At 44.3% G+C, this 137,186-nt stretch overlaps 1 protein-coding gene across 2 annotated transcripts; it reads left to right on the top strand.

The window, feature by feature from the left end:
* The first annotated feature begins 15,905 nt into the window (after positions 1-15,905).
* Positions 15,906-94,905, top strand: CCDC50 (coiled-coil domain containing 50). Of its 2 annotated transcripts, XM_007502453.3 has the most exons (12): positions 15,906-16,647; positions 51,626-51,688; positions 53,064-53,193; positions 53,654-53,744; positions 64,796-64,913; positions 67,853-68,377; positions 71,392-71,507; positions 71,941-71,985; positions 72,094-72,198; positions 77,427-77,506; positions 83,499-83,605; positions 88,219-94,905. In XM_007502453.3, the coding sequence occupies exons 1-12, from the start codon at positions 16,599-16,601 to the stop codon at positions 88,236-88,238; spliced, it is 1,449 nt and encodes a 482-aa protein (XP_007502515.2). In that variant the 5' UTR covers positions 15,906-16,598; the 3' UTR covers positions 88,239-94,905. The 2 variants fall into 2 exon arrangements, with proteins under 2 accessions (XP_007502515.2, XP_007502516.2); XM_007502454.3 differs by lacking the exon at positions 67,853-68,377 and having other exon boundaries at positions 15,935-16,647.
* Positions 94,906-137,186: the final 42,281 nt, after the last annotated feature.

The following is a 137,186-nucleotide window of genomic DNA, read 5'->3' as shown; positions in this document are numbered from 1 at the left end:
AGGAGAGAAAGAAAGAAAAAAAAAGAAAGGAAGAAAGAAGAAAGAAAGAAAGAAAGGAAGAAAGAAGAAAGAAAGAAGAAAGAAGAAAGAAAGGAAAGAAGGAGGAAAGAAAGAAAGAAAAGGAAGAAAGGAAAGAGGAAAAGAAGAAAGAGAAGAGAAAGGAGGGCAAGGAGGAAGGACAGAGGAAAGGAAGGAAAGGAAGGAAAGAAGGAAGGAAAGGGAAGAAAGGAAGAAAGGAAGAAGAGGAAAGGAAAGGAAAGAAGAAAGAAAGAAAGAAAGAAAGAAAGAAAGAAGAAGAAGAAAGAGAAGAAAGAAAGAAAGAAGAAAGAGAAGAAAGAAAGAAAGAGAAAGAGGAAGAAAGGAGGGAAAGAAAGGAAGAAGAAGGAAGGAAGAAGAAGGAAAGAAGAGAGAAGGAAGAAAGGAAAGAAGAAAGAAGGAAAAAGGAAGGAAAAGGAAGAAGGAAGAAGAAAAGGAAGGAAGAAGGAAGGAGGAAAGGAAGGAAGAGGAAGGAGGAAGAGAGAAAGGAAGAACGGAAGAAAGGAAGAAAGAAAGAAGAAAGAAGAAAGAAAAGAGAAAGAAAGAAGAAAGAAAGAAAGAAAAGAAAAAGAAGAAAGAAAGGAGAAAGAAAGAAAGAAGAAAGAGAGAAGAAGAAAAGGAGAAAGAGAGAGAGAAAGGGAGGAGGAAGAAGGAAAGAAGAAAGGAAGGAAAGGAAGGAAGAAGGAAGGAAGGAGAAGAAAGGAAGAAGAAGAAGAGGGAAGAAGGAAGGAGAAAGGAAGGAAGAGGAAGGAAGGAAAGGAAAGGAAGAGAAGGAAGAAAGAGAAGAAGGAAGGAAGAAGAAAGAAAGAAAGAAAGAAAGAAGAAGAAAGAAAGAAGAAGAAAGAAAGAAAGAAAGAAAAGAAAGAAAGAAAGAAAGAAAGAAGAAGAAAGAAAGAAAGAAAGAAAGACAAGAAAGAAAGAAGAAGAAAGAAGAAGGAAGGAAGGAAGGAAGGAAGGAAGGAAGGAAGGAAGGAAGGAAGGAAGGAAGAAGGAAGGAAGAAGGAAGGAAGGAAGGAAGGAAGAAGCGAAGGAAGGAAGAAGGAAGGAAGGAAGGAAGGAGGAAATATATCTACATTTGATCTTCAGTCAGAGTCCATCAATCCTTTCACTGTAGCAGATGACATTTTTCATCTAGAGTCTTTGGGATTGTCTTGGATTATTGTATTGCTGAGAATAGCTAAATCATTTACAGTTGTTTGTCACATAATATTGGTCCAAATCCAGGAAGAGGTGTGTTTTGGCAGTCTGATGTGTCATAGGTGATCTTGAGGGCATCAGAAAAGGGAATAAGGAACAAGTTCATTTTTGCAGGATCCCTCTGGGCTGCCAGATCCTATTAGCCTTCTGGAATGATTTCCTCAAAGAAGGGAACATAGGAAGGATGTAGTACAATGGATGATCTCTATAAGTGAATTCACTGATAGCTAACAGTTCAATTAAGGTAAATATAGAACAATATAAGTGATTCATAATATACTATATAGCACAAAGCTGGTATACAAAACAGTACAAAACCATTATGAATAATTAATATTACACAATTTGGTTAAACTGATTAATAATATAGATCTTGAAATTTATGCTTGATCAGTGCTAACTAGTGGGAACCATAAGATTCAGAACATGAGAGTCCCACTTCTGTCATTGCCCATCAGTTTGAGCCAGGACTTCCGATCTCTAGACTTGGCTCTCAATCAATTGAGCAACCTAGCTTTCCCCATTAAAATAATTTTCAAGAACAATGGAGAAAAAATGATGATTGGAAAGGAGGCAGACTACCTCTGGCCTTGAGTGGCATTCTCATGATAAGTCTCTAAAAGGGAAGCTATGTTTTCTGATCAGGGCACACTAGAGATGAGAAATGAAAATGTGTTGGAAGCCAGAAGGTGGAGGATTGTCCATAGGAGAATGACCAGTAGGCTCAAAGATGCTGAAGAAGCAACAGAAAAGAAAATTAATAACTCTACTTACATAAAATGTAAGTTTTTACACAAATAAATACAGCTAAGATTAAAGAGGAAAAAGAACTAGGAAAAATCTTGGCAGCAAATTCCTCTGATAAAAATCTCATTTCTAAGAAATATAAGGAACTTATTAAAATTCATAAGAATTAAAGGCATTCCCAAGTTGATAGTCTAAGGATATATTACTAGAAAGTTCTCAAAAGAAGAAATACAACTATTACTACTTCTATTATTTCTACTACTACTACTTCTACTACTACTACTAACTACTACTACTACTACTACTACTACTACTACTACTACTACTACTACTACTACTGGTTGATAAGTTGGTTGTTGTCATTCATACACAAAGAAGACCAAATGATACCACAGGTGATGTCTTTAATTCGCTCATAAACTGGATTAAAGTAAGGCAGTCATACAAAGCAGTCAGCCTTATTCTCTCTTCCCGTCATACATACAAAAGTCAGGATGACTGCCAGTATCCCAGGATGCAATGGATTACTTTGCTGTCTTCAATGCCTGACCACACTCTAAGTGTTTCACTAGTATGAAGGCTTGCACAGACCTTTTTTTGAACTGCTCAACCTCTTTTGGGGTCCATCTACTACCCAGATCTCACTGGTGGCTCCAAGAAACTATAGCATGTGTGTAGCCATCCCAGGAGATAGTCTATAACAGGTTGAAGGTAATTGGCAGACCTTAAAGCCATCATCGAGTTAGAGCAGTATCTATAACAGGCATGTGAATTCTTCCCCTGGTGGAACAATTGGTTCCAATGTCATGAAAAATATAATTAGCATTCATAAAATATTTAAAATTTGTATATCACTTAACAAATATATTATCTCATTTGATTCTCATAATAATTCTGGAAGGTAAGTGCTACTGTTATCGTCCATTTTCTAATGAGGAAATTGAGGCAGACAGGTTAAGTGACTTATCCAGGGTCACAGAGTTTCTAAGGCTATTAAGGTTACATTTTAACTCAGGTCCTTGTGACTTCCGGGCTGCTGCCTACCTACTATACAAGGGAGGCTATTTATAACCAGAAGAAACAAAATGCTTATTTACTCATTAGAGACAGAGAAAAGCAATTCTGAAACCCTGATAGTGGTAAAGATAAAAAAAAAAAGCAGGGGGAGGATGATAATATTGAAGAGTATATGAGAAATAGGTGCATTGACACACTGTGGTGGGAGGCAGGAATGGCTACCACCGTTCTGGAAAGCAGTGAATGTCCTTTGATCCAGCAAGGACTCTGCCTCAAGGGATCAGAGAAAGAGGAAAAGGTCCTTTCTGGACAAATCTATTTAGAGCACATGTCTTTTGGTGGCAGGGTCAGAACATTGCGTACTCTAACCGAATATTCTAAAAAGGAACAATTTGGGGACTTCTAAAGAATGAAACAGGCAGAAGCAGAACAATGTATAAAATGAGAAAAATGAAAAACAAACAGCTTTGAAGCTGGGAATAAATAGGACCGAAACATGACTCTGTTGAACTAATGATGAAAATATGCTATCTGTTCGGAGACAGATGGCTTTGTCATGAGGAATGAGATATATTTCATTGTATACAGCCATTGGGGGGATTTGTTTTGCTTTACTCTGCATATTTCTTGCAAGAAATTTTCTTTTTTTTTCCAGTAGGGTAGAAAGAGTGCTTTAACAAAATAAATTTCAGTAAATGTAAAAAATAGTGAGGTGAGATAACCATTCCTGATACAAAATGCTTTATGAACTTTCAGGCAAAGTTACTGTATTATTAGTTTAATTTAACTGTTTTACTTTGTTAAACAAAAGCTCATACAGTGGGAGGAATGTGCAAATATTTTTAATGAAACAAAACATCAATAAAGTTGACACTCTATTTTTATTTTTTATTAATGAATTAATTTAGAATATTTTTCCATGGTTACATGATTCATGTTCCTTCCCTTCCCTTCTTCCACCCCCCTCCCATGGCCAATGAGCAATTCCATTGGGTTTTACATGTGTCATTGATCAAGACCTATTTCTACATTATTGATGTTTGCAATAGAATAATCAGAGTCTACAGCTCCATCAAACCACATGTTCAATCATATGTTTTCCTTCTGTGTTTCTGCTCCCACAGTTCTTTCTCTGGATGTGGATACATTCTTTCTCCCAAGTCCCTCAGGATTGTCCTGGGTCACTGCATTGCTGCTAGTAGAGAAGTCAGTTATATTAGACTGTCCCACAGTGTATCAGTCTCTCCATCACTTCCTGGAGGTCATCCCAGATCACATGGAATTCCTCCAGTTCATCATTCCTTTTAGCACAATAGTATTCCATCACCAACACATACCACAACATGTTCAGCCATTCCCCAATTGATGGGCATCCGCTCATTTTTCAATTTTTGGCCACCACAAAGAGTGCAGCTATGAATATTCTTGTACAAATCTTTTCCCTCATTATCTCTTTGGGATACAAACCCAGCAGTGCTATGACTGGATCAAAGGGTAGACAGTCTTTTATCGCCCTTTGGGCATAGTTTTCAGAATGGTTGGATCATTTCACAACTCCATGAGCAATGCATTGACACCATGTTTTGTTTTGTTGTTTTTTTAAAGGAAGTGGTATACTGGATAAAGCATTTAGGTGGTCTAGGAATAGATGCAACCACTAGGAGGCACAGAGGATAGAGTGCTGGGCCTAGAGTCAGGAAGCCTCATCTTTATGAGTTCAAATCCAGTCTCAGATATTTACTAGCTGTGTGACTCTGGGCAAGTCACTTAATCAACTTTGTCTCATTTCCTCATCTCCCAAATGAGCTGGAGGAGGAAATGGCAAACCACTCTAGTGTTGTTGCCAAGAAAACCCCAGATAGGGTCATGAAGATTCAGCCACAACTGAAGAACTCAACAAGAGCAAAAAGAATTTTGACGGTTCATGAAAGAAGGTGAGAGGTTTGTGTCTCAGCAATTGAACAGAGTTTCTTTGAAATGTTTCTGTTTTGTTTGTTTCTTTGGTTGTTTTGGTTAGGTTTCACTGTTCCAAAAGGTCAAGGGTTTGGGAGCTGTAAGAGTAGGCAGGAGGTAACTGAAGCCTTTGCTCAATGTATATTAAGCATAAAAGATACACAGTGAAGGAAAAGAGGTAGTCAGCTCTGGGAGAGCTTAGAGAACTTCTTTACCATGACCCCAGGGAGCCCTCTCTCTTGGGGTAGATTTCACAACTGCAGGAATGAGGGGGAGGAGGAGGGGCATAATTAACAGCTCTAGGCTCTTATTTTTGAAGAGGGCTAGGAAGTTGGTTAGAATCACAATCTGGTTGATAAATTCAGACAGTCCTAACCACTGAGATAAGCATTAATGAACAGTCTGCTCCAAACAAGGGGATATGTAATATATTATGTAGGCAACAAGAAAAGAGACATAAGTGCAAAATATGTGCAAAATAATTTGAAGGGGAGAGCAACAAATAGTTTCAGATGGAGGTTATAGTTGAGAGTACTCTCTCTCTCTCTCTCTCTCTCTCTCTCTCTTCTACCTTCTATTTATCTATCTCTGATTCTCTTTATCTCCCTGTCTCTGACTCTTTTTCTTTCCCTATCTCTGCTCCTTTGTCTCTGTTGTCCTTCTCTGACTCTCTGTCTCTCTGTGGCTCTGCCTCTGTTTCTGTCCATATCTGTTCTTCTGTCAGTCTCTATGTCTGTTTCTGTCTGTCTGTCTCCACTAACGGAGGCTTTCTTTGTCCAAACCATCCAGAGACTGTAATCCTTGTTCACAGGCTCCCCTCTAGCCTGATGTCCTCATCTCTGCTGCCCCTCCCTCCTCTTCACACACATCTGGAAACTTCTCTGCTTGAAATGATGCAGGCTGGAAGCTGCCAGTTTCCTCACTGATTCCTCAGCCTGCCTGCAACCTCGGGGGTGACAAGGCCATCATTCTGTCCCAAGAGAGCCCTCCCTCCTGCAGGTCCAACATGGAAGCGACTGTGACCCTGAAAAAGCTGGCACGTTTGTGCTGCTCGAATAGCTGCCTGCATTATCCTGAGGCATTGACTCTGGAATCACATCCCCTATTGGCTGACAGAATGGGGAACTTCCCTTTTTTTTCCATATTTACAGTAAAACTTTTATTTAAAAACAGAACCACATTAACAGTACTAAGCATAGAAAATACAGATGGAAATATTTACAATGTGGCTATGGAGAGTGAGGGAGACACTGTTAAAACTCTACTATTGCCAATTCTCAGACCCTGATTCTATCTGGAATCTAGGATGGAAGTAGGTAGGACCAGAAAAGCAAGGAAGAAAAGCACTTCCAGGGATCTTGAAGCATCAGCCAGATCAAGTAGGATGAAATGTAATCAAGCTACAAGTGGAATCCTACACTTAAATTAAAATAATCAGCTGCTAGTAACAGGATGGAACAAAAGGATTCCAGGGTGCTTTGTAAGGGAAAAAATGGGATGTTGTGTCCTTGGGAGGAATCTAAAGTCAATAGGAGTCAACACTGTGACAGCCCAAATCGCTAACGTGATCAGGGACTGAGACAGTAAAAGGTAAACTTGGTTCATGCCTTCATGGAGGCTGGGAAGGAGCAAGCAACAAGCAGGCTTTTGTCCATTCCCCGCCTGTTCCATTTAGCAAAAACTTTTCTCTGAAAAGTATCCCAACCCCCCACCATCACTGGTATGTGATGCCACATTTCTTGGAGAATCCATGATCTCACAGACAATCAGGCCATGGGGGGCTGCTGCTCCCCCCAGGGACACTGCTGGGGGGGGGGTGCCCTTACCTGTACTGAAGTGTTCCCAGATACCCTTGCAATAGGTACACACAGGTCCATACGAAGGACAAAATTCTGCTCTATCAGCTAACATGGCAAGAGTTTTCTCTTAATGTAGACAAGGAGAAAAAGGTATCTCTGACCCAGGGCTCTCTCCATCTTATCAGTCCTTGTACCTTCCAAAATTGAACCGTCCTGGGTTCAGGGGTCTGAGTTCAAACACAAGCTCGTGTGTTTAGAGGGTCTGTATTTATCCCTCACTGTAGCCTTGGCTCTCAGATCTCCCCAGAGGCACCAGGGCATCGGGAAGATGCCAATAAGGCCCACAATGCTTTTGGACCGGGGAATTCCCAAAGGGATGTGTGTCTCGGGGAGTTCAGGGCCTTGGACGACAAAGGGATCGTGCGAGCATTTAACAGAAGTAAAGTGTTCGAGTTATCCGGCCCTAACCTTCCGATTCTGCTTCAGTGGTCCATGCAGGCGAACTGCAGACTCTGAGCCATTCCAGATTTTGGAAGCTTCTCTGTCCTATTAGTAACTTCACACTCAGAAAGTCGGGAGCAGAAGTTGGCTCTTTCCTTTTTGCCTGAGCCTAAAAACGGTTGTCAGGATGACAGCCAGAAGAGTGGGAGAGCAAGAAAAAAATCCTCCAGCCTATCCCTGCCTGGCTACAGGAAGTGGCAAAGGCATCGCTGCGCAGGATCAGACTGGGGGATCGTGTGCTTCTGGGTCATGTTATATTATTTTCATCAGGTCCCATCATATGTGAATTTGTGTTGTGCCGTGTCGTATACCACATTGTATTATTGCATTATATGATAGTATAGTATATTACGTTGTTATATCCTCTTTTCCTCTCTTCTCTTCTATTCTAGGCAGCTAGATTGTACAGTGAATAGAATACTGAACTGAAAGTCAGAAAGTCTCCTTTATCTGAATTCAATTCCATACTCAGATAGCTAGGTGACCCTGGACAAGTCACTTTACCCTATTCACCTCAATTTCCTTAACTGTAAAAATAAGCTAGAGAAGGAAATGGCAAACTACTCCAATATCTTTGCTAAGAAAACTAAAATGGGGTCCCAATAAGTCTGAGATGACTGAATCAATGTAATAAAAATTAAAAAAATTCTACGATGATGTATTATATCACAGCATATCATGTTATATCATATTAGGAGGCAGCTAGTCTGCTTTTCTCCTAAGGAAGTTTTACATCTGGGCTATGCAATAAATGAATGTTAAACTTGGAGTCAGGAAGTCTTGGGTTTAAATCTGCCCTCAGATACCAGCTGTAGGACCCTGGGCAAGTCATTTAATTTTTGCCTGCCTCAGTTTCCTTAGCTATAAAATGGGGATAATAATAGCACTTACTTCCTAGGGTTGCCAGGAGGATCAAATGAGACAATTTTGTAAAGACATTTACAAACATTAAAGTGCTACATAAATATTAGTTATTATTATATCTTATTGCATTATGCCATATATTACATTGCATTCTGCTTAATATTATATTAGCTTCTTTCTTTCTATTTTGGCATAGCAGAGAGAAGCAATGGCCATATAACGGGGAATGTGGATGTGCATCATTTAGCTTAGTGCTGAGTAGCCCCTTAAAAATTTTAGTTGATTGACTAATGGAGGAACACTAAGGCTAAACAGTTTTGCCAGACTAAACCAACCGATGTCATGATTTTTAAAATAATCATAAAACTGGTGGTTTTTAATTTTAATTTGATACATGCTGTTTTTCCATCACTTAAATCACACTTCTAAAATGGGAAGGGGTCTCAGAGGCCATGTAGCATAACCCCTTCATTTTTAACATCAGGAAATTGAGACAAATATAGGTGAAAGCACTTGGCTGAAGTTGTTTAGATTGTAGATGTGGGAGGTAGGATTTGAACCCAGGTCATAGGATACAAATGCTTCTGTTCATATCACTGTACCATACAGCCTTCCCTTCATTTCTTTTCCACTGATTTTTTTTTAACATGACAAACATCCAGATTAGCACCACTCTGTGACAAGTCTCTTCTAACAAAATGAAAGCAAGTAAGTAAAGCTCACATCATCATGGCCTCATCTGAAAGTGTACATCCCATTCCCCACCAGGAGCTCCTCCCAACTTCTTCATTGTTATTTTTTAAAATCATCTAACAAAATAATATTTTCCCTCTGTCCTACCCAATACTCCATTGGGAGAAGCTAAGAGAGAAGAGCGTCTTTGTAACAGAGGGAAAGCAAAGTCTCTCATTGGCTGGAACCAAAAGTATTGCTGCTGCTTCTGTCTCCAGCTGTCCACCATCTCTCTGGCAGAGGGGGATCTCTACCACCAGACCTTCCGGGGAGCCCCTCATGAGCACTGATCCTGATCTTCATAAGTTGCCCCACCCACCCCAGCATCTTCCCCAGGCCTCTGGAGGCCTCTCTTGAATCAGATTCACCTTGAGTTGCCAACTCCTGCCCTTGGCCTCCCTCAGGTAGTGCCTTTCCAGTGCTCTTGCTGGTCTCTTGGGCCTCACAGGAATCAACACCTTCACTTCTCACAAATTCAGAGCTTCAGGAAGGGCCTTGAACTGTTTAGTCACCTGCTTCTCTCAATGGGGCTCTCTTCATCCATTGATATTCTGCCTGGACTCATTTCTCATTGGCTAACAGTTGACTGCAGCTTCCTAGTCTTCCCCATCGCAGGGGCACTGAAGCCCAGATTGTCACTGTGTGATCATTGCAGTGAGGCCAGAGTGAGACTCTGTTTATAAAGTGCTTTGTAAACTTTCAGGGATTGGTGATGATAGCAATGATAATAACAGCATCTGCATGACTACTAGGAATCCCAGTAAGAGCACCTATGTGCCAGGCACGGGGCTAAGGGCTTTACAATGACTATTTTGTTTGATCCTAACAATAATACTGAGTGGGAGGAACTATTATTATTTGCATTTTACAGACATAAACTTTGCCCAGGGTCACAGAGCTAGCATGTGTCTGAGGTCAGATTTGAACTCCAGGTCTAACCCTATATTCATTGTAATATATATATATATATATATATATATATATATATAGAGAGAGAGAGAGAGAGAGAGAGAGAGAGAGTCATTTGAGTTCATTAAATTGGTAGTGAGTAGGGAGATACAAGTTCAGGATTGTATTTCATGAACATAAATATGGCAGGAGAGCGGAAAATGGGTTGGAATGGGGAGAAATTTGAGATAGGAAGATTGAGTAGGGGACTATTGAAATAATCTAGGTGAGAGGTGACCAGGGCTGAAGAAAGTGGGTCCAGACAGAAAGCATGAGGGAAGGGAAGAGATTCTGTGGACATAGAAATAGCCAGATTGTAAGAGTAACTGGATATGTAAGATGTTGGAGAATGAGGAGTGAAGGACAACACCAACCTAAAGTCTGAGGACAACACCAACCTAATGACTGAGGGAATGGTCCTACCTTTGACACAGAGACAGTTTACTAGAGGGTAAAGTTTTAAGGGAAAGATAACAAGGCCTCCTTTGGACATATGGAGTTGGAGATGACTCTAGGACAACTGGAATAGAATATCTAGTGTGGTCAGTTGGCCATGAACTGAAGGGCTGTGCATACATGCGGGCTCTGCAGGATTAGAGCTAAAAGAGGAATACTTAGGCTGTGTGGAGAGATCAGTGGGCCACCTGGACAAAGCTGATGAGTAAGCCAATGGGAGCTGGTGAAGTCACCAAATGCTTAAGTGGTCAGAATCTCAGTTGGCCTCCACCAAATGGAGTGATGAAAATGATGTGCCGCAGCATAGAATTCACCAATTTATTACTAGAAAACCAGAGGGAGGCAGGGCCTAGATTCTCCCCTCCCCCTCTCCATATGTGCCTGAGGCCATTACCCACCCCTTTGCCCAACAGCCCAATGGGAGCACTTCCTCCCTCCCCTGGAGTAAGGGAGTATGGGGAGGTGGGGCACAGCACTCTCAGTGTTTTGCCATCACTGACACAGCCCCAAATTATATACTCTAGAGACATCTCAACCTTAACTCATAAAAAACAAAGTCATTAATCTCTCCATTGAGATGGATTGAGATTGAGAATTCATCCTTCTTCTTAACTTCTCTCTTTCTGTTGAGGGCACCATCATCCTTCTAGTATCCCAAGCTCAAAATCAAAGAGATATTCTCAAGTTACTTTTCAACCACATATCAAATCTATTGCCAAGTCTTGGTGATTCTTTCCCCCAAACAACAAACTTCACAGAGGTTCTTTCTTCTCTATTCCCATCACCATCATTTTGGTTCAATCTCTCCTCTCCTCTCTTCTCTCCTATCATGACAGTCTCCTAATTGATCTCTCTGCCTCCTCTAATGAATATACAAAATAGTACCAATGGTTTCCCTATAAAGCACAGGTCTGACTATATCTCCTTCTTACTCAATGAGTTCCACTGGCTCTTTATTCCTTTTAGAATAAAATAAAACCTCCCTTTGTCATTTCAAGCCCTTCACAATTTGGCTCCGTTCTTCTTCTCTAGGCTTGTGTATTTTTCCACTCTTCTTGGAGATGGGAGGCTGAAGGAGAGATTACCCAGCCCAATTTGTCCTGGGCCCTGCCTGTTCCCTTCTGATGAACTGCTGCTGGTGCTATAATAGTTCTCATCTTACTCTGGGCAAAGATAGAAATTGCAGTTTCCTTGGAAGATGGGGCCCATCAAATTCCAGATTATACATGCAGCCATGCTATCTATTGGCCAGGTCTACTTTTATGTTGCATAGCTTAATCACATGTAGTCTATATATACCTTTGTATATTGTCACTTCTTGAGAACAGAGATTGTGCCATCTTTGTTTTTTATCTTCGATACTTAGTACACTGACTAGTAAATAGCAGGTGCTTAATAAATGCCCAAAGATTCATCGACTGATTAAACTTAAAGGCTTTGGACATCAGGCCAGGGAAAAGGTTGTGGAAATGGAAGAATCTCAAATTTTGTCTGGATGGAATTTATTATAACCACCAAAACAATAACAACAATTCGTTATAATGGACTACTTCCAAGTGAGATTGGCTGCTGCAGGAGTTCGTATGCTTCATCTCATTGGGAGCCTTCAAGAATAAGTTGTCAGGAGTCATTGTAATTTTGTTGGGTGTAGTTTGGACTGGATGACTGCTGGTGCTGAGATCTTGTCCATTTTTGAGAATCAGTGAAGCATGCTAGTTCCATCATCCAACAAAGCACCCTTTTCTTAACCTCAAGCTATTCCCATGATTCCCCAATCTAATACGCTCATTCAAGACAAGTGTCCTTATTTGCACCCACCAGCTTTGGACCAATTCTTATTCAGGTTTCTTCTACTACAAATTCAGTACCTTGTTGTACTTCCCCTTTGAACCTGCTCTCTCTTTGGCCCAATCCATTTCAACAAGGACTGCTTGAGCACCTACTGATCATACTACAGAGAGGATACAGGGTGAGGTGCTGAGGAGACAAAGACAAAAAGAAAACAGTCCTTGTCTTCAATTTGTTTATATTCTTTTGGTTCAAGGTTCCAATTAGCTATGTGATCACCTTAGGCAGATAAGTTAATGAACACTCAGGTGTTAATAAGGTTCTTTTACCCTGCCAGGTAAGATGCAGCCCTTTTACTGTGGCCTCTTGGAAAGGAAGGGCAGTAACAAGAACAGCAAATAGCCCCAGCATATTATATATTTTGGAGGAAAAAGCCAAACTTGATGGTGGGGAATTCCTACTAAGGACCTGAGTATCTATCTCAGCAGCACCATCAGACTCTGCTCTATGTGACTTATCACCTAAAAACAAACCAACAACAACCTCTCCCACCCCACCCCCCCAAGTTTCCATCCTGCTAAAGTTCTCATGGTTTCATAATGAGTGTTTGCCATTCTCTGCTTGGACCAAGATGTCTGGCTTCAAGAATGTTCATGCCCAAACGTACTGCTCTCTTGGGGCAGTCCAGGCCCAAATTCCTCAGGATACAGGTCATCTGAATCAGAGATTGCACATGTACCAATGCTGTCTGGCACTCCCTGACCTGCTTTTCTATTCTTTCTCCCTCCCTTACTCCCTCCCTCCCATCCAACTCCATTTAAATGTCTCCATATTGTCTCTTCTCTGGCTTCCCACCAGATCCAGCCTCATTTCTTAACTTTGACCCAATTTAGTCTATTTTCTTCTATTACTATTTTAATAGCCAGAGCTTGACATAGTTGGGAGGGAGGAAATCTGGATGAGAGAGAAAGAGAGAGAGAGAGAGAGAGAGAGGAGAGGAGAGGAGAGGAGAGGAGACAGAGAGACAGAGAGACAGAGAGACAGAGACAGAGACAGACAGAGAGACGCAGAGAGCTCAAAGGGAAAGTGTGAGGGACATTGCTACTCTTTGATGGAGATTGATTACACCATGCTTCATGTTTCCATGAGGAGCAGTCGGGCATTGGTATGAGAGAAGAGAGATCTTGGGGTTCTTCTGGCTTCCAGCTTCAAGAAAGATGGAAAAGAAGATTCTAATCTTTCTTCAGGTCACTTAAAGGAGAAAAAGCCAGCATAAGAGAGCGTGGCCATCTCTCTCATGACTCCTCACTGCTCTCATTTAACAAGCACTGGTTGAGGTCCCACTCCAGGATATTGAAGGGTCAAATGGGGAAAACACTTTGTCAGATTACCCAGAATGCAAGAGCACTGAACTGAAACTGGGCCCTGCCCCAGGTGTGTTACACTCTCCCAAGCATCCAGGACTCCTTTCTAAGATTCGAGTTATGGGTGAGTAACAGATCCACATTGGAGGAGGATTTTGTAACCAAGAGGCCCTCCACAAGAATGAAATCACACAAGATCCTGGATTCATTTACACACACACACACACACACACACACACACACACACACACACAAACTGCGACCCAGATATAAATGGATTTACTCAAGGTCTCAAGAGAATTAAGAGATGAGATTTGAAGCAAGATTTTATGGGTCTCCAGGGGGAGTCCTAAGTCAATGCAGCTGTCAGCTCTGAATACTTTTCAGCATATATGTAATATAATACATGTTTTTAATAGATAATCCCATATTTATGAATACTATGCTGTATCATCACTCTCTTATAGGCAAAGATAGAGCCATATACAAGGCACTGGTCAGACACAAAGGCAATAATCAATGACCAGGCCCCAACCTCAGGGAATTTAAATACTCCAAAAGGAGGAGGACACCCCAGCCAAGCAGCAAAGAGGGTGTGCATGCCAGGAATAAGGGAAAGCCTTGCAAAAGTATGGAGGTGGGAGATGATATGAGACATTCACAGACAAGAGAATCGTAAGGTGTAACTGAATAAAGAGGAGAATCATGGGAAATAAGAGTGAAAATAATATAGTCTAGCCTATTCATAATATAGGACAAAGAAGCAGCATGGTACCATGGAAAGAGATGTCTATTGGAGTCTGAAGATCTGGGTCCAAATTCTTTCTCTGACCTTGTTTACCTGGATGATTCAGTTTCATTTCCTCTTTGGTCACATGAGACAGTTGGACCACATGGTCTTTTTTGGTCCCTTTCAGTCAAGATTTAGGATCTCAGTGCTTAGTGTAATGTTAGAACTCAGTCCAACCTACTTGTTTTGCAGATCAGAGAAACTGAGTCCCATGGAGGGGGCTTCCCTTGGTGGTAATGAGGCAATTAGCTGAGAGCAGAGCCAGCATTGGAACCTAAGTCCCCACAGTGACATTCATATTCTGTTCATCTATTCCCTCATGTTGCCCCAGTTTTTATGGAAGGAATATTGCCAGCTGCACCCCATCATCACTTTCTTTTCCTCTGCTTTGCCCACGTGAAGGATAATAAAGCCAAGACCAGACAGCAGAGGTAGCCCTGAGTCAGGGGCACTCAGGACTAAACAAACCTGGGTGGGGTTTCTGGGGTTTCCTGACACTTCCTGTCACCCCAGCATCTCAGATCTCATTTAACCACCAGTCATGGGCTTTCTAAAGTGGGAAACATGACCTGGCAGGCATCAGTGGAGCTCCTTAGAGGCTAAGGGAAACCCTCGAGAAGCTGGGAGAAGAGGATCCTCGAGAAACCACCCAGATGCTCCTGTGGTACAGTTTGGGGCAGAGCCAGAGGATCGGTGCCCACTGACTTTATTTCTCTAACATTACCCAGAGCCTGGTATGTGGCAAGGTCTTCAGGGTTCTAGCTATGTGCCTATGTAGCTTTCTTTGTAGCTCTCTGTGCAGCTTTCTATGTATCTGTCTATATATGTTTCTATGTATTTTCTTTGTACCTTTCTATGGATCTGACAATGACGTACGCACCCACCTATCTCTCAACCTCTGTCTCTATTCGTTTACCTATCTATGTATCTACAAAGCTATGTCTCTATTTCTTTATATCTATTTATCTACCTATCCAATCTAGTCATGCCTCAGTTTCCCCATCTGTAAAATGAGGGACTGAACCAGCTGGCCTCTGTGGCCCCATCCAGCTCTGCTTCTCTGCCTTGATCCAGAGTCAGTGCTCCCTTCCTAAGTCCCTCACATAGGCTAAGTCCCTAATCCTCTCTGACCTCTCCCTTTCCCCACAAAATGGCAGGGCTCAAGTATCTGCCAGCGGGAGAGACAGAGCTCTTCCCCAAGCCTCTGTCCTTTGGTCTCCCCACTGCCAGCTGAGTAGGAACAGAGCTGGGGTAAATGACTTCAGGTGCTGTGCAGCCCCCCCCCCCCCATGTTCCTGCACCCCATACACCTGCATAGCCACACACCTGTAGAGCCGGAACCCTGGGGCCTGTCAGGGTCCGTCCCAGGCATTTTAGCTTCCTGCATTTTAAAAGTTGACTGAGGAAGCTCCAAAGATTTCCGCAGACGGATCCCACCGCCCAAGTGCCCGAGGCCTAGAAGGAGGTTCAAGACTAGGCACCACCCAGGCCACGCTCCACCCTGCTCCCATTCTACAGAGGAGGAAACTGAGCTCCACAGAGGTTTTGTGTCTTGTCCAGTCATCCATACACTCCTGCAGCTCGGACGCTAGGTCCTCCCCAGCCTGGGGTTAATAGAGATGATCCCCTGCTGTCTCCTAGGCAATAGGAAGCCCCTTGGCTGGCCTTCCTGCAGGAGGCCAGTGGCACCACTTCTGCTCTCAGGACCAGGGTGTGGGGCTGTCCCACTCAGGAAGAGAAAGACGAGGAGGAGAGAGCTCTGGGAGGGGAGAAGGAACTGCTTAGCCAGAGGGGTGTCGTCGCCCCACCCCCCCTTTCCCCAGCCCGGCCCGGCATGCCCTGGCCACACTCCCAGGGATACTCTCCCGCCGGCTCCAGCCTTGGGGTGCAGTAACAGCCAGGGGCCTGCAGGGGAGGCTCGGCCTGAGACTGCAGCCTTTCCTGCCGTCCTCCGAGCCAGACCCGCGACTGCGGCGAGAACCTGCAGCTGTCCCTGCCTCCGCCTCCTCTGGCCCTTTCTGTCCCCTCTCTCTCGCCGTACCGGCCGCTTTGTGTCAATTTCCTGGCTGCTGCTACTTGGTGTCAATGGGGAGCTGAGCCCGAGAAGAGGATGAGCAGGTGGTCCAGGTGGCTGCGGCTTTGCTAGTGCTAGGAGGCGGGCGAGTGGAGCGAGGAGGCCGACCTGGAGTAGGAGTAGGAGGTGGAGGAAGAAGGTGGGGGCTCCTGCCTGCCCTCCCTTCTGCTTTTGTTCCCGATCCCCTGCCGGGGCTGCTCTCCAGCTCCAGCTGACTGTTCCTCCTCCTCCCGCCGCGAACCGGGCTGGGCAGCCCTCTGGGCTCCCCGCCGTGAGCACAGCCCCGGCCAAGGCAGAAGCAGGAGCCGGGGAGAGGAGGCTGCGCTCCCAACATGGCTGAAATCAGCATCGACCAGTCCAAGCTTCCTGGAGTGAAAGAAGGTAAAGCCCCCAGGGATGGAGGGCCCCCCTCTCCCTTCTCTGCGCCCCAGGGTGCTGGCCCAGGGAGGCTCCCTGGGGCGCCGTCTTCTACCTCCTGCCTCTCTCCAGCCAGGGACGGGGGTGCAGGAAGTCTCGGAGTCCCCAGGGCTCCCCACCATCACTCACTTGAAGTCTGGCTCCTGCTTTCCTGCCCAGGGCCGTGCGGGCCGGGAGCTCTTGGCACTGAGTGTCTCCCTCGCCCTTTGGGGTCCCCCCTCCGCCCGGTGGTTGACCGCAGAGGCAGAGCCTCCGGGAGATCCTCGCTGGGGCTCGAGGCTTTTCCCAAAGTTGACACTTGGGACGTCCTGGCCGGAAGAGCCGAGCTTGTCCCTCTCCCCACCCCTGGGGGCCCCTCCTGCGTGCAGCCCAGCTGGATTCGGTGAGGACCCCCAGGCCAGGAAAGGGCGGAGCGGAGCCGGGCCCCGGGCCCCCCTGGCCGGCTTGCTTGCTTTTGGCCTGCGGGAAATCCACCTTGGCCTCCAGCCTGCTAGTTCACGCACTGCCCTGGGCCGGGCTGCACCTGGGGGTTGGGGTTGGGAGTGGGGGTGAGGGGCCCGGGAAGTGCTGCCTCCTCCCCTCCCCCAAGGGTGCAGATGCGAAGCCGGGGAGAGCCAGCCCGACGGACTCGCGCCAGATGTTTGGGTGGACCGGAGGGTCTTGGGAAGGGGGCGGGGCCGGGGGGGAACTGAGGCCCCTTTGTTCGCTCTGTCATTTCTGCACAAAGCCTCGGCTCCGCTGGTCGGCCCTGGGGTCATGCCTTCTCCCGCGGGCCACGGAAGCCGAGCAGCTGCGCTTTCCCGAGGCCCGAGCTTTGGGAGACCCCTGTGAGGAGGGGCCAGCCCTTAGGAAGCCCTTCCCTGGGGCCTGGTACGGGAGCTTCTGCCCCCACGGGCGGGAACCTTTGGCTCCCTGGGCCGGCGGCGGCTTGGGAGCTCTGCTCTCTGCCTTGCTAATGCCCGGGTTCCCGACTGAACCCACCTGGGGCTCCCAAGCGGTCGGCCGGACTTTGGAAACTCCCCCTTTGCACGGCCCAGCTGGGCCCAGCCTCCTGGCCTCCTCCCTCCTCCCTGACCCCTCGGGGCGACCTGCCTGGCCCTGGGGCTCAGGGTCCAGCCTTTCGCCATTGGTTGGGCTCACTTGCTCCCCAGCTCCCCTCTTTCCATGAAGTGGGGGCTCTCACCTCCAGGCACTGTGTGTGCCAGGGTTCACCCCAGGCGGGGCCCAGCTCGTCAACTCTGGCCCAGCTTTCTGGGCAGTTATTCGGGCTTCTTCTCCCTCTCCCAGAATCTCAGGCTCCCCTGAAAGGTACTCTTACAAGAAGCCTTCCCTGATTGGGGGGGGGGGGTGCTTTGTGGTTGTTCAGGAGTGTCAGCTGTGTCTGACTCTTCTTGGACCTATTGGAGGTTTCCTTGGCCAAAATCCTGGAGTGGTTTGCCATTCCCTTCCCCAGCTCATTTTGCAGAGGAGGAAACTGAGGTAAACAGAGTCCAGGGCTCATACATCTGATACTAGATTGGAACTCGCAAAGATGAGTCTTCCTAACTCCAGGCTTGGCACTCTGTCCACTGCACCACCTAAATTGCTTGGTGCTTTCTGCTAAAAGACTGGACCTTTGATTGCCCTGGTACTGGGAACTCCAAGGGAACCATATGTCACCACCTTTTTAGAAGGTGATCTTCGCCTTTAGGAAGTTACCTAGTACATTGAGAACTACAGTGACTTACACAGGGTCACACATCTATTATGTGTCAGAGACAGGATTTATTGCATATGAATTTTGTACTTATCTGTCTCAGGTTCCCCAGGAGAAAGAAAGTTATTTGATGGCAGGAATGAGAGGTCATGGAGCTCTATTTGGAGTCAGAACAGTGGGAAGGGAATCATCCATGGGGAGCTAAAGGGAACTTTAGAGGTCAGAGTTCAAGTCCCTCATCTTAAAGGTGGGGAGACTGAGACTCCCTGAGTTTATGTGACTTGCACAGGGTCACCTAAGTACTATGTGCCTGAGGCTGGATTGAGGTCAGTTCTTTCTGACTGCCCATGCACTGATCCAGCCACTTTGCCACCTGGCCTCTCAGAGGTCCACCCCAGAATTCACAGAAACAGAAATCAGGCTCCATAAGGGGACATGGTTGGTCCAAACTGATACTTAGAGAAAAACACATAGAGAAAAACAAAAAGATCAAAAGAGCGAGAGAGAGAGAGAGAGAGAGAGAGAGAGAGAGAGAGAGAGAGAGAGAGAGAGAGAGAGAGAGAGAGAGAGAGAGAGAGAGAGAGGAGGAAGGACTTGGTACATAGTAGGTGTTTAATAAGTGCTTTTTTATTAAATGGGATTTGGAATATGATGCTGGTCTTTTGATTTCCTTTGAAAACTGGCAGGGCAGATCCATATAGGTATTTAAGGTATTTACTAAAACTGCTGCTGGTGCATAACTGATTTTTTTTTTTTTTTTAAAACCCCTACCTTCCGTCTTGGAGTCAATACTGTGTATTGGCTCCAAGGCAGAAGAGTGGTAAGGGCTAGGCAATGGGGGTCAAGTGACTTGCCCAGGGTCACACAGCTGGGAAGTGTCTGAGGCCAGATTTGAACCTAGGACCTCCCGTCTCTAGGCCTGGCTCTCAATCCACTGAGCTACCCAGCTGCCCCCTGCATAACTGATTTTTAAAACCCAGGATTTCTCATACATATTCCCTGTAGTTGATCTCTAGAACCAAAGTCCATAGCCTTTGGAGGGGCAGGCTAATAGGGAGGTTGTGATTTGTGCAGGATTCACACTGGGTCCTTCTGAAGACCTACATGAATAACCTTTAATTTAACTGGCTTGCCCTTCCCTAACCATTTCTTTTGGCCCTAATTCAAAGAACAGGAGATGCCTAGGGCCTGGGGAAGCCTGCACTGGGAAGGCCACCCTGGGGCTGTCCTAACAGCCTGGAGAAGGTCTAGCCTAGCTGGGAAGAATGTTTAGCAATTCCTCTCCTGGGCAGGCAGCTGGAAAGGCTAAAGAGAGGCAGTGCACTGTGCCCATCCCCATTCTCCTGTGAGCCCTTTTTAGCACATAGTGGCTCCTCTTGTGTAGGTTACTCTGGCAATTCTGGCCAGGATGGGGGTGGGGACAGTCTCATAGAAAGGACTCTGCCCATCTGGCCCCTCGATTTAGAGGGGCCACAGTTCTGTGCCCTCAGTGGCAAAGGTCGAAGTCCGAGGCTGAGGACAGAGAAAAGAGATCCTCCATTTTCTCTCCTCAATCTAGGCCTAGTTCTTGCCTCAGTGGACCTTTTAGGCAGAATGAAAAGTCTTCAGCTTTTTGACAGTTATTATTAATAGGGGTGTTCATGGCAGAGTTTATCTGACCTGTGTTCTGTGCTTATTTACAAGGAATGAATGAGCAACTTTCGATTTTCCCTGCCTGGGGCCCTGGGCTTGGCTCTCAAACTCCAAGCACCCCTAAGGAAGTCCTGGATCTTCTCCTTGAAGGGATAATGGAACCTTCCCTCTCCTGGGGCAGCCTGGGATCTAGTTCTGCTGAGGCTTTCCGTGTAGATAGTTTCCCTCCCCCTGGAAGTTCCTGGAGCACAGAGATCCAGTCATTTTTCTTTTTCTTTTCACATTTCATACTTGTTGGCTCATTAGGCGATCACCATTGCTGTGAAGGCAGGGGGGCATCCCAGGAGGAGGCAGAGTAGGAGGCTTGAGGACTTGCTTGCTGGATTTCCGGATTTGGGATTAGTTTGGGGATTTCCTACCCCAAAATACCTTGGGAAAGTTCCTTGACTTCTAGGACTTTGATTTTCCTCTTGTGAAATGAGGGGGCTGCCATTCTGAGAACAATTTGGAGCTTGCCCAGAGGGCTATCACACATGGCATACCCTTTGACCCAGCAAGGCCACTACTAGGTCTGTATCCTAAAGACAGCAGACTAAAATATTTCTAGCTGGGTTTTTTTGTGGTGGCAAAGAATTGGAAACTGAGGGGATGTCCACCAGTTGGGGCATGGCTGAATCAATTGTGTTACCTATTGGGGATGGAGTCCTATTGTTCTATAAGGGGTTCTAAAGAAACCTGGGAAGAATTCTAGGAACACGTACAAAGTGAAGTGAGCAGAACCAGGAGAACATTGTATACAGCAACAACAAGATTACAGGATGATGACCAACTGTGAAAAGCTCAGCTCCTCTCATAAAGGCAAGGACCCAAGACAATAACAAAGGACCCAGGGTGAAAAATCCCATCCATTTCAGAGGGAGAACTGGGGAATTCTTGAGTGGAAACTGAAGCACTGTTTACTTTTCTTTTTATTGCTTTATCTTGTTTGTTTGTGATTTCTTTCGCAACATGGCTAATGTGGAAATGTTTGGCACGGCCTCACATGTATAATGAAATTAAAGCCCTTTAAGAAGAAGTTTTCTTAAGAAGACAGCTGAGGGTACCGATATGAGGGCTGGCTTTTAGCCCAGTGGTTCCTTCGGCATTTCAGAACATTTCCTGCTCTGTCTAACGTTAAGGCGTTCGAGCCCCACGTTGGGCGCCAGATATCCGGGTCCAGCCGGATACAACTGTGGGGTCCGTGAAGCAGCCACCTAAAAGACCATGGGGGAGAGAGGGGAGACCAAGCACGCAAGAAAGACAGAGTCAGTCTAATAGTGTCAAGGCTCGTTTATTGCAGGCGCATGGCAAGAATATATACACTTAAGGTAGCGGGAGGGGTGGTGATTAAGGACGGGTTGTAACAGGAGGGAATGTGAAGAAATTTTTATGGTTTGTGGCCGTTGGTCTAACGACGCCAGTTTCCAGGTGGTAACTTGTTCAGATTCTCAGAAACCCTTATCTTGTTCCTGGTCATAAGTTTTTCCCCACACATGGTCTCTGACAACTTTCTCAAGAAAGGATGTAGGATGGGAAAGTGGGAGACAATTTGGAAGCCAAAATTTAAAAAAAAAAAAAGATTGTTGTCAGATGAGGGTTTGACTCAAGAGAACCATGAGACAGAGAAGGGTGATAGAGGAAGGCTTATTTGGAGCAGTAAAGGGGCCCAACACCAGGAAGATTGGAGAAATGGGGGGGGGGGCAGGCTGATGCCAATAGATGACTGCAGAGTCCTGTCAAAGTTGAGGGAAATAGAGGATCTTTTAGGTTTGGGGAAGGAAGGAGGTGTATGGAACAAGGCAATTTGGATTCATTTCACTGGTTGTTTCTGTGGGCAGGGAAGATGGTTCTTAGGATTGCAAATTTCCTAGCAAAGTACAGGCAGTGTATGGTCAGACCACTCATTCATCTTGGACCTGTGCAATAGGTGCTGCCACAGTTCTTTGTTCTATAGTTCCAGCATTATGGGGGTGGGGTGGGTGCTTTTAGTTTCTATAGCTATTGGGGGGGCATTTTCTGTCCCAGGGGATTTGTCAATTGTTAAAACCTTTTTAGAGTTAATTGGAAATAAATTAATTAAATAAATAAATAAACTATTTTAATGAAGGAGTTGGACTAGATCACCTCTGAAGGTCTTTCTAGTTCTCAGTCTGTGAGCTTATGCATCAACATATGGTTATCACCTCCTTTTCATAAGATCCTGTGCTGGGGTCTGGGGATGAGGGGTGCGGGAACCTTCCCATTCTCAAAGAGCTTACATTCTACATGGAAATCAATAATTGCAGAATATCTATACAGGGATAGTAGATTGTGTGATGCCATGGGGAAGGGGACCACAGGAGGAGGCAGAGGACCTGGATTCAAATCCCAGATCTTCCTGTGTGACCTTGGGTAAGTCCCCTCACCAATCTGAGCCTTTTTTCCTAATCTGTAAAAAGAAGTAGGATAAGAGATGGCCTTTAAAGTTTGAAATAAACATTCATGTGAATCTATGAATGTCTAGAGAGTGGTCATTAGAGCAGTGCTAATGGCTGCACATAACTGGAAGGCACCATGAAGGATGTGGTGACATCTGAGCTGTACTCAGAGGAATCAAGGATCTAGTTGGAGGAGGTGAGGAGCGAGTACATCCCAGGCTTGTACAGAGGCACTAGGAAGGAGGATTGTAAGGGCCCCTTTGGGTCAGCATTAACCTCATGCCCAGTTAACATATTAGCAAAAGACATTCGTGATTTCTAAGCCTAGATTGCAGGTGACAATATGAAATCAAATTAGAGCAGTGATTATTGTTCCTTTAACTATTATTACAGATCCACTATGGGACTGGAGACAGAGGCAGCTGGATGGGGTAGAGACCAGTGTTAGTCTTGGAGCCCAGAAGTCCCATCCTCCTTCAGATATTTATTCATTAAGTTATATCAAGTAAATTACTGAAAATCTCTGTCTCAGTTTCTCCATCTGTAAAATGGGGGTAAGAATAGCACCTGTTTCACAAGGTTATAGAAATCACCTGAAAGTGAGCTATAAGGGTGAACTGTTGTTCTCTCTCTCTCTCTCTTTTTTTTTAATTAAACCCTTACCTTCCATCTTGGAGTCAATACTGTATATTGGCTTCAAGGCAGAAGAGTGGTAAGGGCTAGGCAATGGGGATCAAGTGACTTGCCCAGGGTCACACAGCTGGGAAGTGTCTGAGGCCATATTTGAACCCAGGACCTCCCATCTCTAGGCCTGGCTCTCAATCCACTGAGCTACCCAGTTGCCCCCTGTTCTTATTTGTTGAGTTTCTCCTGAATTAAGGCTCACATTGTGGATCACATCCCAAGTGAGGCTACATACCACAGAGGAGGGATACTCTGGGTCCATGGGATAACTTGTGGAGGTACTCCCTCCAGTGCTACAGATTGCAGCCAATTTGCATCCCTTTATCCCTCTGCCCATTCTTGTTCTTGCCTTCCCCAAATTCCTCCTCAGGGAGGCTGCCATCTACCCCATGTGCTGGGGGCTGTCCTTGAATTCTCTTGAAGTAAGGATACCGCCAGAGGTACATTTAGCCACATGATTAGCTCCTCTTCTTTCCCAGATATCCACCTCTGATGGCATCATTGATGCTAGTCTGTCCCACGTTCTTGGTTGGTATCACATTGGGACTTGCTCATACCTTGTGCTCATGGCTGGTCCTTTGCCCTTTGGGTCAGCTTTAACTATGCAGAGGACATTCAAGTCTTCCTAATGCGGACCTCATTCCCTTTCCCCTTAAGCCCTGGTTGTCTCTCTGTTGAGTGTGAAAGATGCTCAGAGTGTTGTGATTTCTGACCTAAAAGTTTTTCTTTTTAAATGGCAAACACCATTCTAATTGTTCTCCCTTACTGCATTGACACTTAGGAACATATTTGGAGGCTCTGGATTTGGGCCCCAATTATGCCAATGAGTTAGTTAATTTTTTGGTTTTGATTTATAGTTTCCTTGTAGAACAAATTAGTGTGATTCATTCTGTTACATTTTCTGTAGCATTAAAATAGCACTTAACTCTAAAGCCTAGGTAATTAAATATAGAAGGTGTCCATGATTTTGGGGGAGTACTTGGTGTAGGGAGGGTTTATTTTTGTCTGAGCAGCTGACAGCTGTGATGTATGTACTAAGTCATACTCCTAACTCAGTTTCTCCACTTGTAAAAGTAATTATGGAGAATAGACCCTATTAAGAAGAGAATGAAAGGGTGCTATCAAAGACCTCTTAGCTTTTAAGGAAGTTATTTGGAAGGAACAGTGTTGGAGAGAAATCAAAAGAGCATGAAGGCCAGGATTTCATCGTCTTGGCAACCTCTCCCAAGATTTCACACATGCACAGGATTCCATATTTGTTCAGTGACCTCATCATGGATTATAGAAGGTAGTGGGATGCTGAACTTCAAGACTGTGCAGATCTCCCCACGTGCTTCATAAAAATAGGAGCTCATTTATGCTGCTTCTTGGTGCTGGCAAGTTAAAAAGTGTCTCATGCCCATTTAGGGCACATAGCCCTGGCCATGCTAGGGTAGACCAATAGAGGAACCAGCGATTCCCTTAGGACTGTAAATGTGAAGGGACCTCAAATCCCTCCTTAACTGATGTCACTGTGAATGCCTTCCAGTATTTCTTTTTTAAAGCCTTAGAATCAATACTGTGTATTGGTTCCAAGGCAGAAGAGTGGTAAGGGCTAAGTGAAATAACTTTTCCAGGGTCCCAAGCTAGAAAGTCTCTGAGGCCAGATTCAAATCTAGCACCTCCTGTTTCTAGGCCTGGTTCTCAATCCACTGAGCCATCTATCTTCACCCCCTCCAGTATTTCTAATAACTTCTTTCCCTTCAGATAATCTTTTTTTTCTTTTCTTTCTTTGTTTATCTCTCTCTCTCTCTCTCTCTCTCTCTCTCTCTCTTTCTCTCTCCTTACCTTCTGTCTTAAAAATCAATTTTATGTATTTGTTCCTAGGCAGAAGAACAGTAAGGGCTAGGTTAAGTTAGGGGTTAAGTGACTTGTCCAGGATCACACAGCTAAGAAGGGTCTGAGTATCTGAGGCTTTAGAAACCAGGACCTCCAATCTCGGCATGGTTCTCAACCCACTGAGCCATCTAGCTGCCCCCATAGATGAGGTTTTTTAGGGACCCAGAAGCTTCTTCATCTTGATTAAACAAGCAGTCCAATGTCTTTTACATTCCAGGCACTGTGATAAGAACTGGGGATACAAAGAGAGAGGAAATGAGCATTTCTATAGCACCTACTATATGCCAGGCAGTGTACTAGGATGTAGGGTCACAAAGATGGAGTTGTCAAGAGGCCCTAACCTCTCAGAGCTTGCATTTCAGAGGAGGGTAAGCAGAACATGGTCACACATCATTCAATCCAGTTGGGGTAGGACAAAACCGTGGTACCTGGGGTCACTGGGGAAGATGTCTTTGGGAGAGATGAACCCTTGCCAAAGTCTTGAGATGAGATAAAGATTATGAAAGGGACAGGTGAGGAAGAAAGGCACTCTATAGCTGCAGGGCAGCCCAGATAAAATCTCTGAGGCAGAGAGGAAGGAGAGACATGGCAGGGTCAAGTTTGGGGAAGGTATAATTCTCATGTTTGACTGAAACATGAAGTACAAGAAAGTGTTAGAGAATTCAGAGAAGGAAAGAGAATTAAGTCAGCATTGAGTATGCTCCTTTATTTAACAGGTTGGGAAACTGAGGCCCAGAGCTGTGAATCAGTTTATCTGAGGTCACAAAGATGGTTAGAACCAAGATATAAATCAAGGAATTCCACCTCCAGGATTTTTAGTATTTTGAAATAAGAATGGAAGAATAGGTGGGGGCAAGATTGCAGAGGCCTTGAAATGCCAGGCCAAGGAGTTTATGAAAACAAAGGAGTGAGTGGTTTGTCCAGTTCCTTCTGAAGAATATTTTATTAAGTGCATAGAGGTGGAGTTAGAGAGCATAGACGAGGAACAGAGCCATTAGGTGGTTACGAAAGATATCAGGAGAGGGAATGAAGGTCTGGAATGAGGTGATGCCCAAGTGAGTGGAGGGAAGGGCCAGGCTTGAGAGATGAGGTGGTGGTCAGTGAACTGTAGAAGAGTCCTGGGATGGGAGAAGGAAACATCAGGCCTCTTTTGGACTTTGTGAGCCTGTGTCACTGGGAAGGGGGTGGGGGCCCTCACGTGGCATTGGGGATTTTCTGGGAAGAACAAGTTTAAGAGACATGATTGTGAGTTCTGCTTTGGACATGATGAATTAGAGATGGTAGCTGGACATCCAGATAAAGATGGGGAGCAAATGGTTTTAATTGCAGCACCAGAGAAGTTAGGGTTGGCTAGTAAATGTGGAAGTCACATCTTCAGAAAGAACTAATAACTAGATGAGCATTCTAAGAAGGAAAACATGCAATTGTGAATTGAGTAAGAACAAATAAACACTGACAAAGAACTATGCTGATAATGGGTAGTACATGGACTTACTGCAAACATTTTGGACCATCTATTGCCAGCTCAGGGGCTTGTTTTGTTTAATCCTTGGATTTCTTTTACTTTCTAAAAATTTACTTTCCAAATTAATTCCAAATTACTTTGAAATTTAATTTCCACATAAAGTCAAGTGATTCAGTTGGTGAAAGGTCGCTGCATTTTCCTGGTACCCCTTTATCAGGATCCCTGGTGCCAACCTAAGCCAGTGATTCCAGACCACACAGCTCTTGCCAGCCACATGTGATGGGAACCTTCTTTAGTGTCCCCTACCTTTTGCTCCAGAATTCAGTGATTCACAAAAGTGTGAAGAAAAGTCACAAGGCAAGATTGCCCCATGTTCTCCAGTGTCTTTACTCTTGGTGTGAAGAGCCTAAGATTTGGGGGGGGGGGTGGGGATCATTCAGTCGAGTACCCTTTCATTCTATGAATGAGGAAGTTGCAGCCCAGAGAAGGTCCTTCCCAGTGGTTACAGAGTTTCAGAACCAGGATGGGAATCCTCATTTCTTGATTGCCAATCCAGATGGCTCCAGGGAAGTGACACAGAGCCAATATTCTAGAAAGATTTTTTTTTTGCTTCATTTTGATTATGAATTTAACAATCATCAGCAAACTCGAGCATTTCAATATATAAAGAAGAACAGACAGGGGTATCAACTCTCACTCTGGACTTTTCCCAGGCAGTTGGGTTTTATGTCAGCAAGTATTAAACTTTACTATGGTGGACAGAATTGGTCTGTGTTTCTCCCTTTGAACTTTGTAAATCACTCCGATTTACTGAGCCATTGCTGCAGGATGAAGCATTTTACTGACAGTGCTGCTCTACCTGGAAAGGGCCAATGGAATGTCAGCTGCTTGAGGGCAGGGAATGAGGTGTTTGTATTTGGATTCTCAGGACTCAGCATGGGCCTTCTTAAATCATTAATTGCTCAGTTGAATGAAAAGGTTAGAGTTGAACTCCACTCCATGCCAAACCTTTCCCCCAAGTCCCTACAGCACTTGCTGCAGAGTGTGGCATGTCCTAGGCATGTAATAATGTTTATTATTGGCTACTTGACTGGCTCTATTACCATGCACCTGGGTTCAGTTTGTCTTTTCTGCCTTCTATTCCCACAGACCTCTGTCCCCACTCCTGACTTCAGATTACTGGGGACCAGCTCTGATCCCATTGTCTCACAAATGAGCCTCTTTGCTCCACTGAGCCTATCCTGTGTATGGTCATCCCACCCCAGCTGTGCATACAATTATTGGCTGTTGGCCTTGTCTTTCAGCTCATCACTTACTGTTCCCTCAGGTTCAATTGTGACCCACCAGGGGCACCAGGAATCTGGGCATGCTGTTGTAAGCTGCTCTAGGCGGCTTGACTCTGTCCTGGTTTTGAGGCTCTTCTGCCCCCTGTCCCAACCACCATTTTGAGTTGCCTTAGTGTTACCCTAAGGGCACACTACACTTCCCAGGATTGGTTTCTCCTTGCTGGTCAATTATCCATTCAATCTCATTCTTTTGCCCAGGAGGGCTGGAATGTCAGGAGCTTCCTAATGCCACCAGAGCTGGGGATACCCCACTTGGATTCTTTATATTTCTCATTTTTATTCTTTTCCAGTCATGAAGTTAATGAACAAAACCCCCCCCACATTTTTTTTCCATTTGTGAAGAGTACAAAAAAAAAAAAAGATTGCATTTGTTTTTCAGAAAGGCTATATCAGTTTATCATAGTAATATCACCCCCTGACAGTCCATTGGAAGTCCCTTCTGTACTTCTAGAGATTTTTAAATGTTACACTGATCTCTCTTTTTGCTTTCTTTCTTTCTCCATTTTAACGTCATCACTCCCTTGCCGACCACTAGTCCTCCACCTCTACCCCCCACCCCCAAAAATCCATCCCTCTTAACAAGCCTAGTCAACAGGGCTTTCTTTTTCTTGCTCTGAGCATGTGGGCTCCCACGAAATGTGAGAAACAGCTGCTGAACAGATGGGTGTGAGCAGAGTGAGAAAGACACCCAGAGCCATGCCTTCTTCCAGCCCAAGGCAACCAAATGGAGCTGATGTCTCCATTGTCATCTTCATCATTTTCATTTCAAAGGGTAGCACCAGGGGATGTCTGTTTGTTCCTGGTTTAGCAGCCACTAGCTTGTGTTGCCTACAAAACTGTTGAGGGGCTTCCCTAGGTAGGAACTGGAAGTATTCCCTTTTGTTGGGGAAGATGGTGGAGGAACTAGACAAAGGCCAAGCCTGGAAGGTTAGAATCTTAAGATGAGAGACACAACTAGGTTTTTCCCTTTTCTCTAGGTGTTCAGAGGGCATATTTGCATGAAGGATAATGATGGGTCCCTTCTATATAGTGATCTAATATTTGCAAGGCATCTCATTTGCTGCTCACAACAAACCCAAAAGGCTCTAATTGGCATTAAATTGTCTGCAAGCTTTAAAGTGCTATATAAATGTTTTCATTATCATCAGCATATATAAATGTAACAATTGAAGCTCTAAGAATCGAAATAATCAGGTCAAGCAGTTAAGATTATCAGCAGGTTTTGAACTCAGGTTCTTATGAAAACAAGTTCAGCCATTAGAGACTCTTTCTAATTCTCAGATCCCATGACTTAATCATTAGACCCTAGAACTGATACCTTTCCAAAGCAGGCAGGGAGGACAGATTGTTTGCTTATTTGATTTCTCCATCCTCTGTGGAGATGTTTTGGTCCTCTGTCAATAGTCAACTGTACTGATGGCTAGGTGGGTCACCTTCTAGACCAACGAACTTGAAGTCAAGGAGACCCAAATTCAAATACAACTTCACAAACTTCCTAGCTATGCGTCCTTGGGGAATTTTCCCCAACTCAGTTTCTTTATTTGTGAAATGGGGATGATAAAAGTTCATACCTCCCAAGTTGTTGTGGTGATAAATTGAGACAAGATTTATGTAGAATTTTGCACACCTTAAAGTCCCATATAAGTACTAGTGGTTGTCATCCTTGTTGTTGAAAAGAAGTCTCCTGTGTCTTTTTCAGAACTAAAGGGAGCATGGGGGTGGGGTGGGGCAATTAGGGTAAGCACTAGCTTGACCATTTCCCAATAATGACAAGCTTATTAAAACAATTGCATGCATATAGTTTACATGGGCTTTCTTCAGGACAGCCCCATGAGAAACATTGCTGTTCTCAAGCACCTTGGAAGGATCTCCCAGGAAGAGTTAACCCTTCCCTCCTTCCCCATTCCCCAGGCTCTGAACTCCTCAAGGGCAAGAACTATCTTCTTTTTCTCTTTATAGCCCCATCAGCTAGCCCAGTAGTTGGTATCTAGACGGTGCTTAATAAATGCATATTGGACATTCATTCATTAGCGAAGCTGACTTGCTAGCTTCCCAGCCAGTACCAAGGTTCTTGACACTGTTTCAGGGGCTTTTAACAGTATCTTATTTAAATTGAGATTCTTAGTAAAACACAGAAGGATACATGTAGTATTCTTTTCTCTGGTGGGGAGACTTCTATTTCCTGGAGGTGCTACTCTGTGCCTCTTATCCCATAACATAGTTACCATTTCTTAGATGTTGAAAGTGTTGCTAAACTCATGGAGCAATGGATTCTTATCTCTCTGTATTGACCGAGAAAACCTGGAAGGCCATTATGTTGCATTCTAGTTCGCATTTGTTTTGTTAAACACTTCCAATTGCACTTGAATCTGGTCTGGGTACACTCTGCAGTTTTGTGGTAGGCCCAGGTGCCTTGTGGTACCAGTTGAAGGAGGTGGAGATGTTTAGCCTGCAAAAGAGAGGTTATGGGAGGAAGAGGGGGAGAGGAAGCCTTGTTTTGTAGTGTTGGAGCTACTGATGTGTGGAAGATGGGTTAGTCTTGTTCTTCTGGGCTCCAGAGGGCAGAACCAGGAGGAATGGTTGCAGTTCTGGAGCAGGGCAGATTTAGCCTTGATTTCAGTAAAAAATTCTCCCACCCATAGCTGTCTTGAAGCAGAGATGGCAGGCGGTGGGGTAGCTTCCCTCTCAAGCAGGGACACGTGACCACTTGGCATGTGGGTTCTAGCATGGATGGGGTTAAGCTGCTGCTAAGGCTCCTTCCACATCGGAGATCATTACAACTTTCTGGTACTGAATGAAAAAACGTAAAATCGGAAAATGGGTCAGTGGAACAGAAGAGAAACCAGAGACTCAGAACCAAAGGCAGGCACAGAGAGGGCGAGCGAGATCCAAAGAAAGTTGTAGCTTGCTGATCTTTTCTTCCAGACATGTTAGCTTGTAAAGTAGCTCATTACACATTACACACACACACACACACACACACACACACACACACACACACACACAACATGAACCATGCATTATGGTAAAGCATGGTGTTAGACCACAATAGATTCAGAGCAAAGGAGGCCTGGGCTCTGCTCTCTTATCTCCACAAGACAAATGATTTGCTATGTTCTGTACAAAATAATGCCTATTTAGAATGGAAGCATGGAAGATCTCCACTGTCTCCTGAGTCTGGTGAAAGAAAAGATCTTTTGTGCCTGGAGCTAGACAGGGAAAGCTTCCTGGGGAAAATAGCCTGTGAACTAGACTTTGATGGATAGGTGGAATTGACCACCAGAAGGGGTACAAGTTGACATTTAGTTGTGAGGGCCTTGAATGCCAAGCTAAGGCACTGGGATTTTTTATTTTATTTTTTTTCCATAGCAGTAAAGTATAAGCAGAGATGCTGATGGAGGAATTATAACTCTGGTAAAGAACACTGGGAAGAAGATTCTTCTGTCTGCTCTGCTCCCTTCTCCTTTGTGGAATTAGGGTGATATTGAATCTTTCCTGGCAGCAGGAATTCAGGGTGTGACCTTGAATATCTATGTTTCTCTGCCCAGAGCATGCCATGGAACTGAGACCATCGCTGACACAAATATGAGCAATAGTATGGGGGGGGGTGCGGGGGGAGAGGCAGGCAGACAGACAGGCAGACAGGCAGACAGACAGAGGCAGAGACAGAGAGAGGGGTTTCTGAGCCCAGACGGGAAACACCTGTGTGGATGTTATATTTGCTTCTGCAAACCGTACTTTTACATGGTGAAAGTGAATCCTTCAGAGTGGAAAAGTGTCTGGGCAGCTCCTTCCTCTATTCAGAGATAAGATGCTCCGAATGCATTTTTACTTCCTCTCTGGGGAAACTCCAGGAGAGCCCAGGTGAACTTCCAGGACTGATTGTAAGGCTGAATTGGTGCCAGAGAATAGTGGTCAGGCTAGTGGAGCTCAAGGACTCATCAGAGAAATCCCCAGTGTGGGGCCAGGGGGCCCAGGATGCTTCTGGGACATTTGGACACTGGCCTTCCCCTGGCAGTGCTGCAGGTGTGGGACTGGCAGCCATTCCTAGGAACCCCTTTCAAAAAGCTGCAGCAGGCCCAGACCTGACTGACCAAGGGCTAGACTGCTAATTTGATGAGCATGATGCTGCTTACTCTGGCCCTGGGGCGTTTGTGCAAAGAACTTCTTGAGAAGGGAAGCTTCCAAGTTATTTTGGTTTTGTTTTTATTTCCCCCTAAAACATCAGGATGGATGAGAGACAAGTGGAAGAATCCTCGTTAATGAAAGCTCTTCTCCAGCTGGGGGAAAGCAGATCCCTACCATTCAGCATGTGGAAAAAAGGAACATGAATTGGTGGTGGTGCCTTTTTGTAAGGGAAAGTCCAAGTAGGAAGAGCAATGAAATGTCAGGGAGATTATAGGGAATGTCTGCATTTGGGCTGCTGAGCAGGTGCAGAGGGATCCTGGGGGACCAGGGGCCTTTGCAATTCTGTGGTTTTTGTTGTTTTTTGTTGCATTAAAAAAAAAGGAAAAGCATGATTCTAAGAAGGGTCCCTAGTCTCTCCTAGATAGACAACAAAGGGATCCATGGCCACCTCCCTGAAATAACCTTCAACTCTGAGCAGTTCAGTGACTTGCCCATGTTATACAGCCATAGTATGCCAGAGGGAGGATTTGAACTTGTCACCCTGACTTGGAGGCAAACTCCCTATCCACTATACAATACTACCTCTCAACAATATAATTTATATAGAGTAATACTATAACATATAATGTTGTGATATTAGTTCTTTTATCAATGTAACAACAGTTCTAATAGTTTCCTGGGGTTTAAGGTTTGCAGAGAGACTTCTTTACAGGAATCCTTTGTAGTACAAGTATTATTTTATTTCTAGATGTAGAGGTTGAGGGTCTGAGGGGCTCACCAATCTTTTAATGCCTCCTTTAGCTTTGAGCCCAGATAATTTGATTCTCTCTCTAGCTCTACCCTTTGTACTTCACTATCATTTAAGCCTAAAATTCCTTTTCCTCTTTATTTCCAGTTCTGCCCCCAGGGACCAAACAAGCCTAATCTAATCCTGCAAATACCAGGTTCTTTCCTAGTCTGCTTCCCCCAGGGTAAATTAGAAGCAAAGCTTGAACTCTGTCTTTCTGAATCTGAAGTCTATTCCATGCAGCAAGATGATAAAGTTGACCCCCTTTATTAACTCTATGACCCTGGGCAAGTCATTTAACCACTACTTGTCATTCAATTGTTTTTCTGTCCAGTATGAAGCTCTGTGACCCTGTTTGAGGTTTTCTTGGCTAAGGTATTGAAGTGGTCTGTCATTTCCTTTACAGCTCATTGCAAACAGAATAAAGTGACTTGCCCAAGGTCAGGCAGCTAGTAATTATCTGAGTGTGGATTTGAACTCAGGTCTTCATGACTTCAGACTTGGTGTTTTTTCCACAGTGCCACTTATCTGCCCCATGACCACTGGGCAAGTCACTTAATTATTTCAGTTTCATCAACTGCAAAATGGGGATACTAATAGCACTTACCTCCCAGGGTTGTTGTGAGGACCAAATTGTAAAGCTCTTTGCATGGTCCCTTGCCCATGGCAGATGCTTAATAAATCCTTACTTCTTTCCTTGCTTCCAAAATGCCTCTCACTGCTCATAACACTTTGGTGAAATAGCAGTTGCCAATTCTATTCTTGCTGGTGAGATGGAAGATCCAGAGACTTCTACCCTGTCTCCACATCCTCCAGACCCCTGTCCAGTGTCATCTGAAATGAAAACTAATTGTGTGTGTGTGTGTGTGTGTGTGTGTGTGTAATATAAGGCAAGGTTCTAAACTAAGAAAAGATGGTGGTGAGGATGAGCTATAGGAGTTTTGAGGAAGTTTTGAAAGGCTTCCATTGTGAGAAGGATAATGCCATTTAGGGATGAAAGGATATCTTGCTGCGGTGAGGGCCCAACTGAGATTAGGCCACGTAAATATGAAATGAACCCTTTGGCATGGTTTTGCGATTTTCTTCAGCTTCTTTTAGTGACCTGTGAACAGGAACAAAGAAAAGGAGGAGTTCTACTCCTCCAGGCTTGACATGGAAAGAGTTCTGATAAGATAAGGGAGTGAAGGAGCTCTGGGGAAAAAGAAGATAGTGTAGAGAGGAAGTGGTTCACCAGGTGGTCAAGTTGGCAATAGGAGACTGAGCTTGAGTTCAGGGTAATGCCCTGCCTGGGAAAGAGTAAAGGAATTGTGGCGATTGGAGGTCATTATGTGTTTGAAGAACAGAGTTTGGGGATGCAAAGCAGAGGAGAGGTGGAGTGGCAATGGTTGTGATCACCTCTAGGAATTTCAGGGTTCCTGAACATGGAAGTTCTGTATTTGTGGGTGAGGGCAAGACCAAGGGCATGGCCATCTCTGGGTACCTGAGGTGGGATGGAGGAGAATTAGTTGAGGAACCGAGAGGTTGTGTATGATGAAATTCTCTAGACGAGGGCAGGAGTTGGGGAGGAGGCCCTCCTTCCGTTCCAGGCTGAGCTATTCTAGTCCCCAGTTGTTCTGCCTCTAGCACTCAGTTCTGTCCCTAGTGCCCAGCTGGATTGTTGTGCCTCTCTCCCTCCTCCTCCCTCCTTCCAGCTGCCTCCATCTGCATATCAGCATTCAGGACTAGGGCAGGGACCAGTTTCCTCCTTTTATTTGCATTCCCTTAACTTCCATTTTCAGAAAATCCTTGCTGGCCAACTGTGTACTTCCTGATTTGGGAGTCAGGCACTGGACACAGTCAGTTTAACACCCTCCTTGCTCAATGACTATTTTACCGAATGAAGAAACTGAGACCATCTGGGAGTGTTCATTCAGCTTTGGGAGTGGGAGAGGGCCACCTAGCTCCTCTGAGGTCACAGCAGATGGTGGCATCTGGATCTCCTGACTCCCGGTTCTGTGGTCAAGGGGGTTGGAGCCTTGAAAAGAGGGTTCATTAAAGGGAATTTCTGTGTTCTGAATAAAGGAGATCCTGTGCGGGGCTCCTTTGTCAGGGCCTCCTCTGTGTGTGTGTGTGTGAGGGAGTGCAGGACCACTTTCCCATGTTGGGCTTGGAAAGGAATTTTGGCCTGAATCAGTTCACACAATTCATGAACTTTTGTTCTAACATAAACAGTCCTGAGAAAGCGAAAGTGGTAGCTGAGTCCCCTCTCCTGCTGGCTGTTAGACTTTGAGGGGCCCCTGTCTTCCCGCTTGGGCCTCTGGCTGAGCTCAAGAGCTTGTGACTTCCACCAGCTGGCCCATGGGGGCTTCCAGCATTGCAGGGAGCAGGACAAAGTTCACATCTAAGCAAACTCCCAGCGTTTGGAATGAAATGTCTCACTTGTTAAAAGGAAAAACAAAATGTGGATCCCAGATGGAACTCGACTCCCTTTTCCTTCTCTTTTTAGATAAATGATTTAGAACAAATTTAACTAGAAACCTCAGCAAAAAAAAAAAACAATTCTTTTTCTTTTTTAAAAATTAAAACACTTACATTCTGTCTTAGAATTAATACTGTGTACTGGCTACGAGGCCAAAGAGTGGTTAGGGCCAGGCAAGGGGGGTTAACAGACTTGTCCAGGGTCACACAGCCAGGAAGTATTTGATGTTAGATTTGAACCCAGGACCTCCTTTCTCTACAACTGGTTCTCAATTCATTTAGTCACTTAGCTGCCCCCTGAATACATATATATGTATATGAAAATATATATGAATACATACATTTATATAGATAAATATGTGTATATATATATAATAAAATAAATATAATGCTCTGGACACAGTTGGTCACCTCCTCTGAGTCCCCCAAAACTTTGTGATTGTTTATTTATCAATATCCCCTTCTGTTTTGTAGAATTGAAGTTAGTAGGGACAACATGGCATTATTTAAAGGATCCTGGGCTCCAGCACAGGAAAATCTGGGTTTTAATTCGTCCGTATAATCCTGAGAAAGTCACTTCACCTCAGCTTCACAGTTGCCCTGGGTTTATCATTTGAGGGGTTTATTTTTCAATTATTTAAATGAAATAATTATTTATCTTTCAATTGAGGGATTATTGCCACTTCTGGGGAGAAAGTTCTCCCACAGGGAGTGCCACAAGGTGACCAGATCCCAGATTTTTGAAATAGTCCTAGTTGTAGGTATCATCTTTCCCATTCATTTGCCAGTAGTCTCCCCCCTTTTCGGTTGCTTTTAATTTCCTTTATATTACTTGAGCTTATGTAGGAAAAAAGAAAGAGATGAGAAATGGCCCTTATTCAAACGCATCCGATGCAGTGGGCTGGGAAGTTCAGTGAGTTCAGTAGGGCATCTATCAGAGAGAGCAGCAACAATGATGCATCTTGTGTCGAGCACAGAGATTGGAGAGGGGAGTAGGGGAGTTCATTAAGTTTGCCAGGAGTCTGCCTTGCCTTTAAGCTCTTCTTCCAAGGTGCTCCCTTGTCACGGAAGTGTGAATGTTCTCTCCATGATCCTGAAGTTTGTTGTTTATCAGGAACACCTTCATCTTTGAATACCCAAAAGTATGGGTGACTCACAGGAAGATGTCGAGTGTGATGGGTGGTTCGAGGGGGCTGCAGCATATTTCTTGTGGTGGTCCATGCCTAACAAGTGGCAGAGAGTCTCCCTCTTCCAGGAAATGGAAAAAAGCTTCTTAGGTTATAAGCAAGAACAAAGGAAAACAGATGGCTAGCCTGAGGGTTCTGCTGGTAGTAACTATTCATGAAATCCCAGAAAAACCTAGAAAAAGTCCTGCTGCATTCTGGGCAGACATTCTGCAGAACATCTCTGGAAGGGAGGCAGCTGGGTGGCTCAGTGAATTGAGAGCCAGGCCTAGAGATGGGAGGTCCTGGGTTCAAATGTGACCTCAGACATTTTCTTGCTGTGTGACCCTGGGCAAGTCACTTAATCCCCATTGCCCAGCCCTTACCACTCTTCTGCTTTAAACCAATGAACAGTATTTATTCTAAGAGGGAAGAAAAGGATTAAAAAAAGAAAGAACAATGACAAGAATTGCATCAGAGAAGAAGGCTTGGAAACCAAGGGAATGACTGCAAGATCCAGTCAAATCTGTGTCTCAGTCTGAATGTTATTGGATTCTTAATTTCTTAAAAATATAGATAATAAAGTCCAACTAATGTGCAAAATTAACTGATTAATTTTTAGATAAATATTTAAAATAATAAATAATTTAATTAATTAAAAATCCCATGGTTCAATGTGAAGTGGCCATGTGTTCAAATTCACGCTATTTGGAGCTATATAAACTATGGCAAACATTTTAAGAGATTCATTACTCATACTAATTGCACACTAGTTGGGTCCATCTCTCCCCCAATTTATTCCACCATTCCTCAATTGTTCATGACTTGACTATATGCATGTATATATGTGTATATAAATACATGTGCATGCATGTATATATGCATACATGCATAAAATACCATCTCTCCTTATAAATGTTCGACTTCAGTCACAACCAGAGAAATGTAAGTAATGCTGCCTTTTGCCTGTCAAATGAGCATCAAAATCATTATTGTTAATGAGAATAAGAATAACTGATAAAAGCAGACTGATAAAAGTATGCAGAAATGATTCACCAAGAATTCCTTGTGGAAAGTATTCTGGCAGCATGCTGATAAATTGATTAAAAAAAAATAGATGGAAAAAGTACCAGGCCTGGAGTCCAAAAGATTCATCATCCTGAGTTCAATCTAGTCTCATATGCTTACTAGTTGTATAACCTTAGGTAAATCACTTAACTCTTTTTGCCTCAGTTTTCTCATCTGCAAAATGACCTAGAGAAAGAAATGGCAAACCAATCCAGTATTTTTGCCAGGAAAATCCCAGACAGGGTCATGATGTGTCTGAGGCAACCGAATGATTACAACAAAACTTCCCTGGTACTGTTACTTCCTATATAGCCACTGGCCACTCAGAACTGGAGCTGATTTTAATTTCATAAGTAAAATATAATCTAGAGAAACAAATCTCTTTTGCAAATATGTAAATTGTGTCTCAAGATTAAACATAGAAGCTTTGCCTATTATCTGCTCCATTAGTAGAAATATATTTGAATTTAGTGTTGAAACTTGTTCATTAATATCATACCTCTTCAGGGGACGAACTATATGAAAACCAGTGAAGCAATCTGCTTGGCTGTCTGCCAAGAAACTCTGGTATCTTAGGGTACAGTACAAGGAGTATTAGAGCCCCCCAAAGGGGATGATTTATTGTATTCTGTGCTGCCTATTGTGTTCATTTCAGCTGCTGAATTGTAGGAATGGCATTAACAAGTTTGAAGGCTCCCAGAAGTGGGTAACCATTATATGAAGGAAAATAATGCTATAGAACACAGAAGTGTGATAAACATTTATTAAGCTCCTACTATGCACAAGACACCGTGCTAGGTGAGAGTGGCAGAAATGCTACCAGGAATAGAGGCAGGCCCTGCACTCAATAATCCACATGAAAGGGTCCAGGAAAGGGAGTGGCGTTGGACAGGAACTCTAGCATGTATGCATAAATACTCGAGAATTTATAAGTAACTGCAAAGTAAATGCACTGTAATTTCAGGAGGCAGAGGGCAGTGGCAGAGCTGGCGACAGGCCTTTTGTAGTAGATCTGAGAACTTCAGACAGCTAGCCTGTTGATTTTTCTGTCCGTGGACTTGAATTATTGTAGCCTGAGATCACTGGAAAAATCTCATCAGCCTCACAGGGAAGGCAAAAGGAAGCTAGAAGGAGATTTAAGCATTAGAACTTGTTTTCTGGGACTGAGCCAAGAAAAGAGGTTTTTCTTTCTTTCTTTCTTTCTTTTCCTTATCCTCCTGGTAGGCAGTAAAGATAGCACTGAACTCTGTGCCAGAGGGCCAAGTTCTGCTCTTGGCTCTACTGCTCAGGATTAGCTCTCCTATATGACCTTGACCGTGGCCTTGTAATGCCTCTGTGTCTTTTCTCATTTGTAAAATAAGAAGGTTGGTCTAGCTAACCTCAGGGTCCCTTCCAGCCCTGGATCAGGGATCCCAGCAATCCCCGAAGCTCTTAGAAGGGGCCCCAGTCCTTCTTCAAGGGGACTGAACTGAGTCAGGAAGGACGGGAGGCTGTACGTGCAGAGAGAACCTGGAATGTCAAATGTGCCCAAAGAACCTGTAGCAACTAGTGCTTGAGGCAACTCCCTTCTTGTGTGACTCCAATAAACTCAGATGGTTTTCCACTCTTGTAAACTTGGGCCTGAACTGGGCTCTTCGTGGTCTTTGGGGTTTTCGTGATCACCGCTGCTGTTGATGCTTCTGGGATTACAGGAGGGACGTGGTTTTTCTCTTTTGGGTAAGGCAAACAAATTGGAGTTGCCAAACCATTAGAGGGCATATTGGAGTGTCAAAGGGAAAGAAAAAAGGCTTTTGCATAGTGTTCTAGGAGGGATTTTCAATTCTGGTGCAGGCACTGAGTTCTCAGGTCTTTGTCCCATCATTCTGCACAAGAATATTCTTCCATAAGTCTTTCAAACATCCAAATCTTTGATCCCCCAGACTTCGGCTCTGCTTAGCGGGAGACCACATAGGAGCTGTGGGGGACCTCCAGGAGCTCATTGTCCCCTCCCAGAAATTGACACTCACAGTTTCGATCCTTGATTCCTTTGGAAAAAGCCATCTACTCTTTCTGATAACCTGTCATGTTATTTTTCCACATTGTTAATGAACTCGAGATACTGTTAAAGTATTTATTGTCTGCATGGCCCTTCTTCCCTTTCTTTGATTCTCCTTGGAGATAAAAGACATTTTTTCCTGTCTTTTTATCCTTTCCAATGCCTGGCATATATAGAGTGCCTTTTGTGAGTATATTTCTTTTTAAAATGCATTTGCCTAGCTGTATGACCCTGGACAAGTCACTTAACCCTGATGGCCTAGCTCTTGCCACTATTCTGCTTTAGAATTGACACTGAATTAGAAAGTAAGGGTTTAAAAAGTTGAATTTCTCTGCAACCCAAACAATCTGAGACATGCCATTATTAGATTGCAAATGCTATTTCACAGCTGCGTGGGATGCTTCAAAATGAAGGGGAAACATTGCCTAATTAATGAAAGAAATCAGATAGGTAAGATACAATGAAAATCTGTGCAGGCTCGTTTTCACTGAACCCAAGACCACACATGGCTGGAAAAGCAGCTGATTTCTCCCCATCTAACCTACATTTTCTGTTGTATCTGTTTTCCTCCCAGAGAGAGATCCATTATCCTAAAGATTCCAAAGGAAATGAGCAGTGTCACATTTAAATTTAGTTTTTCTGCTAAAGGTATTATATTTTTAGAGGTTTATTAAAGATTAAGAAATAAAGAAAATACAAAATAAGAAAGCATGTGCCTAGGAGGGCCGAAAGACCCATTCAATTTCACTTACACGACATCTTGGGAGACGCTTAACCCTAGAAGCTGAAGCCGAGAGAGAGAGAGCCTGAAGTCAGACTCCATTTAAAAACCCCTCTCTCCTCACAGCCCAGGTGATGACCTCCCCTGGATTATGGGGAACTCCGGGAGCTACCAAGGACTCCTGGGAATTGAAGTCCGGGGTTCAAATCCCCATTTTTATAGCAGGGACAGAAGGTTCAGCCAAACTTAGCAATCACAGACTAGCTTCAAAGTCTATGTAATGATCCGAACCCATAGCTCCCGCCTCTGCCAAGAAGAGAAAAAGGCACGTGTGTCCTCATATCTTTTGGAAAGGGATGTTTTGTCTACTGAGAAAATTAGAAGGCAATAGAGCGATATTAAGAAAAAAGGAAAACAAAGTTTAGGCAAGGAGCAGGCCAGCAAATGTTTGAGAACCGTCTTTCTCTAAAAAACAAACAAACAAATACATTAATAAATGAAGTTGAACCTTCCACACTTTGAGGAAAAAACAAAAATCAAGACCCCTAACTCAGTGTATTGGTTATCAGGTTAGAGCTGGGGGAGACCTAAAATGCCTTGCCTAGAAGCATTGCAAGTTGTGATTGGCCCTGGTAGGACTCACACCCAACTTCTGACTCCACTAGACTCCCTTTTTCCAACCAGTAAGGCGAAGGTTCCTTCTCCTTCAGGAATCCAGCAGCCCTGAGGTTCCCCTTGCCTTCCCTTTTTTTGTTACAGAGGGTCCCCACCTTCTCATTCAGGTAAACTTGATTGTCACTTTCCTTTCTAAGCCTTATCTTGATGGAGCTCTTAAGCTAAGATGCCTCTTTGCTTTTCCTCCTGTCCCCACTGTCCCTGGGTGGGTGATGCTTTCTCTGAAGCCTTGACTCAACCTTCTCTCTTCTAAGAAATGATCTTGCGGTTTGTCACATACACCTTCTGCATTTCATGAACAAACATTTCTGCATCTTTGGAATGTGCTGATGACTTGGTGAATTCAAAGGCAAATCTGGTGTCTAGGGACTTCCAGTGTGGCTGGTCCTTCTACCAAAGCAGAACAACATCCAAGGGGCTCTGGTGTGTAAAGGGACACAGATCATGAGAGGAGAGATTAAAAATGCTTCCTAGCTGGGTGACCTTGGGCAAGTCACTTAATCCCCATTGCCTGGCCCTTACTGCTCTTCTGCCTTAAACCAATAAACAGTATTGATTCTAAAATGGACAAAAAGGGTTAAAAAAAAAAGAGGAGAGATTGAATATTCTTCCCTGTTCCCACAAGACTGCTTTTCCTTGCTGCTCCTACCTCTGCGACCACAACATTTGACCTGGTGCTATGGAGAGGGCAGAAGACCCGAGTTCCAATGTAGTCACAGATGCTTCCTAGCTGGGCAACCATGAGGCCATGACATTGACATTTCTAAAGTCAGAAGAGATAGGTGGGGAATGAAGGTTAGCTTGTTTTGATCATCTTTCCAAAATGGAGGTGGCCTAGTGGAGAGCTGTTCCTGGGGGAAGGCCAGAGGGAAATGAGCTTGTTGGGAGCTGTAGTGGCTTCCCTTTCACTGGAAGCCCTTAAACAGAGGCTGGATAACCGCCTCTCTGGTGTGTGGAATCAGGGCATCCTTTTGGGATCTGGGGTGCAGTGGCTGTTGTCGTTTCCAATGAAATCAGAATTCTCGGATTCTAAGATAAAGGATGTTTTGGTCTTTAATGGCTCTCCAGGATCACCTTAAACCTCTCCTACAGGTGAGGAATCCAATCCAGTAAAAAGAAGGGATTACCTGGTCATGAATCTGGACCTACCTTTGCTGGTGTCAAGCTCATACTCTGACTCTAGACTGAATCTTTCAGCCAGTCAGGATGACTTTCAGCCTAGTGGCCCCAGGACACAGCAATTAGGTACCTAACTTGGTCCCTTTCCTTCCTGTCTATATCTTTCGATTCCACTTGGAGGCCCTTTATATGGCGCTAGTATCATTTGTTGGCGAGCTGCACTCTCTAATCATTTCCTGAAAGGACCCATTGAAACATTTTGTCCCCAACAAGTTTTGTTTTGTTTTTTTCTTTGTGAAAGTGATGGCTAACCAGAGGTGAGGGGAAATTCCTCCTGTGGGCCCCTTTGGGATGATTCTATGCTATAGATGCCTGGTAGGACTTGGAAGGATTTCCCATTGCCCAAAGTCACCCACAGCTGAGCCCCAGGGAATTCCTGTGGGGGCTGCGAGAAAGGTCAGGGGAAACACAGCTGTTTTCTGGTGTCTTCCCAAACTGACGATAGTTTCTAAATCCCTCATTTTAAAGACTTACTTAGCCTCATTTCAAATGATGCTATTTGACCTGTTCCATCTGGACATTCCTTTCAGAGCCAGAGCTTGTGGTCCATCTCTGCCTCTCTGCTCACCTGTCCTGTGCAGCTCCCCTCCTTGTCATCCCTCAAGTTCATTGGAGAGAGCTTACCCAATAGGCCATTTGGTTTTTTTTAACCCTCACCTTCTGTCTTAGAATCAAAACTGTGTATTGGTTCCAAGGCTAAAGAGGGGTATGGGCTAGGCAAGGTGGGTTAAGTGACTTGTCCAGTTTCACACAGCTAGGAAGTATCTGAGGTCACATTTGAACTCAGGACCTCCCGTCTCCATTTCTGGTGCACTATTACCACTCAGCTGCTTCCCATCATCCCCATATAATGTGGCATTAAAGTTATTTTTTAAAAGTTTTATTGACATATTTTATCTGCTTTCCTTTGCCTCCAAATATAGCCCGTGAAGGTGAAATCTCTGAGTTTTGCCCTTTGCTGTTTGTCTGTGTCTACATCCATGGTAGCCTCATGATCCCTCGGAAAGTCAGTGCTGGTCCTCTAGTGAGCATCCTGTGCCCCAACTCGGTTCTTGGCCTTCCCAGCTATTGCTGTTATCTTCAAACCAGAAGGAGAAGGGGGGTGGGGTTGTGTGTCCTGTGGGGTTTGACTTGGTTTGTCTTCTCTGCTGGAAGGCGGGGAAATGGCCAAGAGCCGGGGCCTAGAAGTCAGATCTGGGGATCTTCTCCAAACTCTCCAGTCTGCTTTTGACTGAGTCTGCTGATGATCTTGTTCTCTGAAGGCTCTGAGGCTTCTCTTTGTCCTTTCTCAGCAGCCCCAATGGCCTTGTTGCCCCAAGCAGACCCAAGAAAAGTGATGACATCAGGGATCTGTAAATGAGCAAAACTGAGCCACAGCCGCTCTGCCTCTGCCCCTTCCTCCTGGCATGCCTGAAAGCTGCCTTTGAGGCCAGAAGTTTTCTGAGCAGCCCATGTGCTAGGAAGCACTTCCCTTCCCTTCATGTCACAGAATCTGTGCGTGGAAGCCACCGTAGCCATCATCCCCTCCAGGTCCTAGTTTTGTAGATGAGACTTCTGAGGCTCAGAGGGATGATCCTACCCAAGGTCAAGTCAATGGTAAGGAACGGAGCTGGCATCCAAGTGCACCCCCCACCTTGAGCTCCATTATCCATCCCCCAAAAGAGCATCACATTCAGACCGAGGAAAGAAAAAAGAATGAGCATAAAAACGAGTCTACTCTGCAGGGCACCACGTGGTGGGGAGCAGGATCGAGTGAGTAGATGCAAGTCCCTTTTTTCCAGCCCCCCCCTTGGAAGCCAAAGCATACTGAGTCAGCATTTATAGGCTCTGCTGTTTGAAGTATGTTTTTTAAATATCAGTCTAATCTTAAAAAAAAATGGTTCCATGCAGATGAAACAGGAAGTGTCCCCTGCATGCCTCAAGGCTGGACCCTTGCTCCACCTTATTGGTTTCTTAGCTTCTTTGAAAGGATAGTTTGGGGTCCAGGGACACAGACAAGGCTTTCCTCCTGTTCCCACTTATTATTACTTTGTCTATGCTTGTGATTTCCCTGGGTAAGTGCTGGGCCTCTCTCCTTCCCTTGGCAGAATGTAATCTCCTCGAAGGCAGAGTAGCTGCTGTTCAATTTCTCTCTTTGTGTCCCCAGTGCCTAGCACATAGCAGACAGCTCACTTTCTTTCTGCCCAAGGCATTGCTCTCACCCAGGTTCCCAGCCTCAGAGTCTTGTCAGCCTTTCCACTTCCCCTCTTCCCTTCCCTCTCCATTATGCCCCCAAGTCTATCATTCATTCCTTTCTCCTCCCATAAGATAGGAGGGCTTAATTCAGGTCCCCCTCTCTTCTCATCTAGACCATTGCAGTAGCCTTCTTATTTCAGTCATCCTCCCCATAGCCCTCAAGGTGATTTTCCTAAAGCCTAGGTCACACCAGGTCTCTCCTCTGCTCAAAGAGTACTAGTGGCTCCCTATTTCCTCTCAATCAAATGATAAATTCCTCCAATGATCATTTAATATCTTTCACAAGGTATAGTTTGAGCCAGCCTTTCCAGGCATCTTTCCTCCCATTTCTGTGGCTCCACCAAACTGGCCTCATTGCTGGGCCTTCTGCATCTCCTTTCTTCTATGGCAGGGCCTGTGTAGACTGGTCTGGCTTTAATACCTTTCCTTCCCCTGCAAACTGAATCACCTGACATTGACTGCTGGTATTTGCATTTGCCTGGATGCTCTTTCCTGCAGCAGAATGGAGGCTCTCTGAGGGTTCTGCCTGTCCCACAGCAAGCTTCTAAAAACCATTTGTCGATGGATTGATCACTTTGGCTGGGCACTAGGGAAAAGAAGGGACCGTTTTTGAGGTGGGCTAAAAAGGGTTTGAGGACTTTCAGGGTAACGGGGAAGCATGATTCAGTATACTGTTGTAGGGGCTAAAAATTCAGGTTGGGCTAAATATGTGAGAATGTGGTCACCCACATTAATATATCTCAGGCCAAATGACATTTTAGCAGTATTTATTTACAAAGCAGAGAGCAAGAGCAAAGGTGGAGAAATGAGAAAGGGAGAAGAGTAAGAAATCGAGCTGAACAGGCTCCAGTGCTTGGCTTTGCTCCGGCAGGGCTCCAAAAGCCCAGCCGGAGGGCCCAGAGGGAAATTAGGTATCACTCACAGGACCTTCCAGGGAGGCCACCTGGTGTTAATCTCTCTGGAAGTGAGGAAAGGGAGGACAGCTTTTCCCAGCTGCCAATCCAAAGTCCAAGAGGAGAAGATCCCAGAAGCAGTCTGAGGTCCCAAGCTGGAACTCCTCCAAGGCCAAATTGGAAGGACAAAGAGCTGGCCAAAGGAAGTTTTTGCCACCTTTAAAGACCCTTCTTTGGGCTACTTCCTGTGCCTTCCCCCACTTTACAGGGACCAATAGTCAGTCGTTTCTGAGTGGTAACCCACATTAGCACGGGGATTGTGGACCTCCCCTCACTGACCTGTAAGCTTCTAGTGATTAAATCTAAAAGTGGGCAAGGGGAGAGTTAATCCCATCTTCACACTGTAAAGAATAGAGTGGAAGTCAGCCATTTGGCTGAATGAAAGCCAGGATGGTAGGGTGTAAGTGGCAGAAAGAGAACAGTAGGCTTGGAACTGGCAGAGCCATCCTGCCTTGGTGTCTCTGATGGCAAATAATCAGAAATTGAGATGATGCAGAGTTGCTTTTCATCTCAGAGAGAGGGGGGAGGAGTGTGTGTGTGTGTGTGTGTGTGTGTGTGAGAGAGAGAGAGAGAGAGAGAGAGAGAGAGAGAGAGAGAGAGAGAGAGAGAGAGAGAGAGAGAGAGAGAAGGAGGGAGGGAGGGAGGGAGGGAGGGAGAGAGGAAGTCAGGGACAGAAGGAGAGAGAGAGAGAGACCCTTGTAGTACTCTCACCTTTATCTGAGACTTTATATTATATGTCTGGGGTGAGGAAGGGAGGATAGAGGAAGCAGAGGTCCCTGTGGCAAAGCTGGCCAGGCTCAGCAGAGTTATTTGTACTTTTCGACTGCATTTTACAGATCAGTAGATACACCTGCTTATCACAATCTCTGCATTCTTGAATTAGATCAGTCATGCAGACAAAAGCAGAAGCAGACCTGAGATTGGGCCCAACTGTGCCTGGGGAATGGGCCAGGGAGACTTTGACCTAGTTTGTGAAAACCCAACTTCCTTGTGGGCTTTGTGGTTTTGCAGAGTATGGGACACTCAAATGGAAGGAAGCTTAAAGGCCATCCTGTCCAACTGGCCACAGAGGCTTTTCTCCAATCTCCTCTGCTCCCATCATCAATTACCTACTGGACATTTCACATTAGAATGTCCTGTAGCACTTTTTCTCCCTCCCTTCCCCCTCCTCTGCCTGCCTGCCTGCCTGTCTGTCTGTCTGTCTGTCTGTCTGTCTGTCTGTCTGTCTGTCTGTCTGTCTGTCTGCCTGTCTGTCTGCCTGCCTGTTTGCCTCCACCCCTCTCTCTTATTGTTTTACTTTTGTATCCCAGCACTTGGCATGTAGTAGGAGCTTATTGAATATTTATTGATGGAGTGATGGAGCATAGACCACCAAGCACTACTGCTGGTTTGATCCCATTAGAAGTACAATGCCTGTGGCACTCCAAAGCTAGAGAAGTGACCCTAGAACTGGCTGTGTGGACCATTCTATTTAGCTTGTTTGTTGCACAAATTGGGAGAACTGATAAAAAAGAGCTTGGGAATGGGGGAAGCATTGCTATGTTTATGGGGGGGGGGGGATTGTCATTTGAGGAGTTCACTTTTCCATTCTGCCCCAAACATCGGTCATGTCTATCCTTTACTAGCCAGTCCTTCCTTCTGATCCTGTCCTCTCTAACTGGATGCTTGCTATGGGCTTTTGGGCCACAGAAATGCAGAGACGCAGGGTTCTAGCTCCCACTGATTGCAGTGTCCTACATAGATTAGGTGCTTCTAAAGTGTCTGACATGTTGATTTGACTCAAGGTGGGCTGTCCAGGCACCATTCCTTCCCTCCTTTCCTACCCTGCTGATACAACTCATGTTCAATAACACCTTCTACTTTGACTTGAGCCCCATCCAGATGGCTACCTGGGAAGAGGAGTTCTTTCAAGCCTTTCAAAATGCCTTGGGCTAGTTACCCATTCTCTCTCCTTCCATCTCACTGTATTTATAATGGAACTAGACTTGGAACTTGCCTTGGACTTGGAGTTGGAGGATGAACTTGAATCTTACTTCCACTGATTCATGTGATTGGGGGAAGTCACTTAGTCAATGGTCTATCAACACTTATTAAGCACCCACTGTGTGCCAGCCACCATTCTAAATACCAAGAATACACATGTGAAAGGCAGTCATTGCTCTCAAAGAGTTTATAATCTGCTTGGGGAAGACAAGTAACCTCTTTTGGCCTTTGTACTCTAAAACATGGAGGAAAAAACTTTTTGTTTTCTCCCTTGGATCTTCCCATGTGTCACCTATTGCTGCCATGTGCTGCTGTCCTGGGCTCCTGGGAGCAACCTTCCCACAGAACACGTGGTGCATTGTTCAAGATGTCTACACTCCATGGTAGCTTGATATTCAGAGAATGATATGGGAGACAGTATACATAGCTTCCAAAATGAGAAGTGTTGGCCAAAAAAAAAAAACGAAAGAAAACCCAAATTAATCCGTTGGAAGGTCCAGGTGCTTCTCTGGCTCATTGTCATCATTCTCTGAGTTGACCTTGACTTCTGGAACAGATGGATTATCTGCCTGCCTGGCAGTGTGGATTCTGGCTGGAGGAAAGCAAAACAAGAAGAATTTCCTGTGGACTTAATAACATGGATTTTTTTTTCATTTCTACATGACGCTTATTTTGAACCATGTTCTTGTATTTCCACCTGCCTGATGAGACATCTTTTGTATCCAGACCGACTTTTAAGAAAAAAAAAAAGAAATTCTTTACATCATGAACAAAAGTGGAGTCTGCAAGGAGATTATCAGCATGCTCGAATGCCATTAAGATCTGCCATTTCCTTCTTTTTACTGTGCTCATCAGATCCTTACAACTTGGACCTGTGTTTGTATCATGGGGCTAGAAGAGAGTTTTCAGGGTGTCTTGGAGGGTTTAGCTGCCATAGTTTAGCATATAAAGTGATTATTGTTCTTCAAAGTGCAAGTATTAGTCATGGAGACTGAGCTCTAAGCTTTCTTCCTTCTCTGAGTCCATGATCCAGTAACCAGAGTTCTAGCTGTCTGTCTACCAGCTGGGAAAGAGCCATCACTGATTTCTGTGTGGTCCTGTTATTGATACTCTTATGTTCTTGGTGACTGAATTGCTCCATCAATGCCCAGTATCTGTGATGGAACCTGGGAGCATCCCATGCTGTGGATGATGCTGGAGGTTTACAAATGTTTGTAATGGACAAAAAGAAAGAGAGGGAGGAAGGAGGGAAGTGAAGGTGGGGGGAGAAAAGGAAGGAAGGAGGAAAAAGAAGGGGAAGCCTGGGGATGAGGTGGGGCTGGGATACTTGGTTTGAAGAATAAGGGCATTTCTCTAAAATATTAAATTATCTCTTGAGGATTCTCGATGTTCCCTCTTGGTCATTCTCAAATATGAAACTGACTTGACTTCCTGCAACTGTGAGATATGGAGGAAGTGTTTGCTTGGTCTAGAGTCTGCTTAGAGTATGAAGACAGCCATTTCTGATATCATGTCTGACCTTCAGCTTGGCCAACACAAACATATACACACCCTTGCACACATGCATGAGTCACACACATGTGTATATACATATAGGCATACATATATACCACAGTGCATATACTGCATGTACCCCACACATACACACCACACACATGCACCTCTGCACATCACACAACTCACATACAAATATGCCAGTATGCACACATACATACTCATTCATATGTACACAAACACACCCACACTCTATACATGCACATATAGATTGAGAGGAGATCAGAGCCATGATTTCTGGTAATAAGATCTCCAGATGATGTGGCTTCCCTGGCTAGAGCAGGTTGGCACCTTCTCTACCTCCCATGGCTTGCAAAGTTGCCTGGTGACATTTATTTGAACAGAAGGAAGTGGTACCTGTGCTTCCTCTGAGCTGGCCAAGCTGATTCAGTTCATTCTTGCCAATGGATCTTTGAGAGATGAGATCATCTTAGATGTGGAGAGTGGCCTGGGATTAAATGCAGTTTAGGACCTTCCTGGTTTGTGACCAAAGGAAAAGCAATTTATTTCCCTGAGCCTCAGTTTCCATATCCATAAATTTGGAATAATGATGCCTGTAGCCCAATACCCAATAGTGTTATGGTGAGACAGGCTCACATGACATAAGGGATGCCAGGAGTGTTTTTGGCCCTACCATTCAAGGTCAATGTCAGCCATTGCCACTATTGGGACTGTAATCAAACCATGTAATAGGACAGCTGAGAACAGGGTTGGTAGCCACATGAGTGGAAAAGGAAATGGAAAAGAGTGATGTTATAGAGGACAAATGGTCAAGGCCTGATCCTTGAGCTCAGAATTTTCTTCCCCCTACAATGTTTCATTTTTCAGTTCATTAATCCCAAGAGTAAGCTTGGAACTTGGCCCATACTAGGTACTTAATCAATGCTCATTGACTTGAATTGGCCGACTACAGGGGCAATGGAGAGCAAGTAGTCATAGTGCACCGTGAGTTGGTGCTCAAGTAAACCAGAGGTGTTGTAGTTTTGTTGTTGTTGTTTTTCTCTCAGGGCAACCAAAGGTATTTTCTTTCTTCCTTTCCTCTCTTTCTCCATCCCACCATCCCTCCATCTCTTACCTTCTATCTTAGAATTAACAACAAATATTGGTTCTAAGGCAGAAGAGTGGTAAGGGCTAGGCAATGAGAGTTAAGTGATATGTGCCCATGATCACAAGCTAGAAGTATCTGAGGCCATACTTGAACTAGGACCTTCCATCTATAGGCCTGGGTCTCTATTCATTGAGCCACCTAGCTGACCCCCAGAGATGTTTTCTTGATACACCAGGCTGTTAGCTCTCAGAAGATTCTGGGTCTAAAGTACTTCCCTCTTTGTAGCTTCTTCTGCCCTGACAATGACCTTGGAATTAAGTTGGACCCAAATTGAAAGGGAAGTGACTTCCCCCAAGGTAGTGTGTGGGATGCTGCTAATAGCCCTGCTTGCCCATCTGGGTACTGGGGAAGAGGGGAGGAAGGTGGTTGAACAGTAAGTAGTATAAGGATGTTCTTAGAAAATAAGTCTTGTTATATTAGTTTAGAGGTAAGAAGTAGAGAAGCTGGCTTGAGAAAGAATTGGAGTTTGAAGCAGAGTTGAGACAGAACACTAGTTTCAAATCTAACAGTTTTTCTGTGACAATTGCTCTGTGTGTGTGGCAGTTGGTCTCTGGCAGTTTGCAGTTAGACTCTCTCTAAGCCTTTGGAGGAGATAACATCTTTTTCTTCCCTCTCCTCACTGTCTGAGGTAGAAGGAAAGGAGAGAAAGACCTGAAGGAGCTCAGTGTTTTCCTTTCCCAACTTAGGAAACACTAGTGGCTATCTATTGCTGCTTTTATAGATTTTTTAACTCTAAGAAGACCAAAGAAAGACCTGGTCTTTGGTTTGGGCTCTTGAGTCTGCTAAGGCTCAGAGTCCTAACTTGGTTCTTGCTGAGGCTCAGCCAGCTAGCCTTTGTTATTTTTATAACTTAGAGACAAAGTTAAGAATTATAAGGATAATAGTGTTAGTTTATTTAGAATAGCATAAATTTGGGTTAGTCTGATCAGGAAGGATCAGTGAAGGCTGTGTGAATAGGAGAAGCAGTTCCATGTGGAATCAGGGAATTTTATTTGGGTGGAGTTAGAATCCCTTAGAGTTAGAAATTCCTTTTTTATACTTATATATTTCAATAAATATTTTATTTTTTTATATCAAGAGTCTCCTTAGTGTTCTTACGCCTGGTCCTGAAGAGTTCACTAATGAACTTCACTTCACTTATATAAACTGAAGATATTTTGTAAGCACAGCAAGCAGAGTATATATATCATTTATAACCCATAATCAATCCATTGGTGTATTATTTTTACAATTCACCTATTACTTTTGTGGTTTGCTGGAAAATTTTGGAGCCTTTTGTTTGAATTCTTGCTGAGGCAGGAGCCACCATAACTACTTCTTTGGTAAACCCCTTGGTTAAGAAATAAGAAGGCTGCTAAACATGAAAGAGTTGATGATATTCAGAGGCAAAATGGGAAGATCCTAACCTAAGTCAGAGGATCTAGGTCTACACCCTAGCTTGGCCACCTCAGATCTGAGTGACCATGTGCAAGTTAACCCCTCTTTATGAGCTTCAGTTTCTTCCTGTATGAATTGAGAGAAATGAACTTGATGGCTTCTGGCATCTTAAGGAAGTAAAGTTCTGTGTCCAGTGAGGATGCCAAATCTCCTCCCATCATTAATCATAGCCAAAAGGGGTTCCTTCTTAGGAATGATCTTTGACAATGGCAAGCCCTAGGGCTCTCTCTAAAATATTAAGTTATCTCTTGAGGATTCTAAATGTTACCACTTGGTCATTCTGTGTTTCTTTCTCTCAACAGTGTGCCGGGACTTTGCTGTGTTAGAGGACCATACGCTGGCGCACAATCTCCAGGAGCAAGAAAGTAAGTTGTGGCACAGTTTGCCTTCTCTCCTTGTAGCCTTCTGTCTATCCCATTTCCAGAAGCTGCCACGAAGAGGCAGCTAGAAAGGCCTGAGGCCATTACTAAGCTGTTATTTCACAGTTTGGGCCAGAAAGGGGTGGGGGGTCAACTAGTCCTTAAAAAGAGAAGTGAGATACTAATGCCTGGGAGCAGACAGCTTCTTGAACCTGCGGGGTGGGATGTGGGGAATAAATTGGAAAGAAGAAAGGCAATTGGACTATCTCCCTTATGGACCTTGTACTCCACTCAGATGGGCTGGGAAGACACTAGAGCAGCTGCTTACAAAGCATTGGGGCAGGGCCCTACCAACCACTCAGTGTAGTTGCTGATGGGGTTATTACTGAAGAGATCAGTTTTGCCCTCATTCTCCTTTTTCTGTCTCTTTGACTTTTATGAATGAGCACACACATGCACACACACACACACACACACACACACACACAAATCTAAGCCAAGTGCAATCGTGTCTCCTATACCTAAAAAGCATGATATAATTTGCCATCATTTACAATTTGGTTTGAAATATAATATCTTTTATTTGAATAGAGTATAGGGTCTAGATCTGTGATTTCACTGATACAGGGAACTCCTGGTTGAGAAAGTTCCCTTTATCCTTGAAGATCAGTATCTTATCTATACAATATAGCCCCAGAAAACTTTCTACACATTGAAAGGTCAAGAGACTTGCCCAGGGTAACTCAGTCAGTATGCATCCAAGACGCTTTATGAGCCCAAGTCTTCCTTGCTCAGAAGTTGGCTCTTGGGAGGCGCTAGGAGGCTCAGGGGATGGAGAGCCAGGCCTAGAGATGAGAGGTCTTGGGTTCATGTCTGGTCTCAGACCCTTCCTGAGCAAATCGCTTAACCTTCATTGCTTAGCCCTTACTGCTCTTCTGTCTTTGTTAAACTACGATGCCTCAGTGTTTGAATGATGCCATATAACTCTGACTGTGCTTCCCCATCCATTCTCAGTCTGGTTCCTCATTTCTCATCTCTCAGACAAGGAAACCAAGACTTGGAATGATGAAGGGCCTTGTCTGTGGTTATATGCATAGCAAGTGCCCCTCGAACCCAGGCCTCCTGGCTCCTTTGCTGGGTCTTTTCTCTCTTTCATACTCGCTGTCTCATTTGTTCACTTCCCTGGTGCTTCTGACACATGCTAGCTCTGTGCTTGTGGGCCGGTTGGTCCTCTAGGCCTGCCTGATGTGGAGCATGCAGAGGCCATCAGTGAGACCCAAGGGCTAGAAGTGCCACCAGAAAAGCAATAAATTGGTGGTGGCCGTGTGGCTGAGTGGGTGGGGGTCTCACTGTCTCCTGATCTCTTACCATCTTCCTTCAGTTGAGCATCACTTAGCGTCTAATGTGCAGCGAAACCGCCTGGTCCAGTATGATCTGCAGGTGGCCAAGCAGCTCCAGGAAGAGGAGGACCTCAAGGCCCGGGCCCACATCCAGAAACGTTACAAAGACATGTGAGTAGGGACCCCGTGCCCTCCAGCTGGAGCCTCAGTGCAGAATGGCAGTGCTGAGCCCAGGCCCCTTCCCATCCCTCCCTCCCTCCCTCCCTCTCTCCTTTCCTTCCTTCCTTCCTTCCTTCCTTCCTTCCTTCCTTCCTTCCTTCCTTCCTTCCTTCCTTCCTTCCTTCCTTCCTTCCTTCCTTCCTTCCTTCCTTCCTTCCTTCCTTCCTTCCTTCCTTCCTTCCTTCCTTCCTTCCTTCCTTCCTTCCTTCCTTCCCTTCCTTCCCTTCCTTCCCTTCCTTCCCTTCCTCCCTCCCTTCCTCCCTTCCTCCCTTCCTCCCTTCATTTCTCCCTCCCTCCCTCCCTCCCTCGGGTTCCCCAGAACTTAGCCGGAGCCTTGCTGCTCTGGGCAGGGGGCAGCCAGCAGGCCTGGGCTGGGGCTCTCTAGTAACGAGCTGTCCCTTCTCTGTCCCAGGGAGCAGCAGGACTGTGAAATGGCTCAGGAGATCCAAGTCAAGCTGGTCATCGAGGCCGAACGCAGGCGCCTTCAGGAGGAGAAGGACGAGGTAGGGGTGCCTCTGGCAGGGCCATCGGGGGCACCCTCGGGGCGAGGAGGGAAGCCGCAGCAGGGTTCGGGGCTGCCCCAGTAGCCTCTGGCCTCCTGGCTCCCGTCCCAAAGAAGCCAAGCCTTGACCAGAGGGTGGGAGGTCGGCTTCTGAGCCCCATCGTTGGGGCTTGTTGGCTTCTAGGAATGTGGGTGAGGGAGAGGCTTGAGCCGGCAGGAGCCGGCCCTCTACCTCCTTTGTCTTCAGGCTGGACGCCGGCCGTTCACACTGAGGGTCCTGGGCCCTCTGTGGAGCCCCTCGGGGCTGCTCCTCCCCCCCTGCTTTGAGCCTCATGGAGGGGGCAGGAAGAGGATCTGGAGCCAGAGCGGGAGGGACCCAAAGGCACCCGAGGGCCCACTCCTCCTTTCACCTAGGAGGCAGCCGAGCCCAAAGGAAAGGCACCCGCCAAGGGCTAGGAAGCGGCTGAGGCAGGGCAGGATTTAAACTCTCGTCCTCTGACTCCAGAGCCACTGGGCACACTGGGAAGAAAGTCAACTGGGGGAAATAGAGGGCAACACAGAACCTTTCACTCCAAACCCAGCTCAGCGAATGGACCACGAGATCCATCGATAGGACAGCCAGGTGCTCCGTGGGTAGATCACTGGGCTTGGAGTAGGAAAGACCCGAGTTCAAATTCAGCACCCGACCCTCAGGGCAGGTCTCTTTAGCTCTGGCTCCTCTCCTCCCCTCATCTGTGAAGGGGGGACAATAGACGTACCTCCTCGGGTCTTGGCAAAGTGCTCAAGTGTACAAACCCGCCCAAAGGCTCTGATGATGCTGATCATGTTCATGGATGCCGTTAGCTCACTGGCCATCCCAGGTGGTTTTCCTGAAGGCCAGTGATTTGGCCTTCGAGGCCTGCGCCAGCTTGCGTGAGCTCGCCTTGCGTGATTCTCTTCTTCATCGGCCTTCCCTCCCTCGGTGACTCCTCAGAATCTCTCCTGCTTCTTCCATCAGTTCTTCCCATCAGCCGGCCCTGGACAGGTCCGCCAAGGGGCCTGGGGGAGGCCGGACGCCCACAGCGCAGCCCACAGGAGGGGCCTCGCGGAGAGATCCATCAGGCCCCTCCTCACAGGGATGCTGGGAGGCCCTTCTAGGATGCCGGGGTTCCTTTCCTGGCTCTTCTATCAGCACAGGGCATGTCTGGCAGAGGAAGTGGCCTGCCTCCCCGGGGCCTCCCCTGAAGGAAGTGGCTGTGCTGGGGGACAGGAAAAGCGGCCTTGACAACGGGCAGCGGGAGCAGCTGGGCCCCGCGTCCTGGGGGTGGGGGAGGGGGCAGAGGGCGCTACTTCAGCAGGAGAAATCCACGCCGACTGCCTGTGCCTGGGGCCTGGGGGGGGCAGCTCTGCTGCTGGGAGCCTCTTCCCCGGAGAGACTTGAGCCGAATCTGGGAGGGGAGAGCAAGCCCTCTGGCAGCTGTCGGAAAGAAGGGCGCCCTTCCTGGCCCTCACTCAGCCTAGATCTTCCCACACACTTCCCCGTGCCTTGTTGTCCCACACAGACTGGAATGAAGTGCCAGGTCAGGCCCTCCTTCCCTTCACCCGCCCTGCTTGCCCTCCGTCCCCCCTCCGTTCTCTCCTCTTTCCCCCCAGAGGGCTGCATGGAACTTGGACCTCAAGAAGTTTGTCTGAATCAGCCCAGAACTCTGACCCGGCACCCTTTCGTCTTGGGCAGGATTTGAACTCAGGTCCTCTGACTTGAGGGCCAGAGTTCTTTCCAAGGTGATGCAGTACTTTGGGGTTAGGGGATGTCCATTGGAGAGAAGAGGAAGAGGAAGAGGAATGCATTCAAGAGGACTTCGGAGGAAAGAAGACATTGACATCGTGAGCTTTCCTTAGAACGTGCGGATCTTTTCACGTCTCTTATCTCCTCTGGCCCTCACGCTCATTCCTTAGGCAGGTGCTATTGTGATCCCCATTTTACAGCTGAAGAAACTAAGGCAGGAGGACTAAGTGGCTCCTCCCTCTGTCTGACATTTGGCCTGTTGGAGAGTAAAGTGAAGAGAAGATCTCTGGGGCTGCCAGCCTGGGGGGTTGCGAATGGTTGTCCTCCACAGACCTGGGGAAGCTCATCATTTCTGTTAAAATTCAATTACATACAATAGACTAAAGAAGGGAATCTATTTTGAAGTACTCTTTGCTCCCTTCCCTCCCCCCTTCCCCAGCTTTCTCTCTCTCTCTTTCTCTCTGCCTCTCTCTCTCTCTGTCTCTCTCGTTCGCTCTGTCTCTGCCTCTCTCTTCCTCTCTCTGTCTCTGTCTCTCTGCCTCTCCTTCTATCTCCCCACTCCTTCCCTCTCTCCCTTGTCTCTCTCTGTGTCTGTGTGTGTCTCTCTGTCTCTCTCTGTCTCTGTCTCTGTCTCTCTGCTCTCTCTCCTATCTCCCCCCTCCTTTCCTCTCTCTCTTTTCTCTCTCTCTGTCTCTCTGTCTCTGTCTCTCCCTCTCTCTCTGTCTCTCTCCCTCTCTGTCTCTCTCCGTCTTTCTCTCTCTCTCTGTCTCTGTCTCTGTCTCTCTGCTCTCTCTCCTATCTCCCCCCTCCTTTCCTCTCTCTCTTTTCTCTCTCTCTGTCTCTCTGTCTCTGTCTCTCTGTCTCTCTCTGTCTCTCTGTGTCTCTCTCTCTCTCTTTCTCTCCCTCTCCTCTCTGTCTCTCTCTGTCTCTCTCTCTGTCTCTGTCTCTGTCTCCGTCTCTCTGTCTCTGTCTCTCCCTCTCTCTCTGTCTCTGTCTGTCTGTCTGTCTCTCTCTCCTCTGTCTGTCTGTCTGTCTGTCTGTCTCTCTTCTTCCTTTGCTTCCTCTCTCTCTCCTTCTCTCCTTGCTCCCTCCCTAGTTGATGGTTTGGACAAGGATCGTTTTTAGTCCCATTTTTCAGATGAGGAAACTGAGGTTCCATGATGTGAGCTCGAAGGATCCTGGCAGCCATCAATTCCAACCCCTTAATTTTATAGAGGAGCCACATTGGGGTCAGGGATGGGAAGTGCCATGTCCAAGGTCATGCAGGTAGCAAGTAGCAGATACAGAATCTGAACCCAAGTCCTCCTCCCAGTCCCGTGATCGTTGCCCTGTTCCTGGTGGCCATGACTGCCCTGCCCCATGGCAAGTGCCAGAGACAGGACTCTTTGCCCCGTGTGTCCGGTCTCTATGCTCTCCCCACCCCAGATGAAGGCACAGCCGGGACTATCTTGGAGCTGCTCTTGTCGTCTTCTAAGGTCTTCAGCCAGGACACTCCACAAGCTCTGATTAAATGCTGACTATGTGCCAGACACCATCCTAAGCTTCGGAGGTCCCCCCCCCCATGGCCCCAACGCGGTCCCTCCCCCGAGGAGCTCATCCCAATTCTTCTGGAGGAGACGCAGACGCGGCACTGGAGGAAGACCCAGCTGGCACGCGGAAGGCCATCTTGAAAGATGGAGGTGATGAGGGCCCGCCGATGCCGTGCCAAGGCCTGCTGATGGGACACGGCTAGCTCTGGCCAAAGAACCGCAAGGATGCGTGGCGGGCAGCCATCGGCATGAAGGCTTGAGCGGGCCATGGAGGCGGCCTCCTCTTTCCTCCGGGTGAGCCGTCACCTTCCGGGCGGACCAGCCCATTCCCTAGTTCAGAGAATTCTGGCTAATGGTGGCAGGAGACCACAGAAATCCTCCAAGCTCATCCGTGTCCTTCACGTCCTGGCCACCGATGGGCTTTCTTCCATGGACCTGGAGGAGCTTGGCAGGAGCAGAGGCCAAGTGCCGAAGCGCCAGGGACTGAGGAGACCCCGAGAACTGTGCACGCGAGCCTTTCTGGCACAGCAGGTGTGGGCACATGAATGCAGTAGACTAGCAGGGCTGTGTGTGTGTAAGTGTGTGAGTGTGTGTGAGAGTGTGTGCATGTGTGTGTGTAAGTGTGAGTGTGTATGTGTGTAAGTGTGTGAAGTGAGTATGTTTATGTGTGTAAGTGTGTGACTGTGTGTGTACGTGTGTGTGAGTGTGGGTAAGTGTGAGTGTGTGTATGTGTGTGAGGTCAGTGTGAGTGTGTATGTGTGTGAATGTGTGTGTGTGCCACAGTCACTTCAGTATCACCGGCTCCCCTTGAAATCGTGGGTATTTTATGGTATTTGAACAACAATCAACACTTTTCAGAAAAGTGACAGCGGCCTCACCAGATCATCCAAAGGGTCCCTTATGCCCAGAAGGCTGGGCCAGGAGCACTGCTCTCTGAGCTTCCCTGGTGAATGTAGGAATGGGAACGTGTTTGCTCTTGGAACCCCGGCACTTGGCACGCAGTAGGTGCTTTAATGAGTGTTCCTAGCCTCAGTTCTTGGTGTACAAAACCCAAACAGGAGTCTCTTTCTGGCCAGGTTGGTGGATGTCCCTGACTTCTCGGCACAGCCCACCCTGGCCCAGTTTTCTATAAGCCATGGTTCTGGCCCTTACCATCCCCAGAGTAGGTCATTGTCCTTCTCTTTCTTTCTTTCTTTCTTTCTTTCTTTCTTTCTTTCTTTCTTTCTTTCTTTCTTTCTTTCTTTCTTTCTTTCTTTCTTTCTTTCTTTCTTTCTTTCTTTCTTTCTTTCTTTCTTTCTTTCTTTCTTTCTTTCTTTCTTTCTTTCTTTCTTTCTTTCTTTCTTTCTTTCTTTCTTTCTTTCTTTCTTTCTTTCTTTCTTTCTTTCTTTCTTTCTTTCTTTCTTTCTTTCTTTCTTTCTTTCTTTCTTTCTTTCTTTCTTTCTTTCTTTCTTTCTTTCTTTCTTTCTTTCTTTCTTTCTTTCTTTCTTTCTTTCTTTCTTTCTTTCTTTCTTTCTTTCTTTCTTTCTTTCTTTCTTTCTTTCTTTCTTTCTTTCTTTCTTTCTTTCTTTCTTTCTTTCTTTCTTTCTTTCTTTCTTTCTTTCTTTCTTTCTTTCTTTCTTTCTTTCTTTCTTTCTTTCTTTCTTTCCTCTCTTCCCTTATGTGTTGAAATCAGTATGTATATTGGTTCTAAGGCAGAAGAGTGGTAAGGGCTAGGCAAGGGGGGTAAGTGACTTGCCCAGGGTCACACAGCTGGGAAGTATCTGAGGTCAGATTTGAACCCAGGACCTCCCTTCTCTGGGCCTGGCTCTCCATCCAGTGAGCTACCCAGCTGCCCCCCAGAGTGTGTCATTTTCTACAAAGCAGGAAAAAGGGAAATTCCTATTGCAAAATAGGGCCAATGGAAGATTTGTGGAGAGAAGGGCACTTTCTTGGGCTCTGAGAACACATTTGAGGAAACTGAGAATTTGAGCATCTTGGAACTAGGAGGGAAATTATTGATCCTTGAACTTGGCCAATAAGGGACAAATACTATGGAGCCATCTAGTTCATACAAAGATAAGCAGCCGTGTTGGGCTACCCCTCCTCTCTCTGTGTCTCTTTCTCTCTCTATCTCTTTGTCTCTCTCTATGTCTCTTTCTCTCTCTCTTTGTATCTCTCTGTGTCTCTTTCTCTCTGTCTCTGTCTCTCTCTTTCTGGCTCTCTCTGTCTCTTTATCTCTCTCTCTCTGTCTCTGTCTCTCTCTTTCTGGCTCTCTCTCTGTCTCTTTGTTGAATTAATTCCGTTTCCTTTTAACTGGGACAGATTGGAGGATTTGGGGGTTGCTTTTCGTTTGATCGAGGCAGGACACTGAGTATTCAAGGTGTTTACATGCCTCCAGCTGACTTGCTTTCCCCAGTGGGTTGCTGGTGGAGGGGCTTCTTGCCTGGCCACGCCAGTCGCCTGATCTGCCCTTGTTCCGAGGGTCTTCGGGCAATGCTGCTGAAAGGGTCTGCCGAGGGGGCTGGGTAGACCAGAGGGCCCTGCGCGCCCTGCTCTCCCGAGGAGCCTTTCACGTTTTTGTCCATTTGAAGCATTCTGGCTCTTGAGCCTGTTCAGGCTCCTGGGAACCCCTTGGGGCGCAGGACCGTCCCTGGGCTCAGAGCCCGGCTGCCATGACTCGTTACGGGGCTGGGCTGGGGTTCTAGTCCTAGTCAACAGGAACTGACCGACTACATCCACGTGAATGTGGATCTAAACACGGGCCACACAGCCCTCAGAGAGGGTGTCCCAGAAGCCGGGCGCACAGGCTTCCTTCCTCACTTCTCCGTGAAATATTCCACAAGTCTCTGGCTGCGGACCGAAGAGAGCTCGCTGATGAGTCGGGCATGGAGAAGCTTCTGACTTTCATTCTTTCCTGAAGAAGTAACAGCAAGGGCGGCGGGGTGGCTCAGTGGTTGAGAGCCAGGTCCAGAGACCGGAGGTCCTGGGTTCAAATCTGGCCTCAGACACATCCCAGCTGTGGGACCCTGGACAGATCATTTCAAATCCACCGCCTAGCCCTTACTGCTTGTCTGCCTTAAAAGCAACATATAGTTTTGGTTCTAAGACAGAAGGTAAGTAAGGATTTATGCAAAGAGAAACCCCAGAAAGTATAAGTAGGCCTTTCCATTGCCCGCCCCTCCCAAAGCTCCCGTGAGGCCCATCGGTCCCTCCTCTCCGTCCTGTTTTTCCCGTACAGAGCAGATGGACCCTCCATGCTTGTGCTTGTTGAAGCTCCAAGTCCTGGGCTGTGTCGCTTCCCGTTCCTGGACTGCTCGTCCGCCTCAGATTCCAGGCCAGAGAGATGGTGGCTGGGCCAGACCTCATCTGCGTCCCACATCGATAGGCAGGGAGTTGCTCGAGTGGCAGGATCTGCTCCTGGCCTTCTCTGGTGCCACCATGTTTACAAAGCGCTTTGTCACGCCTATTCCGGACATTCGCTTGAGCCTCAGCCGATATTTGCTTGGGTCCCCATTCTAAAGATTTGGACACTGAGGTTTGGCATGGTCAGTGCTTCCTCGTTCAGAGGTCTGGCATACAGTAGAGCTTGGATCCAGATTCGGTTCCTCCTCAGTCCATTCATGGGTTCCCCAACGTCTGTGCTCTGTGACATTAGGCTGAAGGAAATGGGCCGCTTTGACCTGGAGGAGAGAAAACGTGGCTGTGGAGGGAGGGAGCAGGACACGCAGGCAGCCGGCGTGGACTGTGTGGAGGGCTTTCACGTCTCCAGAGGTCACCACAAGGATCTGTAGGAAGGAAAGTTTTAGTTTGATCTGAGGGAGGTGAGGACCAGAGCAGGATTCACTTGGGCCGAAGAAAGTGCTCTGGATACAGCAGCTCTTGTGTGAGTTACCGTGAAATGACTTACCCAGCGTCTCCCGGTCTTGTCTCAGGAAGAGGCGAGATCGAAATGGAAGCCTTCCTGGGGTGGAGGCTTCTTCTGCATTGGCTGCTCCAGTGAAAAATTAAAAACAAACTCTGTACTGGAAAGGAGAGGGAAAGGCAGGAAGTGTGTCTCAGTGAGGGTCTTCGGGAGTGAGCGGTGCGAGGGCCCTGATATTTCATTGTTGTGGAAGGGAAAACATCCTGGCAATTGGAGCTGCCCCAGGACATCCTGGGCTGCCTCAACAGGTAGTGAGCTCCCTTCCGTTGAGAGGGTTCCCAGCAGAACTGAACCAGTCCTTATCAGGGACCCATCTCTGCTCACCAACTGGCCACCGACGTCCTTCCTTCCAGCTCCGAGATGAGGCAGTCCAGGGATGTGACCCAACCAGTCTGTCAGACAATTGTGCCCGTGGATTCCTCTTTAGAGATCTTCCTCCGCCATGGTGGACTTTGGCGAGCTCCAGTCCATAGTGTTAGCAGGCAGAAAGCTCCTGGGAGGTTCTTCCCATGGGCCAGGCCCTGTGTTGGAGGCTGGGGGTTCCCTCCATCACCTGCTCAGCTCTTCTCCTCTCAGCTTCTCAGAGAATAAGAGCGACACGTCTCCTGAAAGCCAGAAGTCACTTTGTCTTCCCTCAGACGCAGGTAGAACAGAGATTCTTCACTTTCCTCAGTAGCGAGGAGGGGAGCTGGCCCGGCTGGCAGGGGGCCCATCAGGAGAAACAATGAGGGCAGGTGGAGTCATTCCAGCAAAGCCAAGCTGGACGCACCAAATCCTTCAGCGTCTCCCCGTGCCCTTTCCCGTGTTCTTCAGATTTGCTTATTTTGGCAAAGCGTCGGGCGGGATTGGCGTCCTGGCTTTGCTATCTCTCCCTCACACACACTTGGTTTCTTTGTTGACTTAATCCCTGGCTTCCTCCAGGGAAACAAAAGTCACTCCCCAAAATTCTTCCACTGCTGAACCCTCAGCATCCTCTCCGTGTGACTTCAGGTTTGTCAGTCCCTGGCACCTTTGACACCCAGAAGACAGAGACTTCTCTAGCTCGCTACTTCCACTAGTTTTCCATTTGGCAGAGGGGAAAAATACAGCTTAGGGAGATTGAAGTGCTGGAACACAATCATGTGACTAGCAAGTGTCTCAGAGTCTTCCAACTGATGTCCATTGTGCTTTTCATGGGTCCCAAGTTCAAATCTCCAATTTGTGGCTTACACCCTGGGAGACCTTGGGCAAGTCAATGATCTTTCTTGTGTCCATTTCTTCATCTGTAAAAGGAGATCACTGATCCAGGTGACACCCAGACCTTTGCCCCCATAACTCTTGAGAACACATCAGAGCATTTTCCTCTGGGGCCTTGACTGTCCCATGTGAGGCTTGGTTGAAGGTCGTGTGTGTTTGCAGCATAGGTTGGGCAGAGTGTGTGCATTGTCCTCACGTATTTCAAGGGCTTGCCCTTGGGAAAAGATTTCATTTGGTTTTCTTGACTCCAAAGGGCAGGTCTAGGGGCAGTGGGAAAGCTAGATGGTGTAGTAGGGGACCTGACTTCAAATCCAGACTCAGCCTCAGTTTACTCATCTGTAAAAGGAGATGGAGAAGAAAATAGTAAATCACTCCAGTATCTTTGCCAAGAAAATCCTCCCATGGGGTCGTGAAGAGGTGGAAATGACTAATCAGCTGAAGAACAACAGGAGCCCTAAGAGGTGTCCATGATGACTCTCATCTTTTCCTATTTCCTTTCCCATGGAAAGAATACAAGAATTCACTTCCACAAGATGGCTTAAGCATCTGCATGCCAGATGAGTCCTTCTCCTTATGGCTGGGAAACGAGATGGAAAGGGACTTGCCTGGTTCGTGAAGTGCTCCCCTTCTAGTCAAGAACAGACATCCTCATGGAAAAACAGAATGACCTACAGGATGGAGAGTTGGCCCAAGAGCACCAGAGGGAGTAGATGTGCAAAAGTGGGTGGCGAGAGCCCAGATGACAAATAAGATGTTCCTATAGAAGATGACCTCAGTCACTAGCAGGTCTATATCCACTCCCTTCTCTGCTGAGCTTCCTTTCCACATTGCCAGCTGCCTATCAGACGTTTCTGACTGGTCCCAAATGGGGTGTTGAAAGCAGAACTTGGACTCTGCCCCTCCTCTTCCTGTAAAGACCCCCGAGATCAGAGGCTCAGGGTTACCTGGCCCTGCCTTTCCATTCTTCTTCACACCACAAATCCAGCCATTTCTCCTGCCACATCTACTCGGACAGCCACCCCCGGCTCCCCTCTGGTGGAGCCACCCCTTTGGATCATCATCTCCTGTCCAGAGGGTTCCAGCAGCCTCTGAATTACTTCCTGGGACTCGAGTCTCCTCCGTCCCACTCATCGCAGCCAGGGAATTGTCCTTAAGGAAAGAGCTGCTCATGGGACTCCCCATTCCAGACTGTTCCAGTGACTTTCGGTCAACTCTCGCTGGGTTAAAATAGACACTGCTGCCTACCTTTGAAGACTGTCCACAGCCTGATTGCATACCAGCTGTCCATGCTCAGTGGACGTTGTTCCTCATCTCGTGGTCTCCTTCCTGGCTTGATTGACCTGCTCTCTGTTTTCCATACTGGACACCTCATCTCCCATCGCCTTGCCTTTGTACTAAACATTCTATGTCTTTCCTTCTACCTTAGAAAGCCTCTCTTCCTTTAAAATGGGGCTTAGGACCATTTCCTACAGGAAGCCTCTCCTGATCTCCCCCCATGCCCGTGCCCTCTCTCCCAAATTACCTCATATTTAACAACTTTCCAGATGCTGTATTTAGTGACTGATAGAAATATATAGGGGTACATACGTGTATATACATTTGTGTGTGCACATACATCTAGTTGTCTCTTCTGTGTGGCACCAGACCTGGAATTGGGAAGACCTGAGTTAAAACCCAGCTTCAGATATTGACTAGCTGTGTGACCCTGGACAAGTCACTTCACCCCGTTTGCCTTGGTTTCCTCATCTGTAAAAGACCTGGAGAAGAAATGGCAAACCAGTCCAGCATCTTTGCCAAGAAAACCCCAAATGGGGTCACCCTGCGTGTGGACACAACTGAAACGACTGAACAATAACAGTCCTCTATTAAATAAATCCCCTATTAGTGTCAGCTCTTTCCCAAGAGGCAGGGTCTCACCTTTTGTGCTGGTGTCTCCAGGACATGGCCCAGAGTATGGCCCAGAGGAGTCACTGTGAGAAGGGCCGTCGCCTGATGGAGGTCCTGCATGGCTGGGAGAACGTTGGCGCTTGGGATAGTGGCTGTGGGGCTCTACTTTCACAAGGGGAGACGGCCTCAGATGCTTCTGCCAGAAGCTGTCACTGGACCTCTCGGAGCCACGGCATTGAAATCCATAAAATGGGCGCAATAATAGCCTCTCCCTCTTCGGGCTCATTGAGAGGCCAAGAGAGAGAAGGTGGGGGAAGTGCTTTAAAATAGGAACGTTCTGAAGAGTTGATATTGTTGCTGATCCTCTGTATCCTCCTCTGGAAAATGGGCTGAACCTACCTACCATTGCTATTGGAAGGCTCCAGTGAGGTCATGGGCCAACGTGTGTGTGTGTGTGTGTGTGTGTGTGTGTGTGTGTGTGTGTGTGTGTCTGTGTCTGTGCACACACATGTGCACATGCATGCTTGTGTACATGCGTGTGTTCAAAATGAAAACGAGATTGTTGCCTTTGGTTGCTATTTAGCTTCATTGTCCTTCAGTTTCCTCATCCCCACAATGGGAACAATCTTGGCCCCCTCTGCTTAGGGCTGGTGTGGGAGAAAACTCTTCGGCGCCACTGACATGAGGAGGATAGTGATTCAGCCGATCTCTAGCTTTTCCCTTCCCTCCTGCAGGACATCGCCCGCCTATTGCAAGAGAGAGAGTTACAAGAAGAGAAACGGCGAAAGAAGCACTACCCAGAGTCCTCTGGGGCCAGCACTTATGATGACGGCTACTTCCTTGCAAATGGAGGTAATGGTCTCCTGAGCCTGATGGCGGATCCCCCTGGGAGCATGTAAAGAGGCTCAGGGCCTGGGTGGGCTTGTCCTTCCCCATCCCAGGATCCCCAAAGCTACGGGGCTGCGGTCGGTCTGGAGATCTAATGACTACCTGACGTTCTAGTAGTCTGAGCAGACCCCTGAGGAAAGCCTCTTGTTTGGCTGGGTGGTGGCCGGTGGGCACCCTTGACCCCTGCTCTCCCTCCTTCGCCTCCCCTTCCACCCCCTTTGGGTCATGACTCCCATTGTGAGCACGTCCCATGGGGCCCGGACAGGCCTGGTGAGTAGGGGGTGCTCACCTCTCCAGAAGCCTTCTCCAAGGGGTAGGGAGCTGGTGAAACACCAAGATGGCGTTGCTGGGATCCCTGCTCGTGCGGGAGGGCCGTGGCTTCCTCTGGACTCTCCTCTGTCATGGTGATTCCAAAGATAGGTCGCGTTGGCTGATTTCCCCCAAGATCCAATCTCCAATTTTCCCTCCTCCTCACGATTCCTGCTGTCGAATCAACGATAGGCATTTCCGGGGCGCGGGGGGGGGCCCTCAAGTGCTCGCCTTCTTTCCTGCTCTGTGCTGGTGGCGGCTCTTTCTCCGATGTGCGTGTTGGGAAGGGAGCGGTGGGAAGGGCCCAACATCTCCAGGAGGACCCGCAGGGCGGACTTCTTTGAGTCCTTGCTGGAAATCCCATCCCGTAGGGTGGAGTGACCAGCCCTCGGTGCCCAGTCTGGAAAGGGACAGACGGTAGTGAGTGAAGCTGCCATCTGGGGATCTCAGAGTTTGGGAAGCACCGCGATGGCAGCAGGGACGTTCGCTTGTTTGATGCTTTCGAGTGTGCAGAGTACTCGAGGCGCATCGTCTCTGCTGAGACTCCCAGCCTTGGCACGTAGGGCTCGTCCGTCTCCCCATTTTCCACATGTGGAACTGAGTCCCAGAACAGTGAAGGGACGTCCTGAGGGTCACATAGCCTGGGGTTCGAGATCCGGAGATGGGAGGGGCCCCGGGAGACCGAGCACCCCACCCAACAAAGCCAACGGCCCACAGCCTGTCTTCTGGGCTACACTGCCTGTCAGGGCTCCCAGTGAGGCGAGGACGTTTGCTTTACACCCCTTTGAGGAAGACAGCAGAGCCCGAAGAAGCCAAGAGGTCCAGAAAGCCCTGGAGACATCAAAAGATTGAGAGAGCCAATTGGAGATCCCAGGCTCCGATCCAGGGTTAGAAGGGACGTCCGAGACCATCGGTCCAACCCTCAAAATAGGTGTGGGATGTGAAGTGACTTGTCCAGGGTCACACAGCTGGTGAAGAGCAAAACTGGAATTTGAGTATGAACCCAGGTTCAAATTCCAATTAAACTTGAACTCGGGTTCTCTCTCTACCCATCTGGGGTGCCTTTGACTCCACGGCACTCCCAGCCATTCCCGACTCAGCCATGTTACTGTGAAGCAAATGAGACCCCATTTGATAAGGTGTCCTCCTTTCCTGGCCTTCAGCCCAGGCTGCGCTGCCTCCCGCTAGCTCATCCTCCTCGGGGCCAGCCCTTTCCCACCCCCCTCCCCAGCTCGCCTTCTGCTCTGGCTTCTCGGCTTCTCCGTCTCTGAATGATTGGCTTGCTCTGGTTTTCGCCTGGCTTGATTCACCGACTCACCGTAGACGCCGGATCTTCCTGCCGGGCTGTGTCTCCCCTTGATCGCCCCATCCCACGGCGGGCCCCAGGCTCCCCCCGCAATGAGCATTTGCAGAGGGGACTCCCTGGCAGTCGCCGCCTGCCAAACTGACCCAATCCCAGAGGGTTCCACGTGGGCGACTCCGAGGGCTCGGGAGGGACTGGCCCAATCGCCGCTGTATGTCGCGCGATCCTCTGTGCGCTCGTGTGTGTCTACAGCGCCACACGCATCGGTGCCCACGTGTCATGGGTCGTTAGTGTCAAAATACAGGCACGTGCATGCATGTATCACGTGTGCACACATGTACATCGACACAGAATTAGGCGTGAGTGTATTTGTCAGGCGGGACTAGACGGGCACCCCCGATGGGCTTGACTTTGAGACGCTTCACGCCTGGCCACAGAAGAGCAGGGAAGCTGCTTGTCAAACATATATGTGTGTGCATGTGTGTAGTGCCACCTACATGTGCACGTAATTATGTGTGTGTCACACACACGTGTACATCCACAGGCGTGTCATCCCTACAAAGCCTGTGATGTCTATTCTGAGGTAGAGGCGGACCCTTCGGAGAGCTCGCTGCCTCCCCCTGGTGCGTGCATTGAGGCATGTCCGTGTCCATGGCTGGCCGTCTGCCCTCCCCCAGGTTTCGCCTGCCATACAGGGTGCCGCCGTGCCCGGCAGACCTCCTAGCGGGCTGCCCTGCCGGGGCGGGGACTTCCGCGGGGTGGAGGCGCTCTCTCTACTCCTGGGGATGGGAGCCTCCCTTCCGCGGAGGTCGCAGAGAGCCGCCCAGGCTTCTCTAGGCACCCGGGGCACCAAGGGTCACTCCTGCATCCTGGCTGTGTGGCTCCGAGCAGGTCCCTCAAACTCCCGGAGCCCCTGGCAAGTCTCAAACCCTGTACCCTACGGGCAGCTGTGACCTGAATGGGGGGAGGGTGCTTCCTCAGTCAGTGAAATCACAGGTACCCCCCCCCCCAATCCTTCAACTCCCTCCATGGAAATCCCAACGGGAAGGTGCCATCGGAGCGCCTGGCTCAGCCCCCGATTCCCCCCTCCGTGCCTCTTGTGGCTTCTCTGCTTTCCTCCCTACGTACTCTGCAAATGCTCATGGCCCGGCCTCCCTTCTGCCCGCACAGCCCCCTGCATGGCGTCCGCGGACCCTCGGAGCCCTCTGGGAGGCGTCACTGTGGGCTTCTGCAGGAGCTAACGTGAGCTAACACGCTTCTCTCTCTGTCACGCCTCCCCTCCCCCTCCCAGACCTCCCGCGGTCGAGGAGGAGCCGGGAGCCCCCGCGGCCCGGCAGACACCCAGCAGAGGGGCCTGCGCGGCGGAGGAGGGAAGGACCAAGCAGGCCCTCGGAAGGCCCGGACCAACGCCAGGAGCGGCACGTTTCGGAGAATCCCGGCACGGCCCTCAGGCGTGGCCGGTCAAGGGACGATGGCCCGGCGGGCTGGGACGGCCGGGAAGGGCAGCCCTGCACTCTCGAGAGGCCACCGAGGCCGCCTCTGCCCAAGAGCAGTGGAGAGGCTCTGCTAAGCGCCGAGCCCGACGCGGGGGACGGCAGCCTCAGCCGCGCTCCGGTCAGGCAGCCCGAGCAGCCTCGCTCCCACCGCCAAGACCGCCTCTCACCCACGTGCTCTCAGAAGCTGGGGCCTCCCAGGAGAGAAGAGAGGCCCAAGAGAGACCGTGGGATGGGCGAGTCACGAGACAAGAGGGAAGGTCACCGAAACAGGACAGCCCTCTCCCCCCAGAGTGACGAAAGGCACTATTGCAATGGAACAGGTAACGAAGGACAGGAGAAAGCGGGAGCCTCAGTTTACCTGGCAGTGGGCGACTGACAGGCGCCTCAGGTCCCTTTCACACATGCCCTGTCCTTTTTGTCTTGGGAGGGCCAGAGAGGAACTAGGAAGTATTGCTGTCTCTTTCCTTCTCCTCCAGCAGAAGCCCTGAAGCCTGGCGAGAGGCTCCATGCCAATGGGGGGAGGGCAGCAGCATTGGGGGATGCCTCAGGCCAGGGACCCTCCCAGAGATGTTCTTCCCCCAAACAAACAATCAGACTTCCCTGAGTGTTGCAGCTCCTTTCCTGCTTGCAGAAGTTCAGAAGGAGCTCAGCACAGGGAGATGGTCAGGGTAGGAAGAAGGCCTGAGCGTTGGAGGCTGGGATGCTCTCAGGGGCGCCATTCCCCGCGGAGAGTCTGCTGGCCCTTAGAATTCCAGGCTCCACCTTAGCTGCCCCCCGGCCAGGGGCTGGGCAAGGGTCAAGTTCCAGAGACCCACTTGGCACCTGGCACTCTGGCGTTCTGGTGGTCTTATCCCCAAGTCAGGGTAGCTTCTGGCTCATTCGCTGCTGCAGGTCTCAGACCCACGAGTGGTGTTCTAGTGAGACGGCCTCATTGGGGCAGGATTTCCTGTGATGGAGCCCCTTCCTCATTGTTCATTGTTTGGATGAAGTTGGGGCCCCGGAGAGAACTGGAGCCTCCCTCCATGTTATTGGATTCTCTAAGATGGTTACCCCATTCTTGAGTGTGGAAAGGAAACTAGACTAATAGTTGGTGTGGGAAGGGGCAACTGGGAGTGGCAGTTGGTTCTTGGGACTAGCACTTCCTTCCCGCTGTGTGGGACTTGCTTCCTGGTGTTGGAGGAGAGAAGAGCTTGTTCAGCCCAGTCTGGAGTGGCATACTCTTCTTGGTTCAGCCGGAAGACACAGGCTTCTGAAGGTCAGATCTGTTCTTGTTTGCTTTCTGTCTACAGCTAAGATTCTGAATTAGACAAAGTGAGGACTGATATAGAGTAGACGGGAGTGGGAGAACCCTCTGCCAGCCTCTGACCTGGCCTCAACTCTGAAGTTGAGGAAAGAACTCCAATCCCAACTGGTTATTAAACTCTATATTATTTGAATTCACTAGTCAGATAAGTGGACTATCTTTTCTGGTCATAGAGGGAGCTGAACTTCAGTTCAGTCATTCCAGGACAAAGAGTCCTTATCGGACCTCTGCTGCTTCCTTTCAGCAGGGGGCATCTCCCTCCCTTGCCTCTCCAAGAAATAAACCCTCTCTCCCCTTAACTCCTCCATGCCCTCACACAAACCACCCATTATCCCTGTTTTCCAATCCTCCATTTCCTTTCCCAATAAATATTACATTAGAGATGGCTTAGCACACTAAAAAGGAAACTTGCAAGAGATTAGCTGATAAATAATAGGAGCGGGATTTGAACCTGGGCCTCTGCCATCTCGAACCCCAGTGGTATATTCTGTCATTAAATCTGTTGTCAAGCCTGAACAGAAATCATATGAGAAAAATACATCCCTTGATTCCTGGGACAGCATGTCTTGCCATCAGGAGGTCTGGATTCAAATCTCTCTTTTACTCTTTGTTATTTGTAGCATATTGAGCAAGTGAGGTGACCTGTGGCCCAGTATACTGGAAGTACTGGGCCTGGAGTCAGGAAGATCTGCATTCAAATCCTGTCTTAGACACTTACTAATGTAAACTTTAAATTAATATCAGTAACAATAACTCCAGATTCTTGTTTTCCATAGAGTTTTATTAGTAATCACTAAAGATAGAGAAAGCAGATTAAAGCTTAAACTAACCTAATTGACACTGTTAGCGTCAAGGAATTTTTATTTCTCATTTTTTGCCTGAATCTGTTATTTCATTAATGTAAGAAGGAGGAAATCTCCCTCCATGCAGGTGAGCCACAGTTCTGCAAGCGAGAGTTTCCAAGTTGGCTGGAAGCAATGAGGAGTTACGTGACTTCCCCTTGGGGGTGTAGCCCATCAGGGAAGCCCATAAGGGAAGACTGAGCCAAGGTCTTCCTGACTGAGGCCACCTCTTTATTCTGTATTCCAAGCTGCCTCTGAGAGATTCTGGAAATGTAAAAACAAAACAAAACAAAATGAAATAGTTCCTACCCACCAAGAAGTTCTATTTTACTTAGAAACAGAAAAGAACCCAGGGTTCTCCTCCCACTAAGAAATCCATGTCCTCTCACTTCAGGGTCCTCCATTTTTCTAGTCTAGAGAACAAGAAAGAAAATGTAGCTGTTCATCGCTGCATGTACAAAGCAAATGCGAAGTGATTTGGACAAGAATGATAGCAACCGAGGTTTGGAAATGGAATTAGAAATCCCACTTCTCTTTTGGAAGAGGTGGCCCTCGAGCCGAGCCTGCCAGGAGCGAGGCACCCTTTCCCGAAAACTCGCTGTCATCTTTAGAAAGGGTCCAGATGACAGTGCACAAGCCATCATTTGGGTTTTCACTTCTGCCTGAAGCACTTTGTGTCACCTACATTTGAGGTTTCTCATTTCCTGGGGCTCCTCTCTTTCTATCGCTCTTTCTTTTCCATTCCAGACTCTGAATTTTCGGGAGGTTGGCAATGCCCTGCCGAGTTTCTCTTTCCCAACTCCTTCTACTTTGTGGCAGCTTTCATTCTTCCTCCTCTCTTCCCGTTTCGAGATGGGCTAGAAGGAGTATTCCAGTTGCAGCTGACTTGTCAGCAGGTTTCACGCTCATTAAGAAAGGATGTGAGTAGGGAAGCTTCCAAAGAGGCGCCTAGAAGATGGCCAGAGGCCACTGTGTGGCTAGGCTGTGGCTATGAAGATGACGGGCATCTGCCCTTCTCTGTGGTTATTTGCAACACTCAGCTAGACGTGGCCCAGATCTGGTGCTCAGAGAAGGCAGGCATTGTAGCCGGTGCCAGGGATGCCAGGTGCTCCGGGGAGATTTCCTCATCTTCGTTTTCCACAGCGGTTGGGAAACAAGCGACCTCACTGACTCCATTGAGTTTTTCTAGGAATGAAGCCGAGGGGGACAAAGGAAGCCGTCTATACACAGCCTCGAATGGCCCACAGGGATCAGGAATTCTATGATGCAGAAATTGCCAGGAAGCTGCAGGAGGAAGAACTCTTGGTGAGCAAAGCTGGAGACAGATGAGTCCTGGAAGAGAGAGGGAGGAGGGGGAGGGGGACAGAGAAAGACAGAGAGTCTTTGTGGGGGGGGGTGAGGGGAGATGCTTATTTTCTTCTCCCATCGGGCTTAGTCTACATAAAATGGATGCTGAAATCTGGTGCCGTCCTGGGATCTTCTCTTTTATATGTCCTGGGCGTGATTCTGACAGCAGCATCCTTCTGTCTGTCATCGCTCCCCTGGATCCCCTGTGTCAGACCTGATGACAAATTCTGGGCCACGAAAAGTTATTAATGCAGTTGCACCTGGGACTTTCCTCTGCAGGATCCTAGTTTCATTTCTCTCAAACGTTACCTTTTCCGAGTACTGGCTTGGGGGCTTTTGAGTCATCCCTGAGCCATGTGTTCCTTTACTTTCCCATTTCCTTTCCTTTTAGGCTAATCAGGTGGATAAAAGAGCAGCCCAAGTGGCACAGGATGAGGTAAGTCGCCAAGGTCTTGACTCCACACTTAGCCTCCAGTGAGACTAAGACATGTTGACCCTGGCTTGGGCAGGCTGCCTCTCCTAGACGTGACTCTCCTTCTTCCAGGAGATTGCCCGGATGCTCATGGCTGAGGAGAAGAAAGCCTATAAGAAGGCAAAGGAAAGGGAGAAGTCCTCGCTGGAAAAGAGGAAGCAGGACCCAGAGTGGCAGGTAATTTTGTCTCTCACCTTTATGTTGAGGGATTCTGGGGGCTCTCATTCGACAAAACAGGGCCCTTTGGAGACACGAGCTGTCGGCATCCTGAGTACCAAAGTCCTTGGGTGCCTTTTTGAGCAACAAATATTTAGTAGGGACCTACTGTGTGCCAGCACTGGGCCAGCGCTGCATTGAGGATAGAAAAGAAAAAGACAAAAGACATTCCCTGCCCTCAAGTATCTCCCAATCAAATGTAGGAGCCAAAATGGGTTCGAGTTAAGAACACATGTGATACCCAGTGGAATCATGCGCTGGCTATGGAAGAGGTGGTGGGAGGCGGGGGGAGGAAAAGAAAGTGATTTTTGTTTCCAATGAATAATGTTTGGAAATGACCAAATAAAATAATGTTTAAAAAAAAAGAGGAAAAAAACAAACAAAAAGAATGTAGGAGCCAACATGGGAACAAATATATGCAAAGTGAGCTACTTAGAGGATGAATAGGGATTAAAAGAAGAAGGCGGCACTGGAATGGAAGGCTTGAGGAAGGATCTCTCTACTGCAGCCTCCTCTGTTATTGGGCCTGTTTCTTACACTTTGTTATTCTTTAGTATCTATCATCCCTTATGACGGCATATATTGTATCACGGTTGATCACTGGCTACATCTCCTGGCAAGCGGAACAATCCATCCTCCTAAGACAAGCTTTCAGGTCATTAAAGACAGGTCTTTGGTGCCCATAGTAACACCTCCATCCCTTCACCATCCCCCCACCTCCAATCCACATTGGATTCTGCTCTTTTCAAGGACTCCATCTTCAATTCCTTTAGCCAGTCCTTTACATGGAGTGAAGGCCACCATGACAGTTCAGTGTTACTGTAGCTCTGTAGCTTATCAATGTCCTTTCCAAATAATGACTCAACAGAAAATTACTCTGATATTATAACAAACCAAAAAGGCATTTCTTTGTTAAGAGGTCGTACTCTTCTCTTACTAGATTTTCCACATTTTTACCGATGAACAAAATATATATATATATATGTATATATATATATATATTTTTTAATTTTATTTAATTAGTTAATTTAGACTGTTTTTCCATGGTTACATGATTCATGTTCTTTCCCTCCCCTCCCCTCCAACCCCCTCCCATAGCTGATGCCCAATTCCACTGGGTTTTACATGTGTCATTGATCAAGATCTATTTCCATATTATTGATGTTTGCACTAGGGTGATCATTAGAGTTTACATCCTGAATCCTATTGCCATCAACCCATGTGATCAAGCAGTTGTTCTTCGTGGTTTCTGCTCCCACAGTTCTTTCTCTGGATGTGGAGATCATCTCTTCTCATAAGTTACTCAGAATTGTCCTGGATCATTGCATTGATGCCAGTAGAGAAGTGTGAAAGTTAAAATTAAATCTCAATAATAATATATTTTAAGGGATTTAATAATGATCATTAGAAATCAAGGAATAAAGAAGATATAAAATAAAGACCACATACCCATGGCTGGTTAGCCATTTTTTAGTCAACCCCGCTCACCACCATCAATGCTGATTCTACATCAGAGAGAGCCTCCAAAGCCCACGCCTTTTATCCTCTGTCTATAGGAAGTACATAATGATGGGAAGTCAGTGGGCTCTTGGGATATGTAGTTCTTTTTTAGGGTAACAGATTTTCAATCATACAGAAGCCCATTACATTTGATCATACCACAGTGTACCTCTGTGTATAATGTTCTCCTGGTTCTGCTCCTTTCACTCTGCATCACTTCATGGAGGTCGTTCCAGTTCACATGGAATCCCTCTAGTTCATTATTCCTTTGAGCACAATAGTATTCCATCCCAACAGATACCACAAAAATATATCTTTCTGATACACTTTAGGTTTTCATGATACCACTTTGACTCCCCCTCTACATGTCTAATGACTCCTTTGCAGCATCTTCCTCTTTGGCATGGCTGATAGGTGTGTCTCTCCTCCCAATGGTTCTGTGTTAGGTCCCCTTTTCTCGTCTGTAGATACAGTTTCATTCGGTGATCTCAGCAGCTCCCGTCTTTCTTTATAGATGACTTTCTAATCGACTTTTCCAGTGCTAACCTCCCTCCTGTTCTTGTTTTATGTGTCCAACTGATATTTAGAACTAGCCATCCCATAGACATCTTCATGATCTTTCCCCTCAGCCTCCTCTCTTCCTAACTTTCCTGTTACTGTTGAGGATCCTCCCAATTACTCAGGTTTGAAACCTAAAGTTACTGGCAACTCCTTATTCTCTACTTCCCGTAAACAAGCGGTCATCATGTTCTGTCATTTCTACCTGTAGAATCTTTTTTTTTTTTAATTTTTAATTTTTTAATTTCTTTGTTCTATTAAAGTTCCCAAGCATCTCTCTCCCTCCCCTCTTTGCACTTGAGATGGCATGATTTGTTTGACATATTTATATATATATTTCTTCAATAGTCATTCTTCAAAAAATATCTCTGTTGTCTTGCATAAAGTTTTCTTGGTTCCATTCATGCTGCTGCTCACAATTTCATGCAAGTCTTTCTATGTGGCATCTTCTGTTCATGGCTGCTTCTCTCCTGTGCTGCTACAGACACTCCAGCACAGTCAGTCATCACTTCACTCCTGGACTAATGTAATCACTGGCTGATTGGTCTCCTTTGCCCTGAGTCTCTCTGCCACCACAGTCCATCCTTCATACAGCTGACAAAGTGATCTCTCTAAAGTGGCGGTTGGACCATATCATCCCCCACCTCCAACATGTTCAGTAAACTTCAGTAGCTCTTTATTTCCTTTTGGATCTGATTTCAAGTCCTTTGTTGGCTTTTAAAGTTCTTCCTAACTTTCCTATCTTCTTATACCTGCTGTTAGTTGACTTGGCGGAGAGAGAGTTAGAGTCAGTGAATTCAAATCCAATCTCAGACATTGTCTAGCTCTGTGGGCCTGGTCAAGTCACTTAACTCTGTCTGCCTCAGTTTCCTCATTTCTAAAATGTATTGGAAGTCAGGACAAACCATTCCAGTATCTTTATCAAGAAATCCCCAAGTGGGCTCACACTTAGCCATGAAAACTACTCAACAACAACCAAACCTGGAGGATGATAATAATACTGCCTCCCTCTTAGGGCAGTTGAAAGAATCCAATGAGACAACACGTAAAAAATGCTCTATAAATCTCAGCTCTATAGAAATGACCACTATTATTGAGATGCTATAAAACTGTGGGTGTCTGAATGGGACATAGAGTGCCATCCTAGAATCAAGAAGACTCATCTTCCTGGATCTTACTCTGCACTCAAACACTAGCTATGTGACCCATGACAGGTCACTTAACCCCATTTACCTCAGTTTCCTCATCTGTAAAATGAGCTGGACAAGGAAATGGTAAACCACTCCAGTATATTTGCGAAGAAAACCCCAAATGAGATCACAGAGACAGAAACAACTTAGCAACAAGTAAGATTTGTGAAGTACTTTACATGCATTTTCTCATCTTATCCTCTTAAAGGCTAGGAAGTGGGAAACATTATACAGTTGAGGAAACTGAGGCACAGGGGGATTAAGAAATTTGCCCAGGGTCAAAGGTTCCTAAGTATCTGAGACGATTCAAACTCTAGGTTTTCCTGACTCCACATCTAGGTCTCTGTATCCATGATGATAACATCATTTTTGTTTATTATTATTATTATTATTATTTTATTATATAATATATATAAATATTATTATAATATTATAATAAATATTATTGTCATTGTTGTCATTTCTGACTCTGTGGTCCCATTTGGGATTTCTTAGAAAAGTTACTGGAGGGGTCCGCCATTGCCTTCCCCAGTTCTTTTTACAGATGAGGAAACAAGAGGCAAATAGGGCTAACCCAGGGTTACACAGCTGGTCAGCGTCTGGGGCTGGATGTGAACTCAGAAAGAGGAGTCTTCGTGACTCTAGGCCTGGTGTTCTATCCAGCCTGCCACCAAGCTGCTCTGTCCCTCTGTGCCTAAGATGGCTTTCAGCTATGAAATTCTATCATCAGAAAATTGAGAGCAATTGAGAAATTGAGAACATTTACAGCAGGTTTCTCTGCTAAAGGTCGCATTTCTCAAATCTATAGAGACCTGGTCAAATGTATAAGAATACACGGCATTCCCAGCGGTCAAAGGCATGAACAGACAGTTTCAGAAGAAGAATCAAAGCCATCCATAGTCATAGGAGAAAATGATCAAAATCACTATTGATTTGAGAAAAGTAAATCAAAACCACTCTGAGCTACCACCTTGTACCTATTAGAATGACGAAGATGAGCCAAATGAAAAGTGACACACATTTGGGAGGAGGTGGGGAAATCGGGGCACTGAAGTTCTGTTGGTGGAATTGTAAACTGACCCAGCCCTTCTGGAGAGCCATAAATCCATGCATGCCCTTTGACCCAGTCATGCCACCACGGAGTCCGTTTCCCAAGAGAAGAAAGAACAAGACACACTAACAAAGTGGGGTGGGAAGCACCCATTTGTAAAGTGTTTGTGCTGATGAAGAAGTGGAAACTGAGGGGTGTCTGTCAGTTGAGGAATGGTTGAACGTATGATGGTATATGATTGTAATTGAATGCTACTTTGCTCTAAGTAATAACGAGCATTGAAGCCTATTTTCTTCTCTTTCTTGCTTTCTTCCTTTGACATGACTAAGAAAGAAATTTATTTCATCAAAAAAAATGAGCAGGTTTTTCTCAGAAAAGTCTGGAAAGAGTTACAAGAACTGATGCGAAGTGAAGTGAGCAGAACCAGGAGAGCAGTGTATGCAGTAACAGCAGTATTAGATGATGGTTAACCGTAAATGCCTTAGTGATTCTCAGCAATCCAATGGTCTAAGACATAAGGTGGAAAATGACATCTACATTCACACAAAGAACTGATGGAGTCTGAGTGCACATCAAAGTATACTTAAAAAAAAAAAATATATATATATATGTACCTGTGTGTGTATATATATATTTCTATTTTTTTGGTCTCTTATTTTCCCAACATGGCTAATATGGAAATATGTCCTGCTTGATTGCATATGTGTAACCTCTATCAAATTGCTTGCCTTCTCAAGAAGCAGAAAGGGGAGAGATAGGGGGAATTTTTAGATTTGTAAAGAATGTTAAAATTTGTTTTCACACATAATTAGAAAAATATTTTTCCAAAGAAATTTGATCATCATCCATTTTTCTTTAAGCACAACTGACTCTTGCCTTTTGGTTCCCAGTCCAAAACGACAGATCCAGGAAAGCCAAAGCCAAGAGAAGCTCACGAAGGTTCCTGGTCTAAGAATGATAAGCCAGCTCGGTAAGCTCCCTCCCTGAATGCCCAGATGGGAAAGGGGAGCCTTTCAACTTGACACTGGGAAAATGTTCATCGTGGGAAGAATTTGTCCCATGGTTCAGACAGAGAAGCGGAAAGAGGCAATGAGGGAGGATGGTGGTGTTAGAGTGTAAAAATTGTAAAGTTTAAAGTGAATCTCCAATACTCCAAGTATTATACTTAATCATATTTATTAAATACTTAACTTGGAGTAAAAGGGAAAGTATGAGGCTAGAGCAAAACCAAGAGCTTCCCCCTTCCTCCAAGTGGATCCGGAGAGAGTTTGACCACTCTAACTGAAACTAAAATACAAAAGATCAATGTAATGGAAAGGGGAAAGGGAATTGAGGGAAATGTAGTCTCTAGGGTTCAAGATTCTAATGAATAAAATCAGGAGTCAGAAATGGTCTCAAGTGAATGAGAAGTGTATTGATTGCCACATACCGTAGCCCAGCGTGCAGACATACAGCCTCGATGCATGTCTGAAGCCAGTCTGTACAAGATACTATGAAATTCCCCTCTCTTGCGCCATTGCTTTTCTAGAATACTCTTGAGCCATCCCTTCTGAGCCTTTTGCCAGGCTCCACTTTCTTCCCTTCTGTGAAATCCGTCCAGTTAACTCTCCCTGGTGATCTGTACGTCTCCTTCGACAGCCTTCGGGCCAGTCTAGGACCAGAGAAAGGAAGAGTGGATGAGGGAAAGAATGTCTTTGACCTGCTGGAAAGGCGAACACTCTTGAGGTTGAGCCTGCGGGGAAAAGAAGCCAAACTCTTTCCCCGGGGAAATCAAAGAGAGCATCCAATCTCTTTGGCCTTCTCGAGTTCCCCTGGCATCCGGGCTCGTGTGTCTGCACACATCTGCCTGCCCAAGCTTGGCTCAGTGTCTTAGACCAAAGCGCGCCTCAGTCTCCCTGGCTCGAATGTCGGCAGGTGTCCTTTTCTCTTCCTGCTTCCCTGTCCTAAATGTCTGTGGAGGGTAACCTGGCTGTTTGGAGCCAATTTCCTTCCGTGAGGGCCAGAATGGGGGTGGGGGCAGGCAGTACTTTTCAGGAGTCAACAAAGTGATCTTTCTGGACTCTATAATGACTTCTGATGCCTTCTGGAAGGAAAATCAAATCAGACTGAGATCCCCTGGGAAGGTTATTGAGGAGAAATGAGACCAAAGTGGCACACATCTTACTTTGAAAATGCTCTGAATTCTTAAAACCCAGAGAGGGTTCAATCTAGCATTACTACAGCCCCTTTACACCTAGGGCACAGAAGCTGTGCCAGTGAGAGAGGATGCTGGCCCTTCGGTCCGAGGAGCCATCCCACGGCCCATCACTCAGCCGGCATCACTGTGATCTCCACGGAAGGTATTTCTCGTGGGTTGTAGAAGGATCTTCTCCTCTGAGCACAGAAGGAAAGAAATGCCTCCCATCACGCCCTGCTTCTGAATCCAGAAATGGGGCCTCAGGAGCCATCGGCTGTGCTTTGAGGGACTTCAGGGCATTCTAGAACGGTTTGTTCCTCCAGACGAGAAAGGACAGAGGAGAAGACGGGCTGTTCCTCTTCTCTTGGGGGCCGGATGAAGCTTGAGGGGGAAGCCCCAGTGAAAGGACGGTGTTTCTGGAAGAGATGAAAAGGGGGACGGATGGGGCAGGGAGAGGTGGGAGGCAGTGAAGCGAGGGCGGCAGGAGGAAGGCCTGGATGAAGTCTCTGCCTCTCCAGAGTTGAACAGCCCGTGATTGATAGCAGAGCCCCGGACGGTACCCAGCAAGCTTTGTTTCAGTGTCTGCCCTGAGGGGTACAGATGGGTTTGTGGGTCCACATTTGGGATTTTGTCCACCTGGCGTGAAAGTGCTCTTCTTTCCTGCCATTCTTGGGAGCCATCTAGGATCCCTTCCTCCTGTGGGTCACCAAGCAGGTGCTCATCAGGGCTCCTTGCCCTGAGGCTGGCTCTATCCACTCTGGCCCATGTGACCTTAGGGGATGGCCAGGTGGTGCAGTGAATAGAGTTCTAGGCCTGTATTCAAAGCTGGCTAACCGTGAGCCTGTGGGCAAGTCCCTCATCCTGTTTGCCTCGTTTCCTGCATCCACTGAAATGGAGAAGGAAGTGGCAGCCCAGCCCATTTCTCTGCTAGGATCCCAGAGTCAGCCCGGCTGAACAGCAGGGACAGCAACAGCGCACTGTCATCCTCACTTCTAATCCCAGAATCAGGCGGAAGCGAAGGGTGGCAGGTAGAGAGTCGAGGCGTCGAGGGCCGCATGCCCGGGACCAGCCAGAGGGGCATTTATGGGGCACACGGCTTTCCTTCGCCACCTCCTGGCTTCATGGCCCCGGGCAGTGTCCACAGAGCCGGAGCCTGGGAGGATGGAGGATGGGTGCCTCCTCCTGCGAGCGTGCCCGGAGCGATGAGATCCCAACGCCAGGGCGGAGGTGCAGAGCTAAAAAGGAGCCCTTTGTGGGGTTCAGATGGGCAGCCTCTAAGGGGGGTCCGTACAAGTGTTCAGAGCAGGCTTCCCTTGGGGTGGCCCCTGAGCTGAGACTTCCAAGGACCAAAGCGTGGGATGGGATGAGGCCGTCCATTCCGGGCACGAGGGCAGCTGGGCAAAGGGACGGAGAGGGGAGATGAAACATCCTGTAGGAGGGACAAAGAGCGGACTAGTTTGGTAAGAATTCAGGCTGTGCGCTGAGGGATAACACATGAAGCCAACGTGCCAAAGGAGGCTGAAGCCGGGCCCCAAAGGACGCCGAGAGTCCCGGATGCAATGAGGAGCCGTGGAGATTGTTAGTGAAGGGAAGGGCACGACGAGCTCTGCTGTAGGAAAACTGGACAGCTCACCGGCCAGAGGAGACCCGAGTCTATTAGAGGCGATGACAGCTGCCCAGGCCAAGCGCATGGAGACCCCACCGGAAAGGCTCCCTCCCGGGTGGATGGAGCATCCCAGCTCTACCGGGGGATCCTCAAGTGTCCAATCCGAGTTCCTGATTAACTTTCAGGCTCACTTGGCAGAGAAGCCCCGAAGAGATGTCCATCCCCTGAGGCCAAGAAAAGGAAAGAACTTTTCTAGTCAGGAGAAGGTGGGGTGGCAGCAGACACACCACCTATAGTCAAGGGGAAAAAAAAGAAAAAGGCGCAGAAGACCTCCCGGGGTGAGGACTAGAACCCAGGACTTGAGGCTCAGGCCACAACTGGTGCTGTGCGTGGCACCCAGGGGCCAGGAGGGCAATTTCCCTCCCTCAACCCCAATGAAGACATTAACTCAGAAAAAAACTTTTTTTTTTTTTTGAGGAATCCGCCGCCAGGTCTCCAGCCTTTGGCCGGGGCTGAATTGGCCCCTTGAACCCTGTTTCCATCAGGCTGTGTGAGTGGAAACACCACTGGCACTGAGCAGTTGGGGAGTATGGCCCCCGCACCCAGGACCGAGGGAGGAATCACGGCTGTGGCGTCTTGGGTCACAAATGCTTAGGCAGCTTCTCGCTCTTTCTTGGGAAATGAATGAAAACGAAACAGAACAACCGTGTGGAAAGTTGAATCAATTCAGACTCTTTGTGGGGGAACAGCCATGCCCAGGAGCCTTTCGTGGCCTCCTGAGGACCCTGAGCATCTTGCTGTGGTCCCCTGTTGCTTCTAGGACGTCCACTTGTCTTCTAAACCGGATCTGGCCCTTTCGAGCCTCCTGAAGTGGGGGCGGCCATATTGGGACAGTCTGAGGAGCTGAAGAAGGCCTTCAGGGTGACCTCGTTTCAAAGCTCTTCATTTTGCAGCTTAAGAACCAGGAAGCCAAGAGAAAGTCAAGTGACTTGTCCAAGGCAGCTAGTGGGCAGTGCCGGATCTGGAGTGAGGACGAGCTGCCGAGGGTCACGCAACTACTAAGACAGGCTGGTATGACCCTTGGCCAGTCACGGCACCTCAATTTGCTTTGATCCACTGGAGAAGGAAATGGCGAACCTCCCGTAACGCCCCTGGACAGCACCGGCGTGCCAAGGTCCCTGGGGCCAGGAAGTCAGACCGACGGAGCACCACCCTTGCCGGCCCGCTACCAAGGGGCTGGCTGCAGGCCCGGGGCCTCGGGCGCTCAGGGCCCTCTTTGCACTGTCTTCTGGGGTTCAAGATGACTTTGTCGGAGTAAAGTCTGCCCGTTGTGGAGACTTTGTTGTCGCTAAATAAGTGAGCCTGGGAAGGAGCGAAGACGAGTCCCTGCTTGCAGCCGTCCCTCCGCGGCCCATTTCTGCCACGGCCTCCTTCTTCAAGGCTCTCATTTTTGTTCTGGTGGGTTTTTACGTGTTGTTTTTCCAAACCCAAAGCTAAAAGGGGTCAAAATGGCGACTTGGGACAAACCGACCCTCGTGGAAGCGTCCAGGAAGTCTTTGCCCCCATCTCAAAACTCCCGGAAGTGAGCCCACGTCACGTTTCTCCTATGGCTGCCCAGTTCTCTGGTCCTGGGGGGCACGTGAGGCCCCGGTGAGAACAGCCCAGCCGGGGATAGACTTTGGATCGGAGCCTGGGCGCGGCTACCCAGGACCGCCTCTGCCAGGACTCATTAGAATCCCAGCAGGCAGAAAGGTTTCTAGGATGCCTTCAGGCTCCTCCCACTATGGAGACTAGGCGACCCTTCCTGCAATGAAAGCGCCGCCCTGACACCTAGTGGACAGGCGAGTTTACGCAGCTGGTCCACCATGAGTGTTCTTCCTCCTCTGCACTTTCCCTTCTTCTTTCCTTTCCTGCTTCTTTCTCTTCTTCCCTGCATTGTCTTCCTTTCTTTTTCGCTCCTCTTCCTTATTTCTGCCGTTCTCTACATTCAAACCGGCTCGGTCTAGCCCTGTCTAATTATAAAATCCAGTCGCGGATGGAGACGTGGCCGGCCCAGAGTGAGAAGAAGTCAGACTTCCTTCCAGTTTGCCCACACGGAGGGGTGATCCAACCACGCGCGGCGGCCCCAAGAGCTGGCGTGTTCGACGTCCCCTTAGGTTTGGCTGATTTAAACGGGAATATTTGTTGTTCTTCCCTGGATACATCCTCCTGGACAGTTGGGAAGGCCATCTAGAGGCAGAATCCACACGTGGATCATTTGTAAGAGTGCCATTCAGCATTCAACTAGCGAGTTTTTTCTCAAATCCCCTGAAGTTTCCAGTTCCAATCCGTCAATCAGTCAGTCAACAAACATTGATCAAGCATGTCCTATGCATGTGCCAAGAACTACCTTGAGCACTTAGGTTACAAAGAGAGGTCAAAACAGCCCCTGCCCTAAGGAGCTCGCAGTCCAATGAGGGAGGCAGCATGTCAACAATTATGTGAATAAAATAGGGACTAGCTAGTCTGGCAACAATCAATAGAGAGAAGGCCCTAAAAAGCAAAGGAAATGCAAAGGTTTCTTATGGGAGTGGGGGGCCGTGAAGGAAACCAGAAGGCACAGAGGAGCAGAGAACAGGGTTCCAGGTCTGGGGCTCACCAGTGTATAAATGGAGATTTTGAGCCTTTGGACATCATCCCCCAGAAGTCCCTTAGTATTTCCCCAAATTCCCCTCTCCTGCCCTGCGTCCCCACATTTTGCATGACTGTATTTAAGTGGCTGAAACTCCTCCCTCTTCCTCTCTTGGAGCTGAAGTCAGGCAGTTCTTTTGTTTTAGTTATTATTAATAAAACTTTATAAAATATAATATTTAGTTATTGATTATTAATTTAAAAGCCCACACCAGGGACAATGCCTGGAGCTGGGAAATGGAATTAGAAATGGAGATGGAGTTGGTGAAAGCCCTCTGAATGTCCCTTGGAATCCATAGCCTGGAATTGTGTCTGCATCTCATTTCTCTTCCGTTCCCAGTCTGGTCCACTGACTTCTCCTGCTTCCCTCCGGGATTACCTAAGGACAGACCTGAGAATAAACCCTTGATCCTCGCCTTGGCTTCCACCTGACTTCAGCAGCACAACTATCCAGTAGGGCTTGGGGCTCCCATCACCACCCCTGATGTGTAACAATGGCTTCTTTTTCAGGCCTCCTCCCCCCACCATGGCAGATGCTGAAAGCCCGGACTACACACATTTCACAGCCCAGCATAATTCTACCCGGCCATTTTCCAAACATGAATCGTCTCATAAAGGTATGAGCAGGAAATGTGGCCCTTCGTGGTAACCTCAGGATCTCCAGGCTCTGGGAAGAAAACAGGGTGGTCTAGTTGGATTGACCGGGATTATTTCTCACCTCAGACCATCACCTGGTTTCATGTTGCTCCCTTCCCCCTCTCAACACACATCTGAGGATGTTTCTCACATGACCCACCCCTCTGTCCAGCAGCCCAATGGTAGCTCTTCCTCCATCCCCTGTCTGGGGTAAGGTGGTGGCACTCACATGTGGCATGAGGGTTGCAGTTTGGGCACTCAGTCTCTAAAAGGTTCACAATCACTGGCCTAGTTCATTGTCCTGAACTTTGCAATGAACTTTTGTTTTTGTTTTTTTGTTTGGGTGTTTAGCAGGGGAAGGAAATATAAGCATTTATATACTGTCTTCTATGTGCCAGATACTATGCTAAGCCCTATAAAAATTTTAATTCATTTTATCTTCATAAGAATTAAAAGAGGAGTTTTACAGTCCATTTTATAGTTGAGGAAACTGAGGCAAACAGAGATGAAGTGACTTGCTCAGGGTATATCTGTGATCACATTTAAACCTGAACCTTCCTACCTCCAGGCCTGGCACTCGTGGGAGCAGAGGAAGCCTGGGGCCATGGGCTGTGGGTGGAGAGTGATGTCTTCTTTTTGCCATAGACTGATCTAGACCTCTTCAGTGAATAATGGAGACTTGAATACTTAAAATAAGGGAAATATTTTTAATAATAGTTGAGATTGCAGAGTATTCAGGGACCCCAGAGACCATGCTGTCCAAGCCATCCCTGAACAAGTTTCTCCTCTGCATCCAAATTGACACATGGGCTTCCAGGTTTCTCTTGGCTTCCTCTAGTGACAGTTCTGCTCCCCTCTCCAACATCTCCCTCCATTTGACTTTTGGATATTTCTGATAGCAAAGAACCTGTTTCTTACTCAGTTGTCCCAAGAGATCATCAGTATTGGTATCAGCATCACCTCTGATGAAGACCTTGACTTTTTCCTACTTGCCCATCATGGTATTCTTTATTCACCCTAATGGGGTCCCAGGTATGCCTTATCTATTTTCATCATCCTTAAATGACTCCATTGGTCTCTCCAAAAGCAGGGAACTGGTCTTTCTCATTTTCTCAACATTCTGAGCATCCATTGGAAGGTAGAGTGCATGGACTGTCCACCACTTGTGCTTCATTCTTGAGATGTGACCAGCCCATCCTTTTCATCCAGATACCCCTTTTCTGACAGCCTTTGCTCGCATGGCCACCCCAGCTCCTTGAGTGTGAGGTGTTGCAGCCAACATACTGCTGCCAGGAGTCTCTCTAGAATCCTTTTAGTGATCCTTGACTTCTGGGCTTTGGAGGCAACAGCATGTCATTACTCAGTCCTACAATGTCACCAGAGAAATTTCTTCCCCCCACCAAAAAAAAAAAAAGGAAGGAAGGAAGGAGAGAGGGAGGGAGGGAGGGAAGGAAGGAAGGAAGGAAGGAAGGAAGGAAGGGAAGGAAGGAAGAAGGAAGGAAGGAAGGAAGGAAGGAAGGAAGGAAGGAAGGAAGGAAGGAAGGAAGGAAGGAAGGAAGGAAGGAAAGAAGGAAGGAAGGAAGGAAGGAAGGAAGGAAGGAAGGAAGGAAGGAAGGAAGGAAGGAAGGAAGGAAGGAAGGAAGGAAGGAAGGAAGGAAAGAAAGAAGGAAGGAAAGAAGGAAAGTTTGGAAGGAAAGGCTATTAGTTTGAAATAAAAGTGTAGAGTCATTAAAAGATTTGTGCATCAGGGCATCTGGGTGGTTCAGTGGATTGAAAGCCCAATGTAGAGATGAGAGTTCCTGGGTTCAAATTTGGCTTTACTTTTTGTTATTTGACCCTGGATAAGTCACTTAACCCCTATTGCCTAGCTATAGCCATTATTTCTCTTCTTCCACGGAACCAAGGTATGGGATTGTTTCTAAAATGAAAGATAAGGGTTCATAAACAAAAGAAAAGATGTTTGAATTATCCCAAAGGCAATGCATCCTACTGTTTTCCTCTTCCAGGCTCATCTATCATGCAACTACTATGTCTCCTAAGGTTTATATTGGTGTGAGACCAGATAGTCTGTCACATAGTAAGCACTTAGAAGTGCTTTGTCATTCATCCTCACTCTTCATACATATACACGCGACATACACATGCACACATACACACATACATGGGTATATGATATACATCTTATCTAAATCTCTCCATCATCCATGTATCCACAGCTTTCAATTTCCTGGTATGTGCTTTGCACTGAATGATTTCGTGTTACCCGGTTAACTGTCCTGATGACCATTCCAGGCATTCCCGTGCACACCATCTGCTCTGTCTTAGGGATTCTTTGGGAACAGGCTTTCCTTCCATGAAAGCCCCAGGCCCCATTTGCTGCTTCACTGAGTTCTAGTGCTGTCCATTGGGACCCAGCAGAAGCAGCCTCATTATTCTTCCATGTGCCAGCCCATCAAATGCTTGTAGATGGATGGCTCTCATGGGCACCCAGCCTTCTCTTCCTCAGTCTCCATATTTCCTGTTTCTTGAACTCGACACTCAGGTGGTACAGTCAGGAGGCTCTTTCCCATTTGCGGCACCCTCTGAAGGATACTGTCCAGCTTACAGTATCCAACTAAAACATCAGCCACAGTACTCCAGAGTGGGCTGACCAGGCGAAGCTCAACAAGACTGTATTTCCTACCTAAGTAATGCCTCTCAGTCAGCACAGGCAAAGGCTCTGGTCTAATCATTTCTTGACTGTCCAACCTACGGATGACTCATGCTTCACCAAGCCCCTCTAGATCATTTTTCATATAGATTTCTGTCTAGCCACACCCCTCCTCCATCACATAATTATGAAGCTGATGATTGGAACTAAAGATTGAGACCTGATTCTGAATTGAATCTCATTAGCCTGAGCCCAGGAATCATGTCCGTGAAGATCACAGGAACAGGCATTTTGTCTCCTGGGCTAGCTTGGCTCCCGATCTGTCCACTGTTCACTGCTATAATCCAGATTTCATACTATTCTGTTTATGTCAATAGCAATCAGTTTAACTTTCTTTTTAAAAATTGTGAACCTTGAAAATGTCCACAGATGCGCTCATTTACCAAACAATGAGGAGATCTGAAAAGAGGCTTGTTGATGGAACTCTGACCTTGTGATACACATTTTTCTCTAGATGTCTATTAAGGTGAACATAATGCTAACAAAGCTGCTTTATTTGCCTTAAAAAAATGTGAGCTCTAATAATAAAGTGGAGGAATTCCATGAAGACTAGAACAACCTCCAGGAAGTGATGCAGAGGGAAAGGAGCAGAACCAGGAGAACATTGTACACAGAGACTGATACACTGTGGTACAATCGAACGTAATGGACTTCTCCATTAGTGGCGGTGCAATGTCCCTGAACAACTTGCAGTGATCTAGGAGAAAAAAACACTATCCACAAACAGAGAACAAACTGTGGGAGTAAAAACACTGATGAAAAGCAACTGCTTGACTACAGGGGTGGAGGTGATAGGACTGAAGAGAGACTCTAAATGAACACTCTAATGCAAATACCAACAACATGGAAATGGGTTTGAATCAAGAACACATGTGATACCCAGTGGAATTGCGTGTGGGCTATGGGAGAGGTGGTGGGAGGGGGGAGGGAAGAAAAGAAAATTATCTTTGTTTCCAAAGAATAATGTTTGGAAATGACCTAAAAAAAAAAAACTAATAGGAAGGATTAAAGAATGAAAAAAAAATGTAAGCTCTCCTTGATGCTACTGTCAGCATGAAGTGGAGGCGTTGAGAGTTCTCTTATTTCAAGCTTTGCAGGGCAGGGAAGGAAGGACATTGTAAGGAATCCTAGTTCTGATCTCCTTTCAGAATTTCTGGGGGTTTCATTTTGTCCCATATAAAACTATTGAACCAATTGCAGTATGATTGCTACTGTGTTAGACACCGGTGCTAATCCCATGGTGGCCACTTATTACCCAGGTGACTCTTCTGGACTCCACTTATCTTATCTATGAAATGAGTTTTGACTCAGTGACCTTGAGGCTTCCATCCTCCTCTCATCTCTGATCTCATTACCTCAATGTAATGATCAAGAGAGCCTAAGCTTACTAAAATATTGTCAGCTTGCATTTTCTAAGAGAAACTATTTGAAAACAAAAACAAAACAAACAAATTGAAAGGAAAAAAAACACCTTCTGTCTGCTTCCCTTCTTTTGGCATAGAGCTGATGTGTATTCCCTTGAAAAACAGAGTGATAGAGGACAAAGTGTGATGGGCTTGAAGCTTATGGCTTGGGGGTTGGATCCTGGCTCTCCTATTTACTACTTGGGTGACCTTAAGCCAATTACTTCTCTTTTCTAGGTTTCAGTTTCCTCATTTGGTAAATTATGGAGTGGGGTGGACTAAGTGACCTTGAAGGTCCCATCTGCTTCTAAATCCATGGTCCGGTCCTGTGGTCAATTCGTAAAGGCTCACAAATAGATTGCCTAAAAATGAGGGGAAAGAGAAATGCTTTCATTAGCCCAGGAGATAAAATAATGGACTGACTGGAAGGTGGTACCCAAGGATTTGTCATTGACTTTTTTCTCTCCACTTTTCTTTCTAGGTCACCGTTTCAAGCAGTAAAGACCAAGAATCAGCCTTGAATCTGACTCCCTGAAGTCAATGTTACTGGATTATATCCGATGCATTCCTCCTTTTATGTTTCTTTTCTCCTAAGTTTGCATCCCCAGAACTGCACCTTCTCATCTCCCTTCTGCCGTTCAAAGTATTTGTTCATTTCAAGGATTCACATTCTTCCAGATCACTTGGGCAGTATAATAATCTCTAGCACTGGGCACCTGCCTCAGTGTAGGGACTCCTTTGGGTGAGGGGTTCATTTCAGAGATCTTTGAAATCCTCTTGTGGTCCAGGCTAGCAGAGGGAGAAGTGGCCTTTGCAACCCTGATTTATCTGGAAGGAGGCTTTGGCTATAGCTATACAGAACAAATTCCTAGAAGAAATCATTTCAGTGACTTGCATTCTGGGTGACATTGCAAGGGATGGAGTTTTTCCTCTGAAAGGAGCCTCATCTCCTTCAGAAAATATAAAACAAAACAAAAAACCATGCCGTCCAAAGGGACAAAAGGACAAATGACTTAGCACACTGGAAATCTTTCCTTCTGAATGGCAGAAACCAGGGAAATTCATGCTATGTAGAGAAACCCAAGTTCCAGCCCAATAGGAAAAATGCCATGTATACCAGGCCCAGCCTGGGTTTCACAGCAGTCCCAATGCATGGATCTTGGTGTGTTGGCAGTGGGCAGAGCTCGAGTCACTTGGTATGGTGCTTCTTGACATAACTGTTACAGTCATGATATGTTGGCCCATGTTGACATATATCATCTCATAAAATGTTTGTCATTCGCCAATAAAGTCAATTGTGGCAAATCAGAGAGAGGAGAGCAAGGTTGAAGCTCCATCAACCCCCAAAGACTTTTCTGTTTCTTTCACTTCCTGGAACTATTGAAATAAATTGGTGACAGTGCTCATGCTTCCTCTGACCTCATAATGCAATCTTCCTGGGCTAGTGAGAAGTAGCTGTCTCTTTGTGGCCCTTCTTTTTGACACGGTTGCTTGGTGGCTACTTTCCACCTGAGCTCAAAGATGATAAAAATCAGACCAAGCCTCCCATGCATTTAGACTTCTAAGTCTTGGCAATGCCTAAGGAAATACTCTGGATAAACTAAGTACTCAGAAAGTCTTCTTGGGACACTTAATGCTCAGAGAACAGAAATGAATTGATGCCTTAGAGAAACCCAATCTTTAGCTTTGATATTGCTCTCATGGAAGCTTTTCCCTTTCTTCTATGCTTCTTTAATGGAAATGGAAAATAGCCAATGTTGGTTGCTCACAAATCCTGATCGATTTGGGTTTTTTTCTTGGTGGTATGCACTCTGCATGTTGTTACGTGCTCTCCAGACAGACAAGAGAAGTTATTTGATTAAAGATGGCTTTAAGGCCAAAGTAACTTCATGCTTTCTCCTCCTTAGTGAATACATTGCCACGCTTCCCAACATGCCACAGCTCCTTAGGGACAAATTCAGAGTACACTTTCTGAAAACAGGTGAAATGAATGTCTCTTCTACATAAAGGTCTGTGGTATCAGCAAGTCTTGAGTCTGAGGGTGAATTGGACCTTATTGGATGGGGAGCAGAGCCTTTTCTGAAGGGAGGGAAGCAAGAGGGGTAATTACCTAGGAAGCAAGGAAAAGTTTCAGTCTCAGGCAATAATATGAATCATGAGGGAAAGAACTTGAAAGCAGAAAGGAAAGTGGATGCTTTCAAGCTCTAAGTTTTCTTAGTGAGGCCACCGATACTCGAAACATATAAAGCATCAAGCTCTAGCAATACTGAAATTATTCTACTTGCCCAGTGGTTTGTGCCCCATGTTTCTGGAAGCATTCAGTCATGATGGTTTTAAAGAAACATCATACGTCACAGTTTTTTGTTTGTTTGGTTGGTTTTTCATTCACAAGTTGGCAATAATACCATCTGCTTTTTAAGATTTTGTAAATGTTTACTTTTACATTTTATGGGAATAGTTGAGATTTTCCTGATGAAAATACCTGTTTCTCTGGCCTCCGTCATATTTCCTCCAGTTGTATTTGGTTTCATCAGGTGTCAGCAGGGCACGCTTCTGTCCAGAAACCCACAGAGCTCCTCAGACACCCCCTGGATTCTGCCCGTGGCTCAGCCGCTGGAACTGGGGTTTGGCCGAGCATATGATTTTCACTGTAACTACTGGCCAATTTAGCACCCCTCGGGATAATGTAAGATGTCTAGGCTTTGAAAAGAGACGAGTTTGAACACACAGTAGCCTCTTTGTATGTTGTGTGTAAGTAAAACCCTTTCAGTTTTAGAGGAGGGGTTTTTCATTTTTCTTTCAAGAAATGGATTCTATCTTGACCCTAACCAGTTGAGTCCCAAGCCCCTTTCCCGGAAGCCTAGAACTCTTTGAGATGTTAAGAAGTACCAAAAATCTCAATGCTCTGCTCCCAGCCCAGGGCAGCAAGTCACTTGGCCTTTTGCTTTACAGTATTTTGTAATCAGATAGCAATTATTTCTTTGGCTTTTCTGTCCCTCTCGGGGGCATGTGCAAAGCTAGCCTATATAGACACACGATTTTATGCTTTATTTAATTGTCTGGTTCAAATGGAATGAGTGCTTCAAACCCATTAGCCTTTCCTCGGGTCTAGGGCTAGATGGTATTTCATACCCCTGATTTCATTTCTTCCCAGTGAAGGGGCATGGCTTGACTTACCAAATGAAAGCACATGTGTGGACCCTTCGGCAAGACCACTGGGCTCACTGCTGATGTTCTTCCAGTCTTCTTCTCCTAGTGCAATGTCATTCAGAGTCAGTGCTCTTGAGTCACTGCCAACTAGCTAGGAGGATGACTAGAGAGCCAGGGGGTGCCCCAGACATTTCAGCTTAAAAAAGAAAAAAAAAGATCCTTCCAAATCCATTTTCTCCCCATTCTGGGGAGAATTGATGCAGAATCTATGGAAAAAAATGAGAAGTTTTGAACCTTGAGCTTTGAGGTTCCTTTCTGTTTGGTGCAAAGATGCTATACTGGAAAGACTGGTTTCTCATGGCAGAGGAAGGACCCACAAGATAGCTGAGGAGGACCTCCCTTTCCTGGGTCACAGTTACTGGATTGGTCTGGCACAAGGAGAGGAATTTCTCTAGCAGTGGAGGCAACCCCAGAATGACTTCTGACCACTGATTACTGATGATTGTTCACTCTTGCCCACATTTTAGGGCTCTGCCAGTTTGGGGTATCTCACCAGGAACCAAGAAAAGCCAATTTTAAAAATATTATCCGAAGACCTCCCGTACATTGGAAACCTGTGCCAAAAGTGTGTTCTTTTTTTCTTTCAGAACCTAGTCTTATCATGGAGGTATTCTACTTTCTGTATGCAAATTTTATTTTCTATTCAGGGACTTAACTTTTACTAAGTGTTGCCTTTATATTAAGTGACTTTGGGATGGTTATTCATGTTTTCAATGCTTATTTATTTAAACAAAAAAAGGGAAATTCACAGAGGAAAACCACTAATCACGGCTGTGTGAAGGCCCCAATTGTACTATAGTAAAGGCCCATTATTTTTATTTTGTTTTCCATTTTTATTTTAGGGGCCTTTTATTGTATTTTTCTTTAAAAAAAAAACCTGAGAAACAAAGCAGAATATAAAGAATTCAAGATGGAAATGGGTCCATTTTGGGCAGCAAACACACAGGAATTAGAGCATGTACAAGTATGATACTTGGGTTTCCCTGTGTGCTACTCTAATAACTTAATGCCTTTTTTTAAAATTTACATGCTCATACAGCTAACTGGTGTTCCTAAAAAGAAGCAAACCCATTTAGGACCAGATGTCATTTATTTTTGTTTTTGTTTGGTTTGTTTCTGCCTAGAGTCAGAAAAGTGACTATGGAAAGTGATTCCTCTTTCCTGTGTCTCTAGTGGTGCCTGCAGGTCATGAAGCCATATTTGCTTCCCTTTTACTGACACCAGCATATCTTTCTTCCTCTGGGCCCTATGCCAAAGGGGAGCTTGATGGGGCCCTGTCCTGTTAATGCTGCAATGAGCAGAGTGTCAGCTAAATTCCTCTTCCTTCTGATGTGAGCGACTTAGAGATTTGGGAAGATGCTTGAATCCAAGGAGTTCCTTGGTGCTGCCATTCAAATCTAGTCCTCTGAAATGGTCAGATGTCTAGAAAGGTCAGCCAGGGTAGAGGGAATCAGGACACTCTTCAAAAGAGTCACGTTTCTGATGAAAGTTGCACTTTAAGACAAAGAAAGAGTGGTGTCTCCGAAGAGCAGTATTGCCTTAAACTCGTTTGACTTCTCAGTCAAACGAATCTTACTTCTTAACTGTGAGCCCCAACCAGCTCTCTATTATCCATACTCGTGGAGAGCAGGGGCAGCCCCTCCATTATATAGGGCATCTTCCTCCTCCTGGGAGCTGCAAGCATGTTACAAATTGGACTGTTGTGAAGTTAATCTCCATTCATTTATTTTCTTTGATCTTTTGAACTAATTGGCCAATATATAAAAACCTGTAGAAGGAAGAAATTTGATTGTAGTATTGAGGAGTTACTAGGTAGCAGTCATTGTTCTTGGCTCTGAGGATACAAAGATAAAAGCGTAATAGTTCCTGTCCTCAAGGAGCTTATGTTCTATTGAGAAGATACATGTACACAGTATGAAAATGCAAAATGCATGAATGCAGTGATACCTTGAAGAGGTAAAAATGTTCAATGCCCTGAGTCTCTCACACTCCTGATAATTGGTTCCACAACCATTGAGTTTTGATTGTATACATTAAGACATCTTTTTAATGATTTGTTCTCTTTTTGATGACTTCTTACTCACCCCAGGGAGGGAGAAGGGCAAATTGTGAAAATAAAGAGGATTTCCATTAGTATTTCTCATAGGCAAGAAACTTGGCCAAATTTTTCTCAGATGGGGTGAACCTGAGTGTGCTTTGAAAGGTTCTATTGGTGCCACAAAAAATAAAACTGTGTAAATAATCACTTCGATGCTACAAAACTGTTTGTAATAAGTACTACTCACTTCAATATGCTGTGAATACTATCCAATAGCATTGCCTGGACTTATACTCATTGTTACAGTCACATGACTAGGAACTCATACAGGGGTTCAGCAAGCCATTTGGTGCTTTGCTTCCTTCAAATATTAGCCCTAACACATGTGTGAGGCAGAGAGTATCTATGTGTCTATCCTCACTTTCTACATATGATAGCCATTCAGGAACTTGCCTAAAGTAATGGCATATTTAACAGTGGATGGTCCTTTGGAAGGTAGATGCATTGAATGACAGGATGGGACCTTCATGGAGGTCCTTCATGAACTGTTAACTTTCTGGAAAATCACAGGGGAGCAAGGGAGTGCATGACCCAGCCTGTAAGAGTGATTTCTTTCTTTCTGTGTGGAATTTCCCTCCTACAATTGCCAAACATCCTCTTCAAGAATTTCCAGCTGTTGAGTTTCAAAAGGAATCTTTTAACTACATCTTTCTCTTCCTATTCTTGACAAAATGGTCCCCCAGGATTCCCAAAGCTATCACTTTGGCTTTTGTAAAGTATAAGCCATGTCACTGATTTTGGTAATCAACACATCCCACAAGGCAGTAGTTAAAGCTTGATGTATACTATTTTCATTTATGAAGTGTGAAGCCTTGAAGACTTGGGAGAAAGTGGAGGGAGCAGCCTTTAAGTGAGGAGTTCTAGAAATGGGGTTGTGAGATCAACATGTGTCTGCCTGATGCCTTATGTTGAAAAGTTGTTCCGTTATGGAGTAACTTAGATTTTTAACCAACATATTAGGAATTAGAGGAGGAAAGAGAACAGGGCAGGTATTCCTAGAAATTGAGGTGGGTAGCTATTCCTCTAATGGGTTTCTTCTCAGGCCCAGAAGCACCCTGGCCAAAAGTGACCCACTGAAAACACTGAAAAGACATTTCTAGAGTGTCTGGTGATTTTGAGGGACCTCCATGACATTTTAGGATGTTGAAATGTTTCAAGTCAGGATGAAGCAGTAAATTGAGACTCCATTGATCACTTTTAAGCACCAACTCAATGAGATGTCTTGTAGGATGTATTTGATAGCACTTAGCAGCCATAGGGAGCATGTAGAAAATGCTAGGGATTTTCAGTAAAAGAATTCTCCCCAAATACTATTTTTCCTATAGGTAGAATTGAGCTGTGAGGGACAGACACATTGTGGGGACCTTTAGGAGAAGCAGCAATGGGCGATGCTTTGAGATGTCTTTTTACCTGCTGGCAGGTATGGATGGACCTCCTTTTATTCACTCTTGCTTGGAGTCATGGTCAGAAAGTGGGTTACCATATGCCACATACCAATCATTTCCTTGCTGAGACTAAGTAGGAAAATTCTTGCTGTGATGTTTGTGACTGACAAGATGTGTCCTGGATGGCTGAGTTACAACTTTGTTCAGCATCCTGTTTTATCCTTGCTTGAACCTGGGGCTTTGCTCAGTGTAAATTGTACACTTACAATAACTCATCTATGCAATTTCTCTCTCCCTTTCTGTCTCTCTCCCAACAGGTCACATCCTATTTTTTTAATTGTCTGACATTGAATTCAATGACTAATGTTTTGAACCAAAGGGTCATATGTGTGTACGTTAGCCTGGGTTTGTTTCCTGACAGGAACGATTTTTCCCTCCTCTCTAAATAAAGTTGTCCTTTTGGTTAGCCACTGCATTAGTCTCCGTCTTTACTTTCTTTCATCATCATAATGACTTTGAAATTGTTGCTGAAATGGAAGGTTTGGGAGAAGCATAGTAGGATGTTTAACTTCTTAGCACTTCAACAGATCCATTATTTTATCTATATAGGTACTCTCCATTTGTGCAGATTCATTTCTACCCATAACTTCTCATACCTCGTCCTCACATAAATCCTCCCCATATGACTGACAGAAGGGCTTCTTTTAGGTCTCCTCATTCCATGGTACGGTGTCACCTTAAATAGCAATTTTTCATCATCCTCTTTTGCTACAAGACCAGTAAGCCCAACCTCATGCCCCTCTAATAACATTTCTTAAACCCCATTTTGTGCAGGAAGCATCACTAGAAATACATTAGGGCCAGTTTGTGCCTATCACACAGTTCATCATTTCCCTTTAGGTCACCTGAAATTATTAAGCTTCATTGTGGGTGGCATTTCATGATTGTCAGTCACTTTATATCGCCATAATTTTCTTTTTAATTTTTAATGTTTATTTAATTAATTTAGAGTATTTTTCCATGGTTACATGATTCATGTTCTTTTCCTCCCCTCCCACCCCCTTCTTGTAGCTGGCACATAATTCCATTGGGTTTTGCTTATGTCAGTGATCAAGACCTATTTCCATATGATTGATATTTGCACTAGGGTGGTCACTTAGAGTCTACATCCCCAATCATATCCCCATCGACCCATGTGATCGAGCAGTTGTTTACAAAAATGTTTTTTTTTTAAGGGGTCATTGTATGTTAAAAGATTCAGGGACCCCAATAAATGCTGTACAATGTCCTGAAATTCAACTAAACCTGCTCTTCCCCCAGTTGTCAGATCAGATCATAATTTATCTGCAATAATTGTCCTAGGATTCATAGATGACTGACAGTAAAGATTTGTTTGACTTTTCTTTATACAATGATGAGCAAACATGAAATCAGATCATGGTTCAATCCCACAAGATTTGTTCCTTTGAGAGGGTTAGGAACAGGTTTATGTTCAAATTGGACATTTTTGTTTTTGATAAAGATAAGGCTGTCATAGAGGAAATGTAATATCAATCATGTTCACCTAATAATACCAACGATTCCTCTAAGCTAATTAAGATTGCCAAATATTTTTTACTTCCTTACTTTGTGTAAGTCATGAGTCATGAAAAAGCATTTAAGTCCTTACCACATGTTGGGCAAAGTCTAAGTGTTAGAAAAACAAATACTAGAAACAAGACAGTCTTTACTCTCAAGGAATTTATTGTGAAATATGGTAAGACAAAATCTAGGGAAGTGAGAGTTGGAAATTGAGGGGAATTGGTATGATGCCTACTGCTGGTGAGATAATGTGAAAACTCCCCTAGAGGAACCTACAGCCCCAGCAGTTGAGTTCAATGGTGGTAGGAGACTGATGACCAGGATCAGAGCAGAGATGGTATTATTTGGAAATTGCCAGGATTTAAGTTTTGTGGAGTATTCACTCATTTTCTCTTTTCTACTTCATGTGCAAATGAGTTCTGTTAACACTGAGGGGGACTGTGATGACTAAACAGCTTTGTAAACATTTTTCTTAGAGAAGTGTTCCTGCCATCTATAAAAGATGATCATATCTTCAGTAGGATGCAAGAACTAAGATCCAACAACAAGACAATGTTAGGAACATTATTATTGATGACCTATGTAGCTTTATATACACTTTCCTTTTTGCTTGAAAACTTGCTGAAAAATACTAGCTTTGTTTAGATTGGTCCTCAGCAAAATTCCTTAAATTGAATCATGATCAATTATCCTTTGTTTCTTGTCCATATTGACTTTAAAGTATGAAGAATAAAGATTGGAATGTGTCTTATTGGAGATGGCCCCTAATAGAATTATGCCCCAGGGGTGGGGAGGAGCAGCTGGGTGGCTCAGTGTATTGAGAGCCAGGCCTAGAGTTGGGCGGTCCTTGGTTCAAATCTGTCCTTAGACACTTCCTAGTTGTGTGACCCTGGACAAGTCACTTCACTCCCATTGCCTATTCCTTACCACTCTTCTGCCTTGGAACAAATACATAGTATTGATTCTAAGATATACCGTTAAAAAAAAAAAAAGTTATGTCCAAAGATTCAGATGTAGACAATTAAATCCAGGACAGAAAAAATAAAAGGTTTGGCAGGCTATCTTTCTTTTGTAAAGAACCTTCCATTCTTTTAATAATAATTACCATTTATATAGCATGTAAAGGTTGAGAGAGTCTTTTACCTCTTTTATTATAATACTCTGGAGTATTATAGTAGTATAATATATAGTATAATATATATATATAGTAGCTAGTAGTATCCCCATTTTAGAAAGGAGAAAATAGATTAAACGACTTGCCCAGGATCACATGACTAGTGACAGAAAGGATTTGAACACGGGTTTTTATGGCTTCAGGTCCACTTTCTATCCCCTGTGCTAGGCCTCTTGCTGGTCTTTGAATAAAGAACCATTTAACTCTAATATATTGCCAAGAACATAGGGCATACTCAATCAATTGTTGCTGGTTGGGTTATTGTACTGGAGCGTTGTCCTTCTTTTTGGAGATAGCACTAGTGCCTGGATTTAGAGAAAGGTTTTGATGATGATTTTTGTAGAATGGCCTAAAGCAATGGCTTGAATTATGAATAATAAATATTTATCAAGCTCCTGTTATATGCCAGACTCCATGTTAGGCTTTCTGTGTGTGGGGGAATAAAAGAAATGGTCCTTTTCTACAAGGATTTGGAGTTCTATTTGGGCTAAAAATATATACACATGTAAATAAATGCAACAAATACACAATGTAAGTATAAGAAAATGGACAGGGGAAGATAAAAGTATCTAAGGACATGGGAAGAGCTCAAGCAAGTTGCTAGTCTAGCCACTAGACCAATGTTGCTCATTTTGGAAAGGACAGTAGCTCAATAAACATTTACTAAGCTCCTGCTAAGTGTCTGGACTGAGCCAAGTACTGGAAACATAAAAAGGGCAAAAATTCCAAGTCTTTTCATGCCTCCTAAAAACTGCCATTATTCCCTCTCCCCTAATCATCTTGGCTGAGAATTTAGCCTCATCATAAACAAATAAATAAATAGAAGTCCTGTTTTCAACATTTTGAGTGTGAGTCATCTGTGGGAGATGGAATTGAACGTGTCCAATAGAGAGTTGGGCATATTAGACTGGGACTCAGAAGAAAGACTAGGCCTAGAATTGTAGAATTGTACACCTGGCACTTAATCACATAGATGTCATAACTGAGTCTATGGGCATCAAGAAGGTCACCAAGACAAATATCATGAGGATAAAAGAAGACTCAGGAAAGCATCAGGACCTGCCCAAAATGAGAGCATCCAATGTAGATGACTGATCAAAGGATTAGTCATACAGGTAAGTAGGAGGAGAATCAGGTGGCAGCTGTGTCACAAAATTACAAAGAAGAGAAAGTATCTAGGAAGAGAGGAAAATTGGCAGTGCCAGATAAACAAGAGGGAGTGAGAAGGGTAAGGACTAAGAAAAAAATGGAAGAGAATAGTTGAAAATGTGAATCAGTTTAAAACATTAACTAATGCTCCATGGAACTTCATGGTTTGATGGAAAACCCACTAGACTGGGAGTCAGGAGAACTGGCTCTTCCACTAAGCAGCTGTCTGGCTCTGGACAACTCACATCTCCTTAGGGCCTCAGAATCCTGACCTAGAAAATATGAGAGATGGAGTGGACAGTCTCTTTCCCTCTTAACTCAGATATTCCATATTTCTATCCAACACAATCCTTTGTTTGATCAATAACTGCCTGAATAAATGATGCACCATTGAATGATGGTCATAAACCATCTATCCAATTAAATTATGTGTTGGAAACATTAGTTATTTATATGAAAAAGCATCTTTCCAGTGAAACTCTAGGGACAACAGGGAATTGAACTCATTTCCTTAAGCCATCAAGCCATGCAGATAATCTGCCTGTGTTGTCTAAGTAAGGAAAAAATAGGTCAGCCATCCATCAAAGTCCTTGGAACTTCTTTGCCTTACTTAAGTCAGGGTGTTTATAAACAGTAGGGAAATACTTAAGGACTTATGTGGCTTTATGAAGCTGCTTCCTTCCTCTTCTTCCGGTATCTGTCATTACTATATTGTTATGACACAAATATATTTTCACTCTTTTTGGCCTTTGTTAAGTCTTGAGTATATGAAAGCCATTAACAGTAAATTAAAAGGCAGGGAGTCTTAGAGGAAGAGCCCCTGTGGCAGGGATGTAAATATCATACTTCCCAATGAGATCGCTGTTTCTTTTTCTGGTTTCCTTTTCCACCAAGGTCACTGGGAGAGTTGTGGAGAAATTTTCCTGAAGGTTAGGGAAAACAGAAATACAGATATTGTGAAAGAGACAAAAAACTGGATAGAAATGCATAGGCTGTAGTTATAAATATCAGTATTGAGATGTGCTTGCCAGTTAAAAAGCGAGAATGTAAAAGATTCCATAGATGTCAGCTTGTTATTTATGGTCACTAAGGAGGAATATTTTGAGATGATTTGGTTAGGCCATCATCCATTATATGATGTTTTCGGGAATACCTTGAGGTTCTCCCAAATGCCAGCAATGAGAAGTAATCATGCTTCTGAACCAAGATCAGTGTAGTACAATTGAATGGAAGGTTGGCAAGAAGAGGCTCAACTGAGATTGGGTGGCCATGTGTTTGGAAATGGTAGAAATTCTTTAGAATTTCTTTCTTTAGAATCCTCTGAACCTAGACACCCTGATTAGAAATGCAAACACTGTTTCTGTCTTATTATTTTACATTAGTTTATTATATACCCCTGGCTCTCTGGAAGATCGCCGCCATCCCTTAAATGCTTAGATATTGATTTAGCTTAGATATAGATTAGAATATAGATTATTATATATTATATATATAATATATATATTATATATATATCATAGATATTAGATATATATTAGAATATAGCTTAGATATTGATTTAGGACACTTTTTGTGGGAAAAGAAGATAAGAATTTTTTTTAAGTATAATTTAAATGTATAATGACATTGTTTTGTGGTGTGATGGAAAGAGGTATAATTGTGGAGCCATTGAACAGGAATTCACATCCCAGCTCTGTCACTGATTACATGTGGGATTTCACCCAGTCAGTTACCCTCTCTGGGTTTCAGATAACTCTCTAAGCTTTTAAGTTGGAGGATGGGTGCTGTCCTACATCAGGAGAGGGGAAGGTACTTTTTAATTTGTTCATTTGTTTGTTTTCCTTTCTGGCAGTTTCTACCAGGAAAGAAATCACAAGCCCAGGACACAAAATACTGTCACACCATGCTGGTGAGTTCACTTAAATTTTGAACCTCAAATAGGATTTTTAGGTAAGTAGTAAGAGTAGAGAAATGATGTCTTAATTTATATTAAGAATACACACATCCATCCATCCATCCATCTATCTATCTATCTATCTATCTATCTATCTATCTATCTATCTATCTATCTATCTATCTATCCATCCATCCATCCATCCATCCATCTATCTATCTATCTATCTATCTATCTATCTATCTATCTATCTATCTATCTATCTATCTATTTGTCTGTCTTTCTATATGTCAATAGTTAACACTGAGAGATTCATGGTGGAGGGAGCATAGTGTTTCCTACTTAAATTGAAACCTTTGGGTATTATGATGAATAATTAGAATAGCATCTGGGGATGTGGGCTTGAGTCTCAATAGATTTCCAGCCTGAAGGTGAACTACCTCCATGGTTCTTAATGCATCCTCACACCCTGTCTGCTGGGCACTAGTTGAACTTATTTGCCTTGTAGGCTGCCTTTGATTATATGTGAATGTGTCATGGGTAAAGGAAAGACATATGCAGTTTGGTTTCATTTACTTCAAGCATCTAGTAAGGAACTTGCAGTTAACATCTTGCCTCAGTTTATTTTGAGGTCAAGCACTCGAGGACAAACAACTTCATGAAGGTTTTGGTACTTCAGAGAGCAAGTTTCTCTAGAGCTCATCAGATGATCCTGAGCATCCAATGGTGAATAAAAGCCAATGATTTATTGGAATATCTCTCAAGGAACAACCTGACTAAATGAACCCTACATGCAGATTATTTCTTTCTTTAAATCAGCCTTGAAAATGTCACATGAGGGTGGTATCAATAGTTAAATATTCTAAGGCTAAATTATGTGGTTTTGAGTGCTTTACAACCTTCCTATGAATGAAACTGTGATGCTACAAAATTCTAGAAAAGAAATATTGTTATTGTTTAGTCATTTTCTGACCTCTGGTGACCCAATTTAAGGTCTTCTTAGCAAAGTTTTTGGAGCAGTTTACCATTTCCTTCCCAAGTTCATTTCATAGATGAGAAAACTAAGGCAAACAAGGTTAAGTGACTTGCTCAAGGCCACACATATAGTGTCTGAGTCTAAATTTGAAATCATGAAGATGAGCATTCCTGACTCCAGGTCCTGCACTCTATACACTGTGCCACTTAGCTACCCATGCAAAATATTCACACTGTGGAATGACTATTATCTTAACCCCTCCAACGAAACACTGTGCATCTATTATAACTCTCAATAATGCAAAGTATTACTATTATGCCACAAGAACATGGTAGTCAAGGAATCTAACTTTAAATCCTGACACTCACACTTAGAACTGGTGTTGACTTTGGTATAGACATTTTATCAATGTAACCTTCAGTTGAGTACTAAATGAAGTGTTGTATTAAAATGATGCTGAGGGGGCAGCTGGGTAGCTCAGTAGATTGAGAGCCAGGTCTAGAGATGGGAGGTCTTAGATTCAAATCTGGACTCAGACACTTCCCAGCTGTGTGACCCTGGGCAAGTCACTTGACCCCCATTGCCTAGCCCTTACTGCTCTTCTGTCTTGGAGCCAATACACAGTATTGGCTCCAAGACAGAAGGTAAGGGTTTAAAAAAATGATGCTGAGCTCCCTTTCATTTAGAATGACCAATATCATCCATCTTTCTCTCTCTGTCTGTCTCTCTGACTCTGTCCCCAACTGCCTCTGTCTCTGTCTCTCTGTCATCATCAAATTAGTTTAGGAGAGTTGGAAAGCTAGTTCAGCTAGTGGAAAAATATGCCTACAGAGCTACATGAGGATAACTGAACATTCATTGCATTTCACCTAAGCTCTAGGATTGTTGGCTGAGTTTTCAGGACAAATTTGAGGAACATCAAAACTCAGCTTTCTTCTTTGGGATAGATTCCTGTGACAATTGCTGGGAAATGAACCCTTAGTTGACTAAGACAATGTAGAAGTGATGATGATGATGATGATGATGATGATGATGATGATGATGATGATAAAAACACAGAAGATCTAATCCAAGAAAGTCTTAGTTAGTTATTTATGGTTTGTTGTCTTACTTCAAAAAGGATTTGGGAAATCTGGTAGCTTAAAACAGGACAGGGAAGGACATTTATGGAGAAAATGGAGAAGAGTTTAATCCATCTTCCACACCTGTAGAGGGGAGATCATGTTCTTAAGCACAGAGCTGGTTATGTCCTTTCCTAAGCAAGAAGCTTCAGCAACTCCCTGTTTTCTCTACAAATTCTTTTGTTTGCTCTGTGGAGACATTTGCAACTTGCATTAAGCCACCTTTTCAGACTCCTGCTTCATTATTACCCTTCCCAGACTCCATGGTTCAGACAAAGGGATCTTTTGGGTCTCCCTTAATAACACCTTCCATTTCCTTCTATGTGACTTTGCACATGCTACTTCCTGATTTCACCCCAAACCGGGAATGCACTTTTCCATCACCTCCACCTTATTCTCAGCTTTCTCCAAAGCTCTACTTAAATGTGGTGCCTTATCCCAGCCACTTCTACAATCTTTGATCTCTTCTGTTTATACCCTATATATGTGAATATTGCCTCCCCTGGTTAGACTGTATACCTAGTGCAGTATCTGAGACCTAACTGGGGCTTGACAATTGCCTGAAGATTGAATGAATGAATGAATGTTGCTGCATCAAGAGGTTGGAGGGAAGTGAAATCTCTGACAGGAAAGGTAGAAAGCTCTTGATTTTCTTGAACCTTTTCCATCTTTTTTGGTTTGAAGCAGGCCAAGAAAAAGTGATTCCCTATCATTAAATGAGAATGAAAGAAAAACACTAGAAAGAAGCACTCCTGGTGTTCCCAAAGCCCATCTTGAAAGATAAACACACTCAAAGTCCAAAGAAAATGAAGCCATTCATCTGAGAAGAAAAAAAAAGTCCACTTGTATTCCTCCAGATGTCTTTGTGGTTCATCTTGGTTACTACCCTCCCTAGTAGACTCATGATTCTCAGAACTTCTACTAGTATGGCTACTTCCTGGAGGTCTAGGAGAAACAGGGACAGATGGGGAGGAGCTGGGTTCTAGAAATCAATGAGCCTGAGGAGAGCCTTGCTGGGTTTCCAGGGTATAATGGTTGGGAAATAAGAAGCAACATTTTTGCTCAATTAGTTTTTTGGTTGGGATCTCTTCTTTTTCTCTTCTTTTCTCCTTCCCACCTATCCAGTCATTTTTCAGCTTTGGCTGATTCTCTTTCTAGAATGTCTCTCTTTTGCTTCTCTCTTCCTTTCTCCCCTCCTCTCCACATACACAGTCACCACTCTAACGCGGGCTCCCATTCCCTCTAATCTGAACTGTTGCAATAGTTTTCTAATTCTTCTCAATGGTTTTAGCTTCCTCCATTCAACCTCTTCTCCACAAAGTCATCCAAAGTGATTTTCCTAAAGTAAATGTCAGTCTTTTGCTAGTTTCCAAGGAGTCCTAGGGCTGAGGCAGCCATCCTTAGCTAGGTTGATGGCAGCCAGTCCTTGAATTCCAGACAAATTGGCTTGAGTTTAGCTTTGGATTCCTGACAGTTGCATGAATCTGGATGGCCGTTCATCTCGCTCATCTATAAAAGGTTAGAAAAAATGTTAAAGATTGTTTTTACATGGAATTGGGAAAATAAATATTACAGGAAACATAATAATTCATTTAATACTTGCTATATATATATATATATATATATATATATATATATATATATATATATACCCATTCTGAGTTAAGCCTTAAGATATGGAAAAGGCAAAAGGGGTTGGTTTCTGTTCTCAAGGAGCTTCCATGGATACCTTTTTGCACTCTGAATCTAGGAGCTACAGAGTAGCCTTGACTGAGCAGACAAAGTTAGAGAATTGCATGTAGTTGCACAAACTGATATACCTTCAGAGGAGATGAGTAAAGATTCTGAGTAATCTGTAAAGCATGTCCAAAGAAGAATAGGTGGAAAAAATGGGTGCATGTATGACCCAAAGGAAAACAAATGGCTGTCCAAGGAGATGAGAAGAATCTTCAGTTATCTGAAGGACTAGGATGTGAAAATAATAGACTTCTTTAGAGCTTTGGAGGATGGAAATGGAGGTCAAAGGACTGTAAAGTTAGAGCTAAAAGAGATATGAGTGGGCATCTAGTCCTATGCCTCCATTTTACAGATAGGAACTGAGGCCCAGAGAAGTTAAGTGACTTGTCTAAGATGTAAAAGGAAGTGAGTAGAAAACCTGGAAAATCAGTTCCCATGACTCCAAGTTCAACGTTCTTTGTCCTAAACCACACTGGATAAATGAATTGAATTGTAAGGAGGTCTCTTCTCGTTATTATAATGAAGAAATTTTAAATAATTATCCCAAAAAAGAATGCATTGCTTATTGAAGTAGTGAGTTCAAAACCATCAGAAATATTCAAATAGAAGCAGGATGACCACCTGCTAGAGATATTAAGCAGATTATTCCACTGGGGATGGAAGGTTGGGTTAAATGCCCTTGATGTTCTATTCCAACTCTATGGGTCTATGTATCAGTCTAAGAATGTGGACATCAGGTACTGTAGCCAGATAGCATTAATTGTAGTTTACCTATTGTAATGCAAGCCTCCTAAGGACAGGAGCTTTAGGCTTTGGCTTTGACTACAGAGAAAAAGTGATTAGTTAAAATTGTACCCCCCAAAGGGAAGTGTTTTTATTGGGGCTTATTGTATCTTTTTGTAACTGTCACTAAGCTCATTAGGCATTCCCACCATATACTAGACATACTGTCAATTCCCTAAAGACAAATTGTGCTAAGGTTAGATGGGGGTCTTAATGTGTTCCATGTTCCATTTATTAGGCAGGAAGCTGGCTAGATGGGCCTGGTCCTGTCCTCTGGTCCATGATTGGGATGTAACCTTCAGGAGATGGTGGTGTCTTCCAAGAAATTTGGAGGGTCTAGTCATGGTGCTTCCCAGGTGAGTTTGCAAGAACATGTGGACTCTGAGGGAGAATTTTAAGTCTAATCCTAAACATAATTACAGCATTCAGTAAAAGGGAGAGAATCATTACAAACATTTAAATAAATGTTTTTTTGAAACCCATAATAAGAGTTCCAAAATATTTGTGATTAATGTCTTGCAGCTGCAAGAGCTAAGTAAAAAAAAGAAAAACAAAAAAAAAACAACTTTCAAAGGATATGAAGTTGTATCTGTCTTCTTTTAGAGTAGCATTCATATTAATTGGGAATACCATTAGATATTTAATGATATGATATGAATTTCTATTCTACCTCTGTCATTTCTAGATGAGTGCCTTCTTTTCTCTCTCCCTTTCTCCTTCTTTCCTTCTCTCCATCCCTCTCCCTTCCTTCCTTCTTCCCTCCATCTGTTAATGGGGAAGTACAGCTAACAAGGAAATGAAAGATAGCATTTGGAGAGCAGTGCTAAAGTGAAAAAAAAGAATGGGTGGATCTTGTCACATGTATGTTTTACATATTTCAAAGAAAAAGCAATTTTAAAAGGAATGATGAACTGGAGGGATTCCATGTGAACTGGGACGACCTCCAGGAACTGATGCAGAGTGAGAGGAGCAGAGCCAGGAGAACATTGTATACAGAGACGGATACACTGTGGTACAATTGAATGTAATCGACTTCTCCATTGGTGGCAATGCAGTGATCCTGAACAACTTGGAGGGATCTACGAGAAAGAACACTATCCACATCCAGGAAAAGAACTGTGGGAGTAGAAACACAGAAGAAAAGCAACTGCTGCATTACATGGATTGATGGGGATATGATTGGGGATGTAGACTCTAAATGATCACCCTGGTACAAATACCAATAACATGGAATTAGGTCTTGATCAAAGTGGAATTTCTCATTGGCTATGGGAGGGGGATGGGAGGAGGGCAGAGAAAGAACATGAATCATGTAGCCACAGGAAAATATTCCTAATTAATTAATTAATTAAATAAACTTTAAAAAATAAAAAAATGAACAATAATTTGATAATACCAAAAGAATAAGGCAATTTAACAAAGCCATTAGCCAAAAAGTTTAACCAAGAGGACTACTAGAAAAAGAAAAGAAATGGATTGTGGATTTTTGGGGGGGAATGGGGCAATGAGGGGGTAATTTTTTTTCCCATTTTTTGTTATATTTTTAGTAGCCATCATCATTAACAATTCCTGCCAAAACTTTTAAATAAACAAATGTAAAAAAAATTACAATGCCACAAACTCTACATTATTCACAATTTGTTTAAAATATGTAATTTATATACATATATACTATAAACATCTCATGCTTTGGATTTGTTTTACTTTGATACTTTATGTTTCCAGTATCCAAGTTTTCCTGACTCCAGACTTGGTGTTCTAACCACTGTGCCACCTAGCAAGCTGAGTGGAAGAAACAGGAGAGAGCTCAACCTAGGGAGGAGAGACTATCTAGGAGAAGAGAGTGTTTGACATAGTCAAAGGTTACAGAAAGATAAAGAAATATGCGTACTCTGCTACTCTGGATCCCATACTTATACAGTCAAATGTGCCTTCTTGTTTGTATTCAGCTCCCCAGTTCAACCTGTTTAAATCTATAAGTTATATATTTGTGGCACAGTGGTTAGAACACCAAGTCTGGAGTCAGGAAAACTTGGATACTGGAAACATAAAGAAAAAAGGGAAATATATGAAGAGATGAAATGAGAATGAGAATAATATGTACTATTATTAATTTTAAAAGTAACAGCAACAAAATCCAGAGAATAAAGTATCAAAGTAAAAAAAAAATCCAAAGCATGAGATGTTTATAGTGTATATATATATATATATTTTTTTTTATATATATATATATATATAAATTACATATTTTAAACTGAGTGCCCCACAAGATCAAGAATATTCCTGATTTCCAAGAAAGGGGAGATACCCAAACATAGGCTTGATTTCTCCAGTTGGCAAAAGACTAAAGCATCTGTGAAAGAATTATTTGAAATCATTAGTGCTCCTTCCCTTTCCACCTCCACCCATCTCTCAGGCACATCACTGATGTCCACCTGTCATGGATTCTTCTGGATTTCATGTTCCTCTACATCATACCTGTTTCTCAGGTACTGGGCTAGACTACTTGTGGCCACACTCTGCACACAAGGAGCAATCTGCAGCCTTGAAACCACTTGCTATTTGATTATCTGCCCCTCCCTATTTTTAGAAGGACCAACCTTAACTTGTACATTTTGACACTGCCTTGGGCAACCCAAGACCCCCTTGGTATGAAGCAGACAGACATTAAATAGCAGAAGAGAATCCAAATCTCTTCTCCCTTAAATTAGGAAATAAATAAAGCTTAATTCTCTCCCTCCCTCCTTCCCTCCTTCTCTCTCTCTCTCTCTCTCTCTCTCTCTCTCTCTCTCTCTCTCTCTCTCTCTCTCTCTCTCTCTCTCTCTCTCTCTCTCTCTCTCTCTCTCTCTCTCATTCCTCTTCTTTTTGGGGCTTCTCTCTCCTGAATCAAATTGCTTCTCTCTAGGCATTCAGAGTTTTCAAGTTGTTTCCTGCAGCATTTAGACCCCTCTCAGAGGCTGGACTTCCTGGGCTTAGTTCTACCCTCATCTACCCATTTATGACTTTTATCTGAAACATGAGAACATCGAGGGAATTTATATAGGAACATGACAGTCCAATCTCATCATTGTGCACAGTTAGTTAAGGGCAGGTGCTAAACTGTAAGTCACCATTACTGACTCTCATGCTCTAAAGTCTTTAAAATTTTGTTTATGGAATCATTCATTTTTATTTACAAACATTGAATAAATACTGTGAACAAGATACTATGCTCAATTCTGAGGAAGGAAGGAAGAAAGGAAGGAAGGAAGGAAGGAAGGAAGGAAGGAAGGAAGGAAGGAAGGAAGGAAGGAAGGAAGGGAGGGAGGGAGGGAGGAAGGAAGGAAGGAAGGAAGGAAGGAAGGAAGGAAGGAAGGAAGGAAGGAAGGAAGGAAGGAAGGAAGGAAGGAAGGAAGGAAGGAAGGAAGGAAGGAAGGAAAGAAGGAAGGAAGGAAGGAAGGAAGGAAGGAAGGAAGGAAGGAAGGAAGGAAAGAAGGAAGGGAGGAAGGGAGGAAGGAAGGAAGGAAGGAAGGAGCCAACATTTATTAAATACCTTAATATCGACTAAGTGCCAGGCTCTATGCTAAGTCCTTTACAAATATCGTTTCAGTTGATTCTCACAAAAGACCTTTGAGGGAGGTGCTATTATTCTCCAATTTAAAAGTGAAGGACACTGACTCAGATAGAGGTGATGAGAATTGTCTAGGATCTCATAATTAATAAGTGTTTCAGGTTAGACTCAAACTCAGTTCTTTCTAACTTCAGTGGCTTTGAAGGAGTTCTATCCTTTGACGTCACTTAGCTGCCTTCATATGAATACACAAACCAGAGTCCCTCTACTCCAGAGCCTTACAAGCTGGGACTAAAGGGGATAATACAACATATGTACAAATATGTAGCACCAAGCAATTTGATCAGCAATTTGAAAGTGTTAACTCCTGGGAAGATAAAAGAAGGACTTCACAGAAGGGGTGCCCTGAGTTGAACCTGGAGGAAAGACAAAGACTCTGTCTTTATGTCCTTTGTGGAATCAAATCCATCTCTCACAAGGCACTCCTGTAGAATCAGAGAGTGTCGGTTTGCCTGTGGGTTTACAAGATCAGATGGTGACAGGGGACACTTCTTTAGCTGAGGTTAGAAAGGGATATTGGCAAGAAAAGCATTGTAAAAATGATCAGTGGAGAATGATAATGAACACCACCTCCAAATAAACCTGATTTCTCTTTCAGTTTAGGCCTCTGAACATCCTGCTCACCCCATCCATACTGGATCTCCTCTGGACACGCGTATGGAAAGAATCTGATCAAATAATTTGTTCTAAGCTATAATGAATGAGCAGGTTTAATTCATTTCCTCTATTAGCAGCATTTTTATTTCAGTTATACAGTAATGGCAATTCAGAGGGATGACTGTCATGGTGAAATGTAGGTAGCAGCCTCAGGCTATGAAGGTGAATCATTGGGTACTGATTCTGAATTGGGGTCCACAGACCCTCAAGGCTTCTACGGAGAGATTTCTGTCACTAAATGAATTTGGACAGGAAAAATCCATCCCTTTTCACTAATCTTTAACTGAATTCTGTAGAATTCAGTAGACTAGCAGACAAGTTCATGGCACATCAAATGGATTAGAACCTGTGTTTTAGGGCAAGAAGAGGTTCCCCAGATGTTGAAAACAAACTTACTGTTGTATTTACTCATTAGTTCAATCTTTGTCCCAAGGCTACCACAAGGACAGAATTCAGCAATGACCAATTACTGCATTTAGGCAGATTTTAAAATTGCATTTTGTTTTAAAGCGAATCACTTCTTGGCCATACTATAGTTTTCTCCCTCTTTTCTTTCAATGCAGAGAAATAAGATTCTACTAATGCTTTGAGCACTGAAATGAGTGATATAATTTCTGTTGTTGTTTAGTCATTTTTAGTTGTGTCGGATACTCCATGACCCCTGTGGAATTTTCTTGGCAAAAATATTGGAGTGATTGGCCATTTCTTTTTCCATTTTACAGAAGAAGAAACTGAGGCAAACAGGTTTAGTGGTTTGTCCAGGGTCATACAGTTAGTAAATGTCTGAGGACAGATTTGAACTCAGGAAGATGACTCCAAGCCTGTCACTCTATCTACTGCAGCACCACCTAGCTGCCCTATATATGTTTTTATCACTGTATTATCTATAGCCTCTAGGCAAGAAAATACCAGGTCACAGTAAGAATGATATAGACTGTCCCATAGAACCATGAAGTCCTAAAAAGAGAGGGTACACAAGTATTATATAGTCCAACGTATGACTCAATGGAAGAATCTCCTCTACCTTATTAAGTATTTACCACATGCAATCCATTGTGTTAAGGATACAAAGAAAAAAAAAGCAACAGAGTCTGCTCTCGAGGAGTTTGCAGTCTCATCATCATAATAATAAAGGCTCATTTTTTATGGCACCTACTATATGCCAGGTGCTGTGCCAATCTCTTTATGAATATCTCATTTGATTCTCATGACAACTTTGTGTGTTAGGTATTATAATTACTCCAATTTTACATTTTAGGAAACTGAGGCAGACTGAGACTAAGTAACCTGCCCTGTATCAGAAAGCTAGCAAGTTTCTAAATCCAGATTTGAACTCAGGTCTTCTTGACTCCAAGTTCAGCACTCAATCCACGGTATCACCTGGCTGCCTGGAGAGAATTAGCCCTGACAAGAAGGTTCAAGGTATCTAGCTTCTCTTTGAACACCTCTAGAGACAGGCAGCTCCTTCCCTACCCCAATAGTTACTTTTATGTAGCAGGAAAAGTTTTATTTAAGGATTCAGGAAATATCAAGTTTCTGTTAGGCAAGTCAATTTACCTGTTAGCCTTAGTTTCTTCTTCCATTAAAAAGAAATAATCATTCCTTGAACAACTATCTCACTGGCTTGTGGTGGGGATCAGGAGTGGTAACAGATTTGAAAAGCTTTGGAAACCTTAAAGTGCTATATGAATACAAATAATTATTATTGACAAATAAGAAAGCTCATTTCCTATCTGAGTATATATATATATTTTTCTTTTTTGTTTTCTTTGACTAAAACTGTATCACACTGTGGTGGCTTGAAAGATGGAAGGGATCTTGGAGACAACGCAGTCCCATTCCTCTTTTTATGCTTGAAGCAATGGAGGATTAGAAAGGTTAAGTGACTCAGCAAAAGACATGCAGATACTGAGTGGCTGAGCAAGATGTTGATCCTGTATCCTTTGTCTTCAAGCCCAGCTGCCCTGCCACTGCACCAGACTGGCTCTGAGGGTCATGTCTCCATTCTTTCTGGACAGTGTACCCTTCATATACCCCAAAGCCTTTCCATTCAGGCAACAAAGATTTCCCATCCCCTTCTCTTTGTTTCTTTACAAGGTGCTTCTCTAGCAAACTTCTCTGTTTCTATCTAGAGCTCCTCCATCTTTCCCCAGCTCCATAAATTCAACATCTCTTAGTTCTCGCTCTCTATAATTCTGCATATGGAGATAGCTAGGTAGTACTTGTGCTAGGCTTACAGTCAGGAAGATGTGAGTTCAAGTCTCACCTCAAATATTTACTAGCTCTGCGGCAGTGGGAAAGTCACTTAATTTCTGATTATCAGTTTCCTCAGCTGGAAAATAATGATCACAATAGCATCTACATCCCAGGATTGTTGTGAGAACCAGGTGAGATCACATCATAAAGCAGTTAGCATAGTGCCTGGCATGAAGTTGGGGCTTAATAAATGCTGCTTTTCTTTCCACATATTCAATCCATTGGCAAATCTTGCCCTTTGAAATGTCCAGTATCTCCATCATCCTCTCCCTTGTCTCTCCTCACACAGTTACTTCCTCAGTTCAGGCCCTTTCATCACTTCTCCTAATGCATTGTAACAGCCCCTACTTGGTCTCCCTGCCCCAAGTTTCTCACCACTCCAATCTGTTCTATTCTATTAAACCCAGTGGCTTCCTATTGTCTTTAGAATAAAACATAACCTTCTTGAGTTAGCTTGGACACCTCTTCATCACCTGGACTCAGACTCTTTTCAGCCTCAAAGGATAGTCTTCGATCTCTGGTCTCTCTGCATTGGTGCTGACTGTCCTCTCTGCCAGATTTCCCCTCCCTCTTTAGCTCTGCCCCATCCAGAGTCTCTTCCTTTGTTTAAGATGCAGCACAGGCATCTCATTGAGTCAAGTCTTTCCTGAGCCTCCCAATCTACCAGTATTCTCCTCTCCAAAAATGGTTCAGTATGAATAGAAGCACTTTTATAATACTATGTGTGTTTTGTACATGTCTATACATGTATGTAATACACAGAGACCATGGTACATGACTATGGCAACAGCATAAAGAATCGATTTAAGTGGTGAAACATCTCTGTGTATACACACATAGAAAATACAGATGTATATATTGATTGAACTCTAAATGGCAACTTGATGGTATCTCTCCATGTGGAGAGTCTGAGAAGCCTGCTTTGAGGAGCAATGATGGGCCTTGAAGTGTGGAATCAGTCCTGGGTCTTCTTACTGCATGCCATAGAAATCTTCCAGATTGGCTTTGTAGCCAGAACTGGAAGCATCTCAGAATAGCCCTAGCCCATCTGAACTGTCTCTTTGTCTACTGATTCTCCCACTCTGCTCTTGGAGCCTCTTTTGGCTCCACTAATGGAATCCAGTGAGAGGCAAGAATGAAGAGGTGAGATTATGTGCCCTCCCACCAAAGTCTCTATGCCAGGCTTCCATAGTGCAAAAAGATCTGGGTTCTTTTGCTACCTCCTTGTTTGTGCATCCCCATCTTAAGTGAAAGGGGTAGAGCCAACAATCTTGTAAGTCTGGAAAGGTCAGGAGGGTTCTTTGGCATTCTGGTGCTTCAGTCCAGGTTTTATAGCCAGTACAGCAGGGCTGCCAAAGTGACCTTTCAGATCACCCCCTAGGTAGTTGAGAGAAGAACTAATTTAACAGTAAGCTTACCCCAGAAATGGACTTGGTATGACCCTTGCTATGTAAAGGCTAAGGAAAATGTTGAGACCTGAGTCTTTGGAGACCAAAGGCGTGACAGGGAAGTATCTGCCTATAAGATGTTAGGGATAAATATTTCTGTTTCTCTTCTTGTTTTATCTTTCAAGTAAATATCTCTGTGGAAAAGTTAGTTGCTGAAAAGATGTTAGATGGAATAAGGGTGCTAGGCACTCATTGGCAAGTAGCAATGGTGGGGACACAGCAATATATTTCGAATCTTATACATTCTTTGACAGGTTGGAGACTCATCAGTCTCTTAACCTGTCTTAGCTAACTTGCTGAGATTGTTTTCCAGGGTGTGGCCACTACATATGCTACAGCTTTTAGGATTCACAGGTGAAACCTGGCTGCCAAGTAGATACCAAAGGAAGAAAGCAGGCCTGAGAAGGGCTTGGCAAGCCCTCACATCAGAGGTACAAGTCTTCTCTCAACACCCCATATGCTGCAGGTAGGTGAAGACTCCCCCTGGTGGAAGGGGTAAATGAGAACTTTGTTTTTTCCCATTGGCAACAAAGGTGGTCAAAGCAATGTTTGGTTAGGCACTGAAGAAGCCAAGGTGATCCACTGCATTCCTGGCCATCACCAGTTGTCCTGACTTTTATCTTGCCATTGGACTTTGTTGATCTGGAAGAGAGATCAAGTCTAACAGCCTTGCTCAACAATGCCTCATTTAAATAGTTTATACTTGAGCCAGAAGACTTAGTCATCAACAGTGATGACATTTTGGCCGTCTTTGAGTATGAAGGACAACAACCAACCAATCATTTTATACATACAAACATATGCTTGTATATAAAATATTATATTTCTATGTACACTTATTTTTTCCTCCATTAGAATATTAGCTCCATATGAATAGGAATTGATTCATTCTTTGTACCTAGTACCTATTAGGCATTTGATGAATACTTAATGGCTAATCAATTGATTTTCATTGAACAAGCAAGCTCATTTCTTTAGCACCAATATTCTCCACTGAGGCTCAGTGTCTGTGAGTTTTAGAATAGCAGCCTTCCAAGAAGAAAATCATGGACACTCTCTAGAGCAAAGCAAGAGTGTGTAATGGCTGTGAAGAGACTATGATATTACCAGTGAAAACCTGGGAACAAAAAACTGTAAAAAATATCATAAGACCAGAAAAGATGTTGGCCTGGTCTGGTGCTCCATTGTCACCCATACAATATGCAAGACCCAGAGGGAGGTCCCTGGACTATCAAGTGAATGAATGTAAAGGATTTATTGAAAGGTATGCGCAAGTCCCTTAGAATGGGCAGGCACGAGTGGATTATGATCTCAATCAAAGAAAAATGTTTAATGGTGGGATAAATTGCTGTTTTAAAAAGAGTTTTAAATTTCATTTTGTTCATAAAGAGTTCAAAAAGTGTTGTTACTCAATTAAAATTATTCATCTTTATGTGTATATATAAAATGTGTATAAATTCATAAAAGGATATCTATTAGTGAGAGCAATGTGATTGGATATACTTCATTTTACATATATACACATATACATGTATTACCAATTACATATAATAATAAATTTCTACACAAGTTTTCCTAAGTCATATGATTGAATTTATCTCCCTCCTTCCCTTCCCCCTTCCAGTGTTGGCAGACACTGGGTTATATATGTATCATGATGTAAAACATATTTCCATATTGTTCATTTTTGTGAGCAAAACCCAGATCCCAAAACATAAACCCAAATAAACAAGTGATAAATCATATATTTTCATCTGAATTTCTACTCCAACAGTTCTTCCTCTGGAGGTGGATCACATTCTTTGTCATAAGTCCCTTGGAATTATCCTTGATCATCATATTGATGATAATAGCTAAATCTATCTCTGTTGATCATTCCACAATATTGCTGTTACTGTGTACAATGTTCTCCCAGCTCTGCTTCTTTCACTCTGCATCAGTTCATGTAGATCTTTCCAATTCTTTCTGGAATAATCCTGTTCATCATTACTTACAGCACAATAGTATTCTATCACCATCATGTGGCACAATTTATTCAGCCATTCCACAGATGATGGATATCCCCTCAATGTACAATTTTTTTTTGCCAAAAGAGCATCTATATATAGTTTTTTACAAATATGTCCTTTTCCCCTGCCTTTTTTTTTTATCACTTTGGGATACAAACCTAGTACTGGTATACCTGGATCAAAGGGTATGCATTGTTTTGTAGACTACTGGCCATAATTCCAAGTTGACTACAAGAATGTTTGCATCAATTCACAGTTCCACCAGCAATGCATTAGTGTATCCATTTTTGCCACATCCCTTCCAACATTTTTCATTTTCCTTTACTTTCATATTGTCAGTCTGATAGCTGTGAGGTGATATCACAGAATTCTTTTAATTTACATTTTTCTGATCAAGAGGGATTTGGAGCATTTTTTCATCTGAGTACTGATACAAGCTTCATTATTTTTGAGGCTCTTGTGACCCAATCATCTCAAGGTCTAAGGGCAACTTATTTCTAGACTTAAATTTGGTGGCTGTCATGGCTAAAAAGGATCTCCTAAAATCTGTGGCTTATGGGCTATGATTAGGATCTCCAGGGTATCATCTTTTGTAGCCCCTTCCTTGCACCTACAAACCCCACTTTGGAGGAACCACCTTAATCCCGTTTTTAGTAATATTTGTTTAACTCCAAGTTGACTTAATTAACCTTTCCAGACCCACCTCCCTCTCTCGCATCCACAAGAATAACATGACCCACACGATCGGCTCCCTCTTGAAGTCTGGGCTCAATGTGCCCACTGTGGCATCATCCCCTTGATGGCTTCACTGTGTTTTGCTCTCCTTAATGCAGTGCTGAAATACTTTTTATCTCAGGTGCTATGTCTTCAATACGCCAGCAGAGGTCGCCCAGGGCTGGTGAGAAGAACTTGGGAGATGCTGAGCTGCTTTAATAAGCAACAGCCTCTTAGACCCAAAGATGCTCCTGTCTGATTTTGAACAACAACAAAATACAGAACAGAAGGAGGTAGAAGTCCCAGATCCATGATTCGACAGTATCAGGGTGGGGAGCTTTTTTTCACACATCACACACACAAGATATATGATGATCGGTCCCAGCAAAGCTTTACATCTAATGTAGCTTGTGCCAGAAATATACCTAGGTGAGGACTCCTGGGGCTTCTCTTCAGGGTAGGAAATGTAGAAGACAAAAACCAAAACACATGAATATTTTCTTTGAGGAGGAAAAAGGGAGAGTTGTGAGATGGTTTCAGACAGTGACTCAGAAAGAGACAAAGAATCTGGGGAATTAAAGGGGGATTGTAGGGTGCTAAATTGCTTCCTCTGACTTTTCCTAAGTAAAATTCACCAGGGCTTCCTTTTTCCTCCCTCCTTCCTAGTATGGCCAGTCTCACCACTAACCTACTTCCCCAAGCAGAGACACATCCTCCTGCAAAGAGAGCAAGTAATAATTCCAAATCCCAGATTAGTGGATAGAATAATAAGTTGGTAATTAGAAAGATATAGGTTCAAAACTTGCCTCAGACAATAGTGGTGTGAAACTTACCTGTTTGAGAATTATTTTCTCCATTCACAAAAAGGAAATGAAGTTGCTTTCCTCAATTCTCATTCTCTGTTTATCTCTTTAGACACTGTGGATCATTTGCTCCTCCTTGTTGCTCTCTTCTTTCTAGGTTTTGGGGCTACACTTTCCTCCTGGTTCTCCATCTTCCTATCTACCACTTTTTTCAATGTCCTTTGCTGAATACTCCTCTAGATCAAGTCCCCTTCCCATAGTTGTGTCCCAGGGCTCTGTCTTGGACCCTCTTCCCTTTTCTCTCTGAACTACTTTAACTGGCAACATCATTAGCTCCCATGGCCTTAATGATCTTGTCTGTGCTGATAACTGTAATATCTTCATTGTTGTCCCACCTCTGCGCTGACCTCTAATCTCACATCTCCAAATGTCTTTTGGACATCTCAAATTGGATGTCCTGTGAACATCTGAAATTCAACATGTCCCAAATGGAACTCATTTTCTATTCCCGTAAACCCTTCCCTTCCCACTTCTTTCCTTTTCCTATAGAGGGAACCACCATCCAGCCAATCATTTAGGCTCACAACCTTGGCATAGACCTTACTATCTTACCATCTCTCCTTCAACCCCCCCCCCAATATCTAAGCTATTGACAAGGCCTGTCAATTGTACCTTTGAAACATTTTTCTAATGTAGCCCCCTCTTTCCTTTGGCACTACCACCAGTCTGGTATAGGCTTTATCACCTATTTAGGCTTTATATGCCTAGACTTTTGCAATAGCTACTCTGGGTCTTCCTGCCTTAACTCCCTTTCCACTCCAATCCATCCTTCGGTGCCATTGAGACACCGAAGTCATCTTCTTGAAGCTTAGGCCTGACCTTGTCACCACCCTCCTCCTCATTAAACTCTACGGGCTCCAAGTAGCATCCAGGATCAAATGCAAAATACTCTTTAACATTCAAAGCCCTTCATAACCTGGCCCCCTATTACCCTGCCAGTCTTCTTACACCTTAATGCCCCCAGATGCTCTTCAGTCTAATGATACTGGCCTACTGGCTGATCCACAAACAAGACCCTTTATCTCTTGGTTCTGGGCATTTGTATTAACCGTCCTCCCTACTTTCAAAGTGTTTTCTCCTCATTTCTGAATGCTGGCTGCCATTAAGTCCCAACTGAAATCCTGCCTCCAACAGGATGCCTTTTCAAAACCATTTTAATTCCAGTGCTTTCTCTCCTTTTTCTTTCTTTATACTGCCTATAATAGCTTGCTACTTACATACATACATAGTATTTATATGCTATCTCCTCCATTAGATTATAAGCTCCTCAAGGACCTCTTTTTGCATCTTCAGTGTTTAATACCATGCCTGCCACACTGTGGGTGCTCAATAAATCTTTATTTATTGAATGATTGTTCAATTGAATGATAATACTACAATTACAGATGAACAACTTCTCTGTCATTTATACTGTTAGTGTACTGGAGTATTGAGAACATCTTGCTCATTTTCAAAGAGCTAGTGTATGTTTAAGGGAAAATTTGAACCTTGTGAAGTCCTCTCTACCAATGAGATCACTACAAAAGACAAGACCAGACCAATCCCGAAAGCCCAAATCACAGGAGCTAAATCAGATAATCTCTGAGATCTGAGTCAGCTCTGACCTTCCATCCCCTATGTCATTGGAGGATTTGCCTTCTTCTCACTACTCTGGCTTACTTCCATGATATTTTGGTCAAAGTTATTTCTGGGTTCCTGTCATATCTCTCCAGGTCAGAAAGATCAGCTTTCCCTTCCCTTGGAAATAGGATTGTCCTCAGCTTCAGTCAATTCAGTAAGCATGTCCTAAGTGTCATATATAGTGGCCAGTGTTGTGCTGGGTGCAAAGGACAGAAACACAAATTTGAAAGAGTTCCTACCCTCAAGAAGGTTACATTCTCTTGGAAAATTGAGCTCACATTTTCAGAGAGCTTTAAGGTTTGCAAATCTCTTAATGCATCTCTTGTCATTTGGTTCTCACAACCATTTAAGTGGGAGCCATTATATTTAAGAATGGGAAATTTGGGCTCAGAGACATTTGTGACCCTACTTCTTGGTCTCAGAATTCTATGTGTTAGTGGAGGAATTTTTTCTTTTCTTTTTTTTTTTAAACTTTAACTTAGCCTTAAAATCCAAACTGTGTATTAACTCCAAGACAAAAAAGTGGTAAGGGCTAGGCAATGTGGATTAAGTGACTTGTCCAGGGTCACAGCCAGGAAGTATCTGAATTAAGATTTGAACCCAGGATCTCCTGTCTTTAGGCTTGGTTTTCAGTCACTGAGTCTCTTAGCCATCATTAGTAGGGAACTTCTAAGCAGGTTTTCATGATGAAACATCCAGTTTTCTACCTATCCTCCATCCTCCTCACATAAACTTTACACTATTTTTCTGTAGTCTTCTTCCTAAATAATTTTCTAAGCTCATGACCTTTGCAAGACTCTCAGAGATCATCCAGTCACAGATTTTTTTTTGGTCATGTGTCCTAGATCACTTGATCTGTCAAGACAATGAAACCTAAGGACCTTCTTTCAGAGGAATATTTTTAAGTGTGATTTTAAAAATACATTATTTCAAGGGAAACAAATTATATTGAATTACGGATATCATTTTTTTAATAACAAGTTTAGACTCCAAGTTATGAACTCTTGATCTGATCCAACCTTGCAACCAAGGGAAAAATCAACAAAGATCAGGCAGGGACAAGGGGAAACAGTTTTAGGAAGTCTTGTTCAATGATAAGTCATCAGTGATAGAAAGAAAGAAAGAGAGAAAGAGAGAAAGAGAGAAAGAGAGAGAGAGAGAGAGAGAGAGAGAGAGAAAGAGAGAAAGAGAGAAAGAGAGAAAGAGAGAAAGAGAGAAAGAGAGAAAGAGAGAAAGAGAGAAAGAAAGAAAGAAAGAAAGAAAGAAAGAAAGAAAGAAAGAAAGAAAGAAAGAAGAAAAAGTTGTACAAAGGAGCTTTGGATCATCTAAGTAGTCACATTCTATGACTATGTTCATCTACCTGTGAATCACAGCATAAAGGGGCAGCATAAAACATTCCTACTAGCTTTGGATGGAGGACCCTAGGAAGTATGGACAAATTAGCTCATGGGGTGGGTTTGTGGACAGGTGTGGGCATTTCAGCTAATTGCCCCCTACGTGTGGGCACTTTAGTTAATGGAAAATCCAAAATCTCTCCTGCCTCCTCCCTTTTTCCACCAGGAACTATTAGCCCAGAAGGATGCCAAAGTAGTCAGTCTTTCCCTGCCAGCGTTGCAGTGAACATAGATGATGGTAGTAGGAACCAACTTAAGAGCCCTATCCAGGGTCAACTTACCTATCAGTCCTAAAGAGCTCCAGACACCCATGAAGCCCTAAATTCAGGATAGATAGGATTTCCTTCCTCAAGGAATTCTGGTCCCATAGTATTGAGAGAGGGCTATCATGAATGACTTCAGTGATCATCCAAGTATCTGTGTGTGGTGCTGGGGCCTAGAAGGAGATGGTGGCCTGGTTCCTGGCTGGTTGAGTCATTAACAGACAGGTAAGTGGTCTAGAATGGAATTGGGCAATTTCTAGGCTCCTGGCTGATAGCTAGCATTTTATTTTGGCAGCCTTATCTTTGAAGAGGGGAGGATGAGAAGAGTGGAAGTTGTCTGTTTAAACATTTCAAGTAACAGAAAACTCATTATCTAAGATGGCAGCCCATTTTATTTAGAGGCAGCTCTAATTGTGTTAAAAAATTCTTCCCTCAACTTTCCTCCCTTAGTGCTGCCTTCTATAACTACAGTTGGATAAGTCAAACCTTTTTTTTTTTTATAAATTATAATCCTTTGAATGTTGAAGACATCCATCATGTTGTGCCCTTCTTCCTTCTCCCCTTCTCCCCTGTCCCCCTGGCTTTTGATTTCCCAGGAAAAATCTCAATCATTTTATTCTTTTGATGGCATGGCATCTAGACCGTAAACTGTCCTAAAAAGCTCAGTATTATGTTGAAAATCTAATTTCATACTCTGACTGGCAGTGTATTCTGATGCACTCAAAGATGACCTTAGAATTGGGGGTAGGATGGTAATATGGTTTTCTCATCATACCTTTGTAGTCCACTAAGACACTAATGGTTGTTTTTTTTTTCATGGTGATAGTATTAGATTTGGAGTCAGGAAGACCCAAGTTCAATTCTAACCTCAGATTTAGCTGTGTGATCCTGGGCAGGTCACTTAAGTACTCTCAGTCATTGTTTCATCTATAAAATGAAGGTAATAGTAGCATCTATCTCATAAGGTTATTTTGAGGTTCAACTGAGATAACAAATGTCAAATATTTTAAACCATAAAGGATTCTGTGTGTGCATAAATACCCACATATATGTACTCAGATGTCTATACATATATATGCATATATACATGTACAAGTATCATTATTAAGCTAGACCACTTATTTTATAGTCATGTCTCATGCTTTGGTTTGGTATTGAACCCAAGAATTGGCATCTGTCCCTTGACATTTTGTCTTACTTATATGATTCCATTATCCACATCTGCTTCTCTTTACCATTTTTTTAACTTTGATCTCTTCTATTAGTCATCCTTGCTAACTCAACTTTCTGCGTTCTGTAGTTTGGGGAATGGGAAAAAAGTGATCACTCCCTTTGAACCCTTTAAGGTGAGATTCCTTCACCTGTAGCTTGTGAACTTGATGGCTTAAACAATTAAATGTTTTTTTTATTAAAATTAAATCTATTTTAGTAAATTTTAAATTAATAGACTGATTTAAATTTAGTAAATGTAATTTAATTTTATTAAAATTAAAATATTTAATATATATATTTTAAACTTGGATTTCAGAATAATTGGGTTCCTTTTTAACCCTATGCATTTCATTTTATAAATTTAAAATATGATTCTGGAAAGTGAGGAAAATCAATTTATTAAATTGTGTGAAGGGTTAAATTTTGGGTAGGAGTTGTGGAAGAGAAATGAAGAGAGAGAGGATTTGCAGGGCAAGCCTGCATGCAGAGCAAGGTGATTATCTATCTGTCAATCAAAGAGAAGATTCCAAATAGAATAGTCCCAGGAGGAGGAAAGACTTGAAAATGGAGGGGACTTGGATCCTGTCTCTCTCTCTGGGGTATACTGACCAGGAGACTTTGGCTCTCTGGATTTTTCTGACCAAGGGTGGCTGGCTGAAGGAGAGAAGCCCTGAACTGATCTTGTTAGCTTGTGTCCCAGGCTGAAGGACCCTTGAGGGGGGGATTCTGGAGTTAAGCTGAGAGACCTTGATGGTTTTGTGAATTGAAAGAAGAAAAGAAAAATAACAGTTGTCCTCCATCTCTCTGACTCTCTCTGTCACAGTTGTTACTGGACTGATTTCCCAAATCCTCAAATTCTCCTTTCAGATTAGGGAAATTCTCATCCCTCTTTCCTCAGTTCTCTACCCTGTTGTTTCCCAATAAACCCCTTACCTGAGAAAGAAAACAAGAGTATCTTCATAGTCCACTCAGGGGGAGAGACAAAACCACAAGCTTCAAGAAGAACTGGGAGGGAGAGGCTGGAAGAAGGGAAGGGGGTGAGGGAGTAGGTGGGATCTGGGAGTGAAGGGAGGAGGAGGTTAGGAAATAGATTGATCTACTAGTCATCAACAGTGATCAGTAGGCAAACCCCAGAACATTCTCCTGGGGCAGCATCCCTCTCTCTGTAGCAACATCTCTCTATCTCTGGAGTACATCTATCACCATTGTAACTAAGAAACCCTCAGGGTGTCCCCTACCAGCAGCTCTCTCTAGTCACAAGCCAAAGTACATCAGTTACAAAAACAAGAAATAGTTTATTCAGATTACCATTTCTATTACAGAGTTTGACAATTGAGGAGAGCAGTTTGGTAAAACATAAAATACTTAGTTTATTTTGAGGAGAAGTTTGGATAGGAAATAGAAGGGAGGAAAGTGAGAATATTACCCTAATATCTTATAACTGTACCTAAAACCCAAACCCTAACTAAATTTTTCTAAAAAAAATCTAATATCACTGCCTTCGAGGGCAGGTTCTTCTGCCTGGGCCAGGCCCAGCCTAAATACCTACACTGTCTAAGAATTTATTCACTACCTAAATACCTACTTAAGTTAATCAATAAGCATAAATACAGCTCCAACCTCCTTAAATCTGTTTCCTCTAACTCAACTGTCAGTTGGTCTAACTGACAGTCTGAGACAAAAACAGCTGAGCTACTTCTCTCTAGGAAACTCCAGAGGCAAAAGCCTCCTTCCAATGGTTATTTCCGTTATATACCCACTTCATCTCTTAGGTAACTGAATCTTCAGATCTCTTACACAGATGCCTGTTAGTTAAGAGGTTCTTACTGAGAAATCTTTTTGTTCCCTTGCCTCTTAAAGAGCCAGAGGGAGAGATTAAGAAAACTCTTTTTAACAATTGTATTATCTACTAATAATCCATGTATGTGAAACCATTCGATTTCTTAAATCTTAACAGTCAAGCAGAGACAGGTGAGTTCTAAAACTAAGGTAATTTACTCACACTCTTCAAAGGATCTAACTGGGCTATAGAGCCTCTACTTTTGTTTAAGACAGAATGGAGGCCTCCTTCTTTCTGTGTAAAAAAAGAATGTTCTCCCTAAGGCATTTGATAGCATAGCCCCTCTCTGTTCTTGTTAAACATATCTAGATTTGGGGTGATGGAGACCACAATAGGGGAACAAGCCACTGAATACATTATTGAAACAACTTCTATTTTCCTAGTCAAAATTTATTGACATTTCATTACTTAACAAACCAAAGAAGGATGAGTTGACCACGTTTAACTAGATGGGTGAAGCTTCAGGATCTTCCCATCTTAAAAGAAGTCCTCCTCCCTCACCCCACCTGACCTCCAACATGAAGTAATTGGGGAGTAATAGAGATCTCTAAGTCTACTTCCTCTTTCAAAATATCCACCAATGGGAAGTGCCTGGGGAGATCCAACTGTTATACAGTCAGGCCAATCTGAAAGAAGATCCAGCTCTATCAAAAGGCTCTACTGCTTCCTATTCCTGGTCTTTCTTTGTAGAGCCTAAGCTTGTGAGGACAAACATGAGAAATGTGCCAAAGGTGGCATGCAGAGACCTCTCTGTGGGCACTTGGGACTGTCTCCTGCAGAGTTGCTCCCTTCCTCCTCTCCACTGTGCTTCCCCTTCCCTCTGCACTAACTTCTTCCCCATACCCCCCTCTTTCTTCTGCTCTTGTCTGGGACTAGGGCTGTAGGAGGGCAGGAAGGGAGGTATCTCCTCTCCCAATACCTGGGCCACCCCACCCCCTAAAAATCTTCACTTTCTTCCTTCCCTTCCAGCCACCAAATATGGGGAGTGACCCCCCCAAGACTAACTGTGCTCCTTCTGTCCCCTGTTACCATTCCCCACGTCAGTCACATCTCAATATGTAGATAGGGCTGGATGCAGGGGCAGGTCCTGTGGCCACAGGTGGTGGATTCCCTGAGTGTGAGCTGTCTGGGAACTAGTTATGCCCTCAAATTCAGAATGGAGGGTATTGGATCTCTGAGTCACCTACCCTTTAGCCTTGCCCCACTTTCCCATTCCATTGAAGCCTGGGAGCTGCTCAGCCCACCCATGGGGTAGCTGCATACAGGGGTAGGTCCCCATGGCTTCAGGAGGTGCGTTCCCTAGGTTTGAAACTGGAGCTGGCTGTGAGCCCCTTCCAATGCAGGGGCAGGGAATTGCATGCAGGGGAGGGTGGAGCAAAGCAGGGAGGTGGGGCATGGCATAAAGTTCACTGTCACTGGACTAAGCCTATTGATAGATCTTTTATTAATAGACCACATAACCCTATCAAGAACTGATGTTATTCTCTGGAGAAATGGTCTCATATTATTTATTGGTTAAACTCCCTATTCCTACAGAAGGCATCCGTGCCCTACCAGACTTCTCAAGTGGGCCAGGATAAACAAACGTTAAAAATTTTGTTTTAAGAAAAACCCATAAAAGAAAAACTTGGTCAGTGCTTCCAAATGGTCTCTCTCTGTCTCTCTCTGTCTCTCTCTGTCTCTCTCTGTCTCTCTCTGTCTCTCTCTGTCTCTCTCTGTCTCTCTCTGTCTCTCTCTGTCTCTCTCTGTCTCTCTCTGTCTCTCTCTGTCTCTCTCTGTCTCTCTCTGTCTGTCTGTCTGTCTGTCTCTCTCTCTCCCTCTCTCCCTCTCTCCATGTCCAATAGGAGAAGAATGGTTGAAAGAAAAGTGGGATGGAGAGGGTAAAGAAAACAGTCGATTACCATTCACTTCATAGACATCTTTACAAAGGTGACAGTGAAACATTCCCTGCCCTCCATAGGCTTCCACTCTATTGCCAGAGATAGCACGTAAATAATATACATAGAACATATACACAGTAACAAAAATTTATTTTGGTTGGGGACTGGGAAGATGTCCATCGTCTTCTCAGCATTAAAGACCAAGGGGACCCCTTCAAGGCCTGGCTGGTGAATCAAAGTTGTCCTAGGCAAAGAGAAGATTCTGCAAATAAGGCCCAATATGACCTGTTCAGGGAAGAAGTGAGCGAGAAGGTGCATGCCCATGTCGACTTTGGTGCAGTCCCCAGGGTGAATCCAGAGTTCAGAGGAGCTGATGTCCCATGTCAGACAATTTGTTTGAATCAGATTTGAAAGTGGTTTTGGGCTTGTCTCACTCATCCTGAAAGAGAATGTTGCTCTTCCCTCAGCTGCGTGGCTTTCTGCTCCTTCAGCACCTAACTAGTGTCTTATTCTCCCAGAGGTTTGTCTTTTTTCCCCTCTCAGCTGGCTCCCAACACATCTATTATGGTGGTAGCTGACATATACAGAGACTCAGCTTCTCTCACAAGCTTTATTTTAATTGGGGACTCCTGGAGGCAAAGAAGGAAGGAAGGAAAGAAAGAAGGAAAGAGGGAGAAAGGAAGAAAAAAGAACTGTCACGTTAAAATAACAGGCGGTGGGGACTGGGGATAACATGTCAGGGAGGAGGAACTCTGCCTGATGGAACTGCAGGCTACTTAGCAAGCTTCCCTGGTGAGGCCTGTCGGAGTCAAGGACACGTCCCAAAGCTTGAGAGAGCAGCAGTATGATGAGCACGTGCAATGGGCCGCAGGGGCAAAGTGAACATGGAAGACCCTGGATGATTTGAGCCTAGTGAACAAGAGGGAGTCTCCCGAGTCTCTCTGGAGGTGGAAAGTGCTCAGGCTTATTTCCTTGGTCACCTTAGTGAGGAACCACCAGACACATCACATTCTCGGCAGTAATTAGATGCTCATTGATTTGTTGGCCTTGGGATATTGCTCTTTGATTACAAATATTTTATTTTGATTAAAATAAATGGATTTGGGGGCAAGTTCCTAATTTTAATTTCAGGAAATGCTTGAAAATAGCATTAGTTTGAAGAATACCAGCTTAGAACTGCCAGAGACCTCAGAGCTCTTCTATTCTAATTCCCCCCCGTTACAGGAGGAAATTAAAGGCAACAGAGCTTAACCAGCTCATCCAAGGCAGTTGGAGATCTGCTTTTATGATTTCCACTTCACCTTGCTTGTCCTTCGCTAGCTCAGGCTGTTGCTCTTTGGGGTTTTCATTTTTCATGGGGGTGTCTGGGTAGAGCTGACTACATTAGTCGTGTTCTGATGAATTCCATCAATCTTTGGAGAAGTGTCCGGAGTATAAGCTGCCAGTTAAGGAGACGGATATTTGGGAATGAAGCCCACTGATTTCATCCGCTTTAATTTCTGTTTATCTCATCTTGATGTTTGTCCACAATCTCTTCCAAGTGAATATAGATAATTTAACACTTTGCAGCTGGGGCTTCTTAGGGCTAAAATTCGTCACGAGGCTCTGAATTCATCAAGATTCTTTGGATGTTCTCTGCGCAGCCTCACACACTGTGGGATTTGGGAGGTTTCCATCACTTTATTTTCTTCATTATTTTCCTCAATCATTTCCAAATTCTTTTCTCAGTTTTATGGTCTTAAACCCTGATAAGCAACTAGGCAGTAGAGTCAACAGCATATAGGATTTAAAATGAGTAAGAGCTGAGTGTGAATCTGGCCTCAATGCTTACTAGCTGGGTAACCTTGGGTAAGTTATTTTTACCTCTGTTTGCCTCTGTTTCCTCATTATGAAATGCAGATTATAGAGCACCAGTGTCACAAGCTGTTCTGAGGATCAAATGAATTAGCATAGCATATGCAAAGTTCTTGGTGAACCTTAACTTGATATTGAAGTGCTAGTTATTCTCATTGTTGTTCTCCCAGTACTGTGCAGAGAAGTTGCCTGGTTGCCCTGGAGTATACAGTAGGCTTGTTTGAATGTGGTTAGCAGGAAAAATAAGGTCCTATCTAGACCCCCAGTGAGCAAAGTCTTTAGAAAAACTTGACAGCAGTCTGGTAGTATGGGAAAAGTGTTGGAATTAGTGATTCTACTTCTGGCATTTGAGAGCTGGGTGACCTTCATAATATTGCTTCACCTCTCTTGCTCTCACACTCTCATTTGCCAAATGATGGAGTGATACAGCATGGTATTCAATGTTCCTTCCAGATCCAACAATCTATAGCTCTACTTAAAAGGTGATATTGAAAAAGTGGGAAATGAATGTTGGAGGGAATGTGGGGAGATGGGAACACCAATACGCTGTTGGTGGTACTGTGAACTGATCCAAACATTTAGAAAATGATTTGTAATTACACCCAAACTGGATATTCTTAGACCCAGCAATACCACTGCTAAATTTGTTTCCCAAGGAGATCAGGGGGGAAAAAAGAAGAGGACCTGTGTGTTCCAAGACACTTATAGCAGTTCTCTTTGTGGTGCAAAGAATTGGAAATTAAGGAATGTCCATCAATTGGGGAATGGCTGAACAAATTGTGGTATATGATTGTGATGGAATACTACTGTGCCACAAGAATGATGAGCAGATAATTTTTTTTAATTGGAAAGGTATACAATAAATAGTGAAGAGTGAAATGAATGGAACCAAGAGAACATTATATACAGCTACAAATATTGTATTCAGATACAGGATAACTTATGAATGTTCATCTCCAGAAAATGAACTGAAGAATGGAAACAAGAAAGATATCATCTATCTATCCATCCATCTATCTATCTATCTATCTATCTATCTATCTATCTATCTATCTATCTAACTCTTTGCCAGATGATGCCTTGTATGGCATGGGAAATGGAGGGAAAGATTGAGTTATCTAGAAATAAATTCTATTAGTAAGATTTAAAAAGAAAATAAAAAGATAATGAGGTTGAAGGTCTTGACTAAGGTCTCTTAGCTGGTTAGTGGCAGGCAATTTTAGCTGAGTGCTTTTACCCCAGTCTGTTTCTCCTGAATAAATGGAATTAAAGGACATGATATGTCCAAAGAAAAGTGGAAGGAAAGATGAATTAGATCATTGTGGTGAAAATTCCCATGTAGTTCTTTATGTTGCAGGATGAGCAGAAGGAGATAGGAAAAGAGGTTTATTCTGGTTCGTGCCCCACATATTTCTTTTGGTCCTTCCAACTATTCTGCTCCAAATGGCTGTCTACCTTTGCCTGATTCATCCTTATTTTATGTCTAAGAGTAAATTGGTCAGGATGGCAAAGGACAAGTCTGGCATTAATATGAGAGGGAAGCTCTTATTGTTCTAAGTCTCTGGCAGTGCCAGGCAAAGATAATGGGTCTTCCCATACTGAGAGAGATTTCATTTGGCAGGAATAAGTGTTTCATCCTGGATGCCACCTCAAAGAGCAAAGTCAAAGCTGCCCGGCCCCACTGAACAGGCCCAGAGGAAAGAGCTGGCACAAGGAATTACATCATATCTGCCAAATAAAGTGATCAAAAAAACCAGGAGACTTTGTCATTAGCTGGCAGGTGATCTAGGGATGTCCAGCTGCCTCAAAGTCACATCTGGTCCCAGAAAGGGAAAGAAAGGGGGATGGTTGAAAAGAAAGTTTGACCAATCAGAAGGGGTTACCTCTCTTCTCCCTGTCTTCCTTTACAAAATCATAGAAAAGACCTTAAAAACCATCATAGTCATCCAGGAGACAGAGCCCCTCCACTCTTATTCTGATAATGATAATTGAGCGTCTGCTTACACTTCTCTCTGTTTCAATCCATTGTTTCCTTGAAAATAAAAAAGGAAAAATAATGATCATCCTCTGTGTGTGTGTGTGTGTGTGTGTGTGTGTGTGTTGTAAAGGGTAAAATTAGGATTGTTGACTGAATATATTATATTAGTGATCACCAGGGACTTAAATTCAATCTCAATAAAATACTCAAGTCCGTTTGGGATTTTTATGTGGGTTTAATTACAATAGAAGGAAGAAATTAAGAAGAAAGAGAAGAGGGTAAGGTAGGAGGTTTTCTCCAGCCTGGAGTAAGTCAAAGGGAGTTCATAGGCCTTCTCAGAAGATTAAATCTACCTCAGCTTCCAGCCAAGAGGCCTCTTCCAAGATGAGGGACCTCCTAGGAGGATAGTGCTTTTCAGGAGGTCAAGGAAAGGAGGAATCAGCCTTACCACTCACCAAGGTCACTCAGAGAAGATGCCTCACCTACACCATGCTACAGAGCCAAACACCACAAGCATGCCAAAATGCTGCCCAGAGGTTCCAAGGCTGCTGAGAGAGCAATCACAGGAAGTGATGCGAATTATATAGGCAGTTCTTTGCATCACTTCCGGTGCCTCACATGTACCAATGGTGGCTTAAGCTTGATTGAGGACAGCCCAGGGGTCAGTCAGTTGTTTCTGATTCATCACTTGCTAGCCCATGCTGGTCATAGGCCTTCCTTCCGACACTTAATCATAACTGAGATTTACTGTGTGAAGGGAAATCAGGTATAGAAATATTCTCTCCAGATGCAGATTTGTGCCTCTTCTGTCCTTTTTAGGATTAGAGAATGGCCTGGGATTTTGAGAAGTTGAGTGACTTGCTCGTGGTCCCATTGCCAATAAGTGTTACAGAATACTAGAACCCAGGACTCTAAAACCCATTCCCATATGCCCATTGGATTCTGGTGCCTTGTTTGTATTTTTGTTGTTATATTATTCTTTCCATGTGTGGGTGGACTCTCTACATAACTGCCATGTGCATCTTATTTAAGAAAGCATTTTATGAATACTTTAAATATTTAATGATGTGCTTTTATTTAGCCAAAGTGCTTATGCTTCAGAGAAGAAAATGTGTGGTTGGTAAAAGAGGCGAGCCAGCCATGCAGTGAGAATAGCTTGATCAGCTAAATGTCATGTGAGGCTTCAGAGAATCATTTCTTGTTATTTGTGCCCAGTTTTCCAGGAGGGATTTGTGGGAGTGCTCACATGCATACAGGCACACACATACTAACATTGCATCATTCAACATACCATCAAACCTATTCCTAAATGCCTATTATGTGTGAGGCCATATCCTACATCAGGGAAACAGCCACAAAGCATGCATCAGTCCCTAACTTCAATTCTCCAGGGATGGGTAACCAACACATCCATATGAGATCAATATTAAGTACAAAGTAGTTAAGTCTAAGGTAGAGAGGGAGGGAATTATCAATCTTACAGGATCAGGAAAGACTGATTGTAATGTAGACTTTGGCATTTGAACTATGTCCTAAAGGAAATGAAAGGTTCTAGGTCAACATTGGCAATTTTTGTTGCCCCACATTACCTGAAAGAGCAGAGGGAGAAAGTGCTTGCTTTGGGTGGCTGGAAAGAGGGACAGGACATGCAAAAAAATGTCCTTCAGTACTGGGAAGAGGGGCAATGGAGCATCTCCCCCCGGTGCTGGCTCATCAAGCATGCCAATACTTCACCAACTGTTCTAGGTTGTAGAGGAGAAGTGGATATGCATTCTAGGTATGGGAGATGGTTGATCAAACATACATGAGGTAGGAGATGAAGTATTGTGTGCCTAGACACAACAGAGATGAGCCAGTTAGGCTGAACTGTACAGTGTGGAAAGGAGAAGAATATATGATGAACCTGGGACAATGACTTGGGGCTCATCTATGTTAAACATTAAACTTGTGTTTAATGAGTAGAAGAGTAACATAGTCCCTTTCAACATTTCCTGCCTTCAATGTTACTTAAAGAGTTGGGGTTGACAAAGAGATAATGAGGAAAAAGACTTGTACAAGAATATTTAGAGCTGCACTTTGTGGTGGCAAAAAGTTGGAAAATGAGGGGATGCCCTTCGACTGTGGAATGGCTGAACACATTGTGGTACATGTTGGGGATGGAATACTATTATGCTCAAAGGAATGATGAACTGGAGGGATTCCATATGAACTGGGACGACCTCCAGGAACTGATGCAGAGCAAAAGGAGCAGAACCAGGAGAACATTATATACAGAGGCTGATACACTGTGGTACAATTGAATGTAATGGACTTCTCTTCCAGTAGCAATGCAATGAACCAGGACAATTCTGAAGGACTTATAAGAAAGATGCTCTCCACATCCAGAGGAAGAACCATGTGAGTAGAAAAACAGAAGAAAAACAACTGCTTGATCACATGGGTCAATGGGGATATGATTGGGCATATAAACACTAAATGATCACCCTAATGCAAAAATCAAGAATATGGAAATAGGTCTTGACCAAAGACACATGTAAAGCTCAGTGGAATTGTGTGTTAGCTATGGGAAGGGGTTGGAGGAGGGGAGGGAAAGAACATGATTTTTGTAATCCTGGGAAAATACTCTAAATTAATCAATTAAATAAAATTTAAAAAAAGAAAAAAGTTTGGGTTGAAATAAAGGGAGGTGAGTTCTTTACCTCTCCCTTGACTCCCTTTATTTAAAACTAGTGGTAGGCGAAAGTTTGACATCAGAGAACTTACTCTGACGCCAGAGATGGTTTTCCATTCTCTTCCCTGATCAGCAATATCCCAGATGTCGTGAGCATCACAGTCACCATAATGTAGGCAGTCTGCAGCACTGATGATATCCTTGTCCCCAAATCCTAGGTATAGAAGAGGCTTGGGTTGTGCTGCTGCTTCGAGTGACACTTCATTGGAAGAAAAAAGGAATAGAAATTCAATAAGAGAGGTGGGATAGGAATCAATAGTCAGTCTCCAAACACTATTTCATTCAACTCAAATTCCTCCTATGCTGAAATGTTGCCTGAGGTCTCATGTCTTCTGATCTAGGCATACATGAGAAAATAAGGAGACTCTATCATTATTCTTATGAAACATAAGCATCATTTTACTCTTCTTTGTGTCCAAGACCTCAAATGATTCACAACACAGGACAGCTGAGAATTTTTTTTCCAAGGGACACAGGGACAACTCTAAAAGGGAAATTTTTTTTCCCTTTGTCTATTTTAAGTTAATCAATCAGGAACTTGAAGTACCCCTACTTAACACTTAGTAAGTCACTAAGTAAGAGTTCACACTTATTCATTAACACTTAGTCCTAAAAGATCACAAGTACTGCCCCACCCCCTTCAGTGCTGGGCAAATTGAGAGTCTTTGATTGGTTCCTGAGATGTGATAGACCAGCCCATGGTGAAAGGAAGGGGAAACCAGAGAGACAGGAAGTGATATGGAGAAAACTTCTTATAAAAGCCAGCCAAGGGCATTCGGATTCACTTTCTGCTGCCTTGATGGCTCTTGCTGAGGGAGAACTTCTGTGTTCGTGTTTCTACATTGGAGGGATTTGTCTGCCTTGGATTTCTGCACTGGAGATTGATTCTGGGCTGGTAATACTTTTGCTGAAATGACTACTGGGACTCCTGTTTGGAGATCAGGACCTGAGGGAGCCTTTGTTGAAGTTGAGCTGGATTTCTTTGGAATGGCAATTAGAGAGTATTTCGCTAGGCAATATTTTCTACCTCCTTCCTACATTTCCCCATTTACTATCTCTACCTTGTTTTAATAAAGCTACTAAAGTTAATAATCAGTCTTGTGATGAGTTCATTTTATACAGAGCAACCACAATCATTCTTTTTAATTCACAAATTTAGTCAAACAATTTTCAACCCTTACACAACCCAACTGACACGATAGTTGGGAATCACACTCCAGCTATAAGTCGTACCTTCCTTCTCACTTTCTATATAATAACCAATGAGTACAACTAATACAAGCCCCCAGAGGTCCTGGATCTTTCTTTCTGTTTAGGCTGCCTAATAAGAAGCTTTGGTTGGGAGAAGACTTAAGTCTTTGTGCCAGAAGACACTGTCTTTGAAGTCAACATGGCAGTGCCCTCATTTCTTGAATTTTAATGATGTAACCAATACTGCTATAGGGGGCAAAATTGAGTGAATTTTTGACTTTTCTACTTTTTCTGAATTTACTTATCAATTGAGAAAAGCATAATGATGACCAAAAGAGAAAAGGACAATCAGAAGGTTGAATGCGTCAACGTGGAAATCTAGATGTCCCCATTTTATTTAGTTAGGAAGTATAAACCCCAGGTTTTGACCTTGTCACAGGAGAGTTTCTCCTCTGAGGAAAGGCCCAACTTCACCAGACAATAGACATCCACTTCAGGTGGAAGATGAAGGTCCCAAGTTTGATCCTCGGAAGTAGGGTGTGATATACTGGAAAAAGGCTTCTGGAGATGAAGAGTCACCCGACTTTTGGATGGGGCTTATCTCCCACCTGAGTAGATGTCTATTGTCTATGAAGTAGGGCCTTTCCTCAGAGGGAAAACTCTCCTGTGACAAGGTCATAACTTAGGGTTTCTCTTTAACTAAATAAACTGGGGATTTCTAGATTTCCAAGTTGAGAAGTGGAAACTTTTGATTTAGTGAGTATACAAGGGTCACCTGTTGAATGTCTTAGTGGGTGAATGAATTAACAAAAGCATTATAATAATTTGGAGCTTTATTACATGTTAGGAACCCACCCCCCAAATCAGAGTACTGCCCTTGGTCCTTTCCACAGGACATTTTATGTCTGACTCATATTGAGCTTACAAACCAACTGAAGCCTCCAGATCTTTTTCAGAAATAAAAAAAAAAATGCTTCCCTTCCACACCTCATTTATTTTATCTTTCTAAAGTTGGTTTTGATTTCTACCTCAGTACAAAACTTTACATTGGTTCCTGTAGAATTTTATATTATCATATTCAGTTCAATGCTCTTAACTAAACCGTCTTGTATGATAGCTATCCCTCTTCACTTTATATCACCTGCAGAATTGGTGAGCATCTCTTTCTCTTTGTCCATATCCATGACACAAAGTGTTCAAAAGCACACAGCATTAAGCATAGAGTCCCAAGATGCAGCACCTGAGACCCGGGTTAAAGTTGACATTGAATTGTTAACAACTTCTCTTTGAGTCAGGTCTTGGCCAACTGGCCAGTTCTGAATTCATCCTCATTGTTGTGTAAAATTTAAAATTAAACCTCAATAATAAAAATTTTATATTTTAGAAGAGTTATTAATGATCATTAGAAATCAAGGAATAAAGAGGATGCAAAAATAAAAGATCATGTGTCCATGGCTGATTAGCCATTTCAAAATCCCCACGCTTAGCTTACCACCTCCACCATGCTGGCTGCAAGCCCTAGAAAGAGACCCAAGAGGACCTCCCACTCACTAATATCCTGTCTGCAGGAAGTCAGTGGGCTGGTGGGAAATATAGTTTTTTAGGGTAACAGATTTTCAATTACACAGTTCTGTGGTATTGTCTGATGCATACTTCTCTGTCCTCTGCAGAAGGGGAAGAGATTCTTCCACAAGAAAAAAAAAGTCCCATCCCATTCCTATTTCATGTAACTAACAATTTGATTTATGTCTTGAAACCTTTATTAGGGAGAAAGAATCTGCTTAAGTTACAGAATCAATCAAATGTGCAAGACTGGTGTGAACAGCTCTGAGATATTTCATTGAATCTATCATTGATGTGCACTAGATGTGAAGAATGAAGTGATTGCTTCAGCAATTAGATGAAATCAAAAGATGAAATGTTTTTAATTTGCCTAAAAGGTTTAAACATCTCTGGGCCTTTACATGTCAGAGAAGGAGATTTGAAAACAAAAACAAAAACATTATAGTACCAGGAGCCAAACTTCAAAAAAGCAGAATCCAGAGGGTCAAAAATAAAAAGTGGCTAATACTAGGGGGATATATAAATGGAGATTTTGAGCAACTCATAGGGAGCAGTGTACTCCCTCTTTGATAGTATTGACCATGTATGTCATTAGAGAGGTTGGACTAATAACATCCAATACATTTGAGACAGAAAAAGCTGACATGGTGCAGAAAAGCAGCTTCATAAAATATGCCTTTGGTGTGTGTGTGTGTGTGTGTGTGTGTGTGTGTGTGTGTGAAGAAAATTCAATTCATGTCTCCCCAGAACCCAGATCCAAGGGGCCCAATGAGACCTATCCACATAAGGAGAAATTTGCAATGTTTTTATGTTGGAAGACTGTGAGCTAAATTTAATGGTTGGCCAATAATTTTATGAAATTATGTGGCTGTCAATATTCATTATACCTTGAATCAGAAATTTATTTACAAATAGAGAAGAAACAATAAAGAAGAGAAATGTGAGGGGGTTAGAAAGGTTATATATTCTATCTTAATCCAGGCAGAGATTAATTAGCTCTCAACCAGGAAGGCCAATAGTGAGTAACCATGTGGCCTCCTCCAAGACAGAAGCTAGTCTCTTCAGAAATTAGGAAAGGAGTCAGCCTTCCATTCACCTCACAAAGTAGTCCAGAAGTAAGACCAAAAGTCTGACCAAAAGAGAAAAGGAAAAGGACGATCAAGTTGAAGCTGAGCTCCAAGCCCACAATCCAAGCCATAGTCTCCAGCCAAGCTCCCAGTCAGGAGACTGCCTCTCCAAGACTGACTCAAGCCAAAGGATTCATGGCTTTTATAGTGACTTTTTGTCCCTGTCCCTCTTCACAGGCTAATCAGAGTTTCCAAATTATCTAGCACTGCCCAGGGGGCAGTGTTTGTGGGAAACAGTTCTCACCTTCTGGAGGGGTGAATATTCATCCAAAGATTTCACATATTCCTGGCTGATTGAGTTTCTGAAAAGGTGTAAACTCTGATCATAGAATTCATAAGTTTGGGACTGAGTTAAAAGGGTGGCGCTCTCTAAATAAGTGACTTGTGAGTTTTCTAAGTACCTTGCTAGCTTCTCACCTAGTACTAAGTAGGGTATTCAATCTTTTGTTGATTCAGTTTAAAAGTAGACAAAGTAGAGTTAATCATGTCTTCACAATCTAAGTATGGGTGCTTAATTGAGTATTAACTGATATGTTAACTCAAAATAGATACAGGAAATAAAGAATTTCCTTTTATAAGTGTAAACTGAGAAAAGGATACAAAGAGATGAGAATTTTATCCAATCTGGAGCTGTGAGTTATGCCTTGGCCAATGTGCCCTCTAAACTTGAGACCATTTTGCTCTGGGGAGTGCTTGTTGGGGAGAATGCCCCCAGTTGTAGGGATAGTTCTCCAGTGAGTGTCCTCACTATTTTACCGTGATAGAAATTGATTTCTAAAAGCTAACTGCCTTTGCCTAACTAATGGAAAAACAATGGAGAGCAAGCCACTAAGATTTCATGAGATATAGTACTCACCTTCTCTGCCTGACATACACACCTTCTCAGAATGAACCCTAGAATGCTGAGGGAAGAAGGAGTTCACGGGCCTCTAGAGACCCAAGGTGCAAGGGGAACTTGGGCAATTGCCTCAGAGGGAGTTGCTACCCTTTAGCAAAAGCTTTTCCAAAATCTAGGTAAACTATGTATATATATATACCCACACAACATTCCCCTCATCTATTCATAAATAAGAGAATAAGGTGACTACATTTCTACTGAAATCATTTTTGGCTTTGGATTTCTATGATTCTCAATATGTATTTTGCATAATACAGATCGAAGATTAGAGCCAAGACATTAACAAGTGATTTATATGAATGTGACCCTGCCTGCTTTCAAAGTCAAACTAGAAGAAATTAATCATAACTCTCTGTTTGCATTGATTTCGGGAATTTCCAATCTCTTACAGTCATTGCTAATGGTGACTAGTTTCTATGCCACCCTTTGTTAGTCTTCTGTGTAAGTTAGGTACATAGAAGGAAGTCCAACTCCTGACAAAGTCCCATCACATCTATACATGTGTGTTCACTTACAAAAGGTGGATTTGAAGAGATCACAGTCCCTGAGGATCCAGCTGAAGGGCTGCAATGCTATGTCTCTGGTTTCTTGACCATGGATGTCTTTCTTTGGCGAAATCCTTTTCACTCTTGGGCAGGTTTTGAAGGCCCCATTTGGTTTGTTACTTAGCAGGTCAGTTGTTGTCATGGTGAAAGATTTCTTTCCCATGGTGAGCACTTTACCTCTCTGAGAATGATGCAAAATGGATGAGGCTTGAATTCAGCCCCAATGCATTAAACATGCCTCCCTCCTTTGTAGAATGGCTTTCCTTGTGTGCATGGCCTCTTTCTACACTGTATCATCTTCAATTTTTCATGGACCCGGCTTTGCTGAAGGGGAAGGAAGTGTATAGGAAAAGGGGTTTCCTCTCAGTTATATCCTTATGTAATAATGGTTCTTTGGTTTTCTGCCTTTACAATTTCTTTCCTCCATCTTGATTTTGCTGTGTGAGAGCACACTGGGGATGCCTAAACAGTTCCCTTCTCCTTGAAATCACAGTTTTGTGTGGAAAGAACCTCATCCATCTTTCTCATTTCCAATTCTAATCTAGATGGAATTTGAGTAAGTAAGAGAGTTGGCTTTAAGTTTGAATAAGCTCAGGTTCCAGCCTTCCTGGATTGGAGAAAGGTGTGAAATATTTTGCAGGCTGAAATCTTTGGAATCATATTGAAGTGAGTCTCCCACTTATCTACT

Source organism: Monodelphis domestica, chromosome 8 (genome assembly GCF_027887165.1).
Source record: "Monodelphis domestica isolate mMonDom1 chromosome 8, mMonDom1.pri, whole genome shotgun sequence".
Lineage (NCBI taxonomy): Eukaryota > Metazoa > Chordata > Mammalia > Didelphimorphia > Didelphidae > Monodelphis > Monodelphis domestica.
The sequence above is the reverse complement of the archived record's forward strand: the minus strand, read 5'-3'. Positions and strand labels throughout refer to the sequence as shown.

Coding starts and splice junctions, on each gene's coding strand:
- CCDC50 (XM_007502453.3), top strand. CDS start 16,599: ATGGCTGAAATCAGCATCGACCAGTCCAAGCTTCCTGGAGTGAAAGAA. Junction 71,986..72,093: donor CCCAAGTGGCACAGGATGAG/GTAAGTCGCCAA, acceptor TCCTTCTTCCAG/GAGATTGCCCGGATGCTCAT. Junction 77,507..83,498: donor AAGAATGATAAGCCAGCTCG/GTAAGCTCCCTC, acceptor CTTCTTTTTCAG/GCCTCCTCCCCCCACCATGG.